The sequence below is a fragment of the Moschus berezovskii genome, chromosome 6 (assembly GCF_049115385.1).
Source record: "Moschus berezovskii isolate FMDL1 chromosome 6, NW_MosBer_1.0, whole genome shotgun sequence".
In the NCBI taxonomy this organism is placed as follows: domain Eukaryota; kingdom Metazoa; phylum Chordata; class Mammalia; order Artiodactyla; family Moschidae; genus Moschus; species Moschus berezovskii.
Window position 1 is genome coordinate 70,064,484 of NC_142465.1, and position 119,327 is coordinate 70,183,810.

At 38.6% G+C, this 119,327-nt stretch overlaps 1 protein-coding gene across 13 annotated transcripts; it reads left to right on the forward strand.

The window, feature by feature from the left end:
• The first annotated feature begins 8,719 nt into the window (after nucleotides 1–8,719).
• Nucleotides 8,720–108,028, forward strand: MYBPC1 (myosin binding protein C1). Of its 13 annotated transcripts, none has more exons than XR_016037637.1 (36): nucleotides 8,723–8,897; nucleotides 28,612–28,653; nucleotides 30,983–31,024; nucleotides 31,819–31,860; nucleotides 32,660–32,701; nucleotides 41,237–41,275; nucleotides 41,799–41,834; nucleotides 43,762–43,872; nucleotides 47,826–47,974; nucleotides 48,313–48,430; nucleotides 49,691–49,742; nucleotides 52,069–52,125; nucleotides 58,064–58,230; nucleotides 59,263–59,395; nucleotides 61,278–61,402; nucleotides 62,375–62,480; nucleotides 63,383–63,549; nucleotides 69,282–69,444; nucleotides 70,550–70,656; nucleotides 70,986–71,119; nucleotides 77,018–77,177; nucleotides 79,057–79,161; nucleotides 79,889–80,077; nucleotides 80,926–81,060; nucleotides 84,186–84,239; nucleotides 85,407–85,574; nucleotides 89,272–89,360; nucleotides 91,987–92,182; nucleotides 96,647–96,786; nucleotides 99,574–99,733; nucleotides 100,720–100,856; nucleotides 102,559–102,745; nucleotides 104,583–104,650; nucleotides 106,166–106,208; nucleotides 106,358–106,546; nucleotides 107,349–108,028. XR_016037637.1 is itself a non-coding variant. In XM_055396319.2 (35 exons), the coding sequence occupies exons 1-34, from the start codon at nucleotides 8,873–8,875 to the stop codon at nucleotides 106,169–106,171; spliced, it is 3,651 nt and encodes a 1,216-aa protein (XP_055252294.1). In that variant the 5' UTR covers nucleotides 8,723–8,872; the 3' UTR covers nucleotides 106,172–106,208; nucleotides 107,349–107,454. The 13 variants fall into 13 exon arrangements, 10 of the variants coding, with proteins under 10 accessions (XP_088693272.1, XP_088693271.1, XP_055252293.1 ...); XR_016037638.1 differs by having other exon boundaries at nucleotides 104,583–104,641; XM_055396319.2 differs by lacking the exon at nucleotides 106,358–106,546 and having other exon boundaries at nucleotides 107,349–107,454.
• Nucleotides 108,029–119,327: the final 11,299 nt, after the last annotated feature.

Sequence of the window (119,327 nt, forward strand, 5' to 3'; positions counted from 1 at the left end):
CTTTTATTTCCAATATTCTGGGAGGTGGGTCTTGGAGGATCCTGCTGTGATTTATGTCGGAGAGTGTTTTGCCTACGTTCTCCTCTAGGAGTTTTATAGTTTCTGGTCTTACATTTAGATCTTTAATCCATTTTGAGTTTATTTTGGTGTATGGTGTTAGGAAGTGTTCTAGTTTCATTCTTTTACAAGTGGCTGACCAGTTTTCCCAGCACCACTTGTTAAAGAGACTGTCTTTTCTCCATTTTATATTCTTGCCTCCTTTGTCAAAGATAAGGTGTCCATAGGAGCGTGGGTTTATCTCTGGGCTTTCTATTTTGTTCCATTGATCTATATTTCTGTCTTTATGCCAGATGTAATTAAGTTTAGATGAGGTCATGAGGGTGTGATCCTCACAATGAGATTGGTGTCGTTATAAGAAGAGTCACCAGAGAGCTTGCTCTCTGTCTCTGTGTCCTGGAGGACATAATGAGAAAGCAGCCATCTACAAACCAGGATAAGAGCTCTCACTATAATCTGACCAGGCAGAACTGCGAGAAATAACTTACTGTTACGACACCCAGTCTGTAGTATTTTATTATGGCAGCCTGAGTTGACTAATCTACCTTCGAAAAAAAATTTTTTTGGATAATCTTTATACATTTTCATTTTTTTTAACTTCAATTTTTAAAAATTGAATTATTATTTATAATATTGTGTTTATTCCAAGTGTACAACAAAGTGACTCAGTTATACGTATATATACATATTTTTTTCTTTTCTTTTTTTGCAACCACTAACTTTAGATCCTTGGGGTTTCCCTTGTAGCTCATTTGGTAAAGAATCTGCCTACAATGCAGGAGACCGGGGTTCAATTCCTGGGTCAGGAGTATCCCCTGGAGAAGGAAATGACAACCCACTCCAGTTTTCTTGCCTGGAGAATCCCATGGAAAGAGAAGCCTGGCAGGCTACAGTCCATGGGTTTGCAAGAGTTGGATATGACTTAGCAACTAAAGCACCCACTTTAGGTCCTGAAAAGCTGATTCTTAATGAAATTTCAAGGGACCCTGAATAGCCAAAATAATACTACCAGAGAAGAACAAAGTTGGAGGTCACACTTCCCAATTCCAAAACTTACTATTAAGCTATTGTAATAAAAATAGGGTGGTACTGACATAAGAGAGAGACATATAGGCCAATGGAATAGAACTGAAAGACTAGAAATAAACTCTCACATCTATGGCCAAATGATTTTCAACTAGAGTGCCAAGACCATTCAATGAGAAATGACTAGTTTCTTTAACAAATGCTGCTGGAACAACTGGGTGAAAGTGAAAGTGAAGGTCTCTCAGTTGTGTCCGACTTTTTGTAACCACATGGACTGTAACCTGCCAGGCTCCTCTGTCCATGGAATTCTCCAAGCCAGAATATGGAAGTGGGTAGAGTTTCCTTCTCCAGAGGATCTTCCCAACCCAGGTATTGAACCCAGGTCTCCTGCTTTGCAGGATATCCACATACAAAAGAATGAATTTAGACCCCGACATCACACTAATAAAAAATAAACTCAAAATGTATTAACGACAACAACAAAAAGAATGGAAGGAAGGAAAGCATTAACAATCTAAATGTAAGTTAAAAAAATAAAAATTTTAGAAGAAAACAGTGAAATCTTCATGACACCAACAGCTTGAACATCAAGAGAAAAATCAGACTTAATCAAAATTAAAAACTTTGGCGCATCAAAGTTTGTGCATAATTAAGAAAGTGAAAAGGTAAACTACAGAACAGGAGAAAATATTTGCAAAACACCTATTTGATAAATGTTTAGTATTCAAAATATATATAAAACTTTTTTTGTAAAAATAATTTTACATTTATTTAATACGTAACATTTTCATTCATGATACATTCATGCCTACAACATGTAACAATACTTTGAAATATATGTCCTTAATTATTGTTACAAGATTTCCTGGGCTATGTAGTCTACTTTATGATAAATGAGCATCTTTTATTTAATATTACATTTTTAAATTTTTTGACAGATAATTTTATTATCAAATTAAGTTAAAGAAAATATGTTTAAACTTGAAGTACAAACATCATTTCTTATATTTATTTAATTTAAATTTGCCATTTTACAAAATGGCTTAAGTTGGCTTCAAAGGAAAATACATAAGTGAGGCCATCTGTTTGCCTTCTTTGGAGAAATGTCTACTTAGATCTTCTGCCCATTTTTTGGACTGGGTTCTTCGCTGTTTTTTTTTGTTATTGAGCTTCATGAGCTGTGTGTACATTTTGGAGATAAACCCCTTATCCATTGCTTCATTGGCAAATATTTTCTTCCATTCTGAAGGTTGCCTTTTCGTTTTGTTTATGTTTTCCTTTGCTGTGCAAAAGCCTGTAAGTTTAATTAGACCCCATTAGTTTATTTTTGTTTTTATTTGCTTTACTCTAGGTTGCTGTTGTTCAGTCGCTGTCATGTCTGACTCTTTGTGACCCCATGGACCGCAGCCCGCCAGGCCTCCCTGTCCATCACCACCTCCCAGAGCTTGCTCAAACTTACTTCCATCGAGTCAGTGATGCCATCCAACCATCTCAACCTCTTTCATCCCCTTCTCCTCCTGCCTTCAGTCTTTCCCAGCATCAGGGTCTTTTCCAGTTGAGTCAGCTCTTCACATCAGGTGGCCAAAGTATTGGAGTTTCAGCTTTAGCATCAGTCCTTCCAATTAACACCCAGGACTGGTCTCCATTAGGATGAACTGGTTGGATCTCCTTGCAGTCCAAGGGACTCTCAAGAGTCTTCTCCAGCACCACAATTCAAAAGCATCAATTCTTTGGCGATCAGCTTTCTTCACAGTCCAACTCTCACATCCATACATGACTACTGGAAAAACCATAGCTTTGACTAGATGGACCTTTGTTGGCAAAGTAATCTCTCTGCTTTTTAATACACTATCTAGGTTTGTCATAGCCTTTCTTCCAAGGAGCAAGCATCTTTTAATTTCATGGCTCCAGTTACTGTCTGTAGTGATTACTCTAGGAGGTAGATCAAAAAAGATTTTGCTGCTATTTATGTCAAAGAATGTTCTGCTTATGTTTTCCTCTAAGACACTATAGTGTCAGGCCTTACATTTAGGTCTTCAATCCGTTTTGAGTTTATTTTTATGTATGGTGCTAAGGCATGTTCTAATTTCATTCTTTACATGAATCTGTTTAGTTTTCCCAGCATGACATTTGGCAATTTTTCAAAATATAGAAGTCATTCTATAAACAAATTAAAGAAGAAAAATATGTGATTACAACAATGTATACAAAAATACATTTGATAAAAATCAATAGTCATTACTAATAGTTAAGTGAATAGGAAAAAAGGGGAACTACATAAAAATAATAGCCTATTTACTACAAATAGAAAATGTCATATTAAAGGTAAAAATCTAGATCCATTTCTATTAAAATCAAAAATAAGAGAGGTAGACTCACCTTTTGCATTATTATAATATTATATTTGGGCTTCTAGCTAAGGTAATAAGAAAATAAATAAAAATTGAAAAGTAAACAAAATTATCATTTTGCATATTATATAATTGTCATGTACTGTGCTCAGTTGCTCAGTTGTGTCTGGCTTTTTGTGACCCCATGACTGTAGCCTGCCAGGCTCTTCTGTCCATGGGATTCTCCAGGCAAGAATACTGGAGTGGGTTGCCATTTCCTTCTCTAGGGGATCTTTCCAACCAAGGGTTCGAACCCAAGTCTCCTGCTTAGCAAATGGATTCTTTTACCACTGGGCCACCTGGGAAGCCCAGGTGTCTGGATACAAAATAATTATAAAATAACTTCATAGCTTTTCTTTATATTCTCAGTAACCAGTTACAATACTTTGGCCACCTGATACAAAGAGCCAACTCATCAGAAAAGACCCTGATGCTGCGAAAGATTGAGGGCAGAAGGAGAAGGGGACGGCAGAGGATGAGATGGTTGAATGTCATCACTGACTCAATGGAGATGAGTTTGAGCAAGCTCTGGGAGATGGTGAAGGATAGGGAAGCCTGGTGTGCTGCAGTTATGGGGTCGCAAAGAGTTGGACAAGACTGAGTTGCAAGGAGTTGGACAAGACTGAGTTGCACAACAACCAGTTGCAAGGACTTCCTAGGTGGCGCTAGTGGTAAAGAACCTGCCTGCCAGTACAAGAGACATAGGAGACGTGGGTTCCATCCCTAGGTCAGGATGATCCCCTGGAGGAGGGCAAGGCAACACACTCCCATATTCTTGCCTGGAGAATCCCATGGCCATAGGAGGCTGGTGGGCTACAGTCCTTAGAGTTGCAAAAAGTTGGACATGACTGAAGCAACTAAAATGTCTAGGCACAAACTTAACATGAAGGATATAGGATTTTAAATAAATTTTTTAAATTGAGGCATACTTGATATACAATATCATAAATTTCAGGTGTAAAACAGTGACTCAATTTTTAAAGGTTATACTCCACTGATAATTATTATAAAATATTGGCTATATTTCCTGTTCTGTACAATATACTCTTATAATTTATTTATATTTCTCTGCACTCTTTAGTCGGTGCAGGGAACATTACTGCTTTTATTTTGAAAGATGTGGCAGAGATTGGTATTGACCCATCTAACATTCATTCTCATTCTCTTTAATAAAAGAAGCTTATTACCACTGGGAATGCCACTCAGCCTCTTCTGTAGTCAGATATGACCATGTAATCAACTTATGGCCAGTGGGATGTATTAGATGTTTTATGTGGGACTTCAAAGAAATCACAAAGATGTTTAGAAAATGAGTCCTTTTTTCCTGCTGCCTGGAATGTAGATGTAATGACTAGAGCACTAGCAGCCATTTTGGATCATGAAGTTACCTGGGATAACAGGTAACAGGACAGAACAGGAAGAAGGAGTCTAGATTCCTGATGACAGTGTGGAGTCACAGCAATGACTCTAATTACTTTTGGACTTGCTTTAAGTGAGTGAGAAACACTTCTGTCTTGGTTCAATTGACATTATTTTGTGATTTTGTGTTATATTCAGCCTAATCTCATCCTAAATAATATGAAAAGAAAAACCCAGTAAAGGATTTAATAAAAAAAAAAAAAAGAAGAAGAAGAATCCTGTTGACCAATTTTCCCTTTCCTGAGAGTGAGGTTGGAGATAAGGAATATGAAAACTTCTAGCTGAATATATAACATCAGAAATAGAGGTTACATATTTTAAAACAAAACAGTCCTAAAAAAAAAAATACAGTCCTGGGAAAATTACACATGTCACTAATTCTTCTAACTTGGAATCCTACTTTAACCATATAATGCACTCCAACTATTTATCTTGAGATCTGTTCATACTTCCAATTCCTCCAATAATGTTTTGTCTTTTTAAAATCAAGTCCTTAATTACCAAAAAGTTCCCTGGGCTATAAAATATCTTCTCCATGGATTGAAATATGTCCTGGCACACGTTCACTTCAGTAAAATGATCAGTGTATTAAAAACTCAACCAAGTGACTGCAGAAGCCAGTGATGGCATGGCACCTCTTTTGTGGCATGTGTGAAATCTGCCCATCACTATAAACATTCTTTGCAACATGACACTTTGCCCTTATGTCCATTTCATATGTGGTGTTCAATGTGCTGGGAAAGCTGGGGGCGGGGGAAATGATTCTTTTTTTAAGGACTAGTCATATTGAATCACAATGTTAAACCTAGAAGGGGCTTCAGAGGTCATTTTTTCAGACCCCTCAGTTTACACAAAAGGAATCTGAGGCCCAGAAAGGCCATTTGACTTTCTTAAACTCTTCTGGTTAATGATAGGTCCTGAAATAGAAACCATGAGTCCGACTTCAAATTCTAGGTTTTTTAATTTGTTTCATCTATTAATATGTACTCTAATGATAGACTGGCGGGGGGGACAGTTACTGTTTCTTTCTTTCAATACATCTAACTTTGCATTACAGAATATACTGTATTCTGGCTGACATTTAGCTGTTTAGCATCTAAGAGCAAAGGAATATTTTAGAAAGCAAAACAACATGCTCAGTAGCACAATGTGATTGAGAAAAGGCTTTCTTTGTAGAAGATGTTCATTGACCTTCTTGACTGGTTTTCCACCTCCTCCCCACCAAATAGCTAAAGCGTGATGATATTGATTCTAAGTTGAGTTTCCATCCTTATATGAAAAGTTAGCTTGGCGCAGAGCTTGGCAGAGCTAAGTCTGACCAGCTGCGCTCTTAGCCACAGGGGAAATTAAGTGAGACAGTGTGGCTGGTTCCGTACAAATCAATCAAAGTCTTTTGAAAATGGTCTTGAAAACACATACCAGTAAAAGCACACAGGTCAAACAGTGTCAGACTTTATTTTTTTGGGCTCCAAAATCACTTCGGATGCTGATTGCAGCCAGGAAATTAAAAGACTCTTACTCCTTGGAAGGAAAGTTATGACCAACCTAGATAGTATATTAAAAAGCAGAGACATTACTTTGCCAACAAAGGTCCGTCTAGTCAAGGCTATGGTTTTTCCTGTGGTCATGCATGGATGTGAGAGTTGGACTGTGAAGAAAGCTGATCGCCGAAGAATTGATGCTTTTGAACTGTGGTACTGGAGAAGACTCTTGAGAGTCCCTTGGACTGCAAGGAGATCCAACCAGTCCATCCTAAAGGAGATCAGTCCTGAATATTCATTGGACGGACTGATGCTAAAGCTGAAATTCCAATACTTTGGCCACCTCATGCGACGAGTTGACTCACTGGAAAAGACTCTGATGCTGGGAAGGACTTGGGGAGGGAGGAGAAGGGGACGACAGAGAATGAGATGGCTGGATGGCATCACCAACTCGATGGACATGAGTTTGAGTGAACTCTGGGAGTTGGTGATGGACAGGGAGGCCTGGCATGCTGTGATTCATGGGGTCTCAAAGAGTTGGACACGACTGAGGGACTGAACTGAACTGAACTGAGTTGTCTTTTCATATAAACTAATTTTAGTCCTCATCCATAAGATGCCATGGATGTGGACAAAGAAATTATTGTTTTGGCCAAAATGTTCATTAGGGTTTTTCCACAAACTGTGAATGAACTTTTGGACCAACACAATAAGATGTTTTTCTTAGGTTGACCAGTTGGTAATTCATATTTCTCCATCAGTTTCATGAGAATCTGGGGAGAAAATGGCTAACAGTCTACTCATATTTTAAGTTAGATTTGTGTACATGTTTGCCGTGTTGAAACAAAACAATGGCTACTGGTCTGACTTTTTTTGCCCATGCCCCATATATTTTTAAATATATAATTCAGTGTTTTTTAATATATTCACAAAGTTGTACATCCATTCAGTTCAGTTCAGTTCAGTCGCTCAGTCGTGTCCGACTCTTTGTGACCCCATGAATCACAGCACGCCAGGCCTCCCTGTGCATCACCAACTCCCGGAGTTCACTCAAACTATGTCCATCGAGTCAGTGATGCCATCCAGCCATCTCATTCTCGGTCGTCCCCTTCTCCTCCTTCCCCCAGTCCTTCCCAGCATCAGAGTCTTTTGAGTCAACTTGTCGCATGAGGTGGCCAAAGTATTGGAGTTTCAGCTTTAGCATCAGTCCTTCCAGTGAACACCCAGGATTGATCTCCTTTAGAATGGACTGGTTGGATCTCCTTGCAGTCCAAGGGACTCTCAAGAGTCTTCTCCAGCACCACAGTTCAAAAGCATCAATTCTTTGGCGATCAGCTTTCTTCACAGTCCAACTCTCACATCCATACATGACCACGGGAAAAACCATAGCCTTGACTAGACGGACCTTGGTTGGCAAAGTAATGTCTCTGCTTTTTAATATGCTATCTAGGTTGGTCATAACTTTCCTTCCAAGGAGTAAGAGTCTTTTAATTTCCTGGCTGCAATCAGCAGCCACAGTGATCGTTACCACTACCTAATTCCAGAGCATTTTCATCATTTCCTAAAGAAACTTCATATCTACTAGCAGTCACTCCTATCCCACCTCCCTTCAACCCCAGGCAACCACTAATTGAGTTTCTGATGCAATAGATTTGCCTATCCTGGGCATTTCATATGAATGGAATCATACAATATATGGTCTTTCGTGTCTGACATCTTTCACTAAGCATAATGTTCCCAAGCTTCATGCATGTTGTAGCATGTATCATTATTTCATTTTTTTGTATGCACTGTAATTTTTGAAAGGATGTTTCTTGAAACAAAGATAAAAGCTAAATATTCCTTAATAGAAAATTTTGCTATTCTTGGAGGAGAAAATGAGACAAAATATTCCACATAGAGATTTGGCTTGACAAATAAATATTAGTATGTTGATGAAAAATAAGAAAAAATTTAAACCCAATAATTAAGAACAGACAACAAAAAGCTAAAGGGAACATAACATTATCATCAATACAGAGGTTTTTCTTTATAATCTTAGTGAAAATTAAGATATATGTTGAATTAACATGTTATGATTTTTAATTTGATTTAATTTTTTATTATCAGGCAAACTTTTTGCTTTTCTGAGTTGACACATGCTTCTGTCAGACAGAAAGAGAAGAGCAAGAAGGAGCACGAGGCTGCAGCTGAATTTAGAAAGTCAGAGGTACTCTCATAGCCACATGAGATGAACAGAAGATTCCTTCCAGTAGGCAAGAAAGCAGAGTGCAGGCAACAGATGTGAGAAGGTGCTCATAGCTGTTGAGTTCCAGCATCCTTGAGCTGAAGAAGGGGTGGTGCAAACATGATTGACATTCACAGGGAATATAAAAGCACCAGACTTCTCCCCAGCTGCTTGTCACACTGACCCGTACCATCTCTCGACTGCTCGTGGGGTTTCTGTCAACTAGTACTGGAAAGGACAAACTGCTTGGAGAATAACATTTTATTGTGACCATGCCAGAACCCACTAAGAAGGAGGGTAAGATTCATCCCTAGATCTTTCTGTTGTACTTTTTAATAAAACATGATTTTTTTTTGCTATTTTCAAAAAATATCTAATTTATTAAAGAGACTATAAGATAATATAATACTGTGACTTAAGGAAAAGAACCTTTAGAGTAAAAAGACCAGAGGGTAAATATAGGAAGAGTATAACCAATTAAAAAATATCTGATAATGATCATTTATGAAGGAACATTAACTAAAATGATCAAATTAGAATTTTATCATTAGTTGCAAAGAATCCTTAAAGTTTAATTTTCTTAGGTTCAGTCACAAATTTTTCACCGTGTATTTACAGTTTGTGGGGAGTGGGAGGAGTTTGGAATGCTTTCTTAAATAGTTAACAAATTTGATCAAGATTTCAAAACAGAATTTGTGACAGTATTTCACGATTTGCTATATTTTTCTCATGGAAAGACATTTAAAATATGCAGATGCAGTTATTTCTTGCTTTTATCAGTTTGGAGCTTTATTAATTATGACATTATTATAATCTTGCATGGGAAAAAAAATCAAACACCTTGGTTAAAGAATATCTTTGAATGTCAATGACAGACTGTGTTCTTTAATGAGATTTATTGTAGGTAATTTCATAGTAAGCTTTTAAAAATAATTAAGCTGAAAATAATCTTCATTAGGAAAAATGCTTCCTCCAATAAACAGCTTCTCCTATCTATGAAAAATCAGTATCTTAAAACTACTTATTAATAATATAAATAAGCTGAAATTCAAAATTACTAAAATTTCTAATGAAAAACAAATTAACAGCAGAAATATATTGAATTTAATTTTAAATGGTAACATCTTTTAAAAATACTTTTCTCATTTGTATTAGTCTTCATTCAGTTCAGTTCAGTTGCTCATTAGTGCCTACTAAATCTTTGTTTTTCACTTTTGCAAATAAAAGCAACAAATTGGCAAACGTTAGCAGAGAGCCAGAGCATAAAAATGGTATTTAGCTTTTTTTTTCATTTTTGATTCTAAAAATTGCTTTTAACCATTATTTTGAAGAGCCTTGGAAAAGATGCTAGATGTTGAATCCGAAGTTGAAATACTAACCAAATTACCAAAAGTTTTTGAAATATATTTTCTTTATGTAATTAAGTAACCAGTGTTGACAGGCTGTGGTGATCAGTTTACAGGTTGGCTTTACTTAGTGGCGGAGGGCATTGATGGATGAAGTCTTCTACCCGAAATAACCACACCAAATGCATGCATTAATATGGGAACTTAATCCTGACTATCAAGCAGTGAGTCCAGTCCCTGCTGAAGTGTCTTATTTGTAATGCAAATGATTTACTTGTGTATTAAGTGTCCTTTTCATTTGATCTGTCACTTGACTAGCCTCTTCAAGGCTTATTTGGATGAAATGCATTCTATGTTTCCTGACTGAGGACAGAATATTGTTTTAATTATCCTGCATTTAGTGGATGAATTTGCATGTGTTATTTTAAAGCCCACTGAAAAATGACAAGAAAAGCTGAGAAACTAATAGGTAATATGAAGAGCTATAGAGCCTATAAAGCTAATTAAATTACTTGGACTGCTAGATGTGATAAAGTTTTACTTTTTGTCTGACAACTCAATCTGATCCATTCCACTTTTAAAGACAATGAAACTAGCGAGACAGGAGGAAAATATATCTTTAACTTCAGCCCTTCCCCCACCCCAGCCCCCAAAAAACCATGTATAAATTTTGGTTATAAATCAACATACAAAGCAAAGTGCCTATTATCTTTTGCTATAAAAGCACTGTGACTATTCTGTGTGGGAGTTGCCCCCAGCACAGTAATTTTATACTCAGATTCTTTGGTTAGTTTAAATTTGGATGGTGGGGAGTCGGGATAAAAAGAAGGTTACTGATATATTTAAAATCCTTTGAGGAAGTACAGGGATTTTTTTGGTTTCCTTACCAGCAGAACTGATTTTTAAAGGAACTACACCTTGAAGAGTTTTCTTAATGAAATCATTGCATTTTTCTGTTGTTTACATCAGAAACGTAAGGAGTATAGCAAGTCAGGGGCTATTCTGGTCCTTGCACCTTCTCCCAATTAATGTCATTTTTACTGGGGTTGAACTACCTTGCTGGCTCAGATGGTAATGTGGGAGACCTGGGTTCAATCCCTGGGTCGGGAAGATCTCCTGGAGAAGGCAATGGCAACCCACTCCAGTATTCTTGCCTGGAAAATCCCATGGACGGAGGAGCCTGGTAGGCTACAGTCCATGGGGTCACAAACTTCACCTTCACTTACTGGGGTTGGTTTTGTTTCATATACATATGCCTCTGAAAGACAGTCTCAAGAATAAAATGTGCCGCCAAAACAGTTCTACAGAATCCTTTCAAACTATCTGCAGAAACACCCCCCTCAAGCAGGTTTCTCCAGCCCTATGGGTCTCCTTACATCTCTTCCTTAGCTGGAAGAACCATGTCCAGGCAGAGCATAACTGCCTGCTGTAAATCTTGATGACACATGAGCTGCTTTGACCTTCCGAGGATCCAGGAGCACTTGACAACTCTTCAAAAGAGGCCGAGTTTTCAGCACCTGAAAGTGCAAAAGATGTCTCTCTCAAATGCCTCTCAACCTGCAGCAGCCTAATTCTGGGAGCTTCAAGTTTGGTCTTGGGAGAGTTGGTCTTTCTAAGGAGAAGGGGGAAGTATGGTAGTACATTTAGACCTCATGCTGCTGCTGCTAAGTCGCTTCAGTCGTGTCCGACTCTGTGCGACCCCATAGATGGAAGCCCACCAGGCTCCCCTGTCCCTGGGATTCTCCAGGCAAGAGTACTGGAGTGGTGTGCCATTGCATGGAGGGACTCTAATGGAAGTAATTAGTCAACAGCCCTTATTTAGATCCTTCAGAATATTCTGGATGACTCAGTAAGCTCTTTCTGAGAAAGAAATTTCTTTTTAGGAAGAGCTTCCCTGGTGGCTCAGACAGTGAAGAATCTGCCTGCAATGTGGGAGACCCAGGTTTGATCTCTGGGTTGGGAAGGTCCCCTGGAGAAGGGAATGGCAACCCACTCCGGTATTCTTGCCTAGAGAATCCCATGGACAGAGGAGCCTGGTGGGCTACAGTCCATGGGATCACAAAGCGGTGGACATGACTGAGCCACTAACACTTTCACTTCACTTCCCTTTGTCCTCTCCACCTCTATGTTATATATTTATTCATTGTAGAACTATACTATTTGTATTGCCAGTTCCAAAGACAATGTCTGTCTTAACACTTTAGATTGATGCAGATCTGACACCCAGTAAAAGTAAGGTGTTCTAATCAAACAGTGAGAAGGAAGTTTCAGATTTGTGGGAATCTTCCAGGATGTCTTGCTGATACATTAATTTACCTATCATCAATTAATTGAGCGCTTACTGTGAGCTGGATGCTGGGATTTCAGAGACACATGTAACATCGTCTCTGCTCTAAAAACCTTTACGGTGAATTGCCCTGGGTCTCACTGAATAAAAAAGTCATCTTTTGCTGAAACTCTCTTTTCCTGTCAAAAAGTGGTTTTGTCAACATGAAGTTAGAAACATGCAAGAATCTTATGCTGTTAATATTCTTGCCTACAAATCATTTCTTAAGAATTTTTGCTCTGTACTATGTAATGATTAACTGTCGGACTCTATAGAACCTAGAAAAATTCTTTTCTAAGACACCAAGTTAAGTTGTTAATGTGAATTTCACTTTTTGTGATATATCAGGCCCTATTATATTTCATGCACTTAACTTGTAGGAAAAAGGCAAAAGTTCCTTATTGGTGCTTACAGGTCATTCAAAACACTTTGAGAGTGTCATGGTAGATTTCTCATCTTCATTGTAAGATCTTTTGTTGAAAACTCAAACATATGGCAAAACATACCTTCACTGATGACTGTAGTTTTAAGGGCCATTCTAATAACTTCAAGAATCAAAAGTATGGCATTGTTGCTACAGATTCGTTTGCTACTTCAACATGCAGTATCTATCTATTCTATCTTGGCCTATTTCAGTAAGCTTAGGTGGGAACAAGGTCATGGAGAATAACTTTTTCAGTCCATAGGAGCTTTTCCTTTGCTACTTCTTTTTCTTAGTCACTAGAGATTTCACTACATTTTAAGGTTCTGCTAAGCCCGGCAATGGCAAGCCACTCCAGTACTCTTGCCTAGAAAATCCCATGGATGGAGGAGCCTGGTAGGCTGCAGTCCATGGGGTCGCTATGAGTCAGACATGACTGAGCAACTTCACTTTCCCTTTTCACTTTCACACATTGGAGAAGGAAATGGCAACCCACTCCAGTGTTCTTGCCTGGAGAATCCCAGGGACGGGGGAGCCTGATGGGCTGCCGTCTATGGGGTCACACAGAGTCAGACACGACTGAAGTAACTTAGCAGCAGCAGCTAAGCCCCAAACTTCTCTGAATGGAAAGCAGCATTCATCACCTCTTACCTATTTCCCAGCATCACTCAAGGCTTAGTCATCATCAGAAAATGAGCCTTGGTGATGGGAAACCTCCCTCTCATATATACTCCTTGACCTTCAGTTTCCACCTGGATGAGGCTGGATGGTCTGTTTCAAACACCAAAGTAAATTTGTCTTTGGAGAAGTTGTATTACATATAGAATATTATTTTTCTCTCAAATCAGAGAAAAGTAGGGACTTCTCTCGTGGTCCAGTGGTTAAGACTGTGCCCCTAAGGCAGGGGGCCTGGGTTCCATCCCTGGTTAGGGAACTAGATCCCACATGCAGCAAATAGGACCTAGCACAACCAAATAAATGAATAAATATATATATTTTTAACTAGGGAAAAGTGCATTTGTTGAAAGTAATGAAAAGAAAGGGAGAAGAGGGAGGAGGTATTTGATTGAGGGCGGCTATTTTCCTCCAAACTTCATGTGGTTCATTTAGGCCACATTGAAGATTTGGATGAAGAATAAAGAAGTTGCATGAATGAGTGCCAATGTTTTCCCCCACTCCCACCCCGAAAAAACTGCCAGTCTGTACTGGCCATGCACAGTGTAGATTTGAGCTATCTGCTGTAAGAAGGAATACTCTTGGGCTAATACACACTGGAGGGGCTTACTACTTGGCAAAATCATTCTTTTTCAGTAGCGTGCTTTTATGACTGTCCGACTGCACCTGTTAGGAAGATAAATAAAGGACTGGCCAATTCTTTCCTCTCAAGCGCCCTAAATATATCTCTTAAAAAAAAAAAACTTTGAAAAAACAAGTTGTATCTTTGTTTCTCATCCAGTAAGTTTGAAGAAGGCTCCCCTAGGCCTTGCAAAGAGCAGGGATAAAGGAGTTCCTGAGAAGAACAAAGGTTAGGCTCTCTGACTATTCTGGACCCCAAGAGAAAGGAAAAAGAGAAAAACATAATCTTTGCTCTCTCAATGCCACACTTTATTCTGTCCTGCGATACAGCCTTGAAACATTTTAGATTCCTTGTGGACACACACTTCACAGAGTTCTCTGATTTTTAGCAATTTAGAAGTATTCCTGAATTTGACATGAATGTTAGAATGAACTGCCCAGGCTGAAATTGCTCTAAAGAAATGCTTGGACTTAAAAATAAATAAACAAACCATCTTTAAAAAAGCTTGAGTGAACATAAAATGATGTTATTGCAATCTTTTTGGAAACTCATAGATGCTTTCTTTTAGAGAGAATTGTGGAAAGAGGCTGCCATGAAAGGCAATAGAATGCTGCTGTTTTACAGCCCTAGAAAGCAGTTTTGTTACTTTTGCTGAAGTCTTTTATGATTGTTTAATTTAAAATTTATTTTTCAACTCTTTATGGTCAAACAGAAGAATTTTTATTGTTAATAATTACAGTTTTATCTGCTTGCCTCCTTAATTAGTCTATGAAACCTATATTAAGAGACACAAAATACTCTTGGCAGCCCATGAATTCTGTGGTAATTCTAGACCTCATCTCTAGGCGTACTTGGGTGTGTTAGATAATAAAGAACAGAATTAAAGTTCTAGCAATAAAAAATAAACAGAAAACTTCTAATTTCATGTGTGTTCCTGCAGAGATATGACCATGTCCTTTTCCTTCTTTTCTTTTTTTTTAAATCTTTATTTATTTATGGATGTGTCAGATTGTAGTTGCAGCATGCAGGCTCCAGAGCACGTGGGCTCAGTGGTTGCTGCCCATAGACTTAGCTGCCCCATGGCTTGTGGGATCTTAGTTCCCTGGCCAGGGGTCAAACTGGCATCCTCTGCACTAGAAGGAGAATTCTTAACCACCTGGACCACCAGGAAAGTCCCCCGTTTCAGCTCTTGAGGGGGACAAATGTCTTTTCTGGAGTCCTTAGCTTGTTCAGAGTATTGCATCCTGTGTGTTCTGTCACTAAGTCATGTCCAACTCTATGACTCCATGGACTGTAGCTCATGTAGGGAAGCCCAGCTAATACACAGAAAGGTAGTTATTGAAATACAGTGTTTTTGAGTTAGGTTAATCACGAAGTAGGTATCGCTTATTGAAGAGCAGTTTTCTAAAATTTAAAAGCATAGTCATTAAGGAAAATGAAACTATGAGAAAGAAGAAAAGACTTCATCAATTTCCTGTGTGTGCGTGCTAAGTCACTTAAGTTGTGTCCGACTCTTTGTGACCCTACGGACTGTAGCCCATCAGGTTCCTCTGTCCATGGAATTCTCCAGGCAAGAATACTGGAGTGCGTTCCATGCCCTCTTCAAGGGAATCTTCCTGACCTAGGGATCAAACCTGCATCTCCTGTGGCTCCTGATTGCAGGCAGATTCTTTACCACTGAGCCACTGGGGAAACCCCTTAATTTCCTACATGTATGCAAACTGTCTCGCATTGGAGAGAACAGAGCATCTGTCCCCACAGCTTTTTATAAAGACAGCCCCCAAAATCAAAGTGATGACACTGTTGCACCCAAATCTCTTCTTTGTGGATAGGCCCAATTATAATTTATGGAGTATGTTTGTTTTGGACAGCCACACGAATAGACAATAAGCCAAATTTTCAGGATGTTCCCGTGCAAGGGGCAGATTAATTATGCACTTTTACATGCATTTCCAGAGTAAAGTTTTAGATCCATCCAACTGGGGCATGAAGTGGTTGATTTGGCAAAGAAAAAAATACCAGGATCATTTAATCCCACGTTTATTTTTCTCTCTAAATTGAGTTCCCAATAAGATAACTGAACTCTGACTTTCATTATGCCTTTCAAGTCTGAATTCCACTTTGATAAGATTTTTGCCCTTTTATACTGCCTAAGAAATCTTTTTATGGACCAATTTGGCACATCAATACAACACCAAAAATAATGTTTATTTATATGTCAGATCTTTTAATTTTGTTTTTTGACTTTTACTTTAGATATTTACAAGAGCTTAGGGTTCAATTTTTTTTTCTTTTTCTCCAAATCATCTAGTTTTTCCTCTCTGTGTGTGTATGTGTTAGTCGCTCATTTGTGTCCAACTCCTTGCGACCCCATGGACTGTAGCTCGCCAGGCTCCTCTGTCTATGGAATTCTCCAGACAATAATACTGGAGTGGGTTGCTATTTTTTTCTCCAAAGGGTCCTTCCAACCCAAGGATCAAACCAGGTCTCCCGCATTGTAGGCAGATCCTTTAACGTTTGAACCACCAAGGAAACCCAGTTTTCCCTCTAAATAGCATCAAATCTCTAAGTTCCTCAGAAATTCTTTGCTTACAGCAAGTATTAGCTTTTGCCTTCTATAAAATTTTATATCTCTTGGAACAGAAAGTTCTGCTTTTAACTAAAAATTCACCTTATTATATAATTCTACAATTTAATTTCTCATTTTTTTAGTTACGTGCCTTTAGACTTATTCTTCATCCAGTATGTATTTTGGCTTTTTTCTTATGTGTACTAGGTAATATTCATCATTAAGCATAGTGACATAAAGTTAACTACTCACAGAACATTCTAGACAGCTCAGATTCCTGCTGTATCATGTATTGAGATAGTTATACTTCATATGTCTCAGTTTCTTCATCTGTTAAATGTGAATAATAATAGTAACTAGCTCACTGGCTTTTTGTAAGAATTAAATAAGTTAGGTGAAAAGCTGAGAATAAACTGTTAGCGTGTAATAAGAACTTAAGTCCTTTCCTTCTAAAGCAGCAAACTCAGAAATTTTGTCGAGCCTAAGGTATTAAATGCCTAAAGTTTAATATAAACTTTGAGGGTATTTCTGCCAACACATATCAAACACTGTAAGGTATGTTACAACCATAGTCCACCTCTGCCTGGTGTTAATATTTATAATACAGTCCCAAACAGCTGTGGTTACAGTCATAGCCATCACTGCCACCACCATAAGTATTTCTTTTTAGACTTGAAGTAAAATATCTTTGCTTTCACCCATGGAGGCTCAGATCAGAGGCCTACACTTTAGAGCATCTGTGGTGTTCATGCTGAAATGTGTCATGTCCAGCTGGGGGTCCCCAGTTGTTAGTGAGGTGGTGATAACCATTGTGGGGGCATGGCCTTTCCCACTTAGATGAAAGAGTCACCCTGCACAGTTGAACATGTAACTGTATCCTCCACCAAGGGCTATAAGGCTTGGGTGTGGGGGGCATTAAGATTTCCCTTCCCACCCAGGGTGCTATTGGCAGGTGGGGAGTTTTCCTCTGGTCTGAACATTTCTGAGATAGCCACATAAAGAACTCTCCATGACCGTGTATGAATATGGAGGGTGATTGATTGAGTGGCTGTGTTTACTGCTATGGAATTTTATTTTTATGACCCCACCTGGCATCAGGCCTGTCGTTCCTCTATTTTTAAAAAGTCACCCAATGTGTGGCCCAGCAATGGCTTGGGAAAGGCCTGTAAGTGGTTTATTCTGATAACCCTATAACCACAGAAGAGTGATATGATTGTAGGGATGGTCTACTCAGGAGCAGACCTGTCAGGGAAAGACAAAATGGGATGAAAGGGAGAAATTGTTAATGATTCAAATCACTTTTGACCTGTGCTAAATATTTAAACTTCAGCTTGGGGAAAGCTTCTTCTATACCACTATACCCACCTAAGTTACTCCCAGCCCTCACTTTGTTCTTACTTTAAACTATATTAAGAAGAACAATAAAGAGACAAGTAATCAGATTTTAGCTAAAGATCTCATTTTCATCCAGCCCCATGTTAACAGTGAGAAGCTATTTGTTGCTCTGTGATAATCACCAGACTTTAATCTTCCTGTGTGGAACGACATCTTAAGTTAAAACCATGTAATTTGAACAATGGAAGAGCAAGTTAACTAGGAAAGGGAAAAAACCCTGTGGATTCAGGGAATTTCCATCAAGTTAACTAATGAGTCATTGAAAATTTACTGCTTGATGTACAAATAGACTCCACCTATTCACAACCTTAAAATATAGTTTTTGGGGATATTTGGCCACAGTAAATGTTAATAAATATTAAATTGATGGAATCAAATTTTGAATAGCTGGAGTTGATGGATAGTTAATATCTCATTTTGTTCTTGAACCTTATTATTTCAACAAATTTGGATATAAACAGACTTAGAATATAATAAGATGTAACTCCTTGTTTTGAAAAACAAAGTACAGTGGATATAATTTAACTTTGTCATCATTTATAGATATCAGTTATCTTACCACATGATATCTGCAGAGCTCAAATTATTTGTCTTTTTGTTAATGAGGCCAAATTGGTTTGTATTTTGAATTTGTGTCCAACTTTGGATAGCTTTCCTGTTTCATCCCTTGCCAGAAGGCTGCTGTCTTCTTTAATTACTCTTATTAGTCAGTGTGTGAAGCTGTCTCCTTCTCTTCCCTCTGTTGTTTGCTTTGGATCCTGGCCAGGTCAATAATCTAGTTGAGCAGGACTACACTGCAGGGTACCCCATTTAAGGAGGCACTCATTCTCAAGGTCGTGGAAATGCAAGGTCCAGACCTGAGTGTCAGTGCCTCGGTAAGTGATGCTCCCTAGTCATCTGACTCCCCTCACCCTAGGTCCAGTTCCAGGACTGGGGACCCAGGTGAGGGATCTTCTCTTGGGAGTAAAGTATTTGAGCTCTGAGAGTGCCAGGTAGGAGGAGCTTGAGAAAATTCATTTTGCTTCTCAGAAGCCCTTATAATTTGCTGATCAGCAGCTGTTATCTGGATAAATAAGGTTGCTATATAGCTGAATTCTAAATAGGGGAGGTGATACTAGACAATATCACCCTTTGTTCCTATTAATTATGTACACTGTAGAATAAGTTACTGCCTGCCCCCAAATCAGTCTGTGGCTTTTATTTTGACTGATTCACTCATTTTTATTAAGCAAGGGTACAGATTTTTCCTAAATGATGCATATGACATGAGTTTATTTTTTTAAGTGTACACACACAAAATAATTTTCAAAGATTTACCATAAATTCTAAATAATTCTCAAACTTTTCGGTCTCAGATCAATTGGCATTCAGTCATTGCTGAGGACATTAAAAAGTATTTGTTTATGTGCACTCTATTAACACTTACTGAATTTGAAATTAAAATGGATGAACTTTTAAAGTGTGAGTACAAAGCACACGTTCTATTAGCTGTCAGAGTGTTAACATCATCACACATTATATATCTTTTGGAAAACTCCACTGCCTGTTTGTGAAAGAATGAGTGAAAAAGGTATAAAATGTCTTAGTGTTATTATGAAATTAGTTTTGACCACATGGACTCCTCAAGAGGGTTTCAGGGGCTCTTGGAGACCCCAGATCATACTTTGAGAATTTCTGTTGTAAGTCAGTATACAATTGCCTCTGCTGCTGCTAAGTAGCTTCAGTCGTGTCTGGCTCTGTGCAATCCCATAGACAGCAGACCACCAGGCTCCGCCGTCCCTGGGATTCTCTAGGCAAGAACACTGGAGTGGGTTGCCATTTCCTTCTCCAATGCGTGAAAGTGAAAAGTAAAAGGGAAGTCTCTCAGTTGTGTCCAACTCTTAGCGACCCCATGGACTGCAGCCTACCAGGCTCCTCTGTCCATGGGATTTTCCAGGCAAGAGTGCTGGAGTGGGGTGCCATTGCCTTATCTGATAATTGCCTCTAAAAAATGTATAATCTCCCCTTAAATCCTGGGTGTTCATTGGAGGGACTTATGCTAAGGTTGAAACTCCAATACTTTGGCCACCTTATGCGACGAGTTGACTCACTGGAAAAGAGCCTGATGCTGGGAGCGATTGGGGGTAGGAGGAGACGGGGACGACAGAGAATGAGATGGCTGGATGGCATCACCGACTCTGTGGACATGAGTTTGAGTGAACTCCGGGAGTTGGTGATGGACAGGGAGGCCTGGCGTGCTGTGATTCATGGGGTCGCAAAGAGTTGGACACGACTGAGCGACTGAACTGAACTGAATAAAGTCCAGACCTGTGGCCCAAAGTGAATACAACAGGAGACAAAACAATCATATAATTGTGAAAACATTAAATTACACCTTAATTTGTGTCCGAAAATCTTGATCTCTGATGCGTAAGCAATATGGTCTGTGCAAATCCACTGTCATTCCTGTTTGCTAATTTTTTTGGTGGCCTTTATGATTCATATAATCAAAACTTCTCTAAGTGCAATGAATGTCCCCATGCAGACAATATTTTACATTAAAGTGGTTTTCATTGTGCTATTATCTAGGCATATGAGAGACGGGCTGGGACATGACTTGTGCCAGACTTCACTGTCAACAGTGTTTATTGTATATTTAATCCAGAAGAGAAGACAATGCTATAGTACCAAATGTTACAAGAGTTGGCCAGATAAAACCTTATTTACCACAATGTTTGCAATATATAAAGCATTCGTATATTTTATTTCAAACCAAGAATTTGACTTTTAGGGAATTTCCTGGTGGTCCAGTGGTTAAGACTTCATACTTCTGCTGCAGGGGATGTGAGTTTGATCCCTGGTTGGGGAAGTAAGATCCCACATGCCATGTAAGGTGGCCAAAAGTAAATAAAAATTAAGAAAAAAAAAGAACTTGACTTTGAGAATAAGAAATAATAAGAATAGCACGCAATTTTCTCCTGCACCCCAGGTTACCAAAGGATGGTTTTAGCACATTTGTTTTATCCAAAAAAAGTGACAGAAAGCCACATAAACACAAAAAATGATGTTTAATGATAACAACTGTTATTATGTGTTCTTATTATCTTTTCTATGCCTATTAACATAGTCATATAATGTAATTATGCTCTCTGTGCTTTTAAAAGCCTAAATTAAATTGCACATGAGGGCCCATAAAATAATTTTTAAGTAAATCAAACAGTATATTATTTAAGCAGTGAGCCCATGGGAAGAAGAGACCTGGGTTGTTTATATCATTTTGATATATAGACACAGAAAGAAAGGCAGATGCCTCATTAAAACTTAACATTTTTTCCCCTTTAATGTATTGACCATGGAACCGTCGATTATGGAAAATAGAAATAGACTGCATTGGAGGGAGCCAACCATTTATGGAGTACTGGGTGCCTAGTCTTTCAGCAGAGAACAAGAACCACATATGGGCTGTCTCTTTTATAGCGGCCACCAGTGCCCGTCAATTAGAAGGCCCTGGCACTAACTGCGCGGGCCTGCCATTGGTGGCATACCTGTGCTTTTTACAGTAGGTGGTCATAGGAAAAATCCACCATAAATAGATCAAGCCCTTTGAAAGCATGTCAGTGTCGCAGAGGGAAAGAAAGGCTATATCCGTGAATTAGGGAGGATCAAGGACAGCCGCCCTTGCTGAAGGAGCCTTAGTTGCTGGTTCAGAGTCTGGTTGATTTTTATGTTGTCCATGAAAATATTTCCTGGGTTTAATTTTTCAGAGTATACTGATTTCTTTCAAAAACTGTTTAAAGACAGCTACTTACTTAACCCTGCTTCTTGAGTCCATCCTGTTGGTCTGTTTTCCAGTGGAGGCAATGGGGAAGGATGGATGAGGGAGACAAAAACCCAACTTTATTTACCTGGGAAAAAAGTCCCACAGAATTTGCCTTTTTTAAAAAATTGAATTTGTTACAATATTGCTTCTTTTTATTTGTTTGTTTGATTTAGTGTTTTGGTTATTTGGGCCGCAAGATAGGATCTTGGGCCACAAGATAGATTATTTTGGTCACTTGTAGGATCTCAACTCACCAACCAGGGATTGAACCCACACCCCCTGCATTGGAAGGTGAAGTCTTAACCACTGGGCACCAAGGGAAGTCCCTGCCCTTTGGTTTCTGAATAAGCAGAAATATAGCAGCCATTGGAGAAGGAAATGGCAGCCCACTCCAGTATTCTTGCCTGAAGAATTCCATGGACAGAGACGCCCGGTTGGGCTCCTCTTTGTAATCACAAAGAGTCAGACACAACTGAATAAAAACCAAACAACAACTTCCATAGATGCCTATTTGCTCAAATCTCAGAAATTAGAGAGCTTCCCAGGCCTTGTGTTTCCTGACAATTGCAACATGGTAAAGCTGGGTGATAATGGGATTGACATAGTTGGCTGAGGGTTATTTGCTAAGAAAACTATCCTAGATTTTGAAAAGGGGAATCCTTAGAAAGGCAAGAGGTGGTGATTTTATTTTGTTTATTTATTTGACTTCGCTGGGTCTTAATTGTGTCACATGGGATCAAGTTTCCTGACCAGGGATTGAACCTGGGCCCCTGCGTTAGGAGGTCAGAGTCTTAGCCACTGAACCACCAGGGAAGTCCCCAAAGGGTGTTTTGGGGGTCAAAACTTTGGTCCTAATAGCTCTTTCAAGATGGAAGGTATGTTGACAATAAGAAGAATCTAAATGATGAAGTTGGGTGTGTGCCTGGGAGAAGTCAGCCAGTGAAACGGTCACCAGTGGGAGACATAGTGTACCCGGCGGGTAAGGCAGATGAAGAAAGCTGCCCTTGGAGTGCCAGGGGACAGTTCTTGATTTCTTGGCAGTGAGCAGAAGGGGCTTTTGTGTGGGTAGAAACAGACTGCCAGTCAACTATATTTATAGAGCACCTGCTGTGCGGAATTTGAAAAGGAGGAGGAGACAGGCCTTGTCCTCAAGAAGCTTGTGATCAAAAAAGTGCCCATGTACTGTGAACCCATTACCATTCACAGTCGTGTTTGGAATGGGAGAGGATTCAGTGATATTTACGGCACAGTCTGAGCCTCCTTATTCAAAGTGTGTGTCATGGACCAGCAGCACTAGCATCAGTGGGGAGCCTGTTAGACATGCAGAATCTGGAAACGCCCCTGCAGATCCCCAGAGTCAGAACCTGCACTTGACCAAACCCCAAGATGATTCGTGTGCTCATAGCAGTGTCAGAAGCACCAGAAGGACTGTGGAAGTGCTGAGTCTCAGATACTGAGAGAGGAAACCCTTCTGGCTTGGTGACTAAACCAGTAGAAAAGCCACTTAATTTACCTCTGAGATTCTTAAACACAGGCATCTCATCTTAGCCACCTTTATAAAACCCATCCTTGTTAAATTCATAATGAGGCTCAATAAATTCCAGTGTGGGAGCTTCTTTCTACAGTCCCTAGTCAGTGGGAGTACAGTGGAAATCGTTGTGAATGAATTATTGTTATAGAGGCAACTAATGGATTTGGGGAACGTGCAAAGGATTTCTGGAGGTGTGGGCAAAGCAGGGCATGACAAAGCCTGTCAGAGACAAACATATGAGTAAGAGAGATACATGAAGAGTTTTTTGTTGTTTTTTTTTAAGGCAAAAGCGGGGATGTCTCAAGGCCCCAAAATATACCTGTAGTGGCTTATTTTCAGACTAAGTCATGTGCTACTTGGCTTTCACCATTACTGGTTCCTCATCTCTTCAGGTTTAGAACAGCTGGAATTCTTTGTTTTAAATGCCTTGAAATCTATTGAGAGTTCATCTTATGCTTTTTGTTCCATCAGGATTGATATGATTGATCAGTTTACTTAATTGTGCAAACTCTTTAATGCATATGTGTGTGTGCCTTGTCTGTTAAGTTGCTTCAGTTGTGTCTGACTCTTTGCAACCCCATGGACTACAGTCCTCCAGGCTCCTCTATCCATGGGATTCTCCAGGAAAGAATACTGGAGTGGGTTGCCATTTCCTTTTCCAGGGGATCTTCCTGACCCAGGGATCGAACTTGAGTCTCTTACATCTCCTGCATTGGCAGGCAGGTTCTTTACCTCCAGCACCACCTGTAGAACTCATCAAAATATTAATTATTACCGTTTTACAGTAGAAGAGGGAGGGACCTCCCTCCTTCGTTTAATTCTCAGATGCGTCCTCAGATGCCACTCCAATCCCAAACATGGTCTAGCGCGATGTAGCCCATGAAATAAGGCAAATTTCAGAGGTAGCATGTGAGGAAAGACAGGAGTGTCATTCTCCCAGGTGTGTCATGATGAAATCCTGATCATAATGTGAGAACCATGAAAAGAGAGAGAAAGTATCTATGATGTTTATTGCATTCCCTGTCCCTGCAGGAACCCCTGCATTCCTGCCAGCAACCCTTGAGATGAGTTCTGTTGTTATTGCCATTACTCAGATGAGGAAACTGAGGCGTATTCCACTCCCTGGGCAACATCTAAATGAGGTGATGTGGGCTTGACCATCAGACCAATCAGTTCAGCAGGGGAAAACGCAGTGAAATCTCTGCAAAGTCCATCAGCCCATTTCTGCCTCCACAAGAGTGACCAGCTGAGAAGGGAAGTTCAGTTCCATTCTGAAGAGGCTAGGTACCGACTCAAGCAGACCTGGGTCAGAGCCTGGTTCCACCCTTCAGGGGCTGTGGGATCCCACTGGGCCTCAGTTCCCATCTCAGTTCCACACAAAATGCGGATAATTGTAATAGTGACTGCAGAGTGTGGTAAGGATGGTAGGAAGTAATATGCACTAGGTCCTGCATGCAGTGAGTGGCCAATTCATGGTTGTTATTTATTTATTCCTTCACTGGCTGTAAAATAATGGGGTTCTATGATTTTAAGAAGGAAACACTCTGGCTCTGCCTACTCACCAGGCAGGCATGCGTTTTCCTACTTTTGTTTGCCACAACTACCCTAAAAATGCACCAGCATTAATACCCTATAATGTTTCTATAGTTCTGAGTATCTAACATAGTTGACTGTTAGTGATGGATGAAATGTGGATTTGTTGGAAGTTGAACTAAGCCCTTTAAATTGTCACTTTGGTTTGATTTGGGGGCTGTTACATAGAACACTAGGGCTACAGACATCACAAAAATGAAGAATACAGAGTCAGGGCATTTTTACAGTTTCAGTGTCTAGAAACGTTCTCTTTTGTTTATTTAATTAGAGCTCACCCTTGGCCTTTTTTCCAAAATAAGATTTTAAGCAACCACAGCTTTCCTTGCAAAATGGGCCTTTGTTTACAAAGATGTTGAGAAAGCATAGCCAATTTGATAGCTCACACAGTGACCGAAGAATCCCTTGTTAATTTTTTAAAATCAATTCATTTAAAGTGGTTTTAGCAATAAGAAGAGATAGTAGGGAGATAGGAAAGGAATCAAAGATCCCTGTTTTTGTTTAGTTGAGAGGGACAGGAAACATAAATATATGGGATTTCCCTGGTGATCTAGTGATTAAAATACTGCACTTCCAACGCCACGAGTGCAGGTTCAATCAGTGGTTGGGGAGCTAAAATCCTGCATGTTGTGAGGTGAGGCCAAAAACACCCCAAAAAACAAAAAAGAAACACAAATATATGGAGGCAGCTGGAAAATAATTTTTTTCTAGTTCATAAATATTTATTTCTATTTCCCTTAATTTCTCTCAATAGTGTTTTATAAAGTTCTGCATAAGAATTTTACCCATTTTTAATTAGGTTTATTCCTAGATATTTTACTTTGTGGGCTTTATTCTATAGTAAAATAATGGTATTTTTTTTTACAACATTAGTTTCTAACTACCTCCAGCCTAGCAACCTTATTAAGGTAACATTATTTTAAAATATTTCTTTATAGATTCAGTTGAATTTTTTTTGTGTGTGTAATAATTCCATCAGAGAAATAATAAAATAATTTTTCCTCCATTGTAATCCTTCCACATATTTTTTTCATATCTTACTGCATGATTTAGAAACTTAATAATTTAGAAATTATTCCTTAAATAATTACGGAATAAAGAGTGTATTATGAGGTGGTCCAGAATGCCTTGAGAATAAAGAAGGGGAACAGAATGGTATAACCAGCTCTGAGAGTCTTTAAGAGAAATGTCAAAAAACAGACCAAGATTGCCAAAGAATAGTAATGATAATAGTTACTGCTGCAAATTGTAGGGCTCTCTCTACACGCCAGGCACTGTGCTGTGCATTTTACATAGGATTAGCACCCTAAGAGCTCATTTATCTTATTATCCCTGTTTCATAGATGAGTATGCCAAGACTGACAGAGATTAAGGAATTGTCCTCGATTACACAACTCCTAAGATGTAGAGTCAGGGTTCGAACCTAGGTCTGTCTGACACAGTCACATGTAGAGAAAAAAACAAAAGGTCAGTTGGGGAGAAGATCATCACTCTTTGCAGTGGCAGAAAGGTCAGAAGGTGAAAAAAGAAACCAGCTCTAGAACAGAGGGGCCACCAGAGTGTAATGAGAAGGGAGTGGTAGGAGGTGCCTGCCAGCAATGGCTTTGACCTTTAACCTGAGGAGTGTAGACCCAACCTAGTAGGTAACGGGAGCCTTTGTGGGTAGAGTAACAGGATGGAAGACAGTGAGAGCATAAGTAATCCTGCCGTCGTGGGGAAGAGACTAGAAGGCAGGGAAACTTGTTTTTATCTCTTCATGTATCTTTTAAGCAGAGTATAATTGCTTTACAATGTTATGTTAGTTTCTGCCATACAACGTGAATCAGCCATAGGAATGCACATATCCCCTCCCTCTCGGAGAAAACTTGTCTTAAAGGGAGCCAGGAAGAGGTCCATGGGCATTGGATGACAATGGCCCCGTCCAAAAGATAGAGTGTCAAAGACATTAGCTCCTCACTCTCCGTATTCTGATATCCATGTGCAGCCTCAGCTCACCCAAAGCTGAGAGGTCAATATTAGATTTCCATTGCCACAGTCAGAGCTCTGAAAATAAAATCCTTTGACGGAGGGTTTCATCTCCGGGTTGACACTGGCAGGAAAGATCCTTTCCATGACGTGGCAAAGAAACGAAAGCGTTTCTGGTGTGCCATCTGTGGGACGCTTGTGTTCTCACCATATCGCCAAACCATATCACATCCTGCCACATTATCTTCTGCCTGTCTGTACGGTGATATGTCTTTTCTCCTCTGGTTATATTTCCCCAATAGTAAATTGTAATATATTTGCTTATGATCATTTGGATGAAAATGCAGTAATTGTGCATTTTAAGCAGTAAGTTGGAATTTATACAAGGCACAAAACATTAGTGATGATAAAAGACGTTGCTGTCTCCTGGCAGCCCTGCATTCCTCCTCTCTTCATTTGCTGCTCTTGCAATGCAGGCTCCTTCTTCTTCTGTCTCCTCCCAGCCTGCCTAGACTAAAACGGGACACCTGACCTGCACGGTGATGATTCTCAGACCAAACTGCTTGTTGTGAGGTATTGTCCTCTTTGCTTGGAAAGAGCCACTTGTGGGGAAAAAATGTGGAAAATCATAGATCTGGACAAAGCTAAAACTCCTGGGATCTCACAATATGTTTCTACTACAAAAAGTTTTCTTTGATGTTTATTTATCAAGCGAAAAGTAATTTTTTAAAAAAGATCACCTTCATTAACTCTCTCTTCCTGCCCTAAAGTAGAAGCAGCTGATTCAGATACCCATCACTAATTCCCTGTTCTGGGCATCCATGGGGATTCAGCAGGAGAAATTCTATGCCCATTGTTCATAGGATATACGTTTAGCTACTTGGATATATATTCTTTTATTTTACTGGAATATAATTGCTTTACAATGTTGTGTTAGTTTCTGCTGTACAATGAAGTGAATCAGCTGTATGTATGCATATACTCTCTCCCTCTTGGATCTCCTTCCCACCAGCCTGGACATATATTTTTCAGTAGAAGTTTCTTTAGCAGACTTCACTGCCAGATTGCTGTAATCCTGGGTACCCAAAGCCAAGTATAAAAACTCAAAACCAGAGCTCCTAGAACTTCAGATAAGTGAGGCAAAATATCTCCAGGCATACAAACTTCCAAGAATGACTGACTATGAAGGGGCTGGTTCTCTTTCCCAGTGAACAGTGGTTTACTTCATGATAAGAGGAAGTGCTGCAAAGCCAGAGGACTTTGTTCTCATCATCATTCAGAAGGAGATGCTGCTGTTGGTGATGCTGCAGTGCTCTTGCTCTCTGGGGAATCTGGGGTCTCATTTTCTGAGCACCTGAGGTTCTAAGGGACATGCTTGGTACTCACTGTGTCTAATTTCAGCCTCACAGCAACCCTAAACATATGAGATAGGTGTCATGTCCATTTTTCCAGGGAAGGGAAACAGGCTCAGTGCCATTAAATGCTCTGCCTTCCGCCCAAGAATATAACTAAGTAGAAGGACTTCTGGATGCCCATTTCACCCATGCTCTGTCCATTACTACACTCTGCCTATCCTGGAAGTCTACATATCTTCAAACCACATTTAGATCCTCACCTCATGCCATACACCAAAAGACAGTGTGCCTTGGGTTGATGCATTTCCTCTCTTGTCAGTCTGTGGAAGATGGAGTTGAGCTGAGCCTGGAGCTGTGCAAAGTAACTTTTCTCAGTATAAGAGAGACTGACACTTCCATTACTCTTTTCATTTCTAGAAAATGAAGTGCTGGCCCCAGCTCCAGCTCCACCCCCAGAAGGTGAGTAAAAAATCACGGTCTTACATGTTTAGTCTGCAAACACAGAACATTCATCCCAGAGTGATTTGTCCTCCATGGAAGCTGTGAGTATTAAGCTAACTCCTGGCTATCACAGGTTTGTAATCATAACTGTATCTTGTGTTTATATAACTTTCTTATGTTAATCTGGTTTGGATGGCACATCATACACTTATAAAACCTATGAAGTTAGGCCAAAGTTCTTATGCTCATGCTTTGAATTGACAGTGCTTTTTCACACATAGCTAAAGGTAAACATATATTTCTTCCTTAGTCCTGGAAGATGAGAAGCCCTTTCCTTACTTGAACTGTGTCACCATCAAGAACCTCCAGAAACTCCCAGGGGAGTTTCCAGGAAGGTTTGGTGGCCTCGAAGGCTCAACAGCAAAAACTGCTCCAGTCCCTAGTACTCTGTTGTCCAGCAGGTGGCAACAGAAGACAAGCAATAAAGAGTTCCAGTGCATTTGGCAGGTAGAGGGAGTGTCTAGCAACACAAGTGAAGCCTGCTTTTTTTTAATCCAACACTTAACGAAGAGAATGAGATTGGAAGAATGGCAAGTTCAAATGGAATCTCCAGGACCATTTGTCTGCCTACTCAAATGGCTCCCACCGTGGAGGCAACCAGAATTACATGTCTTTTCCTATGAAGATGGGCTTCCCTGGTAGCTCAGACGGTGAAGAACCTACCTACAATATGGGAGACCTGGGTTTAATCCCTGGCTTGGGAAGATCCTCTGGGTCGAGAAGATTCACTGGAGTGGCCCACTCCAGTGTTCTTGCCTGGGAAATCCCATGGACAGAGGAGCCTGGCGGGTTATAGTCCACAGGGTTGCAAAGAGTCGGACATGATTGAGCAACAACACTTTCACTTTTCTTTACCCATCAAGGCACCAAAGTGCCCTCTCTCACAAGATGAGAAACTGGAATCCATTCAATAATTATTCACAGGATATTTTCCATGTACCCTAACCCTTCAGAAGGATACAGAGCTTACTGATAGCTGTGTGCAAACAGACTGTATTTAGAGTGGAAGAACTCTTAGTAGGAAACATTTCCCTGTATTCAGTTTGCTTACAGCCAATTACGTAATAAAATACAGCCCAAAGAACAATTAAGTAAGATACACTGGTGGCTCAGTGGTAGACAATTCACCTGCCAATGCAGGAGATGCAGGTTCAATCCCTGGGTCAGAAAGATACCCTGGAGAAGGAATTGGCAACTCACTCCAGTATTCTTGCCTGGAGAATCCCATGGAAGAGAAGCCTGGCAGGCTACAATCCATGAGGTCACAAACAGTTAGACAAGACTGAAGTGTCTTAGCATTCATGCCAAATAAATGAAACAGCCTCAGTGCCATTTAGCTCAAATGGGGGCAAGCTCAAGTTTAGTTTTCTTTCAAATCTATGTGTGACAGTCTTCTTAGGAACTTCTTTGGTATGTTTTCTTTCTCCTTGTACATACAGATTAATTTTTTATTTATTTTGCCAGCACTGAGGACACTGAGAACCTGCAGGCCAATACAGATAGAACCTTTCCTTTCTCTTCTCCAGATCAGCAGCTGTCACTGGACCACTGTAAAGTTTCCCTTGTTATGCCATATTTCATATTTATTATGCAATATTGACCCCCTGTTCCTAAAACAAGTCTTCTCCCAAACTCTGCTAAAATTATCTGTATTAGTTCATTCAGATTCAGATGTCTATTCATCAATCAAAAAAAAAAAAGAGAGAGAGAGAATGGTTGAAACAATTCTTTTCTTGCATAAACCATAAGTCAGACACCATTTGAAGGTATCTAAACTATTGATAATACAATTTTAATTAGAGATGTAAGCCAGAGGGTCTCAACTAATAAAATCTGATGTTTTGGCTCTTGTGTTGCATTTTTTTGCCACACAAATTAACCAAGAAGGTTTGAAGAAGGTTCTTCAAAAAGTCTATCCCTTTCTGGGGTCTAAAATGAAGTGATCAACATTTTATACTCATTCCATACCAGCATGTTATAACATGGTCTCAGCACAGCTAAGCTATTTTAAGGAAATCTGTATTCCATGTTTCTATGTGTACTTTTTTTCAACATGATCAGATTTATTAACTGTTTTAATTTATTAAAAGTTTAATGTGACTCTATATTATCATTCTTCAATTCATAATAATTCACATATAGTGTAATAAAGGAGTATGCAGCATCATTTCTGCTCTGTTCTGTTGTCATTAATTTCTTGATTTCCTCCCTTCACCTCATTGCTCATCACACAATTAAATGCTTTATTTAAGATACTTTATAAAATGTGCTTGTACTTTCCACACAGAACCAAATAAAGAGAAGGAGGCTGGAACTGCACCAGCAAAAGGTGAGTTGAAGAGAGGAAGAGTGAGGATGAATTCAACAAAGTTAGAAGCAGAAAGAGCTTGATCATGATTGCCAAGGAGGCCCCATAGAATGTGTCCTTATTAGTTAACTATGATTCCAGAGGTCTATTCATCAATTTTTAAAGAGAGAGAGAGAGAACTTATAGTTGAAACAATTCTTCTCTTACATATACCATAAGTCAGTCACTGTCTGCAGAACTCTAAGCTCATATGATTTTAAATGGAGAGATACAAACCAGAGGGTCTCAACTGATACAATTTTATTTCCTGCTCTTGTATTTATTGCCACTCAACTCAATAGAGAAGATTAATATGGGCACCCAAATATTTTCTTTGAAACCACTGTGCAGTTGCAGATTTTATCCCTGACTTTTTAATATTATCTGAGGTCCAAACTATTGGACTTCAAGCTTTCTTTAAAAGTCTGTCTCTTGTTGGAGTCTAAAATGAAGTGATCAAACTTAATACTACTTTCAAGCCAATATGTTATAATATGATCCCAGCATAGTTAAGCTATGTTAGCAAAATCTGTTTTTCATGATTCTATGTATACTTTTTCCCCAAGATGATCAGATTCATTAGCTGCTTTAATTAAATTTATATGTGATTCTATAATTCCCAATTTGCAATTCATGTAAAGCATATTAAAGGAGTACATAGCATCATTTATGCTCTATTCTGTTATCATTAATTCTTCTCTCCCCACCTCCACCTCGTTGAAGTGAAATGCTTTCTTTAAGATACTTTATAAAATGTTCTTGTACTTTCCACACAGAACCAAATAAAGAGAAGGAGGCTGGAACTGCACCAGCAAAAGGTGAGTTGGAGGAGGGAGAGTGAGGCTGAATTCAACAAAGTTAGAAGCAGAAAGAGCGTGGTCATGATTACCATGGGGCCCCATAGAATGTGTCCTTATTAGTTAGCTGTGATTCAGATGTCTATTCATCAATTTTTAAAGAGAGAGAGAGAATTCATGGTTGAAACAATTCTTTTCTTACATACACAACAAGTCAGACACTGCAGGATTCTAGACTCATATGATTCTAAATGGTGAGATACAAACCAGAGGGTCTCAACTGATACAGTCTGATGTTCTTGCTCTTGCATTGTATTTATTGCCACTCAGCTCAACCGAGAAGATTAATATGGGCACCCAAATATTCTCTTTGAAACCACTGTACAATTGCAGATTTTATCCCTGACTTTTTAATATTATCTGAGGTCCAAACTATTGGACTTCAAGCTTTCTCTAAAAGCCTGTCTCTTGTTGGAGTCTAAAATGAAGTGATCAAACTGTATACTATTATCAAACCAGTATGTTATAATATGGTCCCAGCATAGCTAAGCTATTTTAGCAAAATCTGTTTTGCATGATTTTGTGAACACTTTTCCCCCAAGATGATCAGATTTATTAGCTGCTTTTATTGTTTATATGTGATTCTATAATTTCCCAATTTGCAATTCATGTATAGCATATTAAAGGAGTACATAGCATCATTTATGCTCTATTCTGTTGTCCTTAATTCTTCTCTCCCCACCTCCACCCCGTTGCTTTTCACACAGTAAAATACTCTCTTTAACGTATTTTTTAAAGTGTGCTTGTACTTTCCACACAGAACCAAATAAAGAAAAGGAGGCCGGAACTTCACCAGGAAAAGGTGAGTTAGAGGGAGGGAGAGTGAAGCTGAATTCAGCAAAGCTAGAAGCAGAAAGAACTCAGCAATGATTACCATGGAGGCCCCAAAGAATTTCTCTGCAGTATGTTTCATCAGTGTGGTTTAGAGTTCTTCCTTTGCATCTTATCTGCACAACCTAATCAACATTAAAGGCAAATGGTGCTTTGATCAGTTTTCATCACATTTTCAAAAGAAAAGCAGCAATGATACTATCACAAGCACTTGCTGGGATGCCAGCAAATTTATTAGTAGTTTCCAAGTTCCCATGTGCATGTGAAGGAAAAGAGATGTCTGGTCTTCTTGGGATTACACCAATTTGGAAAGCTTTCTTGATTACCCAGATTTTTTTTAACTGAATGTTTTCATGCTACTGTGTAAACTGTTTCAGGTTTCACTAGTAATTTTGAAAACTAGCATCCCATTTTGTAACACTTTGCATTCATGTAGATTTATAGAATGAGTTATGTACAGGGATAATACAAGTTTAAGCAAGCATCATGTTATTCCTTATTTAATTGGAAGCATTCATTTCTGTACTATTATTTTAGTCTCACTTTATATGGGGGTAGTCTAGTTTTAGAAAATGAATAATCTTTATCATATACTTTTTCATGCATCCATGAAATACTAATTCCTTTGTTTCCCCATGGAGGAAGTCGTTGTCAATCCTGACCGTTTGTCTCAAGTCAAGGAGCATTAGTCTCCTATAAAAGAAAGTTTCCACTGAGGTAGATGACAATTTCGCTTTATACATCCAAATCATCATTTAAAAATTTTATTTCGTATTTGTGCAATTAAAAATATAGTTTAAATTCTGGAATAATCCATTATTTCCTCTTTTTTTTCTGGAAACCCCTTCTGTTTGTTCTTACTATGTTAAATTTCATTAATTCCTATGATGTTATTATCGTCTATACATTAGTAAAATACTTTTTTCTTTCTTTCAGTACATTGGGCCACTTTTCTTCAGCTAACTTGAATTTACAGCTCTCATAAATTAATACCTAATGTTAGTAGACTCACTTTGTCCTTGACCTTCAGTGGCTTCCATGGATAGTAACATGAACGCTAATCCCGGCTACATGGACCAGTCTGAAGGTTATTTGCTTATGGAATGCAGAGAGTGCAAACTCCTAGAACACCTTCCATGAGATGGGTTCAAGGAGGTTTGGGCATCCTGGCTGAAGTTATTGTAACATTATTCTTTACAAGGCTGATGGTGTACACCTCTGTTTCCAGATTTGGAAAGGTGCTTGGACCAGGCTGTAAGGCTTAACCAACAGAGCAGATGATGTAATCCCAGAAGGCAAACTGTCAAAGTTTTAAAAAGCCTGTGCCTGACCCTTAATCTGAAAAGCCATATTATATTTGAATGTTTATATAAGAAAATGCCTACCTTTAAGGTAAAATCAACCAACCAACCAGTCTATCAATCCAAAAAGCTCTTTATGCAGAACATAATATGATGAAAGAGCAAGGTCATATGACCAAGAAGAACATTTTGAAATTAGTAACATTTTTTTTCTGACATTTGCAGAAGTTAAACAAGGTCATGGCCACATTCAGTCACATGCTCAGGAACATAAACTGCCATGTATGTGTTTGTTCTACATGCCTAGAAAGCAAATTGATTTAGGATAGAAAGTGACATCCCTAAATAAAGAAGGTAGGTGGTGGAAGTTATTTCTAAATATCCAGTCCCCTTCAACTATTACTTACTTTCAACAAGGACAGGGAAATTTCAAAGAAAATACTCAGGTGAAAAGTAGACACAATAATCATTGCTATATATATAGCCCTGGTTGAGAAAGAATTCTTGCATGAGCGTGAGCAAGACTGACAGGTGCAACAGATCTGCCTTCCAGTTTACACTAGAATCCCTATCCTTCACCCTCCCCCAACCCTCAGTCCACCTAATTGTTTTTAACCATTCGAGGCAGGTGCTACTTTTCCCCATGACCATCCTAACTTACTTTCACTTCCTCTTCTTTCTCCTGATTTTTCTTGGACTGATTGTGTGTGTCATTAAATCACCCTTTTCTCCATTTAATCTTGTATTAATTGTTCACTCCTTTTCCTAACAGGCTGTAAGCTTTGTGATGGTCAGGCACCAAGTCTTAACACCTCTTTGGACCTCTCATCTCATTTCTTCCAGCATCTGGCAGAGAGCTGCATATGGCGATCTCCTAATAAATACCTGTAGAATGAATGATCAGTTGAATTTCCGTGCTGACTTAGCTGCTGAGCATACAGACAATGGTAATCTAGATAGATTTTTATTTCCATTTGCTGGGCAGGAGGATGAACATCCATCCCATGCATGCTCTTAGTTAGTAAGGTTTGGAATGGGATGCCAGTGCTGTGTATTATGTGTGCTCATCCTAAGACCGCATGGATGATATAAGATCAGCCTATTTAACATTACTGGAAATGGTCACATCTGGATTAGAACATTTCTTGCACTTTAGTGTACTGTCTAATTAGTTGAAGTATATTCAGTTAATAGATCCAAGATGCTCACTATTAAGAACATTCATTAGATTGATTGTAGTTCCATCAGGACAAAGACAGAAGAAAAAGCCATCAATCTCCCTTTATACCACATACACGACATACATTCTGGGCTTAACCTGACCTTCATTTATAGAAACAGAGTCATAGAGGGCATGTCATTAATCCTGGCTCTCTCTGATGATATTAATCCAAATTAATTTTAAAAAAGAGAACAACATCCATAGCAAAGCCATCTTAATATCTTTTCCAGATTGACTGCATCATTCTGTGACAACCTGGCAATGTTCTGAACTTTTTTTTTTTGTAGTCACAAAATGTTGTTTGGTTCAGATATCAATCTTACCGGTAGTGTCTATGACCAACTTTTCACATCTACTGAGTCTCTGGTAAACAGCTGATTTCTCAGGAAGTGGTTTATTATTTGTTTATATTTGCTTGTCTGCCCCTGGACTTGCCTATCTAGGTATCCTGTTCCCTAATACTGCTCAGTCTTGGAATTGAAACGATCAAGATGACAATAAAGAAATGGGTTTAACCAAACAGCAGCATTGGAATTTAGATATCCCTTTCAGAGTGATCATACTGGAAAATAATGTCCTTGAAAAAATAGTGCTGCTGTGGCCTAGAATTCTTCCAAAATAATCACAGGTAGCAAATCAGTGGAAAGCTAAGTATAGGATCTATATCCTCAGTGGGGCCAGAGATCTGTCTTCTATTCCAATATTCACTTATTCATCTCAAGTATCCACTGAGTATAGGCTATGTGCCAGGGGCAGGTCTGGGAACTGGGTCTTGCTCTCCTAGAGCCAATTTTAGGGAACTTTAGAAGGAAGAATGGGCTTCCTTGATGGCTCAGATGGTAAAGAATCTGCCCTGCAATGTGGGAGACCTAGGTTTAATCTCTGGGCAGAGAAGATCCCGTGGAGAAGGGAATGGCAACCCACTCCAGTTTTCTTGCCTGGAGAATTCCATGGACAGAGGAGCTTGGTAGGTTACATGGGATCGCATGGGGTCCATGAAACCTGGGGTGGCAAAGAGTCAGACACAACCAAGCAACTCACACTTTCACTTTTCAGAGAGGAGAATACCATTAGTCAGTCAGTCAGTTAAGTCACTCAATCGTGTCCGACTCTTTGCGACCCCATGAATCACAGCATGCCAGGCCTCCATTAGTAGAGGATGGTAAATTTCAGGTTTGGAAGTAGACAACTGTGATGGAGGGCCATGGGTGGAGAATAATGTGGGTGCGCAAGTGGGGTCATACTTTTTTTTTTTCTTTTGATCAACCAACATCATATGTGAGAACTTAGTTTAATAAGACTGAGTCTCTTCTGTGCCTAAATGTAAAGCCCTGTGGGACATTTCAAGTCTGGTCCTGTGAGTGGTTCCACATCTATCAGTAGCATTAGAATCAGAGATCAGCTTGCAGATCAGTACTCATCCTAATGCCTAAGTTCTGATATATATTTTTTAATTTTGAAACTTATCATTTTATAGCCAGTATATTTTTTGGTAAGCCCAGCTGGATCATTACGGCCACTCTTTATTTTCCTTCCAGAGAAAAAACTGCCCTTGGTTATTGCTGCAACAGAAATGAAAACTTTTTTTCCCAGGCATTTTCATTAACATTACCACGAACTATCACGAATGAACCCTGTGTGTATTTACTGTCTCATAACTTGAGATGAAGAGTCTTTCTTTTAACGTCAATGTGGTTGTAGGATGAGGAAGTGAATCAGCAGAAGTTCCAGCTAATTTCTCTTAAATGATATGATTTCTTAAATGAAATGATTATTTTCTTCATTTAGGTCCGTTTACATCTGTAATAACATTGTCTTGGTCTGTATATTCTAACTACATGATTTATTTATAATGAATTTTGTTAAAAGTTAATATGACTATCCTTCAACATTTTAAAACACAGCCATTATAAAATAAAACATTGATTTAATAAATTTGGGGGGGGACTCATTAAATAAATGCATTTATAGTACAGTGAATCCTGATTTCAGAAGCACCAAAGTGTGAAGACATGTGTCTCATTCAGAAAATACCATAAATTAATCAAATGTCTCAAAATATGATGAATTAATGTTAGCTGTTTTTGTTATTCTCTATTGCCTTCCATATTGATTGTTGTTGTTGCTGTTGTTATTTTGGTAACATTCTAAAGGAGATCAATCCTGGGTGTTCATTGGAGGGACTGATGCTAAAGCTGAAACTCCAATACTTTGGCCACCTCATGCGAAGAGTTGACTCACTGGAAAAGACTCTGATGCTGGGAAAGATCGGGGGCGGGAGGAGAAGGGGACGACAGAGAGTGAGATGGCTGGATGGCATCACCGACTCTATGGACGTGAGTCTGAGTGAACTCTGAGAGTTGGTGATGGACAGGGAGGCCTGGCGTGCTGTGATTCATGGGGGTCGCAAAGAGTCATACAAGACTGAGCAACTGAACTGAACTGAACTGAACTGACTATCCTGCTTGAGGAATTCATAAATTCATCTATATGAAACAAAGTATTATACCTGTATTTAATTGAGGTGTGTTTACAGTACATTTTAGCTGTATATATTCTAAAATCTCAACAATTGTCCTAAGTATGTATACTTTAAAAATTAATTTTATAAAAACAATTTAAGTCAAACATAGGTAAAAGTTATTTTATGCCCAAGAGAACTTGAAGAGTTATAGGAATGGACACCTTCTACATCTCTGGGGTTCTCTCACTTTCCAGATTTTTCATATGGACCCCCTGAAAATTCCAGGCTTGTAATATGAATTCTTTCTCCATTTTCCACGTGTTCTTCATCAGGAACTTCAGTGTTTATACAACTTTGGTAAATTTCTCTTCTCTGTAGCTCAGGAAGATAGTTCTGTTTCTTTCAGTTTGTGATGTCACATAGGCCATATCTTTAGCCAAAAACAGATGTATAAGTTTTCATCATCATTGTAGTTGCTTTTAAATAGAAATAAGAAAATATGACATATTTTGCATTTTTTGTTTGCAAATGATCTTTGTATAATGCTACACCTTTCATATGTGTGATGTTGGATTAGGCAGAGCCCCAGAGTTGGATATTCAATTTTCCTCCAAGCAGTAGAACCTGTTTTTCTATGGTACATAAGAAAAAATTCAACCAGGCAATTTTTTTTAAGGAGTTCAGGTCAGAATCCCAACATCTTAATTTTATTTCCCAATCTAAAAGATGACAGGAACAAAACTACTTGATTTTTTTTTAATGTCAACATTTTAGTTTCATTTATTTCAAAATTCCATCTCATTTTTAATTGGAGGATGATTACTTTACAATGCTGTGATAGTTTCTGCCATACTTCGACATGAATCAACCACAGGCATCCCTCTCACCGCCCTCCCCAACCTACCTCTCTAGGTTGTCACAGAACACCAGCTTTGGGTTCTGCTTTATTTCCGTTTCCTGACAACAGGTTAAATCCAGGCCACAGCAGTGAAAGGCTCTGATGCTTTCTATGTGGTGCCTTCAGTTTAGTTCAGTTCAGTCGCTCAGTCATGTCCAACTCTTTGCGACCCCATGAACCACAGCACGCCAGGCCTCCCTGTCCATCATCAACTCCCGGAGTTCACTCAAACTCACATCCATTGAGTCGGTGATGCCATCCAGCCAGCTCATTGTCTTTCGTCACCTTCTCTTCCTGACCCCAATCCCTCCCAGCATCAGAGTCTTTTCCAGTGTCAACTCTTTGCATGAGGTGGCCAAAGTATTGGAGTTTCAGCTTTAGCATCAGTATGTGGTGCCTTAATAGTCTCAAATAGTTGTGCATGTTCCTCAAATAGTCTTATAATTTAGTGGACTTTGAAACTACTCACCCATCAAATGTTTGCTTAAAATGTGGCTTTTCTTTTCATTTTAGCTTTACAAAAGTGTATACTCTTTTCCCAAACATTTGCATTCTAATCAATTAACTCAAGGGCTCATCAGGCACTGTGGGCAAAATAAACGAACAAGCACACCTGGATAAAATGCAGTGTTCATTTGACTCAAAATAGTTCTAGTTTCTAGTTAATATATAACAAAGGAAGCTGCTTTCTAGGATTTGGTTGCGCTTTAAAACTTCATTTTTAAGAATTTTTACAAGACTTTAAGTCAAGATTCTTTATGTATTTTAGTAAATAAAGGCCTTCAAATAGGTTACATGAATAAAATACTACATACTGAGTTAAATGTATGGCAAATAATATAGAGACATTGCAAGGCATTTTATTTTTGGTTATGTAAAGTGTTAATTATATAAGTTTTCTGAAATGCAGAATTACCCTAAGAGCTCAGAAATACCTTAGTTTGGTTCAGTTGCCCAGTCATGTCTGACTCTTTGCGACCCCATGGACTGTAGCACACCAGGCTTCCCAGTCCATCACCAACTCCTAGAGCTTGCTCAAACTTGCAGAAATACCTAGGCTTCCCCAAATGCAAAGAGTTTGTGGAAAGTAAATGGATATTCCAGGAGAAAAGGATTCAAACATGAACTAAGTTTGGGAAATGCTAATACTGTATCATTTCTGATCTCCATCCTCATGAGCACTAGACTCTGAGATACCCTTCAGTAACTACATGCAAACGACACTATAAAACACAAACATGTAACTTTATTTAGCCTAGTGTTTCCTAAGCTTCTTTGACCAAAGAGATCTTCCTCTGAAGAATCTTCAATCCCACAATACCCAGTGAATCACCTTTTGGCTTCTGAAGATATGACATTAAGGTTTTCTACACATTCAGTTCAGTTCAGTCGCTCAGTCGTGTCAGACTCTTTGCCACCCCATGAATCGCAGCTGCATTAGCTATTTTGTTTAAAAAGTGAAAAAACACATCTTTGGTTGACAGTTTAAGAAATTTCAGACTAGTAAATAATATATGTTGTAAATATACTAATATGTTGTACCTGTGATATTTTACTTCTTGTCAGGACTTTTTTAAGCTCTTTTTTAATCAGCAGTCTCATGCGTTTGTTTTCTGTACCCTATTTTATATAGTCATTTAAGTTCGTATTTTGAAGCCATATAATTATTCTAGTATTTTAAGTACAAAGATTATTATTACTTACACTAACACTAGTCTTTATGCTTTGGGAGGAAAGGAGCAGAAGTTTAGATAAACACCAAACACCTATTTAACCATCTAAAATGTAAGACACTTTGAAATTCAGACATTTTAGAAAAGGGAATATTCAGTGTCTTTGTACAAACACTACAAGGGATATTTTGAATTTTTTTAATGGGTAAAGATTGGATTGGCCAAAAAATTCTTTTGTGTTTTTCTGTAAGATGTTACAGAAAAAAACAAATTTTTTGCCCAACCCAATATCTTATAAATATATATAAAGTATTTGTAAATAGTTTACAAATTGGTAAATATTTTTCAGTTTATATTGTCCAACACCAATATAATCTTGGGAAAAGATAGATAAAATTTCTATAATAACTACTGGTGAATTTAGTAAGTATAACAAATTGATACATACTAGTTATTGTTGAATTTTGTTTCCTAAATATACAAGGAGAATTAATTATAAGGCTTTCTGAGGGCATTGACTTATCAAACTATATAAAAACATATATGCTTTTATGTCTATGTTCAAATGAATGTGGTATATGAGTTATGCTGTCAGTGACTTTTGCTACAAAATAAGAACTCAAAACGCACCTCCATTGTTGATTTCATCAAGGTTAGATTGTTTGCATTAATTTTGTTTCTAATTTACAAGTACATAAAAGTTTGCATAGAATACCATTTTTAAAGCTACTTTCATTGAGATTATCCAAATCTCTCACTCTTTTACAACATTTGTTTATTTTTCTCTTTTGCCTGCAATTTAATCTTTCAGGTGCCAAGTCCACTAAGGCTTACTCATCAGTTGAGTGTTTTGTGTAGTTTCTCTTCTTTTGCAGATTTCTCTTTTCTCAGGATACTCAGGATGAAGTTCTTTTCTCCTTGACTTTTGATTCCTCTTTCTTATTTCAGATGAAGAGGACGCCTCCCCTCCTGGTGCCCTGCCTCCAGGTTAGGATGATTCCAACTCCTTTCCCCACTTTGTAATGCATTATTGATTGACAGTAAAGGTGATGGATTGACAGAGTTGCTCAATGAGACCAAACGCAGAACAGGGTATCCCCTTCTTGCCAGTGCCAAAGAGGGAAAATGCTGGCTTTAATGGTAGTTTTTTTTTTTAACATCAGAAACTTTTTGAAAAGAGGCTTTCTTTGTGAAATAAATAAAAGTAGTAAATCTTGGATATAAATTTTAGGGGCAAAAAATGTGTTTCATCTCCAGATGTATACTCTTTTCCCTTGTTCTTTAGATATGTGAATTTGTAAAACTTTATTATTGTTTTTTAAATAGGATACATACCTTTTATAAATGTTTTCAAAGTTGAAGCTCTTCTGATTTTCTGTCCAGACCAAATTCTAGTGTCTTTTCTCCCCATCATCAAAAGAGACAGGATTTGGGGGATCCGAGAAGGTTAAAGCCAGCATTCTATTTTCTCCCTCCCCCTTGTGTCATCCAAATCACACTTTCCTTTCAGGTTTGGGTAGTCGGGCTCTGGAAAGAAAAGATTCAGGTGAGCACATACCGGAGCAAGGTGTCTCGACCTCATCCTAATATAGTAATCACTAATGACCTCATTTCTTGAAGCTGTATTTGATTCTAATCTTGGTTTTATTCAGTTTGTAGCTTTTATAGCAATCTTTTATTACATTCCTCTGACTAGAAAACTAATGCATTAAGAAACAATTAATTTTGCATGATACACACACACACACACACACGAATTCAGAAACCTAGCCACATACACCACAGGTTCCTTTGTTTCATTATCACTATCATTTTAACATTTGGCAAATACATAGAGATGAGAGACTTAAAAATCGCCATTCCTGGGATATATTGACATTAGATAATAATTCCTATTTTTATAGAAATTTACATACACTTAAAAAGAATACTGCCAAATGTAACCTGCTGTAGCCACTGGTTATTTATTCTTGCATTTATCCAACAAATGTGTTTGAGTGCAGACTGATTCTGCTATGGACCTCTTTGTGGGTGGGGTATTTTTGTAGACCCTTTCTGAGATAGAAATGAGCAAAACAGAAAATCCAAGTCCTCACATTTCAAATATTAATGGCCACTCTGCACTATCACAAATATACACAACATAAAATTTTAACATCAACTTGAGTATTTTAAAAAATTGTACAATCACGTGACAACATTGCTTAACTTCACTGTGAAAATGATGGTCTATGGTAGGAATACTAAGCATGATTGACACATGGGAACTAAAATAACTAAATCTACATTTCCTCCTTTTCAAGAAACATTAACAGGTTGAGTGTTGGCAACCCATGCACTTTTTTTTCCAGTTATTAGTGGCTGAAACTGAACTTCCTTTCATTCAGTTCTCAGAGACAGAAGAACTTTCTACAGTTCTCTCTCCTGCTCTCCTCATTGGACAGCTGATTGATACCTCCCAAGCACCTGGAGTGCAAACCAGAAAATGCAAAATAAGCTTCATTTCCAGATTGTCTGTCTTCACGGGAAAGCCTCAAAGAGATTATTTCTCTTTCTGTTTTTCTAGTTTTTCCCCCTCTCTTTCAGGATGATCCTAGAGTTCTTAAAATCTGTGCCTGCAGGTCACGATCTGTTACTTAATTGTCAAACTAAGGCCACATCATACAACCATCAATGAATTATCTAATTATACAACAGTGAAGAATCTAGACACATGAGGCCAGGCTTGGCAGTCTGACCTTTCCCACTTGACCTGCAAACTGATCCATCCCATTAGTCTTTTCCAACTCAGCTGTTGTATGCTGCTGCTGCTGAGTCACTTCAGTCGTGTCCGACTCTGTGTGACCCCATAGACGGCAGCCCACCAGGCTCCCCCGTCCCTGGGATTCTCCAGGCAAGAACACTGGAGTGGGTTGCCATTTCCTTCTCCAATGTGTGAAAGGGAAAAGTGAAAGTGAAGTCGCTCAGTTGTGTCTGACCCCTAGCGACCCCACGGACTGCAGCCTACCAGGCTCCTCCATCCATGGGATTTTCTAGGCAAGAGTACTGGAGTGGCTTGCCATTGCCTTCTCCACAGCTGTTGTATAGACAAGGGTTTATAGCCTGTCACCTGGAAAAACACTAAGACTCTGCTTTCATAGCCTTCCCACGGGTATTTATCAGTTAGGAGATAGGCAGAATTAGGAAACAAAGGAAACTTGGCTGCCAGGAAAGAACAACAACTTTTCTGAGAAGTTTTGCTATTCCTAGAAATTAGATTCCATCTGGAAGAAATAGCCCTTTAAGAATGGGAATCGCTCAGTTTCTACTGATGACTGTGGGGAGGTGGATGGAAAGAATGATGTTATATTTATCCAGGTTAATTAAACAAAGAGAAGGTTCCGTGTTGACAAGAAAAACAAACCCAGGTAAGTAAGTCTGCCTAAAAAGAACCTGGCCCTGAAATGATCCTTTTCCTCCTTTCTGCTCATTAGAATGGTCTATTGGTGAATCACCAGCTGGGGAAGAACAGGACAAGCAAAATGCCAACAGTCAGCTGTCCACCCTGTTCGTGGAAAAGCCTCAAGGTGGAACTGTGAAAGTTGGTGAGTTCCAAGCATTAAACCCTGGTCTTTTTTTTAAGATAAAGATGAAATTCAAATAGCATAAAATCAAGCATTTTAAAGTGAGTAATAAGTAGCTATTAGTACACTCAACTGTATAGTTCAGTTCAGTTCAGTCACTCAGTAGTGTCCAACTCTTTGCGACCCCATGGACCGCAGCAGGCCAGGCCTCCCTGTCCATCACCAACTCCCGAGTCCACCCAAACCCATGTCCATTGAGTCGGTGATGCCATCCAACCATCTTATCCTCTGTCGTCACCTTCTCCTCCTGCCCTCAATCTTTCCCAGCATCAGGGTCTTTTCAAACAACTGCATAACCAAGTACCAAAATATATTCATCACCCCAAAATTCCATGGACGGAGGAGGCTGGTGGGCTTACAGTCCATAGGGTCACAAAGAGTTGGACACAACTGAGTACACACACTCCCTAAAAAGAAACCTTGTATCCTGTCCAGCTTTATCCCTCTTTCTCCCTCCCTTAACCCTGGCAACCAATAATCTCTTTGTCTCTAAATGTCCCTATTCTGGATATTTAATATAAGTGGAATCACACAATAATATGGGACCTTTTGTGCCTGGTTTTTTTCACTTAGCATAATGTTTTCAAGGTCTATCCAAGTTGTGGCATGAATCAGTGTTTTATTCCTTCTTATGGCTGAAAAACATTCTATTGAGTGACAGCTATCATTTCAAAAATCTGTAGCATAGCACAGAGTGTTGAGTGCCTGGACGCCTGCCAGGGTAGGTTCAAATCAGTTTCCTCATCTGTAAAATGGAGATAATACTACCCATGAAGTACGCTGAATAGTCCCTGGCATATCTTCAAGTGGAAGCCTCAAGATGGAACTGTGAAAGTTGCTGAGCCGGTGTTTGCTGTCATTACAACACACCTTATTCCATAAAATGATTATAAATCTGCACACATGGTGGATCAAGAGTTCAATATCTCAGAGGAAGCTGATCAGACAGATGGTTTAATTCTGGAGATATTCATTGAAAAATATTGACTATACACCTCCTGTTTTAGACATTGTGCTAAACACTGAGTAAAATATATGAGCACTCAGAATTTACAGACTTAATGGGATGAGCAAACAAGAAGGAATTAAATAAACAAATCATCACAAAAGCCATCACAAATGCCATGAAGGAAGCAAACAAAGTGGTAAGCCAGAGAGTGACAAGGGGGTGCAGGAATTTTAACTAAATGAATTTTTATAAGGAATATATTGTGATCAGAACTAGTCTTTGAAATAAAAAGGAAAAAAAAAAGAACTAGTCTTTGACACCAAATGTTTTGCAAATGAACACACAGCTGACTACAGTCTAAAATTACTTCTTTTAGGTCTGGGATATAGAAGCGCACTGCATATGAATAGAAATGCTTGCTCTCCTTGTGTCTCTGAAAGACACCAAAATGCTGGACTGGCCATTTGGCTAGAATTTTGATGTTCTTTAGGTCTAATGAGTCAATACAAACAGATAGGAGACTTTACTTCAAAAAGACCAGCTTCATTTAGTCATATTCTTATAACTCCAGTCTTAGCATCATCTTGCCTAATAAAAAGGATGGAAAAAATCCATATATATATATGTATATATATATTAATATATGGTATGTATGTTTTCTCATTTTTTCTTTCATTTTTTTTACTCATAGAGATATTGTGGATTTGGTTTTAGACCACCACAATAAAGCAAATACCATTATAAAGCAAGTCCCAAGAGTTTTTTTCCTCCCAGTTCATATGAACGTTATGTTTACACTATAGTCTACTAAGTATGCAATAGATGCTTGGTTGGATGATTGGATGACATCACCAACTCAATGGACAAGAGTTTGAGTAAGCTCCAGGAATTGGTTATGGACAGGGAAACCTGATGTACTGCAGTCCATGGGGTCGCAACCAGTTGGACACAGCTGAGCGACTGAACTGAACTGTTATGTTTAAAAAAGCAATATACTTACCTTCGTTAAAAATGCTTCATTGCTAAAAAGTGCTAACCAATATCTGAACCTTCAGTGAGTCATAATCTTTTTCTAATACTAACATCAAAGATTACTGATCACAGATCACCATAACAAGCATAACAATAATGAAAAAGTTTGAAATATTGCCAAAATATGACATAGAAACATGAAGTGAGCAAATGCTATTGGAAAAATGACTTGCTCAATGCAGAGGTGCCACAAACCTTCAATTGGTTTAAAAAAACAAAACAAAACAGTGAATTTGAAGTACAATAAAGAGGAGTGCAATAAAATGAGGAATGCCTGAATAGGTGTTTTTTAAAATTTATTTATTTTAATTGGAGGCTAATTACTTTACATTATTGTATTGGTTTTGCCATTCATTGACATGAATCTGCCCCGGGTGTACATGTGTTCCCCATCTTGAACCCCCCTCCCACCTCCCTCCCCATCCCACCCCTCTGGTTCATCCCGGTACACCAGCCCCGAGCATCCTGTATCATGCATCGAACCTGGACTGGCGATTCATTTCACATATGATATATATATGTTTCAATGCCATTCTCCCAATTATCCCACCCTCGCACTCTCCCACAGAGTCCAAAAGACTGTTCTATACATCTGTGTCTCTTTTGCTGTCTCGGAGATCAATCCTGGGTATTCATTGGAAGGACTGATGCTAAGCTGAAACTGCAATACTTTGGCCACCTCATGCGACGAGTTGACTCACTGGAAAAGACTCTGATGCTGGGAAAGGTTGGGGGCGGGAGGAGAAGGGGACGACAGAGAATGAGATGGCTGATGGCATCACCGTCTCTGTGGACATGAGTTTGAGTGAACTCCGGGAGTTGGTGATGGACAGGGAGGCCTGGCGTGCTGTGATTCATGGGATCATGGAGAGTCGGACACGACTGAGCGACTGAACTGAACTGAACTGAACTGATACAGGGTTATCGTTACCATCTTTCTAAATTCCATATATATGCGTTAGTATACTGTATTGGTGTTTTCCTTTCTGGCTTACTTCACTCTGTTTAATAGGTTCCAGTTTCATCCACCTCATTAGAGCCGAATCAAATGTATTCTTTTTAATGTCTGAGTAATACTCCATTGTGTATATGTACCACAGCTGGAATCTCCACACTGTTCTCCATAGTGGCTGTACTAGTTTGCATTCCCACCAACAGTGTAAGAGGGAGAAAATAATAGCAAATGAAGCAACTGACAAAGGATTAATCTCAAAAATATACAAGCAACTCCTGCAGCTCAATTCCAGAAAATAAACGACCCAATCAAAAAATGGGCCAAAGAACTAAACAGACATTTCTCCAAAGAATACATACAGATGGCCAACAATCACATGAAAAGATGCTCAACATCCCTCATAATCAGAGAAATGCAAATCAAAACCACAATGAGGTACCATTTCACACCAGACAGAATGGCTGCTATCCAAAAGTCTACAAGCAATAAATGCTGGAGAGGGTGTGAATTGGTTGTTTTATACAAATTACATGTGCTTGGATTCCAAACAAAAATTATTTCCACTAATTTCCCCATTGCTCCTTTTCTGCTCCATAAACCTCAAAAGAATAAGCGGTTGGAGTATCCTAGAAACTAGGGTTGCTCATAAAAAAGGTCAGAGCCCTCCCATTGTTCAATTCCAGCTGTGCCAGTCACATCATAGTAGTCCTGTCTAATTCCTTTTGTGCATGCTAAGTTGCTTCAAGTCGTGTCCGAATCTTTGCGACTCCATGGACTATAGCCCGCCAAGCTCTTCTGTCCGTGGAATTCTCCAGACAAGAACACTGGAGTGGGTTGCCACTCCTGACCCAGGGATCGAACCTGCATCTCCTTTGTCTCCTACATTGGCAGGCAGGCTCTTTACCACTAGCGCCACCTGGGAAGCCCCAAACGGCAGTTTTTAAACCACAGTCTGAATTGCCTGTGTTTTTTCCCTAGGTGAAAATATCACCTTTATAGCCAAAGTCAAAGCCGAAGATCTTCTCAGAAAGCCAACTGTCAAATGGTTCAAAGGGAAATGGATGGACCTGGCCAGCAAAGCTGGAAAGCACCTCCAGCTGAAGGAAACCTTCGAAAGGCATAGCCGGGTATGACCCTGAGCTCCTACTGCAGGGGCTTGACTGGCTTGTTCCTCTGTGTGCATCAAAGGCCATTTTCAGGTTCAGCTTTGAGGGATGTCAGTTCCAGAAAATCCACTGGAGTTACCATTTCCAGTGTTTGTACTCCAGTGTGGTGGCCCTGCTGTGCCCAGGGGCTTCAGAGCACTGCACTGACCCCTCTTGTATTGAGAACATTGTACCAGAATCCCCAGATGCAGACACATCTTTAAGCCAATGCTGTGGAATTGGGGAAATAACTGCAATATGGTGACTTTTTTATGCCAGCAGGGTAGGGCTGAAATATGTTTGGATGCATTTCATTGCAGGTGTACACATTCGAGATGCAGATCATCAAAGCCAAAGAGAACTATGCAGGAAACTACAGATGTGAGGTCACCTATAAGGATAAGTTTGACAGCTGTTCATTCGATCTTGAAGTACATGGTAAGAGAGGCTTCTAGTCTGGATAAGTATGATTTTTTTTTAATGGGGTGTGAGAGGATAGAGGAGAATAAGGTCATTTATTAGTATGAGATTTTGAAAATAAAGTTTCCCGGGACAAGGATGTCAGGAAACCCAGGTAGAAGGGAGGATTTTCTCTTATAAGGACTAATGTCGGATACGGACGTTCTTCATCAGTATGTTCTGTGTACTGCCGAGAGTCAATTTGATAAGAATAAGTTAACGGTATATGTGTAGAGTAGGGGAAAAAAGCAAAACTTCAATAAGTAAACAAAGGGAAAGTTGACTTGGTAACAAATCAAAAGTGTGACATAGCTTTGTATTTTTAGACAGAGCTGATGTGATTTAAAACCAGAGCATTACAAATGTTATAGGATCTAGGTTTAGGAAGTGCTACTGTTCTCTGTAACATGTTACTTGTTCCATGTTTGGCGGTCATGCCTTTGGTCATAGGCACTGTATGTCCACTGGGATCTCTCCTGGAGTAGGGTAACTGGGAGGATGAAGAATCCAGGAACCATGGTCCATTCACCTTGAATGTGTAGGTAAAGGAGGTCCAGCATTTGTGACTCATTGTAATAAATCACAGAAGGGCTGTCACAGAAAGAGGGAAAGGCCCATTTTCCGTGTCCTCGAGAAGTGTTAAGGCTGATTAGAATCAAAAGGTGGAAATTATGAGACGCTGAATTTTGCATTCACTTTAGCACTAGCTCTTTTTTTAAAGCCATATATACACCACAGATGGCTGTGAGAGTCCCAGTCTGAGAATTGTCAAGAGGCTGAATGGCCATGGGTGGAGATACTATCGAGATTTCAGTATTAAGTGGGACTCTGGTCCTGAGCACTGCTTCTTCACCTGGTCAGGCATCTGAGAATCACCTAAGGGGCTTTCTAAGAATACTGATTTCTGGGTCCCCATCCTCAATCTGGTGAATCAAAATTTTCAGCAGGGAGATAAGGAAGCTGATATTTTTTAAACTCCTTGGAGGATTTTACTGGGCACACAGGTGGAATGACAACAGGATAGGGGAACTCCTAAAGTCCCATCATTGATTGTGACGGAAGGAGGATAAGCTCTGATGATGTCTCAGCAGCTCAGCCAGCCGGGAGGAAAGCCATGCTTCCCCCACCCGCTTCACCTGATTCCTTCCCTCTGAAGAATCCCCACAGCCTGGAGAGGAACTGAACAGAGAACTGGGTTCTTAATGGGTGTTTATTTTATTGTCTTCTTTCCTTTCAAAGAATCTACTGGGACTACTCCAAACATTGACATCAGATCTGCTTTCAAGAGAAGGTAACTTCAAAAGGGGGATCTAGGTATCTTTTGTAAAACATGAAAGTAAAGGATTTTCAAATACATGTTCCCTTCCTCCACACTCTATATTTCAAATGAGATCAAGTCTTTTCACCAAAGTCAAACATACCAAATATTCAGAAGTTAGTTTTCAAGAGATGCCATGGGCTTAATGCCATATTGTGTATATGCTGATCATTTTTTAGAATATTCTTGATATAGTGAAGCACTCATTTTATAGGTCTCACAGTTGCCTTAGAAAGACACATTTTCTTTCTATTCATATGTGGCTTCTTCCTGAATTGCATTATTTTCTACTAAATGGCCCAGAAAGATATATAACAATACACATCTCATATAGCATCAGTTAAGTAATGTCAGAAAACTTACATTGCTTTTTATTTAGGAATCACGTACAGAGCTATTAAACCATATGCCCAGAAAACTACAATTAAGTGAGTGAGTGAGTGAAATCGCTTAGTCGTGTCCGATTCTTTGCGACCCCATGGACTGTAGACTACCAGGCTTCTCTGTCCATGGGATTCTCCAGGCAAAAATACTGGAGTGGGTTGCCATTTAGCTCCTTACTAAAGTTAGCACAAGTATGGGATTATCCTAAATGAAAGACCATTGAATCTGCTGGAATAAGGAACATTGTAGAAAGGCAAAATATAGATACTTACCTGATTTATTTTGCAACTACCAAGGCCAAAAAATCAGAAAGTCGAGGAAGAAAATGAAAAAAATTTTCTAGTCTGTGAGAAATGTGACTAGTCTCTTCCTGGTATTATTTTCTTCTCTGTACTTCTTATTTATCTAGAATTCGTCCAAAATAGAAATTCATTAATGAGAGGAAATGTTTTGTTCTTCCTAAGACTGGAGAAGGAAATGGCAACCCACTCTAGTGTTCTTGCCTGGAGAATCCCAGGGACGGGGGAGCCTGGTGGGCTTCCGTCTATGGGGTCACACAGAGTCGGACACGACTGAAGTGACTTAGCAGCAGCAGCAGCAAGACTGAATCCACATAACAGTTTTGTTGAGTAAGGAAAGTCATCCCAAACTAGTATAAAGCAATGATTTAGCCTTGTTCATAAAAGGCAAAATTTCTTTCTAAATTATGAAGTAATGAACATTGTAATTACTCTTAAAAGATATGTAGTATGTCCTGATCAGTCCATTGTATTTTTAAAGTCATAACTTTCAAAATCTCTTACCTTCCCTTCACCCCATGGTTAGCAAATGCACAGATCTCACACTAGGTTCATCCTACGTATGTCTCTTTTAAGAAAGATGTCATCTGCTTAGTTTTGGGCTTTAAGAGAATAGAAATGTGTTTATGTCAATAGGTCTTTTCCAAATATCTGCTTTAAAGAAATTTTGAGAACACATTATTTGAGTTCAATTCTGATAACTTACGTGTTATACACACTGTTTTTAAACCCACAGACTCTTTTCTTAGAAACCATAACTAACATTTGTAAAGCGCAGGAAACAAAATCTTCATTAAAAAATTAAACATGTAAGTAACTATGTAGCACCATTTAAATGTGAGCTCATAGCTTCTATTTAGAGTTTATATGAAATCATGAAGGTGGCTGCATGCCTAAATTAAGATGCATTTCTCCACAGGAAAACACTTTTAAAAACTCCTAGTAAAGGGCTCAACAATTCCAAGACAAACTTCTGGAAAACATATTTCAAATGGTATAAATATTAACAAGAAAATAAACAGCTTATAATCCTCTCCCTTTCAAGAGAAAGGAATGCATCTTTTGAAAAGCTCTGCACTAGCTCCATTTTTGTTATGTTGCTATCACATTACCTGATTCATCTATTGATGGACACAAAGAGGTTACCTGTGATTATAAGCTTTGTACTTATATATTTGACACTAGACTACTTCATCTTACAAGCCAATCTCTGTTTGACTTTAGTAACAGAGATCAGCAAAAGTCCTTTGCTTTTTACACTCGGATGTTCCCAGAGCCCCCAACTTGCAAAAACAAAGTACTTTGTGTTGTTTGGCTTAAGTGCATTTGTGTTACCCTGTTTTAACACAAATCCAAGCAGTTTTACATACGCAATCTACAAAAATGTGTCTTCTGAGATTGTAGAGTAACACAAGTTCCTTGTGTTTGCTTTTCCACAAGTACATCCTCCGAAATTTAAAATGTCACTTGTGTGAAAAGAAACTGTGTTGATTTAGTCCCGTGATTTGTGTGCTAGTACAACATTGCATATATGTTATACATAGAGTGTTTGGGGGAATTGTTGTATATGTGACTCAGCATTAAACCCAGATTTGCTTTTCTTTTGTTAATGACAGTGGAGAAGGTCAAGAGGATGCAGGGGAACTTGACTTTAGTGGTCTTCTGAAACGTAGGTGAGAACCCACTGATGGAGTGAGGCGCTTTGGCCTGGAAATCTTTTAGATACCCACTCAGAGAAGTCAAGTTTAAAGTGGATCTTTTTCAAAGATCCTCTCATTTCTTAAAATGTGTTTTGCTTATGGAATATTATAACAGCATTGACTAAGTGACAGTGAAACAACTGCCTACTAATCTGCTAAATATTTTAGCTGACGCTTTTACTTTCTTTTTAAATATTTCATGAGTCTTCACATATTTTCTTAGTAGGGGATAAAGAAATTTGAAAACTGAGACAGAAGACTTAAATGCCTGAAAACTTCTTATTCCTCTCATGATTTATATTATTTCAATCATGATCCCTCATCATGATTGAATAAATAAAGCCTCCATTTTCCTGCTTTTGATATTTGACTGAAAAGTCAATTTCAAAATTTTGGTAGAAGTCTCAGCAAATGTATATATTTATGTGTGTATATGTATATATATATATATACACACACATACGTTAACATAGTATTGATGATTTACTGTATTTCATCAAATCTAAGACACCATGCTAATATATACCTATATTATAAACCACTAAGCAATGAAAAAAATTGTCCAAATAGCTTATTATGACATACTGCTGATTATAAGGTACGTCCTTATTTCAGAGATATTTAAAATGGCCCAAATTTGTGTTTTTAGAAGGGATAAAATAGTAGTGAAATGGAGATAAGTGTTTAGTATTATCACTTATGTTCCTTTAACTTTGTACTCTCTGGCAATAAAACTTATAAATTTTCATTATGGATATTTAGTACACAACCATTTTATAGAATTTCTGCCCTATATATGCATATTTGTTTTTTTGTTTTTAGTCGCTCAGTTGTGTCCAGCTTTGTGCGACACCATGGACTGTAGCCCACCAGGTTCCTCTGTCCATGGGATTTCCCAGGCAAGAATAGTGGAGTGGGTTGTCATTTCCTTTTCCAGGGGATCTTCCTGACCCAAGGCTCAAACCTGCATCTCCTGTATTGGCAGGTGGATTCTTTACCACTTGGGAAGTCCATATATGCATATATACAATCATAAATATACTATATTATATATATGTTATATATAAAGATATACATATCTAGATAGTTACTATAGCACAGAAGAAACATAAAGAAAATGACTTTTGCTAGGACGGTGTTTATGTACCAAATTTGTGAATAAACAATAAAACTACAACTCTAAATTAGTGATATATAACATTGATATCAGATTTCATTTAGTTTTTTAAGTTCACTTATTATTCTTACTGCTTTCTATGTCTACTGAAAATCATAGGTATAGGTATGCTTCAAAACAAATGACAAACGGTAATAAATAGGCTTGTGTTCATTCTCAGTTTAGTTGGGTGGCTTTATTCAAACCCCTGTGAATGAAACATTCACCCCCAGCTCTAAACATTTAGGCTGAGAACAGAAACATTAACAGGTGCCATTTATTAATAACCAAATGGATATTAGCCAATCAGTAGACTTTGGCAGTATCAAAAACATCATTTCTTCTCTGGATACTTCAAATAATCATTAGCTCAATAATATTTATTAATTCCCCAAAAGTATTTTAAAGCAATAGAATATGAAGTGACCTTAAATGAGCTGCACTCTTCCTGTTCCACAAGTGGGAGACCAAAGACCAGAGAAGTTGAGTGACTTACCCCAAGTCATACAGCTAACTTGAGGGAAGGCAGGGACCTACATTCAAGTTCCCTTTTCTGAATCAGCACACTTCCTGTGACTCCACATAAGAAACATCACTCTGAATCTGCCTGGGAAGTTGGCACCTTGTACATTTATAACAAGTTAAAACTTTGGAAAGACAAGAGGTTTTGGGTTGGTTTTTTTTTTCTGCAGTCATTTACTCAACCAGGAAAATGCCAAATGCTTTCTTTGTGTAGACTATAACACTAGTGGAGGTGAGGAAAAGAAATCCAATGCTTTCCAGTGCCTGGCACATGGAAAGATAAAAATACATATTTGTGGGAAGAAAAGGGTAGTGGTTAAAACGTGGATTTGAGTCTCAGCTCAAATCTAATTACTGGACATGACTTTGGTCAAGTGATATGTCCTCTCTGAGACTTGCTTTCCACAACTGTAAATGCAGAGAATAAAAACTACTTGAGTATTATTGTGAGAAATTAAGTTAAATGTAAGAGACCAGATTCATACAGGTGTCAAATAAATATCCACTTCCCCCCAAAATGTGACATTTTCCCTTGAAGAACTTACATTAGTGTCAACTATTTAATTTGTACTTGCCATCTTCCTCCACAAAGATTGAATCATATGCTAATTTTCAATACTACCTGAAAGGAGTTCAGGGTGGAGAGCAGAAATGAGGCACTCTGTGCTTGGGAGAAAAACTGGAAGGACAGGTTTTCAGATAGTTATATTCAGATATTTTCGGGAGCTGATTTTATGAGCCCAGTTCTCATATCTCCTCATATCTAGAAAGTACTAAAATCCTTCGTGATAACAACTGTTCCTCATAACTAGCAAAAGCTTCATGAGACTAGCAGAAATATTCCAGAAGAATATGTGCTTGATTGCATGTATTCCCCCTTCACCAAAATCACATATATACTGACCTTCCTCACTGCCTCTCAGGAACAGTTTCTCAGAGCTGTCTGAGGCGCTGTCTTCCAGGCTGCAGTCCTCGTTTTGTCCCAAATAAAAATTCATAGCTCTCACATTGTGCAATTTTTTAAAGTTGACATTAGTAAAGTGACAAAATACACATACAGACACATAATAAATCAATAAAAATGTAACAGATTATTAAGTGCCAAGTCTGATTAAAAGGAAAAGGAAAGAAAAAAGAACACACTAGTTCTATCAGTAGTTTTCAGAGTAAAAGAAATCTAATGGTCAAAATGACTAAAAAAGATTATTAGAAAAAACTGAGCAGTCAACATGTCTCTACTTCTCATTTTCTTTACATCCCCTAATTATGATTTTGACTTATAATTAGATTGTTGTCACCATGAGACTATATTCATTTAATATACTATCTACTAATCCACCAGTATAACTTTGAAAATCATTGTTTTCTCCTACTAATTTGTGAATTGCATGTGTTTTCACTGTAGTAATAACATGTGGTAATAACATTTCTACTCCTCCAAGAATGTGTGGCAAAATCCTCATGAGAATAAATATCATTACCACCGACATCTTTATACAACGATATATCTCCCTACCCTGAACAAAGTTAGCATATTCCAAATAGACATTAGATAAATCACAGTTAGTCTTCGGGCAGTATCTTGTTATGAGACCTGACCTATATAAAAACTTTAAAGTTTTATTCTACATAAAATTTCTATAACAGCTTTGTATTTCACTAGGATTGTTAAGTTATAGAAATTTTGATGTAGATGGAAGTACTGTAAATGTTATATAGGTCTATACCAATTCTTGGAAAAAAATCAGTAGTGCCATAGAAATTTGGATTTTTCTCCCTGCTGAAATTTAATGTAGCCAGACAGATATGGTCATGTGCAGCCACCATGGTAAGTAAAGATGTGTTCTGAGTGAGTTAAGGAAATACTACAGATGGGCTCCTTGACCTCGTATTCCAGCACAAAATGAGGAATCCATCTCCTTGCAATTTGGGGTTCAACTGAGTAGTGGAGAGGAAAGAAAGAAAGAAGCAAGAGGTCACTTGTGTTTGTATACAAAGTATGATAGGATAAAGGTCGTGGTAGAGTGGGATGTATTTTGGTGTTAATGAAAAAATGGTGAGGATGATCAGTTTTATAAATCTATCAACAAAACTGACTCAAGGAATCACACTGAAAATGGTCTTTATTGCTTAGTGACTTCCTCATGTAAACATTCACCTATACATCTGGGTATTCTCAGTGTTTGATTTGTGCCTCTTGTTAGCTCTTTTAATCTGTCTTTATCATTGATATCTTTAAATCTTTTCACCAATGTCAAGAGGATATTTGAAATATGTGGGCAGTTCTTCTTGGTTGAGATATAAATGGAACAAAATGTAGACTGGGGATAATTTTACAATGTGGGGATTCAGGCTAATATGACAAAAATAGAGCAATAATAAAGTGGATTGAGGAAAGTCCCACAGGGGGAAAAAAATGTATGTACACAGATACACATTTTAATCGCAATTCTCCAAGACGTCCTACAAAATATTTAAATGTTAAATTTGAAATGTAGACTGCTTTCAGGCAATAGATACAGTAGACCAGACAAATTATTACTAATATTTCAACTTCAGGACAATTTTCTTAAGCTTTTCAATTTTCCTATGTCATTAGAAGGCCTAGTTACCATCTCAGTGACATGAAGAGTGGCATCTTGAATCTTTAAGAATCACATTTTCCTAATGGTGTTTCTAGTCCTTCCCACAAAGGTCGCTGAGGGACCAATGACCTTTCACTTTCTTCCATTATCCAGATGTGCCTCAACATCATTTACTGGGCAAAAGACTTACATGACAACGGAAATTAGATATTCAGAAGCCATCCTTGCCTAATGCCACCCTAAACTCTAAGTTATGTTTACATTCTCCTATCCTTCCCTATGATTATAACCCAGTATTTCCCCAAGAAATTCTGAAATGGGTATAATTAATATGACAGTACAAACATATGTAACTCATTATTTACTATCATGATAGCATGCATCTGTTTTCACACTGATGTTTAAGATGTGTTGAGCAGTTTTCCTGGAAAAATCATACCCAAACCAGCATTATTCACAGTAAGTAGTCACTAAAATATTTCCAGTTTAACCTTAGTCAATAAAAACAGTCAGCTAAACTTAAACAAAATTAGAACTTCTTAGCTAGTTAAGGAAATCAATTTAAATTATATTTAGCATTTGCAACTAAGGCTCTTTCCCTGAAGAGTGTTTATTCCTGAGTTTTGTTTCACTTTTAGGTTTTAAAATACAGACAAGTGTATGTACTTTAAATCCTATATATGTGTGTGTATACAGTAGTTATATATGTTCTTTATATGTTCTATACATTCTTTTGCCAGTGGTCAAAATTTAGAAACATGATTTTGATAATCACACTAAGTTACTGTCAGCTTGTTCATGGAACCCTTTATGACTTGCTTTATAGTTTCACACTTATATTTTCATGATTCAAAGCAGTTTATACCCAAACTGCTTCCAAAAAAGTTCTGGACAGTACTTTAAGATGAAATGTGAGAGAATTTTGAGTCTCATTCTTTTCATTCTGACGATTTAGAAAAAAAAGTTTTCTCTTTAAAATAATATGTATACACAAAAATCATATGAAAAACAACCAAACCAAAAAAAAAAAAAAACAGAAACAAAGAACAAATGCTTAGTCACAGTTTCAAACTTTTTTGTATTAAAAAAATAGCAAAAAATGTTTAATGTACACATTTACTAACATGGTAGGGAAAATGCTATTTGCAAAATCTGAAGATTTGAAATACTGTTATTTGTACCGTCTCCATGCAGAGTTAGGGTATGCACACCAACGAAGGCAGAAAGCATTGTTCTTTAATGGACCAACACCTAAAATCTTCTGGTTCTTAAACCTTATTTCAATATCTAAATCCTAGATGAAAACTGGTCTTTTAAGTTTCTCAAAATCTCATCTCCTATTTGGATTTTCAGGTTGAAAATAAGTAAAAATAGCTTAAGGATATTTCCTGAAACCCTTCTATCTCCTTAATACTGTGTTTTTAACTAGAAAAAGGAGAGCGTTAATGCAAGTGCACGGATCTGACCTTTGACTATCTATAAGTTGCACTGAGACTTCATGCAAAGCAGACTTTCTCCTTGGCTATTTAAATACTCAGGCTTTAACCAGAGCTTTTAGCACTGAATCAAAAAATCGGTACCATACTCCGACTTTCCTTTAAAGGCCAGTGGGCAGCTATTAAACTAGGCAACGGTTCTCCCCGGTTAGGGAGGTGAAGCAGCAGGAGGAGCAACCCGAGGTAGACGTGTGGGAGCTGCTGAAGAATGCGAAACCCAGCGAGTACGAGAAAATCGCCTTCCAGTACGGTATCACTGACCTGCGTGGTATGCTCAAGCGGCTCAAGCGCATGCGCAGAGTGGAAAAGAAGAGTGCAGGTGAGGACGTCTGAGCATTCCTAGGGGAGACGATAATCCTCCCTATTTCGTACTGGGTTTATACCTGGAGAATCCCAGGGACAGGGGAGCCTGGTGGGCTGCTGTCTATGGGGTCGCACAGAGTCGGACACGACTGAAGTGGCTTAGCAGCACCAGCAGCTGTAGTGGAATTTGCAGGGCTTACGCTTCTCTTGGTTAACTTGGCTTCGGGTGAAATAGTTCACTGCCCCGCGCATCTCCAGCAAAGTAGGTAGGGAACAGCTGCTGAAGGTTTAAGGTAACAAAAGTACATTACAATGACACAATGTATAATGGAGTACTAAATATTCCTGTGTTACTGGGCATTTCTCAGCAGCCCCTTTCTCCATTCGCTGCATCTCTCCGTCACTCTCAGATTCCTGATTCTTATTTAGGTAGAGTAGATTCTGTGTTTGTTTTACTGTTACATTCTTCCACCCATTTGATGAGTCATGGGGAATTCATGTCTCACACCTGCTAAGATAACCCAAGTGTTTAAGCATGTCAATATTTGCGCAGGTTTCCACAGTACAAAAACTGTGATAAGCTTACTGTTTCAATCAGTCAAAGATATTCCATTTAAGCTCATGAGTCATTGGAAGTATCTCATAAATTCTATGATAAAAAAAAACTGTCTGTAAGATAGATGTACACAGATAATGCCAATGAAACTGAAAATAATCATTTTAGGAGAATAAGCATGTCCTTCAAGTTCAAATTTCATTTGGTTATTTTATATTATACATTGGCCAAAGAATGAAGACAATCATTTTTAAAGCCTCTTCAATAATTCTTTATGTTTCTTTTAAAAGCATATGTACTCTCTTAAAATTTTTAAACCATCTTATTATATATAAATCGATGCAGATTTCTAAAATATAAGGGATAATTCAAAAGTTTCCTATTTCTTCTTTTTGTCTAAATTTATTCAGTTTTAGGTTTTCAGATTGACTATTTAAATTCATATCATATGCATATACATATTAATGTAGTTTTGTATCTTCTCTCTACTAGCTTTTGCAAAAATTCTTGATCCTGCATATCAGGTTGATAAAGGAGGCAGGGTAAGATTTGTCGTCGAACTGGCAGATCCAAAGTTGGAAGTGAAATGGTATAAAAATGGTCAAGAAATTCGACCCAGTACAAAGTAAGTCAAATTTGCAAATAATCAATAGTATATAAATCAAAGAGTAATTTGACTTGATTTTCTATGCCAGAAAGCACTTTTTAGTCATAGTCGTTTGATGCAAAATCATATGAGGGGACAGCAAAAACTTTTTATGTATTTTGGAACCATTTAAGTATGGTGCTATATAAATTAAACCTTGCCTTATGTTTTAATTCTATATAAACTATTTCAAGTACCTGTAATTATGATTTTGTGTCATTGTAGGTTATATGTGATTACTTCAGAGTATTCCCAAACTTCGCCCAATTTTAAAAAAGAATTTGAGAAAAATTGAAATATGTATTTGATATACCAGCTTGTAATGGGAATCACACCTTATAAGTAGATAACTTTTGTTCTTCCAGAATAGCATCTAAAGCCTATGTTTTATTGTTTTTTGACTCTTTTCCCAAATGAAAGAAACAAACTAATCCCTGATATCTGATGGTATTGCTAGGCTTTTAGGAAACCACTTTACAGAGATCCTTCTCAGTCTGACAGATTTTCAACTCCAATATATCTTTTTAAGTTAACAGGAACCATATGTATATTTATAAATGGCTTTAATCCTGAAAATCTGTCACTTCTGTGGAACAGTTAGGTAGTTTCCAATTTCTTAATGTGGTCCTGCTCTCAGAGGGACTTTGTGATAATAATGTTTATATCTGGTAAAAGTCTCTTGAAGGCAGCCTGAATTTACCAAAAACATAATTTTCCTTGGCTATTTTTATCTCAAAAAATGTTGCTTAGTGTTTTGTTCTTGAAGTCTTTGAGAATTTCCCAAGTAAGGACTTTTTCTTTCATCTGTTATAATGCCCTAATATACCCATCCATAATCTAGATCACAGATAATCAAATTTTGCAGTCTTCTGGATTTCAGGTTTTTGTTTCCACTTAAGTTCTTTTTCAGTAGATGATAACTATGATATATATGATAATACTAGTTCTTAAGCTCATTTAAGATGATATCATGTTGTATCAACTATATTAATGATTAAATTCATATTATTGCTTAAATTGTGTAATCATTTTTCACCCAATAAAATGTCACTGGGCTAGCAAGGAGTGAATTCAATAAATCAATGAAAAATATAAACTTTCTCTCCTGCTATAAAGTAGATGAACTGATCACTTTAAAAAATGTAAAGAGTTAAAATCTTAGCCTACCATATTTTCCAACAATAGGTTAAAAATTGTTCATTGGTAAATATGTGAGTACTTATTTTATGTTTGGAATGAAAAATATGTGTGCTAAGTTGTTTCTGGAGAAGGAAATGGCAACCCACTCCAGTATTCTTGCCTGGAGAATCCCATGGACAGAGGAGCCTGGTGGGCAGCCATCCATGGGGTTGCAAGAGTCGGACACGACTGAGCGACTAACCCAACCCAAGTTGTTTCAGTCGTGTCTGACTTTTTGCGACCCTATAGACTGTAGCCTGCCAGGTTCTTCTGTCCATGGGATTCTCCAGGCAAGAATACTGGAGTGAGTTGCCATTCTCCTCTCCAGGGGATTTTCCCAACCCAAGGATGGATCCCGCATCTCTTATGTCTTCTGCATTGGCAGGCGTGTTCTTTACTACTAGCGCCACCTGGGAAGCCCAAAAATCATATATAAAAGAAAATAATGACAAATATTATATGCAAATATGCATATGTATTACATTATGTATTATAAAGATAGAAATTGGCTTCATGTTTAATGTTTATTAAACTACGTAAGATATGGCTAATAAATTGCAGATCAAAATGACTATTTCTGACTCTCAGATATTATGGAATTATAAGCCAAATTTGCTGTCAATAAAGAAAAGAATAAAATCGGGTTCACGGACTCTGTTTATCTTCCTCCTATTTAAAACAGATACATCTTTGAACATAAAGGATGTGAAAGAATCATGTTTATCAATAACTGTGCGCTAACAGATGATTCAGAGTATTATGTGACAGCTGGTGATGAGAAATGTTCCACTGAGCTCTTTGTGAGAGGTAAAGTGAAATCTCTTATATAACCATTAAGAGCCAATGGCTCTCCTTCTCTCAGGGGTAATAATCAAAACTGAAAATGGTGACGTGAGCTCTTGAGCTCCAGAGCAGAAACAGCAGTGCCTCTCAAGATGGTTTAGCTTGAGTGTTAGCCTGGCTCTGGATTGAAGCATTTTTGTACTGCTGTTTACTGGGTATCCTAAGTAATCTTCAGGTTTGCTGAAGACTAGAAAAGCCAACAGGAAAAAAAGCTGTTGAGTAAAAATGCCTTGTAGTTTTGGCTCATGTAAGCAGTACTTTGCAATTTAGTTGCTCTAGTGATAGCTTTTGAAACCCAACAAAGTCTACTGGATAACTGTTTCACACATTCAGCTCATCACAAATCGATTTCCCTTGAAACAGCTTCGTTAGTAAAAGTCATCAATGGTTGCCACTGACATTGCTGAAGACCATCATTTACTAGTGAAAAGAGCTGGAGGGTGTCAATGAAGCCATGAAGCATTTATTTTCTTTATGAGGACCTGTGGCTAAGACAGCTTTGTAATCTTGCACATCAACTATACTTCAATCAAAAAAAATTTAAAGACAATTCTGTAATCTCTATCATCTGTCTAAAACCATAAGTAGAGAGTTTTAGTGTTATATATTTTCCTTCCTCAGAAATGTCTATCTTCTGCTTTCTTATTTGCCCAAATATTATCTGATACAATTTGTCTGCTCTCTAAAACAATCATTTATTTGATTTGAAGAGTTCTTGGGAAATTATGTGAACCTTACCCAGGGATGCCAACTGTTTATTTTGCCATGAAAAGTCATGAAAAAATCCACCTTCTAACTACCACCATCTAACCATCAGTCTGTGATCAACCACACTTTCTTATTGTTGGTTTTTCATCTGTGAACAAACCCAGGGTCATGAACAGATTTTGGGGCATTTAATGATTCTGATGTTCTTTTTTTTTTTCCCCACAATAGAGCCTCCAGTTATGGTGACCAAACAGCTGGAAGATACAAAAGCTTATTGTGGGGAGAGAGTGGAATTAGAATGTGAAGTGTCTGAAGATGATGCCAATGTAAAATGGTAAATAGATATCCTGAGGTCTGTTCATTTTTAATAAACAAAAAAGTCCCTTCAAACTTTGGAGAATAGGAAATTGCTTTTACACATATGAAAAGGATCTCAACCTCATTTGTGTTAGTAGAAAATGTAGCTAAAACTATCCTAAGATATTGGCTTTTTTCACCTGTGAGACTGAAAAAAAAGATCCAGGTATCTATATTGATAAGGATATAGGGAAGTAGGCACTTGCTAGTAAATGAATGTTTCAAGGTTCCTCATGTCTATTTGACTCCAAAGCCCATGGCTGCTCTTTCCGATGCATGCTCTTACTATGCCATGATGGCAAGTTTTATGGAAAATATACTTTTTTAATGTTACTTCTAGTCAATTTATTGTCACAGTATCTCAGAAAAATATTTTAGACTGAAAATCACCAAATTACTTGAACATTTCTTAAAAATAAAAAGCGTATTTTGGGGATCAGATGAGATGTGTTTCTCAAGTTCACTGGGAGTAACCTCAAAATTAAAGACTAGAAGATCCGGAATCTTAAAATCTTAATTGAGAGACAGAGTAAATTCTGCAGCAAGAATCGCTAGTAATTTGGTTTAGAATAGATTGTTCATTGTAACCTAGAATCATAGCTATCTTTAAAATGAATTAAAATGCTATTCTTAGTAGTGTGCACCAAGAGCCCAAACATAGGTAATATCCACTGTTAGCATCTTTATCTAACTGATCTTAAGTGAAAGGAATGGGATTTTTTTAATGTAATTTTCAGATAATACTTGTTATAGTATTCATCTATTGATGGAAACTGATCCATACATTCTTTAATTCAACAAGCAGTTCTTAAGTGTCTGGTGACTACCTCTTGAAGCATTTTTTATAAAAAATTTTTAAAAATCATCTCTTTAACTCAGGTTTAAGAATGGTGAGGAAATTATCCCTGGTCCAAAATCAAGATACCACATTAGAGTTGAAGGCAAAAAGCATATTTTGGTCATAGAAGGAGCAACAAAGGCTGATACTGCAGAATATTCTGTAATGACAACAGGAGGACAGTCATCTGCTAAACTTAGTGTGGACTGTAAGTAAGACTTCCTTGTATGTCTCCCAAGTTGTTTCACTAGTGTGTTGTGTATGTTAATTCCGTTTTAGAAAAGTTTCAATCTGTTTGACTTCAACCTGTGGCAATTTTAGATGTGTAAAATTAGATTCCATTCTAGCTGAGTGTCTATATCATATCAATCAGAGTCTCTAAGAACTTACTCCTCAGTTTAATAGAGTACCAGTATTGAGAAGGAACTCTCCACCGTGACCCATCCATCTTGGGTGGCACTACATGGCATGGCCGGAGAGTTCTGACAAAACATGGTCCACTGGAGAAGGGAATGGCAAACCACTTCAGTATTCTTGCCTTGAGAACCCCATGAACAGTATGAAAAGGCAAAAAGATAGGACACGGAAAGATGAACACCCCAGGTTGGTAGGTGCACAATATGCTACTGGAGATCAGTGGAGAAATAACTCCAGAAAAAATGAAGAGACAGAGCCAAAGCAAAAGCAACATCCAGTTGTGGATGTTGGAAGTTGTGGTGATGGAAGTAAAGTCCAATGCTGTAAAGAGCAATGTTTCATAGGAACCTGAATGTTAGGTCCACTAATCAAGGCAAATTAGAAGTGCTCAAACAGGAGATGGCAAGAGTGAACATCAACATTTTAGGAATCAGTGAACTCAAATGGATAGGAATGGGTGAATTTAACTCAGATGACCATTGTATCTACTATTGTGGGCAAGAATCCCTTAGAAGAAATGGAGCAGCCATCGTAGTCAACAAGAGTCCGAAATGCAGTACTTGGATTCAATCTTAAAAATGACAGAATGATCTCTGATTGTTTCCAAGGCAAATCATTCAGTATCACAGTAATCCAAGTCTATGCACTGACCAGTAATGCTGAAGAAGCTGAAGCTGAACGGTTCTTTGAAGACCTATAAGACCTTCTAGAGTTAACACCCCCAAAAGGCGTCCTTTTCATTATATGAGACTGGAAAGCAAAAGTAGGAAGTCAAGAGATACCTGGAGTAACAGCCTAACTTGGTCTTGGAGTACAGAATGAAGCAGGGCAAAGACTAATAGAGTTTTGCCAAGAGAACACACAAGTCATAGCAAACACCCTCTTCCAACAACACAGGAGAAGACAGACCTACACATGGACATCACCAGATGGCCAATATTGAAATCATGTTGATTATATTCTTTGCAGCCAAAGATATTCATGGGGTTCTCAAGGCAAGAATACTAAAGTGGTTTGCCATTCCCTTCTCCAGTGGACCATGGTTTGTCAGAAAAAACAAGACCAGGTGCTGACTGTGGTTCAGATCATGAACTCCTTATTGTCAAATTCAGACTTAAACTGAAAAAAGTAGGGAAAACCACTAGACCACTCAGGTATGAAATAAATCAAATCCCTTACGATTATATCGTGGAAGTGACAAATAGATTCAAGGGATTAGATCTGATAGACCGAGTGCCTGAAGAACTATAGATGAAGGTTCGTGACATTGTACAGGAGGCAGTGATCAAGACCATCCCCAAGAAAAAGAAATGTAAAAAGCCAAAATAGTTGTCTGAGGAGACCTTACAAATAGCTGTGAAAAGAAAAGAAGCTAAAGGCAAAGGAGAAAAGGACAGATATAACCATTTGAATGCAGAATTCCAAAGAATAGCAAGGAGAGATAAGAAAGCCTTCCTCAGCGATCAATGCAAAGAAATAGAGGAAAACAATAGAATGGGAAAGACTAGAGATATCTTCAAGAAAATTAGAGATACCAAGGGAACATTTCATGCAAAAAAATGGGCTCGATAAAGGACAGAAATGGTATGGACCTAACATAAGCAGAAGATATTAACAAGAGGTGGCAAGAATACACAGAAGAATTATTCATGACCCAGATAACCAGGATGGTGTGATCACTCACCTGGAGCCAAACATCCTGGAATGTGAAGTCAAGTGGGCCTTAGGAAGCATCACTACGAACAAAGCTAGTGGAGCTGATGGAATTCCGATTGAACTATTTCAAATCCTAAAAGATGATGCTGTGAAAGTATTGCACTCAATATGCCAGCAAACTTGGAAAACTCAGCAGTGGCCACAGGACTGGAAAAGGTCAGTTTTCATTCCAATTCCAAAGAAAGGCAATGCCAAAGAATGCTCAATCTACTGCACAATTGCACTCATCTCACATGCTAGCAATGTAATGATCAAAATTCTCCAAGTCAGGCTTCAACAGTATGTGAACCGTGAAATTCCAGATGTTCAAGCTGGATTTAGAAAAACAGAGGAACCAGAGATCAAATCGCCAACACATGTTGGATCATTGAAAAAGCAAGAGAGTTCAAAAAAAACATCTATTTCTGCTTTATTGACTATGCCAAAGCCTTTGACTGTGTGGGTCGCAACAAACTGTGGAAGATTTTTCAAGAGATGGGAATACCAGACCACCTGACCTGCCTCCTCAGAAATCTGTATGCAGGTCAAGAAGCAACAGTTAGAACTGGACATTCAACAACAGACTGGTTCCAAACAGGAAAAGGAGTACATCAAAGCTGTATATTGTCACCCTACTTATTTAACTTACATGCAGAATACATCATGAGAAATGCCAGACTGGATGAAGCACAAGCTGGGATCAAGATTGCCAGGAGAAACATCAATAACCTCAGATATGCAGATGATACCACACTTATGGCAGAAAGTGAAGAAGAACTAAAGAGCCTCTTGAAAGTGAAAGAGGAGAGAGAAAAAGTTGGCTTAAAGCTCAACATTCAGAAAACTAAGATCATGGCATCCGGTTCCATCACTTCATGGCAAATAGATGCGGAAACAATGGAAACAGTGGCAGACTTTTTTTTGGGGGGGCTCCAAAATCACTGCAGATGGTGACTGTAGCCATGAAATTAAAAGACACTTGCTCCTTGGAAGAAAAGCTATGACCAACCTAGACAGCATATTAAAAAGCAGAGACATTACTTTGCCAACAAAGTTTCCTCTAGTCAAAGCTGTGGTTTTTCCAGTTGTCTTGTATGGATGTGAGAGTTGGTCTATAAAGAAAGCTTAGCACCAAAGAATTGCTGCTTTTGAACTGTGGTGTTGGAGAAGACTCTTGAGAGTCCCTTGGACTGCAAGGAGATCAAACCAGTCCATCCTAAAGGAAATCAGTCCTGAATATTCATTGGAAGGACTGATGCTAAAGCTGAATCTCCAGTACTTTGACCACCTAATGCGAAGAACTGACTTATTGGAAAAGACCCTGATGCTGGGAAAGTTGGAAGGCATGAGGATAATGGGATGACAGAGGATGAGATGGTTGGATCGCGTCACTCACTCAATGGACATGAGTTTGAGTAAACTCTGGGAGTTGGTGATTGACAGGGAGGCCTGGTGTGCTGTAGTCCATGGGGTCGTAAAGAATCAGACACAACTGATCGACTGAACTGAGCTGATTGAGAAGGAAATATTAAAAATCACCTGCCAGAGAAGTTACCCAAATGGTTAAGAAAGATTCTAATCACAAAACCATATTCATAGACTATAAATACTTAGATGTGATATCAAATCCTAATATCCTGTTTGCTTAATCCCTAGGTGAATTTGCTATCTATTCAATAAACATTCTATAATTACATTTGGGGTGAGAAGTTACTCAACTAGTGGGCCTCAATTGAGAAGATTGTAAGTGCTAATTTGCTGATAGGCTTTAGAGGTCTGAGAGAATTCATGGCCTTCCTCAAATACCCCGTGATGGTAGTAATTTCTTAATGACCGAGCCTGTCCCTTCCAGTTAGCCATGAAAATTGGAATAGCAAACTTCACAAGAAGATCAGTAATAGGTGGAGAGCGAAATCCTGTTCCTTATTTCTTAGTCCAGTTACAATTCATATGACCATTGAATTATTTGAAAGTAATTACAGTACACTCCTTATGTTTTGTGGAATAATGGCCATTGTAGTGTAATATAAAAAAATTTTTTTCAACCATAGGCAGATCCTTATCTGATATTTATATTCATTTAAACAATTACAGTTAGTCTTTCTATAACATTAACATATGCATTTTAAAAAATTACTATGCTGTACAAAGTCATGCAGTGAAAACCATACGGTCAATGGGGAATGTGGGTTAAAGACACAACACTCAATAATTTTTTCAGGGACCCAATTTTTAAAAAGTAAAATGAGGGCCTTCCCTGTTGGTCCAGTGGTTAAGACTTCCTACGTCCAATGCAGGGGGCACAAGTTCAATCCCTGGCCTGGGAGCCAAATACCTACATGCTGCATGGTGCAGCCAAAAAAATAAATAAATAAAATAAAATGATAAGAACCTAATAAAAAAAATCAGTGGCACAGTTTTACACATGTCTAGTCAGTGAAAGTGAAAGTGAAGTCGCTCAGTCATGTCCGACTCTTAGCGACCCCATGGACTGCAGCCTATCAGGCTCCTCCGTCCATGGGATTTTCTAGGCAAGAGTACTGGAGTGGGTTGCCAGTGCCTTCTCTTTAGTAACTACTTCAATAAATATGGCACTTTACCTTGAAAAAGATCTGAAATTTGTGTTAAAAATTTTGAAGCTCGTGAGCTATTGGAAGCAGTGGAAGGAGGTTATTTGAAATTGGGAGAGTTATAGTCTCAGATGTGCATGGTTGTGGCTCATCTAACAGGTTGAACTAAAGTAACTGGTTGATATTTCAGGTGTATGTATGTGTTCTGCACAATCCTACCTGCTCAGTTCAACTGGGTGCAGTTTTCTGGATTCTTCTAGTCTTTCTCATGAATACAATCATGGATAATCAAACATGAAATGTATGTTATGCTCTAATTGTCTTGAAATATTTCAGTTGCATTGGAACAAATGCTCATTTTCAAAACAAGCATTATAGTGAAACTATATCATTGTGAAATGACACCGTCTTGGCCTGTCTGAAATTTGGATTTGGCACTTAGTTCAGTTCAGTTCAGTTCAGTTCCGTCGCTCAGTTGTGTTCAACTCCTTGTGACCCCATGAATCACAGCATGCCAGGCCTCCCTGTTCATCACCAACTCCCAGAGTTCACTCAAACTCATGTCCATCGAGTTGATGATGCCATCCAGCCATCTCATCCTCTGTCGTCCCCTTCTCCTCCTGCCCCCAATCCCTCCCAGCATCAGAGTATTTTCCAGTGAGTCAACTCTTCGTATGAGGTGGCCAAAGTATTGGAGTTTCAGCTTTAGCATCAGTCCTTCCAATGAACACCCAGGATTGATCTCCTCTAGAATGGACTGGTTGGATCTCCTTGCAGTCCAAGGGACTCTCAAGAGTCTTCTCCAGCACCACAGTTCAAAAGCATCAATTATTTGGCAATCAGCTTTCTTCACAGTCCAACTCTCACATCCATACATGACCACTGGAAAAACCATAGCCTTGACTAGACGGACCTTTGTTGGCAAAGTAATGTCTCTGCTTTTTAATATGCTATCTAGGTTGGTCATAACTTTCCTTCCAAGGAGTAAGCGTCTTTTAATTTCATGGCTGCAATCAGCATCCGCAATGATTTTGGAGCCCCCAAAAATGAAGTCTGACACTGTTTCCACTGTTTCCCTATCTATTTCCCATGAAGTGATGGGACCAGATGCCATGATCTTAGTTTTCTGAATGTTGAGCTTCAAGCTAACTTTTTCACTCTCCTCTTTCACTTTCATCAAGAGGCATTTTAGTTCCTCTTCACTTTCTGCCATAAGGGTGGTGTCATCTGCACTTATAACTATCTATTGTTTCTGCAGTAAAACCTCTGAAGATATTGACACCTCTGACTGATCAGACTGTAAACCTTGGAAAAGAAATCTGCTTGAAGTGTGAAGTATCTGAGAACATAACAGGAAAATGGACTAAAAATGGTCTACCTGTTCAGGAGACTGACCGTCTAAAGATTGTTCACAAAGGAAGGTAAACAAACTAGGGCAATCCCTGAGTGAGGGCTGGTCCCCATATTGGCTTCTTCTACTTCCTAAATTAGATGATTGGTAAGGATGTTTGGAGAGTAGTCATAGGGAGAGTCTATTTCTGGTCTTTTGCTTCCAAATAGCAAGAATAGGTGATTTTCTGCTGTACATCATGTCATACTTGTCACCTGGTACCTGCACCTTACAGTGAGGTGCTATGTTATTTTGGAATCCATTGATTATTTCCATATAAGCATGAACTTAGAGGAATGGTACTGAATTTGAGTTGAGGAACTGGTCAAATTGGATTCACTGTCCCTAACTAATAAATGTCACATGAGCTTTCCACATTTTTTTTTTTTCGCCAGTGGGGAGGTTGCTTAATATCCTAGAATCTAGCAGAGATGCAGGGTAAGTCCAAGAGTTCTTAAACTTGGATCCATGGATTCTTAGGAGGCCCATGAACTTCAGCTGCCCCCCACCCTGGCAAATCCTCTGAAATTGTAAGCAGATTCTCTGTGTACAAAAATACTTGTTTTTCTCCAGAATGAATTGCCATTGTGTCCATCAGATATTCACTGGTTCATGATGCCAATGAAGTTAAGAACCACTGTTCTTAGGCCAATATTTTTTAATAACTATCAATGGAATAAAACCTTTAAAATTGTGAATCACTGTTTTATATCTGAAACATAGAATAATGTATATCAACTATGCCTCAGTTTGTTGTTTTTTTTTTAAGAACTATTCCTCTTAGGTTTGCATAAAAAAACCAAAGTCAAGGTTATTCTTGGTAATTTCTTGAATCTTAAAGAGTGGCATCAGTGAGGTGTTATCTTCTATCCTTTTTTTAAGCTATGAGATTTTTTAAAGGCAAAAGAGATTCTTGCATAGTAAACAGGCTGTATTTGTAGAGATGATTCCATATAGTCCAAAATAAATACTGAATGTGGATTAAAAAATAGGCTAATTAAGTATTCACATTATTCCCACTCTCTCTGCAGGCTGCACTAAGCAAGTTAAGATAAAACCATGTGTCTCCTCAGTTTGAGTCTTATACAGTCTAAATCTTTGCACAGTCTTAGAAATATGTTTTTTCATTTCCTTAGAATCCACAAATTAGTGATAGCCAATGCTCTCGTTGAGGACGAAGGTGATTATGTATTCACACCAGATGCCTATTCTGTTACTTTGCCTGCCAAAGTTCATGTTATTGGTGAGTGGATAAAAGAAGTCATTTCAGACTTGTATTCTTGTTTTTCTGGTTTTGCTTACCTTGGAATTATATTCAAAATGTGATATTTAAAGAAAAATACATGAATTGGTATTAATCGCTAGGCATAATATTAATAGTTAATTCTTAAGAGGTCTTAACGATGAAATAATTTTGCAAGGTACTGGCACTGACTGCTTTGACTCCTCTTATATCCTTTTTGACCAAATAAAATATTGGTTATTACCAGTGTTTGACACTAGACAAGACCTAACCCATATAATCACATGGAAATAAATGTCTGATAACAAAGGCCATGTTTAATATTCTAGATCCACCTAAGATCAACCTGGATGGTCTTGATGCTGACAATACAGTGACAGTAATTGCAGGAAACAAGCTTCGTCTAGAGATTCCCATCAGTGGGGAACCACCTCCTAAAGCCATTTGGAGCCGAGCAGATAAGGTTTGTTCTACACACACACACACACACACACACATATACCCTTCCCTACTCCCTTCCTTCCATAAGTCAGATGAAAGAAGGCAGCAAATAAATGTATGACAAAGATATAATTACTTTAGCAAATAAAGATCACTGATTTTTAGGCAAATACAATAACTGTTCATTTGCTTTTTATATTTCTGACTACCTACTATGTGAACATATGCAAATGAATATTGTTATGTGCCATGTATGAGATTCTATCCTTCTAATGGGTATCAGAGAATGGAGTGGAAGAGATATAGACAATGAATTATTAAATAAATAAAGTCCCTTTGGATAGTAGTGAGTGCTACGAAGATTAAAAAAATAACCAAGGCAGTATGATTAGTAAGTGACTGCATGGAGCGTCTACAGCCTCTACGAATGACAACAGGGAACCATTATGTGAATATAAGAGCAAAGAAATTTTCAGGTGATGTCAACGCAAGAGCAAAGAACAAGAGAAAATGCGCTTGACCTTCTGGAGGAATAAAAAGAAAGCCGGTATGGCCAGGACAGAGGGAGTAAGGAGGATAATCAATAGGATTGGAGTGGTCACGTGGAGCCAGCTCAAGTGTGATTCTGTGGCTTCCTGTATTAAATGTTTTAGGGGCAGTAAAACTATTCCATATAATGCTATAATTATGGATATCTGTCATTATAACATTGACATTATGACCCATATGACCTTCAGTTCAGTTCAGTTCAGTTCAGTCACTCAGTCGTGTCCGACTCTTTGGAACCCCATGAATCACAGCACACCAGGCCTCCCTGTCCATCACCAACTCCCGGAGTTCACTCAAACTCATGTCCATCGAGTCGGTGATGCCATCCAGTCATCTTATTCTCTGTCGTCCCCGTTTCCTCCCACCCCCAATTCCTCCTAGCATCAGACTCTTTTCCAGTGAGTCAGCTCGTCACATGAGGTGGCCAAAGTATTGGAGTTTCAGCTTTAGCATCAGTCCTTCCAGTGAACACCCAGGATTGATCTCCTCCAGAATGGACTGGTTGGATCTCCTATGACCCACTTAACATATGACATTATAGGTTTTTCAAAACCCATAAAATGTACAGCACCAAGAGTCTATGTAAACAATAGATTTTCAATGATAACCTTGTATCAGTGTAGGTTCAATCATTGTAACAAATGTACCTACTCTGGTGGGGGTGTCAATAGTGGGAAAGATTGTGTATGTGTGGAAACAGGGATTATATGAGAACTCTTTGTACTTTTCCATTCAATTTTGCAGGGAACTCAAAGCTGCTCTGCAAAAGCAATTTATTTTTTAAGGAAGTTGGAGACTGTTTCCTCCTTTTCTATTTTCTGGAGAGAAAAAAAAAAAGAGTTTGTTAAGCTATGAGACAACTTCAAGAAGTCAAATCTATGTGTAATTGGAGTCCCCAAAGAGTAGGACATAAAAATATATAAAGAATTAATGGCCCCAAATTTTTCAAATTGATAAAAAACTATAAAATCTCAGATCCAAGAAGTTCAATAAAATCCAAGCACAAGAAACATTAATAAATTTACACCATCATAATCAAATTGCTCAAAACCTGTGGTTAAGAAAACAATCTTAAAAGGAGACAGACAAAAAGGTCACATTAAATCTATAGGAACAAAGACTAGGATGACAGCTAATCTCTCTGGAAGCGAAGCAAGTGAGAAGACAGTGGGTCAACATTTAAAGGGGGAGAAAACAGTCACCTAGAATTCTATACTCAGTAGAAATAATTTTCAGAAACAAAGGCAAAATAAAGTTATTTTCAGATATGCAAAAGCTGAAAGATGTCATCTCCAGCAGACTTGCAGTAGAAGAAATGCTTAAAGAAGTCCTTAAGTCAAAATGAAGTGATACTGGGCTTCCCTGGTGGCCCAGTGGTAAAGAGTCTGCCCGCCATTGCAGGAGACATGGGTTCCATCCCTGATCTGGGAAGATCCCACATGCCACAGCACTACTAAGCCCGTTCACCACAACTACTGAAGCCCATGCCCTAGAACCCATATTCCACAGCAAGAGAAGCCACTGCAATGAGAAGTCCGCACACTGCAACTGAAGGGTAGCCTCTATCACCACAAATAGAGAAAAAGCTCGAGCAGCAATGAAGACTCAGCAGAGCTACAAATAAATAAATATTATACTAAAAAAGGAAGGGATACCAAGATGAAAGCATTTTCTTAAAGGAACTAAGAGCGCCAGAAATGGTACCTACATGGATAAACATTTAAGAGTTTTTTCTTATTATTTAAATCTTAAAAGATAATTGATTGTTTAAACAAAAATAATTATTATGCACTGTGGAGCTTGAAACATTAGTGTAAGTAAAGTTTATGACAATGAAAACATAAGACCAGGAGAGGATAAACAGAAGTAAGGATTAGAAGGAGTGAAATGGATGTATGCTGTTGTAAGTTTCTTTTGCTAAACATATAATATTATAATACCACATGAAGGTAGACTATATTATAAACCCTAAAGGAACTACTAAAATAATAAAACAAACAGTTATAGCTAATAGGCCAACACAGAACATAAAATGGAATCATGGAACCATATTTAATGAATCTGAAAGAAGGCAAAAAAAAAAAAAAAGAGGCAGAAAGAACAAATGAGACAAATAAAAAACAGCTACCAAGATGACAGAAACACAAAGAAAAATGGTTAAGTTGGAGATTTTAATACTTTTCTCTCCATAGTTGATAGAACAAGAAGACAGGCAATCAGTGAAGATATACAAAGTTTAAGAAATACTATCCACCATCTTGATGTAGTTGACATTTATAGAACACTCCATTAAACAAAGCAGAATGGGTATTATTTTAAAACGCACAGGAAAATTTACCAAAATAGACCATAAGTAAGTCTCAATAAATGTACAAGGACTCAGGTCATGCAAGGTATATTCTTTGACCACAATGGAATTAATTAGAAAACAATAACAGAAAGATTTGTAATATTTCTAAATATTGAGAAGCTAAGTAGCTTATTTTTTTTAAAAAAAGATAAAACATAACTCATGGATCAAAGAAGAAATGACAAGGAAAGTCAGAAAATATTTATGTAGTCAGTTGCTTCTAACTGTTTGCCAGGCTCCTCTGTCCATGGAATTTTCCAGGCAAGAATACTGGAGCAGGTTGCCATTTCTTATTCCAGAAAATATTTATGAACACACTACATATCAGAATTTGTGAAATATGACTAAATCAGTACTGAACATCCCTATGTCTATTAAAGAAATGGAATTCGTAGTTTAAAATTTTTCACAAAGAAAATTTCACATGTGGATGGCTTTATTGGATAGTTCCACCAAATGTTTAAAAAGAAGTAATATAAATTTAATATAAACTTCTAGAAAAAATTGAAGACAAGAAGATAGGAATATTTCCCAACACATTCTTGAAGGTTAGTATTATCCTTACAGCAAAACCAGAAAAAGACATTACAGAAAGAGAAAACTATAAATCAGTATCACTCCTGAACATAGAACAAAAAAAGTTCTAAACAGAATTTAGCAAATCAAATCCAAAAGTACATAAAAGGAACAATATGTTATATCCACAGGTGGCTTTTCCCAGGAATGCAAAGGTGGGTTTAGCATTGAAAAATAAATATAATTCACCATATTGACAAACCAGGGAAAGTATGTGATCATCTCAATAGACACAGAAAAACATTTGACAAACTTGAACACGCATTTCTAGTAAAAAAGCAAACCAGAACATGAAAGGAACTTCCTCAACATGATGAAAGACATCCTTGAAAATCCTACAACAATCCTATCATCCTACGTAATGGTGAAAGATCGAATGCTTTTCCTCTAAGATCAGAAAGAAGAGAAAAATGTTCACTCTTACCACTTCTATTCAACATTGCACTGAAAGTTATAGCCAGGGCAATCAAACAAGAAAAAAAAGTAAAAGACATACATTTTGGAAAGGAACAAGTAGAACTGTCTTTATTTACAGTTGACATAATCATTGATGTATTGGTTTGGCCAAAAATTTCATTCAGGATTTTCCGTAAAAATCCAATATAAGCCAAAAAAAGAAAAAAACTGCTAGTACCAATAGTCATGGTAGCCTATTTGTAATATTCAAAAGCTGAGAAAAATGCAGATTCCATCAACAAAATTCATACAAGGGAATAATTCTCAGTAATAAAAAGAAATGGATTAGTGATATAGTGCAATAACTTGGATGAGTCTCAAAATAATTATGCTGAGTGAAAGAAACTACCATTTTAAGAAACCATTAAAAAAAACCTGACAATACCAAATAATGGCGAGGATATGGAACAATGAAAGTCTCATACATTGCTGGTCAGGATGCAAAATGGTACATCTAGTTTGGAAAAGAGTTTGATAGTTTTTTAATATTAAAGTTAAGCATATACTTCCGTACAACTACAAAGCTATTCCTAGGTATTTTCCCCAAAGAAATGAAACACATGTCCACCTAAAAACCTGTTCAGGAATGCTTATAGCCGATTTATTTATAATTGTCAAAACCTGGAAACGATTCAAAAGTTCAATTGTATAAGGATATAGTTTGTACATACATTAACTGTGCATGGAATATGCAATGGGAAATTGCACAGTAATTAAAAGGAATGTGCTCATAATACATATAGCAAAATGGATCAATCTAAAAAATTTCACTTGAAATGTTTGACTCCATTTATTTGACATTCTGGAAAAGAGGAAACTAAAGTGGCAAATAACAGGCCAGTGATTGCCAGAGACCAGGGTTTAGTGGGTTGAATGCCAAGGAGTGTGGGGACACTATGGGAGGTGATGGAAAGTCTGTATCTTGATTATGGTACTGGTTACAGAATCACAGAAATTTGTCAAAATTCATGGACTGTATATCTAAAAGCTATGAATTTTACTCTATGTAAATTATAGCGCAATGAACAAAATAAAATACGGAAATATGAAGTGGATAATATAACACTGCCCTAAGTAAATCATTTTTCTTTTCACATTAAAAAAAAAGAGCAGAACATCTTTTAAAATCTTAAGGTAAGGATTTGGCTAAAATGAGGATATTTTGTTTTATCATAAAATAAGAATCATGAAAGCCACTTCAAATATTCTTACTATTGTCACAATCTTATGTTATTGAAGATTTGTAAGTCCTAATCCAGACCCTAAAGAGTAGAGATGACAATAGTTAGTGGCAAATTACCCAGGTTCTAAACTTCCTGGACCTTCTCTATTTTTCCTCTTTGTGTATCGGCTGCCCATTGTTGCATGGAAGATATGACCTGGGAATCAGAAAAATGTCATGTTACTTTAAATTAGAAGGAAGGGGAGAAATGAAGGAAAACAAGACGAGGAAAAGGGGAAGGAGAAAAGAAAGAAAATAGACGTCTCAGCTTCCCTCTGTCTTTACTTTAGGAATTAGATGTTCATTCCTTTATGTTCCACTGGAAGGGAAAAATCAAATTGGGAAGTTGCCACTGTGTCCTTCTTCAACCCCTGTCAGTATTTAAAAAATTTCAAAACATTTAAAGAAATGAACAAATCATTATTTAGTTTCTGGTATGAGTTAAATATTTTTAGTTTCTCCTAGAATGCCAGTTTTTGTGCTTATATTTTTGGTCCTCCAACTTTCTCTTTTTAAGGAGTTAACTGATAGTGAACTTGGAAGTCAAATCCCAGTGCTACCACTTCTTAGCCGTGCAACCTTGGGCCATAATTTTCTGATGTGTAAAATGGGATGACAGTATGTTTGTCGTTAGAGCTGGTCGAGGATAAAACTAGGAACGTGCTTTTCAGGCATTAGCACCATTTCCAGCTTAAGTGCCCAGGCACTCTTGAGGTGTCCTTATTGTTTGCACAGATCATACCACATTGCGTTTCCTTTCTCCCTAGGCTATTATGGAGGGCAGCGGCCGGATAAGAGCTGAAAATTACCCTGACAGCACCACTCTTGTTATTGACATAGCAGAAAAAGATGATTCTGGTGTTTACCACATAAATCTGAAAAATGAAGCCGGGGAAGCACATGCAAGCATCAAGATTAAAGTTGTGGGTAAGTCCTCAAGTCAACAAACTTCTAGGATCAAGCTGATGTGCTTAGATCCTAGGTTGACTTTCCAAGCTCTTGTTTGTCTCAGCTTTTCTGGGTAGCTGACAAAGAAACTCGCACTATAGCTGTACTTTATAAACCATTGCCTTTCTTTCTCTATCTTTGCCACTTCTTTATATGTTTTTCTTTTTCTTTTCTTTATCCTCTTTTCTTTCTTTTCCTTCCCTTCTCATCTCTTTTCTTGCCTAGAGGACTAGTTGCAAGAAGGAATAGCTGAAGTTAGACTTTGGGGTTGCTGACCAAGTTCTCTGCAGTCACACTCCCTTTCAGGGTCTTCCACAGTCACTGACACACAATTGTTAAATAATGTCCGGCATCACATTCATTGTAGAGTGCCGAGGCAGTGCAAGTGCAGGTTGGAAAAGAATTTTCAGAAACAGAGCTTTTCAGAAGGGAGTGAGTTTATTAAGAACAAAGAGCAGAGATTATGAGGGCACTGCAAATGCAGCGGTCTAACCTCCTGCCAGACCAGGGAGAGTCTTTTTATGGGAAGGAAATGGCAACCCAATCCAGTATTCTTGCCTGGAGAATCCCAGGGACGGCAGAGCCTGGTAGGCTGCCGTGTATGGGATCGCATAGAGTCGGACACGACTGACACGACTTAGCAGCAGCAGCAGCAGCCAATTTTTATAGCCTCAAGACAAAGCAATTCCTGCTGGATGGTTGGCATTAGGTGATTGGTTAAGGCGCCATAGGGTGACTACCAGGGTGGGCACTTTTGCTTCATTTGGGGTCAGGAAGTCTGCTGATAATTAATGATCAGGGTGGCTTTTGGCAATGGTTACAAAGGGGCTCAGTCAGTTCCAGAGGTGACCTTGGTTCTGGCTCCACTTCTGTGGCCTTAGTGCAAGGTCTAGCACCTGCAGCCTTGGGGCAAGACTCCACATAGAGGAATAAGACCTGCCTTGGTTCTTAGATGACTTTCTAAATGCTTTTTTCCAGACCCCAAAACCAAGTGAAATGAGTCTAGCAGATTACTGATAGACCAAGATCTCATGATTTCTTCATTCCATTTTAGTTTTCCCTCCAGAAACATATTTCAAATTGATCCAAAGCTAAGGTCATTTTATTACATATCGAACTATAGAAGACATGGTAACTTGACATTCTTTAAAAATTTATTTATTTGACTGTGTTGGGTCTTTGTTGTGGCACACCAGATCTTCGTTGCATCTTGCAAGATCTTTCATTGTGGTTAGATGGACTTTCTACTTGTGACATGTGGACTCAGCAGTTGCGGCACATAGGCTTAGTTTCTCCTAGGACTGTGGGATCTTAGTCCCCTGACCAGGAATCAAACCTGTATCTCCTGCATTACTAAGTGGATTCTTAAGCACTCGACCACCAGGGAAGTCCCTAACTTGCCATTTTTGACTTGGATTTCTACCAGTCAACATCTTGAATCTTCCAACTGATGTAAAATTTACAATAATTAGTCCTTGATTTAGTTCTGCTGGAAGTTCACTTTGTAGTTAAGAGACAAAATCCCATCCAATATTTAGGCAATAATTTAATTTCTTAGTCAGACCATTTTCAAGACAAACAACAAGAGTCTTGGATTTCATGCGGTCCTGTAACGTGACACCAGCTTAAAGGATTTGGAGACATCATTTCTATTTGTACTGGGCTCACCTTCCCTGATTCCATAAGGAACAGGACCTTATGCCTAAACTAGTTAGCTAGTGCATTTCAGTAAACATGGAAAAATAATCAGAAATAGCATTGCTTCTGTGATTATTACCCCAAAACATATTTTCCAATGAACATTTTTCTTTGTGTTTTTGGTCAATTTTATTTTATTCTATTTGTTTGTATGTTACAGATATCCCTGATCCTCCAGTGGCACCAAATGTGACAGATGTGGGAGACGATTGGTGCATCATGACCTGGGAGCCTCCTGTCTATGATGGAGGGTCCCCAATCTTAGGTAACTGCATGTTGGTTCATCTGTGGAATGGCCAATGGACTTGATGTGCACTTTATGCACATTAGCACAAAACACATTTTAAAATACTGAATTTAGAAGATCTTTAAATATCCATTCAAATTAAAATATATTGGGGGAATGTCCTTTAAGTACTTGAGATTTAAATAGCTCCTATGAATATCATCTGATTTCTTGTCCTCTTTTTTGACATTTCTATTCAGTATCTAATTTTGAAACAACCATAAGTCTAACTTTGTTCTGGTCAGTAAATGCCCAGTTCCAGAGAATTATGTCTATGAAGCAGTTTCATTTAGGGTTAAATATTTAGAAGAATTTACTTCCCCCATGGGACAAGAACATTTTTCTACTTGCTAATAATGAAACTTACAAAACTGGTTATTTCCCCCTTCTTACTTACATTGCCGGGACTCAAAGTCACTGTACAAATTTCTATACATCCGTGGTCTACTTTTTCCTCTTCTCTTCCTAGCACCACTTTAACTTATTTCTAGTGTTTTTATTTTTGTCTGTATCCCATGATGTTAATATTTGTATTCCTTACAATCTCTCTCAAACAACTGATGGAATAAGATGAGCTGAAAATACATGTATGACTTTTTCATTTAGAGTACTGAGAATTTAAGAAATTTTTGAGAATTCTAATATCTGACAAAGTTTAATTTTAGAGGCCAAGGAAAAACCTATTTCCATTTTGTGTCCCCTTCAGGGTATTTCATTGAGAGGAAAAAGAAACAAAGCTCCAGGTGGATGAGGCTGAATTTCGATCTCTGCAAAGAAACAACCTTTGAGCCCAAGAAGATGATAGAAGGTGTGGCTTACGAGGTCCGCATCTTTGCTGTCAATGCTGTTGGCATCTCTAAGCCCAGTATGCCCTCCAAGCCTTTTGTTCCATTGGGTGAGTCAAGAGAGATGTGTCTTTGTCATGAAAATCATTGCCCCAGGTTGTGATTGCTGTCTTCCGACTTCTAACTGAACCAGACCTAGAAGCTTCTTGGAGTGGTGCCAGAGCAAGAAACTAGAAATTGTTAGGGACAATTGTCTAAGAGATTACAAACAATGTGATAAGAGTTGAATGCCTTCATAGTGTAGGCCCTGGGATTTCTTACTGGAATTCCAAAGACAGCTGTGGGTGGCTCTGTTGCCCCTCCTCACTGGAAACACAGTTGAGCCTGTTGACACATGACTGCCCTCGTTTGACCTTTTGAAAGTATAAGCCAGCACCTTAGTATAGACACTATAACTAAAACAAACTGAGATCTACTCAACGAAGCACACTTGGAAGCTAGTCTCTTTGCTTTACAGTCACACTTTAAATGTTATCTATGAACAAAAAAAGTCAATTCAGTAAAGACAAAGAAAGAGATAAGATGTCTCTGCCATTTTATGGTAGAGAAGTGTAATTTTCAAGAAGAGTTTGCTCTTGAAAATTAAGAAGTTATGGGAAATTTACACTAGATCATTAGATCTCAATCTTTGACTTTTTTCAAATGCCTTGGGCCTCCCAGAATCCCACACCAACCTCCCAAGTGGAGAGCAAGTGTGGCAGCATTTCTGAAATATTTTTCATGCCTGGCAGATCTTTGCCACATACACAGCATATACTCAAAAAGTCTTCACTGAATTTTATTAAGATGTGGGGGCTTCTGTGTGCATTTTTATTTGTATCCTAGTTCATTTTCTCACAGTTCCTGTGCCGTAATTCTGTGGTTAATAGTTTCTGCTTTTTCTTTCTTATCTTTAAAGCGGTAACCAGCCCTCCTACTCTTCTGACTGTTGACTCTGTAACTGACACCACGGTCACAATGAAGTGGCGGCCCCCAGACCAGATTGGCGCAGCAGGTTTAGATGGCTATGTGCTAGAGTATTGCTTTGAAGGAAGTAAGTACAACTCATAATTCAAATGAATACCGTCATCAATAGGTGAGATATGCCCCCCTTTCTTTTGTTTCTGTCTTGGGAATTCTTCTCCTGCCTACTGAAAATGACAAGCCGAAGGTCATCCTTCTGTGATGGATAAGAATTCAGCCCTTCTTTGGTATTAATCATTTGAGATCTCCAAAATATCCAGGTGGGCTCCCAGATCTGACCATATGATAGATCTAGGACATAGGAGGAGGGATTCTAACCAAACTTCAGGGATCCCTTCTTCTTGAATTGGTGGAATTAAAATGTGCCAAAGCAAAATAAAAGTCTAGTTAGGATAAAGCAAATTGGAAATGCTAAACTCTATACTGAGCAGAGGTCAGTTATCAGCAGAGCTACCTATTTCTGGGTAAGGAGAGATTATATATTTGACTATCTAGTGATCAATTCCTGCCTTCTTATAGGGAAAAAAAAAAAATAATCAAGAGCAACTTTCAGTGTTTTAAAGACTCAGTAAGGAATCTTACACCAGAGGGTGTAAGAAATAGATTTGACAAATGGCAGTAATTTGTCTCAGGACATGAGTGTATAAAATTTTAATGGTTTAATGGCTTATATTTAGGAGGTGAATAGAAACTGGCCAAAAAACCTCTTCCTGATAGCAATAATAAAAAATAGAAAATGACACAAGAAAATATGGGCCAGAGTATATCTAAAACCAAAAAAAGTACAGTTCACTAAAAGTCTCTTGTATTTTTTTATTTCCTTCTTGTCATGATTTGGAGATGGGTGAATAATACTTCCCTAGCTCTAAACTCAGGCTCCATTCTAGATGATGGTAGGTAAACAGGGAAGTTTGTTCAAATCTTGACAAATGAGAAGCCAAGATGGCCTCTAAGAAAATTCTTTGGACCTGCAACTTTAACATGACTCTTACATGAATGAAAGAGAGACTCCAGAGCACATTTGAGAAAACAGGAGTGTGAACAGAAGGATAACGTCTATGAAGAAGAAACTTCTTGGAAGAGCGAACTGCTGAAAAAGAAGCCAGCCCCAGGCCTCTGGATGGGAGCACCTGTGGAAATAACCTGAGTTGGTCGGGAGGGTGGAAGAGAAAGGAGAAATAGAGAATCTTGGTAACACTCCATTCCATTCACATGCACTCACTCACAGAGCACTGTGCTTGATATTTCCAGGGCTTAGAAATCCACTAACCAAAACAGCAACGGGGGGAATTAGAAAACAGTTCCCAGAGTTATCCCAGTGCGGGAGGGGGCATTGTCACTCAGGCAACAAATAAGATCTTGAGCACTTCAGGGTATGGTTTATTCCCATTCCATTCCCCTCCACCTGTTTGGAACACCCCCCAAGCCCTCCTCTCTGCTATTTATACTGTCCTGCTGGCAGACTTTCCCAGTCTTCTATGTGATGGGGCTGCTGAATGTGAACCTTTTGTGTATGTATGAAACAGAGCAAATTCTTTACTCTTTTCTTTCTGATAGGTTTAAAAAGTAAGAAGATACAGCAAAATGATAGATGGCTGTCATTTTGATGTTACCCACCTTAGATAAAATACAACGAAGTGTATTTTACATAATTTTGTGTGTGGTCTGTGTAGATATATATGTATACCCCTATACATATATATATGTACACAGTCATTATTATGTATATATTTTGCCACATAACGTGTTGGAATTAGCTTTTTATGGAAGTTCTTTCATAACGTGTATATCTTTCTTCTTGCAGTCTTTTCTTCCTTTCTGTGGCTGCCCTATTCTCCATTCTCTTTTAATGGCTGTTGTCCTCCAGACTAATTTCTGTAGTGTTTGATGCTTTTAGATACATCAGGTTTTATTCTGTAAGAGAATTCTTTCTTTTATAAGATCGTGTGTTGGTTTGGACTCTTTCTCTTGGTTTTTATTTTATTTTGTAATGCCTGCACCATTTTACTCTTCATTTTCTTCCTTCACCCTGGTCCTTCCTTTTCTTCCTGAAAACTTTTCCTCATGTATCAAATAACTTTCACATTCCTTTCCCAACCCCTGGACACCAATTTCTTTCTGTTTCCCTCAAGTAGTTCCAACATGAAAAGATGTTTTTGTTTCTCTCTGATCTTGCTTTGTCCTGTTTCCTCTTGAAATTTTCTTCTTGCCTACTTCTTCACTCGTTCATGCATGTTTTCTCAGTCTCCTGTTTCACATTCTCATCAATTGTTTCTTCATTATGAAATATCAACATGGTAGCTCCTAAACCAACCATTGACTTCAAGGTGTTTCTCTTTTTGAAAGTCCTGAGTAATTTGTAACATTCAGATGCCCTCCTAGCCACCAGGATATTCTGGCTTGCTGCTCCTTCTCCCTGATACTCCTAGAAGGGTTGAAATAAGAGAAAGAAGAATCCCCATCCCCCTGCTCCCTTCCTGATAACCCAGATGGTCATCATTCCGAACCATTGGGGGAACACCCACAACCACTCTGAGCCAGGAGCATCCTCCACCTGCATGGAATGCAGGAACCCAGGATAGCTTAATTTGTTTGCTAGACCAAGAGCTTGTTGTCATGACAACCAGGGACTGCCTCCTGGGCTGCTGGGGCAGTTTTTAATTTTCATGGGGAACACTTCCAATTCCTGGTAAGACCGAGCTGCCCTTACCTCAAGTGCCCTCACTCCCAGACTCTGATGTGAGAGCCCCACAGAGGGAGAACTATGTTCCCTGAGGACCCACCGGACCCTCCCCAGCTGAGGTGGGAGGACAAGAGCAAGGGGAGACTGTTCCACTGCGGACTGCTCCCCTATGGAGTCTAGGACCTCTTCTGCTTTTGTCTTCGGGGTCTTGCTTTGTTCTCTTCTACTTCTTGCTCCCAGAGTTGGAGGTGTCCCAGCCTCCTTTCTCCTCCTCTTCTCTGTGGCAGGTGCCTCAGGACAAAAAAACCACAGTCTGGACAGAGCAGGCTGTGCCCCTCCTGAGGAATTCCCCTCTCCTTTAACGTGTTTGGTCTCTTCCGTCACTGTTCTGAAGACAAATATCTTTGCATACTTTGCACACTTTACTAACAGAGAATGCTGACTACTGATACGATATTCTTCTGGTGTGAAAGTGGGTGTCTTTAATTAATTTTAATGACGGATTCTCAAAGGTACATCAGCAAAACAGTCTGATGAAAATGGGGAGGCTGCATATGATCTACCAGGTAAAGTATTCTCTGAAAGCTCTCAAAGTTTCTTACTGTATGATAAAGTTTCTGGGAATGTTCAAAGACCGAGCATGAAGTACACCCACACACAAAAAGCCCTTAGAGATGGAGGGGGAGGGTGGGCCATGAGTTAATAATGTGGGAACTGAGCCTTCTTCTTTCTTTTTTTACCCCGTGGGCATAAGAATGCATATAAACGTTTAGAACTTGAAATGTTTGTAAAACCTGGATGCTGGGTTTAAATTTTCTTGATGTAATAGACAAAGCTACCAAAAGCATTTAAAAAAATCAGAACTTTTGACTGAAGTGAGATTATGCCAGTTCTTTATGAGGTCTTGGCTCCTGAGCTGTGTTTCCTCTTTACTGTGGATATAAGCTTCTTTTCTTCATAATCGGGGGCATAACCCGACTTCCCATGGGCTTCCCTGGTGACAGACAGTAAAGAATCCACCTGCAATACAGGACACCTGGGTTCGATCTCTGGGTTGGGAGGATCCCCTGGAGAAGAGAATGGCTACCCACTCCAGTGTTCTTGCCTGGAGAATTCCGTGGACAGAGGAACCTGGCAGGCTACAGTCCATGGGGTGACTAAGAGTCAGATACAACTGAGCAACTTTCACTTCACTTCACTTCACTTCATTTCACTTTACTTTACTTCGGACTTCCCATGGCCATATTATTGTCTTATAGTAATAAGCCTGCCAGGATAAAATGGAAAGATCATATGACTATAAAGGTCAGTGTCTCTCATTCATAAGAATAGCGTTTTCCTTTTTTCCTGAGCTTTAATGTATATTGATGGATAAATATCATGTTTATATCAATTGTAAAAAATGTATACTGTAAAACCAATTTGGAATAAGCTACTACAAAATTCCTGGAACAGTCACTATCATTCAGGATACCCTAGTATTGTGAACAAGAGACTTTTTAGAAATAGCAGAATCTAATTATCATTCCTGATTTTTACCTTAGCCATTCTAGGCCATTTTCCATTTAAATATGATAAAATCCCAGCCATGTAGTCTGAGTACAGAGCAAAGTCATATTCCCTCAAAATGATTTAATTTAGAGTAAAATACTAATTTGGAGTCAATTGTTTAACAAGATAATTTCTTTCACTAACTATTATTTTTCTTTTCTTTTTTCCTTAATGGATTTTAGCTGACGACTGGATAGTTGCAAATACAGAACTGATCGACAAGACTAAGTTCACCATCACAGGTCTGCCGACGGATTCAAGGATCTTTGTGCGTGTAAAGGCTGTGAATGCAGCCGGTGCCAGCGAGCCCAAGTACTACTCTCAGCCCATCCTTGTGAAGGAAATCATAGGTAGGTGGCAAGGCTTTCAAAATTTTGTCTCCATGTGTTTTTAACTGCTTTCTTTCTGAAACCCTCCTCTTTTGTTGTCACTCCTTTGATATTCTATTAATATCTCCTGGGAGTTTGAAATGAACAAAATATCCCTTTATAGGCAGTGTGGGAGGTCAGCTCCCAGTTTAGTATTAGCCAGATAAGTACACCAGGTTGCATGAGCCAAATCTGATTGAGCTGCCTTTTTATAATGGGGGGGAGGGGAAGAAACAGTTCAAACAATCCATACAGCAGCAACAATGGCTCCAATGAGTCTGTGAGGTCAAAATCATTTTCATAGTAATATGAACATGTTGTTTTCCCTTTTCAGTGTTTGACCTTTGCACTGATGGTGCAAAAGCAATGGTGTGTAAAACTGCTGATGTCTTAGCACAGATCATATTCATGCCACCAAATTGTCTGGTCAGTCTTACCACCATGCACTCCCAATTAAAATAAATGGACCTTAGAGTGTTCTTGATGAGGCATAAAAATCATTAATAATCATTTAATATGATTATTTAAATGATTAATAATAAAAAATTAATCATTTAATCATTTTTAAGCCTTTTTCCCGGTATGTGTGACAGTGAAATGCAAATTATATGTCAAGATTTTATGCTATGTACCCTAGTACAATTGTTGTCTCTAGGAAAAAGTATTTCTGCAACTGAGTTAAGAGCCTGAACTAGTGTCCTATTCCAGGAAACTCCATTCTTCCTTGAAAGAATGACAGAGTGACAAACTGTGGCTAGCCAAGTTTGCGTATTTGGCAGACATTTTCTAGAAAATGGAGTGAACCTGTAACTTCAAGGAAAACAATTTACAGTATTTGTTGTCAATTTGTCCATGAAAAAAATTAATCTTTGAAGCAAAAATTAGAATTTTGGAAAACTGGTATCCACCATCATTGACTTGACAGCTTTCTAATACTTAAAATCTTTTCTGATAAAGTATGTGGTGATATTAGCAAATGCAATTTTTCGATACTGAATAATGAATGCAGTGTTTCAAAATTTGAATGATCTGCATAATTCAGTGAAGCTATATTTCCCAAAAGACTAATGCAAGTTTAAAAATCATGCCTGGGTAAAATACATTCAAAATGAAAGGTAGATCAATGGACTTTAATGTAACAGAATATGAAAAGTTCATAGAAGGTTTTAGATTCCACACTGTAACTAACCCTTAAGAAATTACAATTTATGTTTTAGTGTAGAATCAAAAAGGAATACCCACAATTGTCTGAAAAAATTTATTAAAATATTCTGTGTGAAGTCAAATTTTCTTCAAGCACTTCAAGCAAAACAACATATTGCAATAGATTAAAAGTCAGACAATAAAGAGATTTGCCAAAACAGAAAATAATGCCACTCATATCACAAGTTTTTGTCAATGTAAATATGGTTGTTTTCATTAAAGTGATATTTATATTGTTATTTTTCAAGTGAGTATATAAATATTTCAAAATTTATTGGTTTTAATTTCTAATATGGTTAATATGATAGATACAGCCTATATAAACAAAAGCTTTGTGGGACCTTCCTTTGTTTGTTTTTAAGAGTGTAATAGGATACAGAGACCAAAAAGTTTCACCAAGAAGCATCACTGCTCTAGGGCAAAGAATATTGGAAAGTGGTTGAGCATCTAGATCTGGATCGTGTTGAGCCACAGACTTATGGTGTGACTGCCTGAAACCTTTTGGGAGGTTAGGGGATGGATGGATGGAAAAAAGTGTGAAGAATGCACATTTTCTTAGTTGATTCTGGAGACAAACTATGACAGCTGAGTTCTGTTTCTTTCATTTATTGACTATGTGGTTTCAAGCAAGGGACTTGCTTTTCCTGAGCCGTAATTTCTTCATCTGCAAAATAGAGACAATAATAGAACTTACCACCTCAAGAACTTGTGAGAGCTGAATGAATTAATCCCTGTTATTTGCTTAATGAAATGCTTGCCACACAATAAGCTCTTGGTATATGCTTTTATTATGATGATGGTTTTGGTTTAGTTTGCTATGGAACCTCACTGAGTCTCTTTAGTTGCTATGGAACCTCACTGAGTCTCTTTTTCCTTAACTCTGTGAAGTTAGGGAGTTAGAGGATCCCTCAAGTTCTCTCCCAGCTGGAGCATTCAGTAATCACCACTCCTACCACCATCATCATCATCATCTCCTGAGTTTAATGAGCACTTACTCTTCTCAGCCAGTATGCTAAATGCTTTATCTAGATGACCTTGTTTAATCCTCACAACAATCCTGTGAATTAGATCTTGTGGAGTAGGCTGAGACCACAGCCTGATCTAGAACTCAAACCCAGATCTCTCTGACCCTGCAGTCTGTGTGTCTAAGCAGAGCGTAGGTACTTGAGGCTGACTCCAGGTTCTAATCCTGGCTGTCTTACCCTGGGCAAGTGACTTAAACCCCTGTTGGCTTTAGTTTCTTTATCATAAAGTAAAAAGAATATCTTTGCCATAAAGGTAGCTGTGAGGGTTAAGTTGGTCCCTTCATGAAAAGCATTTACTATTCCATACTGAGCCCTCAAATGATACTAAGCCCACTTCATCCCTATGAGCCATGAGCCTCGATTTTCTTCTGCCTTTGATGGGTTTATATCCACATGTCCTAATATCTTTGTGGTGTTTAATGAATATCAACATTCAGTGGGCTAGTGCTGCATGTTACATACTTCACCATAGCCATAGAGGGAGAAAGTTACCATCAATAAGCAACAAGTGCTAGGTACTAAAGCTTTTTAAAATGTTTTAAATTATTTTAAAATTTTTATTGGAGTATAGTTGCTTTACAATGTTGTGTTAGTTTCAGCTGGACAAAGCTATTTTATTATTATTATTTTCTGGTGAGAAAAAATAGTCAGTCCTACCAGCTGATGTGGTGACTGTAGATCTTTTATCGAATGTCCGTTGGAGAATATACTCACTGTTGGAAACTACAAAAAAAAATATATAAGGCCCTAAGAGAAACTTTAGTGTTTGCTTTCAGTTAGTTCAGTTCAGTCGCTCAGTCATGTCCGACTCTTTGTGACCCCATGGACTGCAGCACGCCAGGCCTCCCTGTCCATCACCAACTCCCAGGGTTTACTCAAACTCATGTCCATCAAGTCGGTGATGCCATCCAGCCATCTCATCCTCAGTCGTCCCCTTTTCCTCCTGCCTTCAATCTTTCCCAGCATCAGGGTCTGTTCAAATGAGTCAGTTCTTCACATCAGTTGGCCAAACTATTGGAGTTTCAGCTTCAGCATCAGTCTTTCCAATGAACACTCAGGACTGATTTCCTTTAGGCTGGACTGGTTGGATCTCCTTGCAGTCCAAGGGACTCTCAAGAGTCTTCTCCAACACTACAGTTCAAAAGCATCAATTCTTTGGTGCTCAGCTTTCTTTATAGTACAACTCTCACATAATAAAAATAGGAAGTTGCAGAAAATCAAAGAGGTCAAGAGTAAATTTTGTTGAGTCAAACTGTTAAAGCATCTCTTCTTGAAGGTAACATTTGGAACCAAAGTTACCATATATAATCTATTAGTGGCCCATCTAAGATTTTACTGCAGAGACATAAGCACAGGGAAATCCTGATGAGTATATGCCAGGTACGCTTATGTAAGGGTGCTTCCAGTGTATGGTACTAATTACAAAATTATGCTCTTCTACTGTATCTCAGAGCCTCCAAAGATTCGCATCCCAAGGCACCTGAAGCAAACCTATATCCGCAGAGTTGGAGAAGCCATCAATCTGGTTATTCCTTTCCAGGTAATAATTCAGGGTTGTTCACTTTCTCATTACAATGCTGGGGTGTTTAAGGAGTAAAAGGAGATACCAGCATTTATATTATTCATGATTCAAGATTTCCTCAGAGGAAAAGTAGGAAATAATGGACCAGATTTGGAGAATGACTGAACAATCTCCAGCTTTAGAAGTACAGAAATCTATAAAACTGTCATAGATTTTCAAAATGAGACCTTATCTTGTCCGAAGCTCAGTGACTATAGTGGGCCAGAGAGCAAATACCGAGGAGACACCAAAACAAGAAATGCTTAAAGATCTTTCTGGTTCTATCCATCTGTAAAAATGATCTTCCTTTTAAGTGAAGTTCTTGCTGTAACACGCAGGAAAACAACATGTGCTTGCTTCCTGCAGTTACCCCAAACCACACTCAAATTACCCAAGTTCCAATGAGGGATAACTGAAATTTGAAATTTTGATGTCACTAACTGAAGTGTATGAATATTGTTAAATCATTGCTCCTGAAGAAGAATCTGTTGTTTATAAGTTTAACCAGGTTTTGCATGCAATAATCATTTTTGCACTCTCTCTCTCTCTCTCTCACACACACACACACACACACACACACACACACTGCACCATTACCTCCTTACTCATTTGATTCGTTTTATGCCTTAACAGTGCTGTTCAATAGAACTTTCTGTGGTGATAGACATATTCTGTAAATGCAAAGTCCAATATGGTAGCCAGAAGCCAGATGAGGCTATTAACTTAAAAAGAGCAGCTAGGAATTAGGGTGATGGGGGAATTTTTAATTTTCCTTAATTTTATTTAGTTTTAGCTTATATGGTCACATTCAGCTTGTGGCTGTTATATCAGGCAGCCTTAGAACTAAAATTTAGGTCTCTGCACACATTTGAAAATACACATACACCCACAGCTGTTTCAAACTCAGGCTCCCGTGAAAATTAACCTAAAGGGACAGCCAGTTCAGGCCATTCTCACTGCACTTGGGGCGCAGCCTTAGAAGTTATCTTCTACATAGAACGTGAAGTCAGAACAAAAGTCAAGGAGGAAGTGAGTGTAAACATGGCAGAGGAGGAAGGAGGTGGCTTGGCAAGGTTCCTCCCACTTCTCTCCTCCCACTGCCTTAAATAAAACGAGGAGTTGGCACAAGGCAGGCACCCAGGACCCTGCTCTGCAATGGGGCTGAATTAACCCTCTAGTATCCACACAATGTTGACACCTGGGGCTAATCCCAGTTCTGGATCTTGTAGGGGGAGGCAGTGTATTCAGCTTCTGTCACTGGGTGTTGGGGAGGAAAGAACATGAGAAGAGGGACCTCATATGTATGGCATCCCTAGGGGCTGGTCATTTACCAGGAGAGGGATGGTGAGACTAGTATGTCATGTTTGTATATTTATGTAGCCTCTAGAGTTCTGAAACCTCATGTGAGCCCCATGTGAGAGGCAGGAATGGCAGATTTCCTTACCCACCTTGAGAAAGGAAGGAACCGATATTCAGAGAAGTTAAGTGATTTGCCCAAAGTCACACAGCAAGAAAACAGTAGTGCCATGAGTAGCGTCTGTGTCTCCAGACAATAAATCCAGTGTTTTTTTCACTTCATGTTTTATCAGAGAACTCAATTTTTCCCCCTAGTAGTTAATAATAAAGTGCAGTTTAAGGAAGTGAGACCTGGAACTATTTTCCCATCTTTAACAATATTGTTAAACTTCCTACTAGCACATCTGAGCACCCTGTCCATTTTTTCAAGGCCTGTGGGCAGAGGTTTGATATGTGTCTCTCACATTCCTTAACAGAACCTATCAACAAGCCACATTAGGATCCCTTGGGAAGGCTGTGCCTTACCAGGCACTTGGTTCTTGTCTGTGGGTTGAGCCTGGAGGCTCAGGAATCCTACGAAGTTCCTTTGTAATGTAAATGAAACTCGAATCCTTGAATGACATTATAATTACTGAAAGTCTGCTCTTAAAGAATAGTTTCAGCTGTTATCAGAGAGAGAATTACAGACAAATCTAAAATGAGCAACACAGCACAGTGGAATAATAATCATTAACATGAAGATGATCAATGAAACACTTAGGCAGTGCGCAGAAGCTTAGAACTTCAGTCTTGATAACCACTACTCTCATTCCATTTTACAGATTAGGAAACTGAAGCAGAGAGTTTAAGTAACTTGCCCAAAGTCACACAGCTATCAAGTAGTGGAGTCAGGATCCAAATACAGATTCTAGGGCCTTGGGGCCTATGTTCTAAACCATTAGCCTGGGATGTACAGAATTTGGAGCTTAAGAGACCTGGCTGGAAGACCAGGTTCCAGCACTTAGCTGCAAGGCCTTGTGCAAGTCATTTGATACCTTTATACAAAAATAAATAAATGAAGATAATGTTACTTACTGTGAAATGAAGATTAAAGGAGGTTATAAATATCATGTACCTAACAGTGCCTTGCACACCCAATGCAACCGATGGGCAAGAGTGAATATTATGTTACTGCTGTAACTGCCCACCATCAGACAGTTTTCCAATCTTGCCAAGGATGGGGTAAGCCACTGACCATTTTTTAAATGATGAAAAAATCTGGAGACAATGTGATCCCCTTTCACCTTTACTTTTTGTCTTCTTTCTTAAGGGAAAACCAAGACCAGAATTAATTTGGACAAAGGATGGTGCACCTATCGATAAGAATCAGATCAACATTCGCAACTCTGAGACTGATACAATCATATTTATCAGAAAAGCAGAGAGGAGCCATTCTGGGAAATATGATCTGCAGGTCAAAGTGGAAAAATTTGTGGAAACTGCGTCCATCGATATCCAGGTTGTTGGTAGGTTTGGAGGAAGCAACTAGAATATTCTATGCAGTGTGGAGACAAATTGTCCTTGTCAATAATGAAAGAATCAGAATTTCTGTTAGGTTGGCTCTAAAAGAAAATTCATTTTTTTAGAATTAAGAAAAAAGATAAATTAGTAAAATTGGTTAGCTTGTTAGGGTAACTTTTCATTGATTAAAAGGGCCAATCATGAGAAACTTAGGGCATATATATTAAAATTAATGTACGTACTTTCTAGTGAAAACCTTCTGTACTGTTTTACAATCTAGGTCTCTCTTACTCTGTTTCTCAACTCTTTGATGATGAAACTATTTCCTGTATTGAATTCTTGCATTAAGAAAACATTGTAGATTCTAGATATAGTTTAACATGTTTCTTACTTCATTTAAAATTGGCTAATAGTAAAGTTAATGCAGATGCAGGTTCGATCCCTGGCTCGTGAAGATCCCCTGGAGGAGGACATGTCAACCCACTCCAATATTCTTTCCTGGAGAATCTCATGTACAGAGGAGCCTGATGGGCTATAGTCCATAGGGTCACAAGGAGCCAGCCATGTCTGAAGTGATTTAGCACAAAGTTAATGGAAAATGAAGGATTTTTATTAAATGTAAGAAAGGTATACCTAAACAGAGTTAAACAATTAAAGATTGAACTGTGGTTGGTCGTGCAGGGCTAGTTAGACATTTACCTGTCCAGATAAGGTTAGTTCTGGCTTCTTTCCACAGTCAGAGTGATAGAGAAATGATTTCTTATAAATAGACTCTTCTTGCTTGAACTGTTCTATAATTTTTGCAGGGTCAGGAAATAAACTTAAGAGCAGAATTAGGAGAATCCTTGTCTCCAATCATTTTTATTAGTACAGTTGAGCAAATGTGCTAGAACAACAGGTTCTCTAACCAAAGGAGCAACTTCCTATGGTGAGCCTTCCCTTAGGTGAAAGGCCATGTCCTTTAAACTAAACGTTCTTTTCCCAGTGACTAAATTGTCTTGATTTTTGTAAGTAGAAGAGTATGGAGGCTGCTGTGTGTGCCCTTGGGTCTGGCCTGGCTCCATTTTAATGGAAGCTCTTGTAGTTGGGTCTGGAAGAGGTTTACCCTCTGAAACATGGGGAAGGACTTTTTTATTTTTCCTACTTTGCCATGTGGTTACTTTACCAGGTAGTTGAAAGTGCCTGGCATGTCATTCACACATTCAGAGCGTACAATAAATAGTAACAGTGATTATCCTACTTACTTTTTTTAGCCCCAAATTTATGTTTCTGCCATGGCCGTAAAAATCTAGCAATGCCATTTGCTCTTGGGGAGCAAGTGTTTGAAAAGTCAGCGCCAATTCTGAAGACGAAGCAGATGAGTGCAGGTGGGAGGTTGAACTTAGAGAAGGCTCTAAGTTGTCTGTAGGACAAGTGGGTGAAAACAGGTCAAAGACTGCTTGTAGAGGCTTGCCATTGGTAACTGTGGAAAGAAAGCGGGGATTATCACTGTGGTTTCCTTCCTGGAGCCCATGAAGACTGCTTGTTAAATGTTGATTAAAAGAGAGAAACATGACCAGAAAGCACTCTGATATTTACTTTTTTCAGTCTGACGTTTCATATAGAAATAACTATAGGGAATATGGGAAGGAAGTTCAGTTCACTGGTGGCTCAGTGTTAAGAATCGCCCTGCAATGCAGGAGATACAGGTTTGATCCCTGGGTTAGGAAGATCCTCTGGAGAAGGAAATGGTAAATACTTGCTCAGTATGCTTGCCTGGGATAGTCCATGGACAGAGGCTACAGTCCATTGAGTTACAAAAGAGTTGGATACTACTTAGCAACTAAAAACAAACAGAAATAACTATAATTGCATTTTAATACCTGAAGAATATTTCAGGACAGAAAGGATCATGCTTGTACTGCAGAGGATAACAGATGTGAAATTTCCCTGAAAAAAATTAAGAAATTATGTCTTAAAAAAGATAATATTATTGTCTTTTCTTGCACTTCTGTGCAAGGTTTTGTTTTGTTTTGTTTTTTAGGGTGGCCTCAAAGAAAAAAAAAGCTTAGTTTTCTTAACTTTTGGCCTTTCTGAACGTTACTGCCATTTACTGGAAGGTCAGAGGTCACAGAAATTCATGATGCAGAAATAAAGTGAAGAAAGACTTGACTTCCTCCTGAATGCATTTTACTTCCATAAAATGGAAACACTTGATAAATACCAATGAATCTTGAAGGGAGAGATGGCAGAGGAAGCATGTTTTCCTCACTTCTATTAAAGATGCCTTTTTAGTACAGCAGGAAACCCCTTTCACAGGCTGTGGGTTTTGGCCTCTCACCAAAAGCTGGAGTCCCACAGCCCAGGTAGACTCTAAGATTTCAAGTCCAGTGTCAACTTACCATTCCATTAGGCAGAGTAGCCTGTGATTCATTGCCAGTCATCGGCCCCTGGAGGATGGTTAATGAGGTTTGAAGTTTCATTTAAGTTTTCTTTACAAAAACTTTTTCTTTCCATGAAGATGAAAGTCAAGCATTTGCAGATAAGCGAAGTTGGAGTGCATTGCACTTCTTTGGAGAAGAATGCAGAAGAATTGTGGGTGGAAAAATGGGAAGGAAATTCAGTTCAGTCACTCAGTCGTGTCCGACTCTTTGTGACCCCATGGACTGCAGCACATCAGGCTTCCCTGTCCATCACCAGCTCCTGGAGCTTGCTCAAACTCATGTCCATCAAGTCAGTGATGCCATCCAGCCATCTCATCCTCCGTCATCTCCTTCTCCTCCTGCCTTCCATCTTTCCCAGCATCAGAGTCTTTTCCAATGAGTAAGTTCTTCACATCAGGTGGCCAGAGTATTGGAGTTTCAGCTTTAGCATCAGTCCTTTCAATGAACATTCAGGACTGATTTCCTTTCGGGTTGACTGGTTTGATCTCCTTGCAGTCCAAGGGACTCTCAAGACTTTTCTCCAACACCACAGTTCAAAAGCATCCATTCTTCAGTGTTCAGCTTTCTTTATAGTCCAGCTCTCACATCTATACATGACTACTGGAAAAACCATAGCTTGGACTAGACAGATCTTTGTTGGCAAAGTAATGTCTCTGCTTTTAAATATGCTCTCTAGGTTGGTCATAGCTTTTCTTCCAAGGATCAAATGTCTTTTAATTTCATGGCTACAGTCACCATCTGCAGTGATTTTGGAACCACAAAAAATAAAGTCTGTCACTGTTTCCATTGTTTCCCCATCTATTTGCCAGGAAGTGATGGGACTAGATGCCATGATCTTAGTTTTCTGAATGTTGAGCTTTAAGCCAACTTTTTCACTCTCCTCTTTCACTTTCATCCAGAAGCTTTTTAATTCTTTACTTTCTGCCATATTGTGGTGTCATCTGAATATCTGAGGTTATTGATGTTTCTCCCGGCAATCTTGATTCCAGCTTGTACTTCATCCAGCCTGGCATTTCTCATGATATACTCTGCATATAAGTTAAATAAGCAGGGTGACAATATACAACCTTGATGTACTCCTTTCCCAATTTGGAACCGGTCTGTTGTTCCATGTCCAGTTCTAACTATTGTTCTTGACCTGCATACAGATTTCTGAGGAGGCAGGTCAGGTGGTCTGGTATTCCCATCTCTTGAAGAATTTTCCACAGTTTATTGTGATCCACAGTCAAAGGCTTTGGCATAGTCAATGAAGCAGAAATAGATGTTTTTTTCTGGAACTCTCTTGCTTTTTCCATGATCCAACATGTGTTGGCGATTTGATCTCTGGTTCCTCTGCCTTTTCTAAATCCAGCTTGAACATCTGGAATTTCATGGTTCACCTACTGTTGAAGACTGGCTTGGAGAATTTTGAGCATTACATTGCTAGCGTGTGAGATGAGTGCAGTTGTGCAGTAGTTTGAGCATTCTTTGGCATTGCCTTTCTTTGAGATTGAAATGAAAACTGACCTTTTCTAGTCCTGTGGCCACTGTTGAGTTTTCCAAATTTGCTGGTATATTGAGTGCAACACTTTCACAGCATCATCTTTCAGGATTTGAAATAGCTCAACTGGAATTCCATCACCTCCATTAGCTTTGTTCGTAGTCCACTTAACTTCACATTTCAGGATATCTGGCTCTAGGTGAGTGATCACACCATCATGGTTATCTGGGTCATGAAGATCTTTTCTGTATAGTTCTGTGTGTTCTTGCCACCTCTTCTTAATATCTTCTGCTTCTGTTAGGTCTGTACCATTTCTGTCCTTGATTGAGCCCATCTTTGCATGAAATGCTCCCTTGGTATCTCTAATTTTCTCGAAGAGATCTCTAGTCTTTCCCATTCTGTTGTTTTCCTCTATTTCTTTGCATTGATCCCTGAGGAAGGCTTTCTTATCTCTCCTTGCTATTCTTTGGGATGGGAAGGAAAGGACATTTTAAATACCCTCCTACAACAAGGTCTAGATTTGGGGGAACGTGACCTCACAGTGACACCATGAATTTATCCTACAGACCGTCCAGGTCCACCCCAGCTTGTGAAGATCGAGGATGTCTGGGGAGAAAATGTTGCTCTATCATGGACCCCACCAAGGGATGATGGAAATACTGCCATTACAGGGTACACGATCCAGAAGGCTGATAAGAAGAGCATGGTAAGGTCTGACTTTCTCTGGTACAGCAGCAGCAAAATCATAGTTCATCAGAAGTTAAGGGGGAGGCATGAAGTCCTCTCTGGTGAGGAACTCATGAGAGTCATGGAGAAGTGACATGGCACAGTCATGGAAGGGTAAGGCCTTGGGATTCATGGAGAGTTGGACTTGAATTTCCAGCTAAGACCACATAAACATGGACAGTCACTTGACCTCTTTGATTTCCATTTCCCTCATATGTCAAATAAGGACAGTGATGTTTACCTTGCTTGTTTATCAAGAGGCTAAGACAATGGAATGCTCAATAGAATTCACTAAATTTGTTCATTCAGCAAATATTTACTCACTCTGAATTCTGGCTCAAATTTGCACCCATGCAACTTCTTTCTCTTTGTAAAATAATTGTTAGATACCATAGACTGATGTCCCCCACTCCCCAGAAAAAAAAGATACCAGTTGGAAAAGAAAGATTCTAAAGGGAACAGCATATGCAGAGGTCCTGAGGAAGGCAAGAGCTTAGAGTATTCCGGAAGCAAATCAACTGGAATTGAATTATTATTACCTATGCTTTATAAATGACGATATTAAGACTCAAAAGGTTAAATGAATTGCTGGAAATCATCAGACTTTAAATGTTAAAACCTAGGTCTTTCTGACCAGAATCGATCTACTACTCCCACCAGTCCCCTGCCTGTAAGTCAGTGAATTAATAAATGAATGTTTTACACAGAATGTCACGGAGCCACTATCCATTCTCATAGGAAGAGTAGAACATCATACTGAATGATATTGACAGGAAGTCTTTATGCATTTATACTAGTAGGTCTCAGTGAGAACTTAGGTTATAAGGTTACACTGGATTAATAGAAGGGGAGAGGGATGAAAAGAGCAGCCTAAGTAACAGGAATGGATTTCAAGTCTTTCCTTTTCATAGACTATTTCTAGCCTGTCTTTCCCCACAGTCCTGGGTGGGTGCTACATGACAAAATAAGACTTAGCATTCAAAGAAACATCTTTCAGCCAAACCCGGACAGCTTGAGAGCTAGATCAATGGGTGACTTTGCAGGGAAAGTATTGAATATTTTGGATTTCCTTAGCAAAAAGGGCTCTTCCCTGGACCTTTGTGTGGATACTGGTAGTGAATCCAGGGGTACTGCATTTCCTCCAGGTGCCCCATCCCTACCACGCTGCCCAGCATTTGTCTTCTTAGGTTTCTAGTCAAGTCCGGGTGAGCCAGGATTTTGCTGCTGCTTCACGTGTCTTAACTCTGCCTGCTGACGGGGGAGGAACCCCAGCACCGCACCATTGTGTTTCTGGTGCATTTCAGCAGACCTACAGACCTGAAAATGCTCACTGTGCCCAGCGCACTTCCCAGAAGCTCGCCACAACACTGTCTTACTGTGTCTACAGATGCTGTTTTTCACTTAAGTTCCTGTAGTCCTTTATACCTTCCATAAACATTGTTTTCATGATGTGTGCCAGCACATTCATGTATTCATTCATTTCCTATTTGTTGAGCGCTGTTCTCGCTGCTGGATCAAAAACAAATAGACAACTCATGCTCTTAGAGCACTCATAGTATAAGAAGAAAGGCATAAACCAAATGTTAAAAAATATATAATAAATGTTGGAATAAAGCTGTGCATTAAGTGCTTTGGAAATTAAGGAGGACATAACTGCAATTGCCAGGTGTCTTTAAAATAGAGATCAGAGGCCCTAAACATTGCAAGAAAAATCCTTTTCCTTTAAGAGTTTTTTGGTCAGGAAATATATTTTCTCAATTAGTGGTACTGAATATATGTAGTACAATGTGGTTTTCTACTAGTGGCATGATAAAGTTTGAAGCCACTTTATTTCTTGACATGGTGAAGAAAAAATTTTAAAAAAGAAAGAATAACATAATTTTAACTCACTCAATCATTCAAGTATTCAGTTTTGTGCATGCTGCCCACTATATACCAGGTGTTGTGAAAAGGCACTGGAGATACAAGGGGTGAGAAGAAAAGTCCATTTTTACCATCACTGTATATCCATTGCAATGGGGAAGGTAGTGAAAAAGCAAGTAAAATTGTAAGTACATGATATATTTAAGGTAACAAGTGCTGTGAAGAAAACTAAGCCAGGTCAAGGTGAAAAACTATGACCAAAGTGGAGTGGTGGGAGGGTAAACAGTTAGGGAGGAGGTAATAATTAACAATTGAACAAATAATTGAAAGAACCTATGATAATAATATTAGGCAAATTGATTGGGTGATGTTAACTTTTCTCTCGTGATTTAGCATCAGTTTGACTCTGGTGCTTGGGAAGGGAGCTTTATCATGGAACATATACCAGCATTAATGTCCCAGAAAGGGAGGCATTTATCTGGATTTTCAAAAGAGACACTCTTTACTTCCAGGCAATACATGCTTTTCTTTAAATGGTTAAAGCAGATGTACAATGTATGTTTAATAGGCCACAAAACAGGCTGTTCTAGTTAGTATAAATTTTAAGTTAAACCACACATAAGCCAGAATGACATCCCCACAGCTCATTATGTGAAAATTTCTTCCATCATCATCTCGGGTAAATGAATCTAATGTGTAAATGAATATTAAATTACATAATCAGGAATAAATAAATGATAAAGTATTAAATTAAATATACATTTCTGTTACCCTCAATATAAAAATTAGTGCTTTTTTTTTCTTTTAGTTAATGAAACATCCCTGTTATTTATTCTAATTAACAGTTGAAATAGCTGTGTATTTTGAAGTGATTTTCCTTAAATTATCTTTGCTTGTTTTTTAGGAGTGGTTCACTGTTATTGAGCACTATCACCGAACCAGTGCCACCATTACTGAACTGGTCATTGGAAACGAGTATTACTTCCGGGTCTTTGCTGAAAACATGTGTGGCCTCAGTGAAGAGGCAACGATGACAAAAGAGAGTGCCGTGATTGCCAAGGATGGTGAGTTGGGAATGGGCTGGACATCTGTGAACCTTAGTTTTAAGTGATGAGACAGAGAAGACAGAAAGAAAAAGAGATGTGGCCAAATGAATAAGAAATCATAAACACCCATTCAAAACTGTGGTAAGAATGTCCAACTAAAATTTTAATCTTACAAGTAAAATATCTTAAGGAAAACTGTATTATGATTATATTTTTTAACATACATAATTTCATTCATTCCAACATCTGGACAGTGGGTCTCTCAATGACTAACATCACAGGGATAGGAGAAAGTCGCTGTTTACTTCTAGAGCTTGGGTTATTCTATTCCTGGACACCTTCGAGGATGCTACTTATGAGAGCCATTTTGCAACGAAAGGAGAGGTTGGATTCCACACCCATCATTTTGTTTCCTCATAAATCATGTCCTTCCAGCCCTTCCTCATTGCATCCAGGTTAAAACACATTGTTGAGCAAGACACCCAGACACTGAATTCTTCCCAATATTTATTTAGGTTCCAGATGGCTCTCTGGCTTTCTGTCCCATGTGAGATTGGTTGTAATTGGTACCTTTCCAAATGAATGCCTTTGTTCATGTTTTTACATGTTTTTCTAAGCTCAGAGGGGCTTCCCAGGTTGCACAGTGGTAAAAGAATCTGATTGCCAACGCATGAGATGCAGGAGACCTGGGTTCGATCCCTGGTAGGGAAGAGCCCCTGGAGGAGAAAATGGCAACCCACACCTGTATTCTATTTTCTTATACTAAAACATTTAATTAGCAAAAAATATTACTATAGCAAAGAAAAACCCACTCCAGCATTCTTGCCTGGAAAATTTCATGGACAGAGGAGCCTGGTGGGCTACAGTTCGCAAAGAGTCAGACATAATTGAGTGACTGAGAGCATGAGCATGCACTAAACTGAAGGAAGTTTTTATCGTAGTCAACTATGCCAAGAATAATATTATTATTTTTAACCTGCTTATTTTTAATACTTGTTTTTAAGGCAAAATCTACAAAAATCCAGTGTATGAAGACTTCGATTTCACAGAGGCACCTATGTTTACTCAGCCATTGGTCAACACCTATGCTATAGCTGGTTACAATGCTACCCTGAACTGCAGTGTGAGAGGAAATCCTAAGGTACCATTTTTTTTTCTTCAATCACATTAATTTAAGAATTAACTCCAAACTCCATCTTTTATATTTGCTACGTTATAATTGTAAGTATTGGGTTGGTCAAAAAGTTTATTCAGGTTTTTCCGTGACATCTTATGGCAATACCCAAACGAACATTTTGGCCAACCCTACAGTAATATTAACTGACTTTCCATATGCTCAATGTGTGTGTGTGTGTGTGTGTGTGTTTCTGGGATAGAGAGATGGGTCAGGCAGGATGATGATGTTGGTGGGTAATAAAGGACACTATTTAAATGTATAAAAATGTTTCTTTACTAAGGAATATTTTCTAAGGAAAAAACAAACCACTTATTTTTAAAAGAACTGAGAGATAAGGATATGGAAGTAATATTGTGTCATCTGAAAAATTAGGTGGTAATACTGATTTATCAAGTTTCCTGTAATAGTGTAAAGCAAATGATGATACTATAAAGCAAGGCAGAATACAAAATGCATGGTTATAAAGGTACAGAGCCCCAGGAAGGAGAGATGGCACCTGACTGAACAGGTTACATGTTTCTGGCATTTGAAAAGAACAACACATTAATGACTGTTGCCCACAGAGCTGTCTGTCTCTGGGTGGCGCTGAGAGAAAGTGCCCTAGAATTTGGAAAAATTGCAAATGGTGATATTTCTCCAGCATATACCAAGAGCAGAAATAGAGAAGTCAAAGGGAGAAGCCAGACTGAGGATGCAAAGAAGATGCTAAATCTATATTTAATTGGAGGTGATGTTGGTAGGTGCAAGTGGGAATGACCAGGAGGAGAGAAGAATATCACCGGAGCTCAGGAGAAAGGCGAGGGCTGTGACTCTTGGTTTGGGTGCCCCAAGCATGGAATTGCTGCATCCCACCCCTTGGAGCTGAAACTCTAGAAAGGAATATCAGAAGAAAGAGAGAAGTGAAGTGAAATGTCAAGGACCAAGATGTGAGCCTCAAGGAATATGCCCATTTGAAAGGTGGAAGGAGGAAGAGGACGGTGAGGACACTGAGAAGTGTTATCTTTTGGGTCTGAGCAAGACAAAATCATTTAAGAGATAGAGGCAAGAGTGTGTGCTTACAGAAAGGAAGAGAAGAAGGTCAGTGTGAGAATGGAAAGGAGAGTTAGTGTTGGTGTAGCAGAATAGAGTAGCCTTCCCCTGTGATTGGATCATTATTGATCTGGGATTATCTGATTGGAGCAGGTCCGTCCATTGCCACCAGATGATGAAAACAGATGTCAGAAGAGAGATTAAATAGTGAGGAGGGTTAAGCAGCCCGTAAAAAGTTAGAAAAGCATATTGGGGAAAACGTAAAGAAAATTGACCGGTGATGACACTTCACAGGGATTCTTTGAAAAACATTGAGCGATATACATGCTCCTGGATGAGTCAATCTCATAGACATGTAGAAGGAATTTAAATGTAATTGAATCTGTTTGGGAAGATTGCCCCAGGGCTGTCCTCTAAACAAATCTGGCTGTTTCTTTGAAACTGCTCATTTGCTTCCTGACCAAGCATTAAGTAGAATTTAATTTGAAGAGAATTAGTGCCTAAGTTGACGTGGATTCTTCTTAGATGTAGTGTTTTCTTTCTAAGCCACATTTTAACATTCTGTCACTGGCTTGGATGGTCTATTACCCCAGACCTAGTGCAGATATGTTTTGACCTAGTTTGCTTCCATCTTTAGCCCAAAATTACCTGGATGAAGAACAAAGTTGCTATTAAGGATGATCCAAGATACAGGATGTTCAGCAACCAAGGGGTCTGTACCCTGGAGATTCGCAAGCCCAGCCCCTATGACGGGGGCACTTACTGCTGCAAAGCAGTCAATGACCTTGGGACAGTGGAGATCGAATGCAAACTGGAGGTGAAAGGTAGGACATCCCAGATCTCGTGTGGACCGAAATGAAAGAAAGTCATTTAATTACTATCCTTACTACCTAATCCAAATTGCTTGCTAGCATTTTGGGGATAGGCTAGGAAGCGGGGGATAAGGTCCAGGGAGAGGACAATTTTACATTCTCCATTCACTTTATTTGTGACGGCTACTTGATTTTTTAAGTAGACTTATTTTCATCTCTTGCAATTCTTGTTATCTAAAGGACTGTTAATTTCAGTGAACTGTGTTACGTGCACAGCATGGTAACAATGACTCAAGTCGAAGGGTATTACTTTTGTGATGTAGTCCATCTTAGATAAATGTTAAAATCCACTGATAAAACCATAATTAAGGAATTTACACTATTTTTAACTAGTTTACTATGTTTGTGAAACTTTCTATATATGTAAATTTGCTAATTTAGTATTTAATATTACAAATGTGCATGCTCTGTCGCTTCAGTCATGTCCAACTCTTTAAAATCCCATGGACTGTAGCCCACCAGGTTCCTCTGTCCATGGGATTCTCTAGGCAAGAATACTGGAGTGGGTTGCCATTTCCTTCTCCAAATGTAGAATTCAGTATACACATGACCCACTTCTTTTAAAATCTCACTAGAGAATTTCCATTTGGAGGTATACATTTCATTTATACTAGTTTTCAGAAGTGTTGCAACTAATGTAAATCAAGAAAAGACATTAAAATTGATGTAGTAGAAAAGTCTCAGTGTAATTGTCATCTTAATCAATTTTTATATTAATTGAAGATAAGTTTTATGCTGAAATTTTTTTCTTGACAATCAGTGCCTATTTTGGGACACCATGAAGACTCCTACACCTGTCAGAGTCACTGTTAGGAGTTAATGGGTGACATGATGCTAATGTCTTTTCTTTCGTTCTTGTATTATATTGCCACTTTATAACAACTAAAGTCTGCTTTTCCTACCTCTCTTTAATGGAGAAATTATAATCTAAAAGTCAGATATGATTTTATAAATATCTATTTTAGAAAAAATGATGGTAAATATTTAAGATATTTATGTAAATAATAGCAACAACGAAAGTTTTTTTAATTCCTAAATCTAGTGTAAATACAGTGGAAAAACTTCTTGAAACATTTTTTTCCTTCTCTAACTTTAAAAAAATCAGTATTCTTTCTCTTATGATTTTTGTCCATCCTCAGATAATACAAGAGAGTAGATGCACAACTGATAGAAATTAAAAAAATATTTTTCCTCTCAAATGTAAAGCATATAATATTCTTAGAAAATTTTAAACCTTTTTATTGAGATAGTGGATACAAATGTAAATGTTGTTCTTTTAGCTATTTATTAGCTTTAAATGCAAATGAAGGTCACAATGCAAACACATTTGATTTCTAAACTCCTAATTAGTTCCAAGGTATTGTTGCTACTTACATTCCAACACCCAAAAAACAAGAACTCAAAAATCAAAAACCCAAGACTACATTTGCATGCTCTGAAAATAGCTGAATGTTGCTAATGATATAAAATGATGGTTTCATAAATGGTTCAACATTTGGGGTCCTCCATAAGTGAATAATTTTATGCATCTATAAGTGCTATATTTTATGTTAATTGTGTAATAAATTGTAACATAAATAATGTATTCTAGTATATAAATTCATAATAAGCTATCAACTGTGATATATTGGTAAAAGCTTTTGGTCCTAAAAGTAAAGCCAAGATTGCTCATCATCAGATTATTATCTGATAATACGTGACTTGAATCAAATTAAGCTGTGAAAAAAAAAAAGGTAAGAATGTCAACTGAGAATAAATAAATACTGGTGCAAATATTCTAATTCTGCAGTGATATATCAAGGAGTAAATTCCCCTGGACAACCAGTCTTCCTGGAGGGGCAGCAACAGGTTTTACAAGTTCATATCCCACTGGATATTTCTTCCTTCTGTTCCATTCCTCTTACATGAAATCGCACTTTGCATGTAAAGCTTGTCTTTCTCTTTTGCTTTTAATTATATTTCTTAGCAGCTCATGGCATACAGTAGTTATGCCATGAACAAGGAAGGCCAAATTATTCAAGGATATTAGGTAATGTAGGAATATGTTTTGTCGGAAAACCAAGTACCATACCACAGGTTCCCATAAATAAAGCCAAAAAGCCACATTAGATGATGTCCTCATTTTAGATATGAGTACCAGAATTCAGGAACCAATGACGTTTCTTTAATACTTTCATTTTCAAGTGCAGAGAGATATGTTCTTCCTTTAATAGCATCCAGTGTAGGTCTGTTAGATTCATGTTGAAGTTCAAAAAATTGAACATTTTTCTGTTGCTAGGCTGTAGAAAAAGTGTTCTGTGTATTTGTGATGGGAAGAGGACACAAATAAAAAATGTTTGGAATATTAGGATCCAATATTTGGAAACTTACATATTTAAGATTGTCCAATGAAAACTTCTAGATAGTAGTAGAGTATCTGTAATCCATCTGGCTGTTGAACATTTTGTATATTTTCATGGGACCAAGATTATTTCATATATTCCTGAACCTAGGAAAGAAAATTCTAGACCCGTTACTTAATATATTAAGTGGTAAATGGGTCCTGAAGTATATATATAGATTGAGCCCCATTTGGAAGAGTGAATTAAGGAGTTCTTCAGGGCTAGATGAGCAACCTGATGTAAACTCTAATGACATAGACCCATGCCTGAGTTTACAATGTTAGCTTTCTGAATTCCTAGAGATAATGTTAGCTTTCAAAAGAGGAAAGAATTAGGATTCTTTCTTTAAAGTTTTGTAGATTGTACATATAGTCACTTTCTAGCCTGTTTTTTTTTTTTTTAAGCCTTGTGTTTATTTAGAGCAGTCATATTGGGTTGGCCAACAAGTTTGTTCAGATTTTTCCCTAAGCTGTTATGGAAAAACCCAATGAATTTTTTGGCCAAACCAATATATAGTCACTTCAGAATACAGTATTATAGAATAGTTTAATTTTTAAATCCACTTGATAATTTTGCCTTTTTAGAATTTCAACATATATATATGTACACTAATGCTTTGTCTATTGTCCCTGTTTTTCTTTTGTTGAAAAACACAATATATATATGTTGTAGGGTTTTTTTTTTTAGCTAATGGTTTGGAAGCTGTTCCTATAATTATTCACATTACAGTCAAACTGGCTTTGCCACCTGTTCAGGCAAAGTGGTTGTGCCTATTAATAAATGTTTTACCTATTAATGATCCTTTTGAAGTGACTGGATCCCTGCCCTTCATTCCGTGCGCTTCTATTTTCCTATACTTTTCACCTGACTAAGGATTAATGAAATCACCTCATCATAATCGTGACCATAATTTCCTCCAACGAGTACTCAACTTGGGTCTTAGCACTTTATTAATGCTTACAACGTCTCTCTTTCTCTCTCTTTTCCGTAGTTGTAGCACAGTAAGGATTTTTGAATGTATATTATCATCTAAGGTAAGCTTTCATATGGTTTTGGCATATGAAGCTTATGACTGTCATAAGCCATACAAAGCCTGTGGAGTATGGCATGATTTTCATTATGTAATCCAATGAAAATAGACTCTTTAAAATCTCTAACATTGTAGTTGTAATGTGTATTTCAGTATCTTGACATTAACGGCTAGTACTTATTCATCACAACAATCTTCTGTTGACATGAAGCAAGTTGTTGAATGCAGTAGAGCATGAATTAAAGCATTTAATGTAGATGAAAATGAGTGATACCCAAGCATTCTGAACGCTTTGCATCAAGGAATGGACATGTACATAAGTGGCATCATTTCTACCAATATGTGAGTTGATTTTTTTTTTTAAAGGAGAATGATTTTCCCAAATTTGCATTAAAGGAGTTTTAAGAATGTTCAAATGGCATGCTGTTTTTGTCTGGACGTGAATTTATTAGCAAGTAGTAAAACACTTTTCTAAAGGACCATGAATTTTTGTGGTTTCATGGGATCTCTCATGAAAGGTACTTTTAGTTTTAAAATGCAATTCAGAACCATGGAGGGTAAGTATGAAATATTAAGAGGTGTTTCTCTCACCTTCAGAGGTACTGGACAGATTTTAGTAATTTTTATTTTATTATTTTACAGATTTTACTCTTGGGCAGATTTTACTATATTTCCAATTTTTGCACTTTTTCATGTGCTTGAATGGGAACTCTTTGTGCTTAATTAAAAAGAACATTAACAAACTGGAAAAGGTTCTTCCTACTGACTCATAACATGATTTGCATTTATTCTGCCATTCAATCAGAACACTGAAATCATTCTATAGAGGAATCTCAAAACCTTGCAAAGGGCAATAAACACTCTCCAACTAGTTAGGAATTTAAACCAAGAACAAATAATAGTAGGGAACAAAAAAACTGCTATGCGTCTGCAGGCAACTTGCTTTTCCTTCTCAACGCAGTGTTTTAGATTCTAAATGTACTAAATCCAAGAGAAGATTTCCAAGTAGGGACTGAATGAATCTTTGTAACTAACTGGAACATGATTAGTCACATTTGCAGGCAGCTAGTCAAGAGGTCTTGTTTCAGGGATTTTTCACGTGTAGACAGTTTTGACTTTGCTTTTTCCTTCTTATCCTTTCTAGGTGGCCTTTCCTTCTGCAGGCTCCTCTTGCAAGGTGTGCCTCCTAACATAATTGATTCATATTTGCGAGACTTGCACTCAAGCAACCCTGAGGAATACTAAGGGCCTGGGCACTGCCTCTCTGCACGCCACTGCTTTGAAATCGGGTTGCAATGAGAAAGCATTTCTGTTTTTCCACCAGGCTCCCAAGTGTGCTCATTTTTTTTCCTCCTGATGATGAAGAAAAAAAAAATGTTTGCACGGATTGCTTAATTAAAAATTGCAAACAAAATCTCATTTGAAGGTAGCATTTTGATCATTGTTGTCTTTGCTTGGTCACTGTACTTTCCAAAAAAACGCAAGCTATAAAATAAGCAGAAACAGTTATTTTAGCTTAACATAATAGACTCTGAAAGCTTTTTTCCCTTAGAGTAAAAAAATATATATATATATATATATATATATACAATAAACAGCAGTGTAACCTTAAAACCCATCTTTCTCTGGATCTAAGAAATTTTTCTAAGCAAAGAAGAGTTGTTTATTTCCCACAATCCTACTTAACTCCAGTGGATCTGTGCCCTTTTCCCCCATTTAAATTCACTACGAGACATTCTTGAAGTCTTTCAGACAAGTTTTCTCAACAGAAAGGAAAATGTATTCAATAAATGGTACAATAAATCTGAACTGTTTATGATGAAATGATACAGTATTCGTTTATGTGTTCGGGGTTGCATGATCAGACAGACCTAAGGACACAGGCTGGGAGTCAGGATGCTACCAAACTCAGGCCTGACCCAAATCATGTCTCTGGCACAGCATCCTGGCCAAATCCACCAGAGTTCCTGCCAAAATACCCCGTCACAGTGATGGAGAGCTGTTGTAGATTACAGAGCAGTTACAGATTTAGAGTTTGCTGATGGCATCTATTCAAATTGATGAAAGCCTTTTCCAAAATCTAGATGCCAAGAAACATTTGTAGTATAAACAATGTCCTTCATTTTCCTGATACTGCAGAGAAAGTTTCACTTCGGGGGGTAGAATAGAGGGAGAGTAAGTTACCACACCGTTACTGTTTTCTACATATGGTATCTCCTCATATTAAGAGTACTATTATACTGCAAAGTTCCCATAAGGAAGAAAATGTCCATTTTGAAATTGCAAAGAACAGAGTATCAGAAGCTGTCATTGCTCTTAACTTTCCTATAAGTTTGTTTAAATTTCCATTAAAGAAAAATGATATGCCACAGGAATTTATGAAAAATTCTTTTGGGAAATGAAACATTCATTAAAATTTTTTAAAGAATTACACTATTGACTCACTTTATTTTTATTTACTTAATCACTTTAAAACAAAGCTTGATGAATGTTTTCATCTAGATTAATGCAGAAGTAGGAAAAAAACCCTACTAGTTCCAAGAAACACTGGAATAGGCAATACATCCGTGATCACTCTTTCATTTTTGTTTTAATTTCATTGGAGTATAGTGATTTACAATGTTGTATTAGTTTCGGGTGTATAGCAAAGTGATTCAGTTATATATATATACACATATTTATTCTTTTTCAGATTCTTTTCTCATATATATTACCACAGAATATAGAGTCGAATTCCCTGTGCTATAGTAGGTCCTTGCTGATTATCCTTCTTATATATACAGTGTGTGTATGTTAATCCCAAACCCCTGATTGATCCCTCCCCACACCCTCCTGATAGTTCCCTTTTGATAATCGTAAGTTTGGTTTTGATATCTGTAAGTCTATATCTGTTTTGTAAATAGTTCATTTGTATCATTTTTAAAATTAGATTCCACATGCAAGTCATATCATACAATATTTGTCTTTGTCTTGTTTACTTAACTTGGTATGATAATTACTAGGTCCATCCATGTTGCTGCAAATAGCATTGTTTTATCCTTTTTATGGCTGAGTAATATTGCATTTCATGTATATACCACAACTTCTTTATCCATTTCTCTGTTGATGGACATTTAGTTTCCTTCTATGTCTTGGCTATTGCAAATAGTGCTGCAATGAACATTAGGGGGCATGCTCAGATATGTACCCAGGAGTGGGATTGCTGGATCATATGATAGTTCTATTTTCAGTTTTTTAAGAAACCTCCTTACAGTTCTCCATAGTGGTTGAGCCAATTTACATTCCTACCAACAGTGTAAGAGGGTTCCTTTTTATCCACACCCTCCCCAGCATTTATGGTTTGTGGGCTTTTTGATGATGGTTATTCTGACTGGTTTAAGATGATATTTTCTTACAGTTTTGATTTGCCTTTATTTTTCTGATAGTGATGTTGAGCATCCTTTTATGTACTTGTTGACCATTTGTATGTCTTCTTTGGAGAAATGTCTATTTAGATCTTCTGCCCATTTTTTTATTGGGTTATTTGTTGATACTGAGATGCATAAGCTGTTTGAATATTTTGGAGATGAATCCTTTGTTGGTCACTTCATTTGCAAGTATTTTCTTCCATTCTGTGGGTTGGCTTTCATTTGGTTTATGGTTTCCTTTACTATGCTGAAGCTTTTAAGTTTAATTAGGTCCCATTTGTTTGTTTTGGTTTTTAATTTCATTAAAATGAAATTTTAATTTTAATGTAAGTTCATTACTCTAGGAGGTGGGACAAAGAAGATATTGCTGCTATTTATGTCAAAAATGTGTTCTGCCTATAGTGCCCAGTCTTATATTTAGGTCTTTGATCCATTTTGAGTTTGTGTATGGTGTTAGAAAATGTTCTAATTTCATTCTTATATATACAGCTTGCCAGTTTTCCCAGCACTGCTCATTGAAGAGCCTGTCTTTTCTGCATTGTATAGTCTTGCCTCCTTTGTCATAGATTAATTCACCATAAGTGCATGAGCTTATTTCTGGGCTTTCTATTTGGTTCCACTGGTCTATATTTCTATATTTGCATCAGTACCATACTGCTTAACCACTCATTTTTAAATTGATACCTGAAACATTCTCATTAGCTCAATGAAGGAGTTTTTGAATGTCTGATGAGTGCATGGCACTGTTTTGGACTCAGCTAGGAATTCAATGATGGAGAAGGCAATGGCACCCCACTCCAGTACTCTTGCCTGGAAAACCCCATGGATGGAGGAGCCTGGTGGGCTGCAATCCATGGGGTCGCTAAGAGTCGGACATGACTGAGTGCATTCACTTTCACTTTTCACTTTCATGCATTGGAGAAGGAAATGGCAACCCACTCCAGTGTTCTTGCCTAGAGAATCCCAGGGACGGGGGAGCCTGTGGGCTTCTGTCTATGGGGTCGCACAGAGTTGGACACGACTGAAGTGCCTTAGCAGCAGCAGCAGCAGGTATTCAATGAGAAATAAGCCATTTCCTGCCTTCAAGAAATTTATAATGTACAAGACTGGTAACCAAAGGGAAGCACATACACAGGGCAGACTGTAGGTATAAGGGAATACTATAAGGATTCAGAAATCAAATAATGTATTTAGGTAATTGTTATTATCAATGTATCACATTAGGGTGGCGTGCAGGACATGCTACATGATTTTATTTTTCTAAATCAAATTAAATATGACTCTAATCTCCCCACTAGCCAGAAAGATTGAGAGGATCTCTTTGTCTTCCTTCTGGGTCTGGGTCAACTGACTCTTTCTCGGTGCCTAGCAGATGGAGAGAAGGAAAGGCCTCAGGTCTTCAGGTTACACTGGTGATGGCAGGGATGCCTATGGTCCAACCCAGTGTAGTCCAGCCAAGGATAAGTGATGCGGAAACTTCCTGACAAGTGTGGGCCTGGGTCTTTTGACCTCCGAGGCCAGAGCTTGGCTATTTACCTGCTATCTTTTTTTTGCCACACCATCTGCTTGCAGAACCTTAGTTTCCTGACCAGGGACAGAACCCAGGCCCCTGGCAGTGAAAGCACTGAGTCCTAATCACTGGACCACCACAGAATTCCCTTTACCTGCTACTTTTAAAGATGTTCTTTGTGGGGAGACTGGACAGTTCTACCACTCAGTATTAGACTTGGACCTGGGCAAGAGGACCCTCTATGCTCAAGCCTCTCCCTCTGACCCTCCTCCAGCAGTATCTCCCTCCACAAAGCAGGGAGGCCATGGACCCAAGGGGGCATGCATATCTAAAGCCTTACAAACCTTCCTCCCTTCCTGTAGCCTGCACCCAGGTCCAGTTTCAAGGACCTTGTGGGCTTTTTCCTTTTCTACCCCCAAGTAAGAACGAAGTGGCCAGCATATATATCCTGAGGCCCAATGGGTGGCCTAGTGAAGTGAAGTCACTCAGTTGTGTCCATCTCTTTGTGATCCCATGGGCTGGAGCCCACCAGGGCTCCATGGGATTCTCCAGGCAAGAATACTGGAGTGAGTTGCCATTTCCTTCTCCAGGGGATCTTCCCGACCCAGGGATTAAACCCAGGTCTCCTGCATTGCAGGCGAATTCTTTACCGCCTGAGCCTAGGGACGCTTATTTTTCAGGGAGTCGGGGTGTGGAGGGTGTGACTGAGTCTGCACATGAGGCAGGGCATCTGCATGTGTGTCTCTTAGACCCCTCGTGGTGCAGGGGGCAGCAGGGTGGAAAGCAGAGGGAGACCTGAGCCTGGCGGTGCACCACAACATCCTGGCAAGTATCTTTGAAGACTGATAATCTTGAGAGTCCCTTGGACTGCAAGGAGATCCAACCAGTCCGTTCTAGAGGAGATCAATCCTGGGTGTTCATTGGAAGGGCTGATGCTAAAACTGAAACTCCAGTACTTTGGCCACCTCATGCAACGAGTTGACTCACTGGAAAAGAATCTGATGCTGGGAGGGATTGGGGGTGGGAGGAGACGGGGACGACAGAGAATGAGATGGCTGGATGGCATCACCAGCTCAATGGACATGAGTTTGAGTGAACTCCAGGAGTTGGTGATGGACAGGGAGACCTGGCGTGCTGTGATTCATGGGGTCGCAAAGAGTCGGACACGACTGAGCAACTGAACTGAACTGAACTGAACTGAATCCAACATGCAGTCTAGCCTTCTGGGACTTGCCTGGTGATCCAGTGGTTGTGACTCTGTGCTTCCGCTGCAGAGGGCACGGGTTTGATCCCTGGTCAGGGAACTAAGATCCTGCATGCTGTGCAGTCCAGCCAAATAAATAAATGAATAAATACAAATAGGGCTGTGTACTCAATTGTCATAATTTAATAAGGTTAATTTTTTTTTTTAAATCTAGACTTACAAGTCATTATGAGAGTATCCCCCTCAGAAACCTGGAGGATACAACCATTTTATTAATCATTCATTAGATTTATAACTTCTAAATATTCATGGATGTGAGCTATAAAAATGAGGGGTCAGCCAGCCCCCAGCCACCTTTGCTCCCTTTCCTGTGTCCCCTCTTCCCCTCCTTACTACCCACCATCAGTTACCTCTCCACTATCACCAGTCCTCTCCTGACTCCAGGCCTGACCACCCATCTCCTTCCTCACTTCAGTTCCTTTGAATGGAATCCTCGAAACACAAATTTGGCTTTCTTTTCCTAGGAGTAGGAGTAGGAGTTGAATTGTTTCATTGTTTAGTCTCTAAGTCGTGTCTGACTTGCGACCCCATGGACTGTGGCTGGCCAGGCTTCTTTGTCCGTGGGATTCTCCAGGCAAGAATACTAGAATGGGTTGCCATTTCCTTTTCTAGGGGATCTTCCCAACCCAGAACCGAACCTGGGTCTCCCGTATTGCAGGCAGATTTTTTACTGATTGAGCTACAAGGGAAGCCCAGGAGTAGAATAAGAATAAGAAAACCAGACGGTCTTCTCACCAACCCTCCCTTATAACATTCCTTGAACCTAAACTGAGCTCTGCCTTTATTTCCTTGTTTTATCTGGAGCACTAATTACCATCCTTGTACCAGAGTCCGGCTGATTGCTATGCATAGGTATTTATAAAATTCCTTTGTGGCTCAGCTGGTAAAGAATCCGCCTGCAAAGTGGGAAACCCGGGTTCGATTCCTGGGTTGGGAAGATACCCTGGAGAAGGGAAAGGCTACCCACTCCAGTATTCTGGCCTGGTGAATTCCATGGACTGTATACTCCATGGGGTCGCACAGAGTTGGACACAACAGCGAATTTCACTTTCACTTTTGTATCAATAATTGAATTTTGATAACTTAGACTGGATTAGAGAAACAAACCCACTAACGGAATGACCAATTCTCCTGATTCTAAAGGCAGTCATCACCCTCTTAAACTCACCTGATGATCTCTCTCTGTCCCTAAATGCCCTGACTTGAGAAACCTTTGGCCTAGATAAAGATTTTTATTCTATGTGGAGTTGATTGCTAGGGACAAAACACCAGGCAGGTGACAGGAGTTAAACACTCCCAAAGGGGTCACTCAGCACGTGGCTTGGGGCATTGGTGGACTCATGTCGTTAAAGGCAAAAACTTTGCCATCAAGTGCATGATTGACCATAGCTGCTTTTTCTCTCAAGCAATAGCTTTAGCGAAATCTTTCTGTTCTTTGTAGGTAAGCACTTACATAGGCAAGAGATTTCTTCCTTTCAGCATTCTCCTCTCACCTTCATCCTAGTCTTGGAGACCAAGAAAATATCTTAAAGACATTACACACAAATTTTAAAATGTTGGCTTAATATTTTTTAAGTTAATGGGAAAAAATACAAAGAAGAAAGGAAAAATAAACAGGAGTTACCAGCAACTCTGTGACAAAGAAAGGAGCCACTCTTCCAAATCTGCAAGGCATCCCTTTTGGACAACTGGGATGAGGAGTGATTGGAAGGGAGCCATGTTTCAAAATAAACCAAAGCTGATTTGGAGTCATGTGGTCATTTGGAAAATTCTAAGCACTAAAGAGCCAAATAATGTATCCCCTGCAGGATATGGGATGAAGTGCCCCTGGGCTGATCATCCCAGCCTCATTTCTGCATGGCCACTGTGGGGTCACTGAAAATTCAGTTCTCATTCCTGTGCGGGGCAGTACTGCTGAGTTGGAGGTAAGTGGGGTAATGGTGGAGGTTGCCAAGAAGGTGCAGATCCTCTCTATGTGGGGTTATTTTTATGTACTTAATAGCTTATGGCTTCTTAACAGCTCATGGCTTCCCAGGTGGCGCTAGTAGTAAAGACCCTGCCTGCCAACGCAGGAGATTTAAGAGACATGGGTTTGATCCCTGGGTCAGGAAGATCCCCTGGAGAAGGGCATGGCAAGCCACTCCAGTATTCTTGCCTGGAGAATCCCATGGACAGAGGAGCCTGGTGGACTACAGTCCATAAGGTTACAAAGAGCTAACTAGAATAGCTCAGAGTTAGGGTTCAAGGAACATTGTCTTGCAGTAGAATCAAGAGTTCATTAGTGAGACAAGTTGTTCTATGAATCTTTCCACAAATGTCAAGTCTTAATAGTGACCAGCATGGACTCTGACCCACAGCTTTTAGTAACTCCACTCCCTGAAGAAGTTAAGCAACAGTGATGGACAGACCAGGAGGGTGTGGCTAGGATGGGCTCATCGAAGGTCAAGACCCAGGATCAAGTAGGAGGGAGGAAAGGAGCACAGAGGAGCACATTAATATCTGTACAGAGGGAAGGGCAGTTAAGAGCAACGAGACAGAAATGAAGCCAGAAACAACCACACCAGGCAAGGAACTAAGTAAAGAGGAAATGGAAATGAGAAAATCAACAACAGAAAGAAAAGAGTACCTGTTTCTGTGCTTCACTGGGATTATCTCAGGCATGGGCTTTTCACCCTGTTCAACTCAACAGCTCTCCTCTTGGCAGAAAAAAGGAAAATGATGGACAGGATGTGAGAGCCCAGCCTGAGCCACTGCCACAACCCTCACTTGCTTATTCGTTGAAGTTTATCCTGTTACCTTCTTCTCCATGATATATGCATTTACTAAACAGAAACCTATTTTTTCTTCCAAAATCTTCAAATGGATGTCATTCCAGTCATAATGTCAGGGAGCTAAATGTATCCCATTCTGGAAAGCACAGTATAACGAAAAACCTCATCAACAATGAACAACCGGGACTCTCACGGTAGTCTAGTGGTTCAGTTCAGTTCAGTTCAGTCGCTCAGTCGTGTCCGACTCTTTGCGACCCCATGAATCACAGCACGCCAGGCCTCCCTGTCCATCACCAAAAGATTCAGTTCAGTTAGGACTCCACATTTCCACTGCAGGGGGCATGGGTTCGATCCCTGGTAGGGCAAATAAGATCCTGCATGCCACAAAAAACAAAACAAATGAAACAATGACCAACCAACAAAATAGATCTCAATTCCACTGTAGATGGTATTATATAATCAGTTTAATACACATGCGTATTAGTTGTTCAGTTGTATCCATCTCTTAGCGACCCCAGGGATTGTAGTGCCGGACTCCTCTGTCCATGGAATTCTCCAGGCAAGAATACTGGAATGGGTTGCCATTTTCTTCTCCAGGGGATCTATCTGACCCAGGGACTGAACCCAGGCCTCCTGCATTGCAGGCAGATTCCTTACCATCTGGACCATGAGGGAAGGCCTTAATACACATATGTAATAAAAATAGAAAATTTTAATCTATCTATATATCCCTTCTTTGTCCTGGAAAGCACCGTTTAACAAAAATTAAGTGAGCCAACCTCATCTTTCTCATCCTATAATTGTCCACAGCCCTGTTTCTCCTCATTCTGCTCCATCCTCTTTTCACCTGGGGCCTGCTCCAAGCCATGTCTCCACCCAAGCCTTCTAAGACTGAATATCCTTCAGTCCCTTATGACTCAACATGGGGTCCAGTTTCCAGCAGCATCAGCATTACCTGGGAGCTCGTTAGGACTGAAAACCTTCCCTGCACTCTCTCTCCAGATTTGCTAACTTAGAACCTGCCTCATCACAGGATCTCCAGGTGATTCCTGTGCTCATCCGTGTTGGGGGCGGGCAGCTCCAGCTGTCTCTCACAAGTTCCTTGCATGGCTCTTTGTTTGGAGTCATTCTCTCTCAGCTGTCTCAGAGGAAAGACTTTCGGATAAAAGCATCGCTCCTAAGGTGTTTCTGATAATGACCTAACCTAACATGGAAATCTGACCTACCTGCTTATCCTAAAAGCCCCAATCCAAAGATAGGAATAACTCATTGTGGGGCTTTACCACAAATTGCTGAAGAAGGAATTTTTGAGGAAGGAGATTCCCTCCAATGCTCCTCAAATCATACCATGGAAAATATTTTAAAGCAGTGGGATGAGAACTCAGAAAACAATAATAAATAAAAAACAGTTAAAGGATATAAATAGGACAGACCACTAAGAACTGTGTCTCTAAGGAAAATCAGTTTCCAACCATAAATTGCTTTCGAAATATCAGATAAAAAACACAAGTACAACATCTCAGAGATTCTATTGTGAAATCTGCTTTTCTGATCTTGATCCAGAAATTAAGCATTTCTAGAGAAGAGAGCAAATGTTTTTGTCGATCTATTACTGAACACTTTATGTGCACTCATGTATTTTGTAAGGTGCCATGGTTCTATAAAAGTTGGACTTTAGAGTCACAAAATACAGAACTATAAAAAACAAATTATAAACCAGAGCATATAAATGAGAAAAGGCAAGGATTTACAACACAGAACTATACTAATCTTCATAAATACTCCAGCCTGTGGGTCCAAAGCTCTAAACACTTACACACATAGCTTGACTCCCTGAAAGATAAAATTCTGCTACACTGAAAATCTAGCCAGGTGATTTCTTTATTGCAACACGTGCCTTTCCAAACCAATGAAATTTAGGGATTTTTTGAAGCAGTTATTTTACGCTTAATCTGGCTACATGAGACCAGAACATTTTGTGGAAAGTTGATCTAGATGCTGAGGAAGAAGATTTGAAATATGATTGCAAGTTACACAAAAAGAACTGGTAGTTAAACCAAGATAAACCACCAAATAAAAACTTATGGATGTCTCTTGTACTGAGGATAATGTAAGACATTACTATTGGGAAAGGCTGGCTGAAGAGTACAAGGAATCTCTGTACAATTTTTGCAACTTTCTGTGACTCTATTATTTCAAAACAAAGGTTTTAAATGTATGGATATCTACTCGATATCAAGGATTGAAGAACACGCTTAGCGCAGGGATACATCCTTGTACTCTGAGCTGGACAAGAAGGAGATCAGTACATAAATAAGTGCCTCAAGGCAGACTGGATTACAAGGTATAAAGTACTCTGTGTAGAAGCATGAGAGATCAAACTGGAAGAATCTGAGAGGCCATTTCAGAGAAGGCAGAATTTAAGCTGAACCTTGACTGATTTGCAGTGTTTTGGGGGTGATGAGAGATAGAGGGTACTCTCCAAGCCCAGGAAGCAAAGTGGGGCATGAGGAAGTGCTGGGTGTACTTGGGAATAGCTAATGGACCCATGAAGCTAGAACATCAGATTAGGGAGAGGAGAGCGGGAAGAAACACTTGGGAAATAAGACTGGGAAAGGAAGATTGGGCTTTTGAATGCCAAGCTAAGGAGGTTGGACTTTACCAAAGTCTTCCTGGCAAGAGAATGCATCATTAATTTTAGTAAATTTAGTAAGATAATTCTTTTTTTTTAAGAAAGAACTTTGGGTTATAGGAAATGTGTTTCTTAATTTTTTAAAATAGCTTTTGGTTGCACTGCACAGCATGTGGGATCTTAGTTCCGTGATCAGGGATCAAACTTGAGCCCCCTGCATTGAAGGCAGAGTCCCAACCACCGGACCACCAGGAAATTCTTTATATGATCTGGGTACTATTCAGTCTGGATTTTATTTGAGGGAAATACCTTTTCCCAACTTGCCCTTTCATTCTCTTTATGTATTTTGATCCATAGTTAAAATTATCTGTAACATAGTTAAATTTATTAAACTGGAAAAGGATTTTTTCCTTGACTCTTTCGTGACCCTGCCAAGTTAAAAGATAGGTATCTCCAAGTTCACTGTACAAAAACCCCAACAGAGTTAAGAATGAATCTCTATCATTCTGATTCCTTTCCTGCATTTGTCAGTATCATTTTTCACATAAGAGACTAGGAAATGGATATTCAGTGCATGGTTTGGTCTACAAACACCCTCCTATTCTTCTAAAGAAGGGATTGCCAAATTTTTTTCAGTAAAATGCTAGAGTCAATATTGTAGTCTTTTCAGTCTATATGGTCTCTGTCACAACCACTGAAATTTGCCCTTGGAGCATGAAAACAGTCATAAATAGTATGGAAGGCATAAACATGGCTTTATTAGTGGCACTGAAATATGAATTTCATGTCATTTTGCATCACAGAAAAAAATTTTTTAAAATCATTTAAAGTCTAAAAACCATCCGTAGTTTATAAGCTGTATGGGAACAGGTGGTGGGCTGGGTAGTAGTTTGTTAGCCCATCTCCAAGGTGTTGTGGTGGCATCTGTCTGACAAACTGTACCCGCTGATAACCACTGCCCAACACGACTGTCACTAAGCAGTTTCTGAGGTAGTTCAGTGTCTTAGAGAAGTGCCTACCGATAAGAACCCTGAGGTGAAGAAATGGCAAGTGGCAGGCTTGTCGCTGGTTGTGCAAAATGATATGTTTATGACAGGCTGTCCCTTGGTCTAAAGAGTGCATTGTGAGGTAAGGGGCTGGTGAACTGCCATTGTGTGGTGGGCAGTGGAAAGTACCACCTGGATCCTTGTCTTTGGGGGGAACGGTGTGTGTAAAAACAAAAACGGTTATCGGTATGGGCTGCTCTGAAAAATAGGCATTTGGGTTCCAACCATTCAGTCCCCTTGTTAGACGGGGTTTCTAAATCCTGATTGGTAGTTTCAATACCTTAGAATCTGAATCCTGAACCTTGATCCCTGGAAAGTGAGGGTTCTCTAGAGCTAATACACGGCCAGGGCCCCAATCCTGGGGGTTGGATGGAAGACCTATCATATTCCCGTACGTTTATCAAATAGGACCTCTCTATGGGCCAACGGATGGGGCCCTCAAACCGGTGAGCCAAGATAGGCAAAAATCATGTTCTCACACAGTATCCCGCCG

Coding starts and splice junctions, on each gene's coding strand:
- MYBPC1 (XM_088837145.1), top strand. CDS start 8,873: ATGCCAGAACCCACTAAGAAGGAGG. Junction 62,481..63,382: donor GATGATGCCAATGTAAAATG/GTAAATAGATAT, acceptor TCTTTAACTCAG/GTTTAAGAATGGTGAGGAAA. Junction 100,857..102,558: donor GTGTGAGAGGAAATCCTAAG/GTACCATTTTTT, acceptor TTCCATCTTTAG/CCCAAAATTACCTGGATGAA.